This window comes from Chamaea fasciata, unplaced genomic scaffold (genome assembly GCF_029207755.1).
Source record: "Chamaea fasciata isolate MVZ Bird 193981 ecotype frontalis unplaced genomic scaffold, bChaFas1.0.hap1 SCAF_19, whole genome shotgun sequence".
In the NCBI taxonomy this organism is placed as follows: domain Eukaryota; kingdom Metazoa; phylum Chordata; class Aves; order Passeriformes; family Sylviidae; genus Chamaea; species Chamaea fasciata.
Window position 1 is genome coordinate 11,277,211 of NW_027094104.1, and position 135,942 is coordinate 11,413,152.

Genomic DNA, 135,942 nt, shown 5'->3' on the forward strand with positions numbered 1-135,942 from the left:
CTCTCTCCCTCCCTGCAGCTCTGGCTCACACGGGATGCTCCGGGCACGAGTGTCCAGCCAAAAACCGGCCAGAGAGAAACAACAAGTGCTTTTCTCCTCAGTGAGCCGGGAGCTGCTCTAGATAAACCCATTCTTCCCACGCTGCAGGCAGCACAGCCTGCCCTTGTCAGAGAATCCGGAGAGGAAAAGCCTCACACCCTCACAAACGCTCTGCTGGATCCCAGTTTCCATCTCCTCGGGGTCTGCAGCGGGGTTTGCAGTGGGTGGTGCTGGGGCAGGGCCAGGAACGTGCCAGGTGTCCCAGGGCGCACGCAGGGCTCTGCTCTGTGCATTGTCACCTGTGGACAGAAGGGACCCTGATTTTCAGAATGTCTTTCCCAAAGGAGCATTTTCTCCACTGGCTTTGTAATGATGGATTTCACAGCTCTGGTCAGGAGGATTGTGAGAAATGAACTTGGGCAGTGGATGCAGAGACAGCTCAGCAGTCAAACCTCTGAGCTTGGGGGGGTTTGTAGCTGGAATTTCAGCTCAGCCCAGACTTCCCTGAGCCTCGGCAGTGGCAGCAGCTTTCCTCAGTCAGGCTGGGGGCTGGGAGCCCCCGCGGTGCTGGTGGGGCTCGGCAAGGCCGGGGGCAGCATCCCCAGCCTGGAGCAGCCCCCCGGGCACAGCAGGGTGGGACCACCCGCGGCAGGGCCGCTCCCATCGCCATCCCCACCTCCCCGGGAGGGAAGGCTGAGTGCCCCGGGTGGCCCCGGGTGAGAGCTGCAGTCCCCCCAAGGCGGCTGCTCGCTCGGGGGGTGGCAGGGGGTGACCCCAGCCAGGACCTCGGGGGACAGCCCGCGCCAACCAGGGCTAGCTGCGGGCGGGAGGAAACTTCGTCTGGGCTCAATCCTCTCTCCTCTCTGGATAAGCAGCTCCCGAGCCCGGGGCCGCTCGCGGTGGAGCCGTCCCTGGGGATCCACGGGCAGCTGATCCCCCTCCATCTGCTCAGCACGGGGTGGATTTAGCCTGAGATCACTGCAGGGGCAGCACACGGCCCTGTGCCCGATCCCTGCCCGCCACAGCGCTGGCTGGCACTCCCCTGGGAGGTCACCATGCTGTCACCACCCCAGCTCACACCCCAGCCCAGGGACACCTGCGGCTCCTGACCCTTCCTCTGTCACGCCGCTCCATCCCCCTAACCCCAAACAGACACCAGGGCGTGGTGCCCAACAGTGTGGGGTGGGCGGGAGGTGGCCAAAGGCTCTGGACTCTGCCAGCACCGGGTTGGAACCCCCTGTTTTGTCACTGTCATTATGTCCCCAAAGCTCAGTGGGGAGGCTGCAGAGGTGACCATTGTGCCGCTATTCCAGCTCAGAGCGCCCAGAGGTGGCAGAGCTGGGGCATCTCCCAGTGACGCTGTGACACCCCGAGGTGACGCTGTGACACCCTGAGGTGATGCTGAGGGCAGCAGGGCAGCGCTGGCGGAGCAGGGATGGCACCGCGGGGCCGGGGAGGGCTCAGCCCGGGTGAGGATGAGGATGAGGATGATCCGGGGCACTCCGGGGCGGCGTTGGGATGGAGGCACGGCTCACCCGCGGTGATACCGGGCGCGGAGGGCTGGGGCAGCCGGATGATGCCGCGGTGCCCGGGGTGACGCCGGGGACACCGGGGCGGGCGGGGCACGGCCGCCCGTGCCGCCAGCGGCACCTCCCCGCTCCCCCCCTCCTCCTCCGCTCCGCTCCCTCTTCCTCCTCCTCCCGTCTCCCTCTCCCGAGCCAGCCCGGCCGGGGGAGGAGCCGGCCGCGCACAAAACCTCCCGCCCGGCCCCTCCGGGCCCCGCACCGGCACCGGCACCGGCGGCGCCCAGCGCCCAGCGCCCGCCCGGGGCCATGGGGCCGGGGGGGCCGGGGCAGGGCGGCGGCCGCCCGCGGCCATGAGCGCGGCGGGGCCGGGCCCGGGGCAGGGCGGCGGCCCCGGGCGGCGGCGGCGGGCGGGGGGCGGCGGGGCCAGCCCGGCGGGGCGGCCGCGGGCGGGGGGCGGGCGGCGGCGGCGGGCGCTGCGCTCGCTGGGCAGCCTGGCCGGGCGGCTGCTCCGCACCTGGGCGCGCCTGGCCGGGGGGGCGCGGGGGGCGCCGCGCCGCCCCCGAGGATGACGAGGGCGGGTTCCGGGGGGGGGTCGCGGCGGCGGCTCGGCGGGGCGGCCCCGGCGGCGGCGGCGGCGGCGGGGGGCGAGGCGGGCGGCGGGGAGCGGCCGCCGGGCGCGCAGGGGCTGCGGAACCACGGCAACACCTGCTTCATGAACGCCGTGGTGCAGTGCCTGAGCAACACGGCGCCGCTGGCCGAGCGCCTGGCGCTGGGCCGCTACCGCGCCCGCGGAGAGGTCACGCAGCGGCTGGCGGCCCTGGTCCGCGCGCTCTGGACCCGCGACTACACCCCGCAGCTCTCGGCTGAGTTCAAGGTACCGAGCGGCCCCGCCCCGCGGCCCCGGGTGACCCCGGCCCCCAGCGGCATCCCCGGTTGGCAGCGGCACACCCGGCTGACGGCACCCACCGCCCGGCACAGCCCGCTCACAGCTCCCCCCAGCCCCCCGGGACCCAGTGACACCTTCCCAGCCCCCCGGGACCCAGTGACACCTTCCCAGCCCCCCGGGACCCACTGACACCCTTCCCAGCCCCCCGGGACCCACTGACACCCTTCCCAGCCCCCCGGGACCCACTGACACCCTTCCCAGCCCCCCGGGACCCACTGACACCCTTCCCAGCCCCCAACACCCACTCCCCTGCCTCATCCTCCCCATGGACGCTGCCAGACACCCCCACCCTGTTGCTCCCTCTGTCCCCTTAGCTGCCATCCCCGGCCATGCCACAGCGTCGTGAGGGTGAGCTGGTGCTGGCTGTGATCGTGGCTAGGGCAGGATGTTGTCCCGGGAGCCAAACCCAGCGGCCTCAGGCTCTGACCCTGAGCGGGTGTCACAGCCCTGCCGGGCACATGGCAGTGTGCCCGGGGACAGGGCCATCACGGCATGTCCAGCCTGCCATGGCAGCTCCCCACGCTCAGGGACACGTGTCCCCTGCCCGAGTGACATTTCCTCGGTGCTGCCAATAAACCGCTGCTGCCGTTGAACTTTGCAAAGTGCCTGGGGGAGCTCCCGGGAAGCCGAGCCCGGCCCTGGCATGGGCTGCACTGAGTTGATGCCATCGGAGTGCACGGGGCAGGTGGCACCTGGGCGTCCCCATGGCTGAACTCGCCCATCTGGACTTCATTGCGGTCCTTCCTGTGTCCCCTCCTGGCTGCTGGGACACCACAGAGCCTCTGTCCCAGCTCTGTGTGCTCGGTGTCCCCACTGCTCTGCTGGCCCGCGGTGGCCAGGATGTCCCTGCAGAGGCAGGACGAGGGCAGGGACGGAGCAGGGATGGTTTTGGGGTGGGTGCTGAGGAAGAGCCCGTTCATCTGCGCCCGCCCCGCCCGTGCCTTGCAGAACATCGTCTCCAAGCACAGCTCGCAGTTCCGGGGCAACGCTCAGCACGACGCGCTCGAGTTCCTGCTCTGGCTGCTGGAGCGAATGCACGAGGACCTGGGCGCCGCCTCCCCCGCGCAGCACGGCCGCGGCCCCGCGCAGGTGGGTGTCCCTGCACGCCCCGGCTCGGGGGGAGGCTCGGGCCGGTCTGGGACCAGGGACACCGGGATGTGCTGCGAGGCACTGGGATGGAGCCGGGCCCCGCCCCGGCGGGGATGGGGATGCTGTGGTTTGGTGGAAGGATGGAGGGAGCCGAGTGCTGCGGGGCTGGGCAGGGCTTGGGGCGCTGGGACAGTGCGGGGTGTCGGCAGGAGCCCGTCCAGCCGAGCACCCCGGCTCTGGGGGCATCCTGCTCCTTGGCAAGGAGGAGATGAGGCCCCCCCGTCCCTCCCTGCCTCCGGCTAAGCCCGCTGTAATTACAGCTCGGCGGCTTTGCTGCTGGCAAAATGAGTAATTAAGTCTTCTTCAATCCATCTGCGCTCGGGCATTGCCCTGGCCCTGGTGCTGGTCCTCCCTGCGTCCTCCTGAGTCCTCCTGCCTCCTCCAGGAGGGCTGTGGGGTAGGAGGAGGGACCAAACTGGGGACCCAAGGCTTGGCTGCCAGGAGGGCTGGAGGAGGAGGTGTCCCTTTGGATTTTTGGGGAATTCTGGGGGCCCTGTAAGGCACAGACACCATCCAGGTCCCCTCTCAGCCACACCAGATGGACCCCAGTGCCAGGCAGGCCGTAAGGACACGTCAGGCTCAGCAGGACCTGGTGCCAGCAGATGGCATTGAGGAAAATCCACCTCCCGGCCAACATCCTCAGTGATTTTCAATCTTACTCATGGAGACACCAGAAAGTCGCTGTCTTACCCCAAAACATCCCAGGGTTTTTTACTGACACTCCTTTCTGCAGCATCTCTTCTGCCATTAGGCTCCAGGGGTGAAGCTCCTGTCCCCAGTGTCGGCACGGGGGCTCCTGGCAGGTCCCAGGGCAGGGACAGGCGGGGACATGTCCCCTGAGCGGGCAGGTTTGGCTGTGTCACACGGCCACATTCCAGTGGCTCTGTCCCCAAAGGAGTGGAACAGGAGACCCGGCTGCTCTGGGGGTCCCTGGGGGACATCTCACCTGTCAGCGAGGCACCGTGCCAGGGCAGGGTGGGGGGCTGAGTGCCTCGGGGGGCTCGCTGTGCCGCGTTTGGCACACCGGGTGTCCTGCCAGGGTTTGCCGGGTGCTGTACCTGGGCTCGGTGCAGGGGAGCCGTGCCCGGGCTCGCTGCCGGGGCAGATGCCGGGGGAACACGCAGGGACACGGCCGGTGCTGGGCAGCCACCTGCCCGGGAGGGCACCGCGCCAGGCGGGGCTGTCAGCTCCTCCCGGGGGCGGAGGATGTGCCCACGGTGAATTCGCAGCCAGCCGCGCTTCCCTGGGGCGGGGGCACGCACAGGAATGTGCACATCCGCCCCAGGAGCTCATCCCGGACACACGGACACAGACACGGACACACGGACACACATGGACACAGACACGGACGCACACGGACACAGGCACATGGACACACATAGAGACACATGGACACACACATGGATGCACAGACACATGGACACAGACATGGACACACGGACACACATGGACACAGACACAGACGCACGGACACAGACACACGGACACATACGCTGCCCCAGGCCCCTGCAGTTCCCCTGGAGCAGGTGTGTGGGCAGCCTGGGGGGCACAGCAGTGCCAGGCAGGCCAAGAGGGCCGGAGACACTCTGGCACCACCTTCGGCCCATCCTCGTGCCACAGGGACACCAAAGCTGGGCCTGGCTCACTAGGATGTGTCCCTGACACCCTGAAGGACATGTTCCTCACCCTGTCACCTCCCTCACCACTTGTCTCTTGCCCCTGCAGCCTGGCAAGGACGGGAGCGGCGGTGCCAGCAGGTCCCCCCCAGGCACCCAGCCCCCCCGTGCGCAGAGCTTCGTGCAGAGCCACTTCCAGGCCCAGTACAGGTCAGTGGGGGAACGGATCCTGCCCACAGGGGGCTTTCCCCTTCTGTGAGCCCTGGGTGGGCACTGTGAGCCCGGGGAAGGGATGAAATGCAGAGGATCTCCATCCCTCCCTCCCTCCCTCCATCCCTTCCTCCATCCCACCCACCCCAGCCTGGGGAGCTCCTTCCCCTACAAGCACGTGAATGTGCCCAAGGCCAGGCTGGACAGGGCTCTCAGTGACCTGGAGCAGTGGCAGTGTCCCTGCCCATGGCAGGGGGGCTGCACACGCTGCTCTTTGAGGGTCCCTCAGAGCCCAAAGCATGCTGTGCTTCTGTCACAGGACCCAGGACTGCCCCAGACCCTCTGTGGAACACCCCAGACATTCATCTGCCTGGGACACCCGGTCCCCAAGCCATGGCACTGCAGGCAGCAGGGGACACATCTGGCAACACAAGCCCCTCCTCCTCTCTCAATTAATCCCTCACCCTATATATGAAAAAAGGCACTTTAATTATCCCTGTTCCACGTGCCAGAGCCGTCTGTGCGCTAAAGGATTTATTAATTTGTGTGGCTGTTTCCCAGGGAGCTTAGTGGCTCTTCAAGGTGACAAATAACGAGGACTCAGGATTTTGGTTTGGATTTTAATTTCTTTTTTCCCTTTTTAGTCGAACAAAAAGGCGGGGGAAAAAAAAATTTAAAAAAATCCAAACCAAAAACAAACAATCCACCCCCCAAAAAACAAACAAACAAACCAAAAAAAAACAAACAAAAGAGAACCCCACAAAAAGACCCCCAAAAATCCCCAAACCAGAATTAAGAAGAACCAGAAGTAGGTGGCTGTTGGTGCCAGGGTGGGCAGGGGACCAGCAGTGCCTCCCCAGGGCCACCCTGGGGTCAGTCACAGGCAGATGTCCTCCTGCTGTCCATCTCTGCTCCTCCCACAGACTATGGCCCTGTTCCCCCCAGTGCCCCGGGATGTTGTCCCTGGGGTCACCCCAAAACCTCCAGGAGCTGCCCCGGGCTCTGCCAGCCCTCGGGAGGGCTTGGAGGCCACACTGAGGACTGAGTGGGTGACTCCCAGTGCTGGCACTTCACTCCGGCTTCCCGGGCACTGCGGGAACCCCTGTCTGTGTTCAGAGTGAGCAGCCCCCGGGCTGGGCAGGCAGGACAGTCTGGGGGCCCCGCTCTGCCAGGAGCTCATGCGGATCCCGGCGATCTGGGGCCACCTGAGCCCTGTGGGATACCCAGGGAGTGGTACCGAGATGTGCCACCCGGGAAGATGGATTTGGGACCAGCACTGGTGCCAGGGCGCTGCAGCCGCCAGGTGGGCACCGTGCCCGCTCCGTGACGCTGCCCATCCGTTCCCAGGTCCTCCCTGACGTGCCCTCACTGCCTGAAGCAGAGCAACACCTTCGACCCCTTCCTGTGCATCTCTCTGCCCATCCCACTGCGCCAGACCAGGTGAGCCCCACACCCACCCCGCGGCGGGACGGCAGCTCCAACCACAGCAATTTTGGGGTAAATAACGACCACAGGAGGTGGTGGCAGCACCGGGGACGGGTGACAGCCACAGGAGCTGTGTCCATCGGGAGCTGCCGTGGGGGCACGGGTATCCCCAGCGGTGCTGAGCCGTGTCCCCGCCGTGTCCCCAGGGCTCTGAATGTCACGCTGGTGCTGCAGTGCGAGCGCTGGCGCTTCGTGCGGGTGGGGCTGGCCGTGCCGCTGCTGGGCACCGTGGCCGACCTGCGGGAGATGGTGGCGCGGGAGGGCCGCGTCTCCCCGGAGCAGGTAACGGGGCGGGGCAGGGTGAGGCAGGGCGGGGTAGGGCGAGGCAGGGCAGGGTGGGGCAGGGTGGGGCAGGGCGAGGCAGGGTGAGGCAGGGCGGGGTAGGGTGAGGCAGGGCGGGGTAGGGCGAGGCAGGGCAGGGTGGGGCAGGGCGGGGCGGGGCGAGGCAGGGCGGGGCATTGAGGGACCCCACGGGTGCTGAGGGACCGTCCCGTGCCACAGGTGATCCTGGCCGAGCTGTCCCCGCGGGGCTTCCTGCGCTCGCTGGCCGACCCCGAGGCACTGGCGGCGGCTGGGGCGGCCGGGCCGGTCTACGCCTTCCAGCCGCCGCCCGCCCGCCGCGCAGGTACCGCTCCCTGCTCTGATTGGCTGCGGCTGCCGGCCCGCCCTGCGCTGATTGGCTGAGAGAGCCAGGACTGTGCTGGGATTGGCACTGGGCGGGGGGGGGAGTTGATCCCTTGCTCTGATTGGTGTAAGGAAATTAATCCCTCGCTGGGATCGGCAGGAGGGAGTGGATCCCTCACTGTGATTGGTGGGAGGGGGTGGATCCCCTGCTGTGATTGGTGAGAGAGTGTGGATCCCTCACTGGGATTGGTGGGGCAGTGGATCCCTTCATTGGGATTGGTGGGACAGTCACTGCTGTGATTGGTCAGAGGCCACTGCACCCTGTCAGAACTGGGGAGGCAGTCGCTGCTGGGATTGGTGGGAAATGGATCTCTTTAGCAGGGATTGGTGGGAGCAGGCATTCTGTGCTGTGGTTGGTGCGAAGGATGTTGGCAGGCAGGGCCGCAGCACTAATTAACCCAGCGCTAACGACAGCCCCTCATCCCGCAGGGTGTCCCCGCAGCCTCCCTGCATCCCCCGCAGCACCACGGCCAGAGGGGCCACGCCTGCTGCCCAGCACCGCCCGCTCCTCCGACTGCCTGCACCGTGCGCCTGGCGGCCGCATCCTGCTGCTGCTCTGCAACACGGCGGGCACGGGGCCGCAGCTCGCCAGGTACCTGTCACCCGCCTGTCACCAGCCTGTCACCTGTCTGTCACCCAGCCCTGCCCTGCCCTATGCACTCACCACCCGTGTGGCACCCAGCCACATGTCCCTGCTGCTCGTCCCCAGGTTCGGGCCGCCGCTGGTGCTGCGGGAGGAGCGCGGCGTCTCCTGGGAGCAGCTCCAGCAGAATATCCTGGCCCAGCTGAGGGGGGTCCTGCGGGGAGAGGTCCGGCCACAGGTGAGCCCAGGGAGCAACCCTGGCCCCTCAAAGCCAGCAGATTTTGGGGGCTGTCGTTGCCCCATGTCCACAAGCCTGGCTTGCCCAGGTGCAGCTGCTGGGAAGGGGATCCCTGTCCCCTGGTGACCCCACAGGCCCCTCTCCCTCACAGGGCTCGGGAGCCCTTTTCCGGATCCGCCTGGCTGGGGGCTCGGCCCCCTGCACCTACCTGTCCCCTCAGGATCCCCGTCCTCTCTGCCACCCTGCCATCGACAGGTAAGGAGCTGCAGGGACAGGACTGTCCCCAGAATGTCCCCTCAACCCTTGGGGGTGGCCAGTGCCATCACCATGAGTGGGCACAGTGTCCCTGTGTATGGCCATGTTGTCACCATGGGTGGCAAAAGGTGTTCCTGTGGCTGGCCAGTGTCCCCATGGGTGGCAGTGGTGACACCTTGGGTAGCCACAGTGGTGGTCACTCTGCTCCCCCAGCACTGGGCCCCTGGCCCAGCATTCCCACTGTGGGAGGTGGTGGCTGTCCCTGCCTGCCACCACGGAGGCATCCCCATGGGGACGGGGGCTCTGGGGACATCTCACCCTGTCCTCCCCTCAGGGCCCTACAGCTGAGCGGGGCCGGGGGCCCTCCCCACGTGAGGCTGACGGTGGAGTGGGACACGAGCACCAAAGAGCGGTGAGTGGCCTGTGCCGGGGCTGGGGGGACACCCTGGCACACGCGTCACCCCCCTGGTGACAAGTCCCCCCCAGGCTGTTCGGGAGCATCCAGGAGGAGGCGGTGCAGGACGCCGAGAGCGTGCGGCGGCAGCAGCAAGCGCACGGGCAGCAGCACAGCTGCACCCTGGATGAGTGCTTCCAGCTCTACACCAAGGAGGAGCAGGTACGGGCACCCCCGGGCACTGCCCACCCCGGCACAGGGGCTGTTGGTGCCTGCGGAGGTGGCAGGGGGTGACAGGGAGGGAGGTGGCCGTGACGTGGTGTCCCCAGCTGGCTCCGGACGATGCCTGGCGCTGCCCGCACTGCAAGGTGCCCCAGCAGGGCACGGTGAAGCTCAGCCTGTGGACGCTGCCCGACATCCTCATCATCCACCTGAAGCGCTTCCGGCAGGTGGCCGAGCAGCGGCACAAGCTCACCACGCTGGTGAGGTTCCCGCTGCGGGGGCTGGACATGGCCCCGCACGTGGCGCAGCGGGGCCAGCCCGGGGGGCAGCTCCTGGGGCGCTGGGCGCCCTGGCAGCCCCCCCTGCGCCCGCCCCCCGCCTGCCCCCGCGACCACCTGTACGACCTGTACGCCGTCTGCAACCACCACGGCAGCATGCAGGGCGGCCACTACACCGGTGAGCGGGGACACCGGGGACAGGGGCGTGCCGTGGGGGTGCCATGGGGCAGGGCAGAGGGAGCCGGGGTGCAGGGGACATGCGGGATGGCATTGCAGCCACCCCAGGGCAGGCAGGGCACCGCATGTGGCCCCCAGCACCACCCCACTGCCCCAGTGTGTCCCTGCACCACGCGGCTCCTGGTCCCCCCTGCTCCCCAGGGCTTGGGGCACCCCGGGACAGAGCCCCGGCCCCCCTCAGCTCCTGCCCCTCGCCCCCAGCGTTCTGCTGCAACGCCCTGGACGGGCGCTGGTACAGCTACGACGACAGCCGTGTGGAGGGGGTGCGCGAGGCCGAGGTGAGCACCCGCAGCGCCTACATCCTCTTCTACCAGCGCCGCCGCGCCGCCGGCTCCGGCACGGGTGAGCCCCCAGTCCCTGCCCACCGCACCCCGACACTGCCGCGGGGCACAGCCCCGTGAGCCGCACCTGTGTGCACACACCTGCCTCTGCCCCCTGCACACCTGTGCACGCGGCGCTGCTGCACGACCCCTACGGGTGTGCACACCCCCAACCCAGCCCCGGCCCACGCCTGCCGCTCCCCGCAGGCTCCGCCGCCGCCGCGGGGCACTGGGTGTTCCGCCTGGCCGCCTCCGAGCCCTGCGCCGACCCCGACCCCTCGGGCTCTGTCGCCGCCCCGGAGAACGGTGAGGCTCAGGATGCTCAGCCCCCGGTGCCCCCCGCGCCCCCCGCCCGCCCTGACCGAGGTTCCCCCGCAGGCGGGTTCGAGGCGCGGCCGCCGGTGCGGGGTCTGCAGGGGCTGCACGGCCGCAGCCTCAGCGTCCGGACCGCCCCCGCCGCAGCCCCGGGACTGGGGGAGCCGGGCCCCCCCCGAGCCCCCCGACGGCTCCGCCGGGCCGCCAGCGCCGAGGGGACCCCGCGCCGGCCGCCCCCGGGCCCTGGCAGCCCCGGGGCCGCGGTGCCGCAGGGGGACGCGGGTGTCCCCCCGGGCCGCCGCCCCCCCGGCCCCTCGGCGCTGGGGCGGTCGCGGAGCTCGGCCAGCCTCCCCCCCCGGCCCGAGGGGGGCCTGCGCAGATCCGCCTCGCTGGGCAGGGGCGCGGGGGGACCTCCGCTGGCCGCCCGGGGTCCCCCTGGGGCCACCCTGCAGCGGGGCCGGCAGCCCCCCGGGCCCCTGCGCCCCTCGGCCGTGCCTGAGTCCAGCTTCTGAGCCATGGATGGGGGGCGTCACCCCCCAGCAGCCGGAGTGCACGTCCTGAACCATCGGGGAGCTCCCCGCTGGGGCTGTCCCTCCGCAAGGGTGCCTGAACCAGCGATCCCAGACCAGGAACATCCCGATCTGGGGCTCCCAACCCAGGGACTTCTGAGCCGGGGGAAAAGCAAACCAGGGCATCCTGACCCAGAGGGTCCCAAATGGAACCCTGACATGGGGGCTGCTGCCTGACCCGGGGGACCCCACATCCTGATCCAGAAGCGTTCCAGACCAGGACCATCCCTAGCTGGGGGTTTCAGACCTGGGCTCGTCCCAAAGCGGTGGCCCTGAACCCGGGAGTGTCCCAGCGCGGGGCCATCCCAAACAGGGCAGGTGGGTGCAGGGTCCCCAGCTCTGCAGCACCAGAGTATTTATTGTACCAGGAGAGTTTTATTCAGAGACGCTTTTTGTTTTCTAAAAGGCGACTATTTGGGGGTGGGGGGTCCCCCACACCTCGGTCTATGCAATCCCCGATTCCTGCAGCCAGCTTTTGTACGGGGCTCCACCCCACCGCCGGCGGTTTCTATTAAAGACACGTGTAACAAGCCCAGTGTCCATCCCAGAACCCTCTCCACCTCCAAATGCTTCCCCCCAAGGCCGGGGCAGGAAGCAAAGGCCAGCGCCTCCGGGCAGTTCTCAGCGAGTGGCACACGGGTTTATTGGATTTATTGATTGCTTTGGGGTGCTGGTGCCCCCCGGTGCCCACCTGGGGCGGGGGGCACGGCGCGAGCGGGGCGGGGGCGAAGCGCTGCCATTTCCATCCTCCCTCTCGCCCCGGCCGGGCGGGAATGGCTCCAGATAAAACAAATCTCTCTATAATCTCTCTCTCTCTCTCTCTATACAAATATAGAATATATATATATCTCTGCTGATATATATATATAGATATAGATCTTCTCTCTCTGGAAAGGGTAAAAGGTTAATTTGTCTGTGCATGCACAACCAAAGCCACCAAGCCCCGGGGACAGTGGGTGCTGAGGGACGTGCACCGCCCCCGCCAGCACCCCGAGAGCCGGGGGGGCACATCCTGCATCCCCAGGTTATTGCTGGTCAGGTCCCATCCTGCTCCCAAACAAGCGGAGGGGGAAGAAGCCGAAGAAAGGAAATCCCACTGCAAAGCGCCGGCGAGCTCGTCACCTGGCCAGCACCCAGTGGCACCCGCCTCGGGGAACGGGGGACGTGGTGGCACCACCCCAGGGTGGTGGGTGCTGCGGGGCGGGAGGGGGGGCAGGCACCCGGTTCAAAGGCAAAGTCTGGATAAGGCGAACAAAAACGAACTAAAGAACGGCCGCCGCCCCCAAACCGGGCGCTTTGCCGCCCACAGCCGGCCCGTGGCCCTCGGTGCCGGTGGCCAGTGCGGGCCCCGGGGTGCCGCATGATGAGCCTGGGGACAGGGACACTGTCATAGGGCTGTGCTCTCCGATTCCTCCTCCTCCTCCTCCCGCCGCGGGGTCAGGCTCGGCCCCGAGAGTCTCTGCGCTGCCTCGGGCGGCTCCCGGCACAGGGCGGCGTCCGGGGACACGTGGAGGGAGGGGACCTCAAAACGGAGCAGACCTGCGGGAGGGCACCGTGATGGGGACAGCCACCGGGGCTGGCACGGTGGCAGTGCCACCAGCAGGGGTGTCACACCGCCTTTCAGTGGGACAGGGGAGCTGCACCTGAGCCAAGGGTGATGCCAGGGGTGCATCCATGCCAGGGTGCCCTGCCAGGCCCACAGCCATGCCTTGGCAGAGCCACACCGATGCCAGTGCCACCCTAAGGCACGTGGCAGCCCCTGGGGACACCGTGACCAGCGCCTCGCTGCCACTCATGCTGTCCGACCCCTCACAGGCAGGACGGGCACGCAGGGGACAGAGCCCCGTGCCCCAATGCCGCCTGGCACTTCCAAAGCATCCCCTGGCTGTCCCCCTCCAGCAGCACAGGGACCCCGGGGGGACACGGCACCGACACAGCTCCGGGCCAGGGCGGGCAGAACAGCAGGGACAGAGCACAGCTCCCGGGGATGTCACATTGCTGATGACACTGCCACCTCCCAGGGGACATAGCCCGCTGCATCGTCACCTCCCTGGGCTCATCACCACCGTCCTGGGGACTGTTCCATTTTTCCAGGGGCATCACCACCTTCCTGAGTGCATGGCCACCCTCAGGGGGTGTTGGCACCCTCCTGGGCCAGCACCACCTCGCTGGGGCCAGTTCTACCTTGCCTGGGCTATGGTCACCTTCCTGGGGACATCACCAACTTCCTGGGGCCAGATCTGCCTTTCCGGGGACATTGTCACCTTCCTGGGGACATCACCAACTTCCTGGGGCCAGATCTGCCTTTCCGGGGACATTGTCACCTTCCTGGGGACATCACCAACTTCCTGGGGCCAGATCTGCCTTGCCTGGGCCATCGTCACCTTCCCGGGGAACACTGCCACGTGCCGGGGCACACTTTTGCCTTTCAAGGGACAGTTCCACCTCTCCGGGGAGGGTGCGCCACCTTCCTGGGGACATCACCACCTTCTCAGGGCCATTGTCCCCGTCCTGGGGGACTCCGCCCCCCCCCCGGGAGCCCCTCCCCGCCGGGGTTACCTGTGAGGGCGCCGTCCCCGGGGCCCGCGGTGTCCAGGCGGGGCGGCTCCGGGGGCTGGGGGGGCGCGGGGGCGGCCGGGGGCGGCTGCGGCGGGGGGGGGCAGCGCGGGGCGCGGCCGCGCTTTGGGGGCGGCCCGGGCCCGGGGGGCGGCGGCGGCGGGGGACGGCAGCAGCGGGGGCGGCGGGGGCGGCCCGGCTCCGGGGGAGGCTCCGGGGGGGGCTCCGGGGGGGGCTCCGGGGGGGCCGTACGGGGACGGGGTGCTGGGGGGGGTCGGGGACAGGCTGGCCGGGGACGGCTGCCCCCCGCCCGCCTCCCCCCGCGGAGGGATGGGCGCCAGCTTCTTGGCCCCTGCGGGACGAGAGACAGCGACAGCGACACGTCAGGGCCGGGGGGACCCCGCGGGGACCCCGCAGCCCCCGGCCCGCCCCGCTCCGCTCCGCTCCTACCTTTGCGCAGAGAGTGCGGGCTCTGCTCGGCCGCGGGGGCGGGGGGCGGCCCCGGGGACAGCTCCGGGGGCTTGAAAGTGCTGGGGAGGGGGACACGGGGCACGGAACGGGCACAGGGGAGGAGAGAGCAAACGGGGAAAGGGGAAGGAAAGGGAAAAGAGGAATCGAAGGGGGGGGGGAAGGGGGAAAAACCGCAAAAGGGGGGGGGGGAAAAACAGAAAAAAAAGGAAACGGAAAGGGAAGGGGAAAAGGGAAAGAAAAGGGGGAAAAGAAGAAACCGAAGGAAAAGGAAGAAAGGGAAAACCCCACAAAATAAGGAAAAGGAATAGCAAAGGAATAGGAATAGGAATAGGAATAGGAATAGGAATAGGAATAGGAAAAAAAATAAAAACGAAAACCCAAAAAGGAAAGGAAAATTTTCAAGCATAAAAAGGCCAATAAAAAAAAATTTAAAATGAAATTAGACGAAAATAAATGAAAAATAGAAATAAAACAATGAAAATCAAAGATTAAACATTCAAAGAATCAGAAATAAAATTAAAACCAAAAAATCCAAAAGGATTAAATAATAACGGTGAATGAAAAATTAACAGAGTAAAGAAAACTCAAAAATAATTTTAAAATTATTAAAAATATAAATAATAATTTAAAAAGCAAATAAAAGGAAAACGTAAAAGATGAGCCATGACAATAAAAAGGAAAATTGCAAATAAACAGCAGAAGAAGAAGAAGAAGAGGGAGAGCCGTGAGCTCCTTCCCGCACCCAGCGCTCCGCACCCCGTGTCCCCCCCGCCCCCCGGGGGTTCCTCAGCCCCCGCCGCTTGTGGCCACCCCCGCCCCGGGCCCAGGGTCCCCCCGGCCGGCGGCGACACCCGCAGCCCCCCCGGGGCCCCGCGGTTACCTCGGGGGGCCGAGTCCTGCGGCGAGGGCGGGCGGGCGGCCGCCCCGGGGCAGGGGGGGCGCGGGGGGGAGGCAGAGCCAGGGAGCCAGGGGGGGACAGGGCCAGGGGGCCAGCGGGGGCCAGCGCAGGGAGCAGGGGCGGGCGGGCGGCGGGGCGGGCGCGGGGAGGCTGCGGGAGCAGCCCGGCCACAGCGGCTGCGCCCAGAGCGGGCAGCGCCGCCGGGGGCTCGGGGGGTCCCCGGGGCGGGGGGCGCTGGGGCCGCCGCTGCGCCAGGCAGCTGCCGGGTCAGGCCTGCTGCAAAGGTACAGAAGCACCGTAAAAACCGGCAGAAGTGACACGGACGCCAGAGGGGATTGATAAAAGAGCAGAAGAAGCGTTGGCGGGCGCGGGGGAGCGGCGCGGGAGCTCTCGTGGTGCCGGACCCCCCGGCTCGTTCCTCGGCACGACCCTCCCGGGGCTGCCCCTCCCCAGGTGTGAGCGCCCCGGCCCGGCTCTGCTTCCCTTTTGGGCCAGAAAAGTGGGATTTAGGCGTTTTCTCCCACATGAGCTGTGCAAACTAAAGTCGGACTCAGACCCTGGGCAGACCAAGGTCTCAGAGGGCGCTGGGCTCCCTGAGGGTTTTCTCTGCACCTTCCTGCAGCACCTCCAGCGCCAATTCCACTCCAGCCCAGCGAAACCAGGGCAAGGGGCGCTCAGGAAAATCTCTGAAGGCAGCACGGTTCTCATGGGAATGGCAGGAAGGGGATGCGGTGGTGGCTGCGGGGATGCAGAGCATCCTCTCCTGGTGCCCTGAAGGTGCTGCTCCTCTCCCCGGGATGCAGAGCATCCTCTCCTGGTGCCCTGAAGGTGCTGCTCCTCTCCCCGGGATGCAGAGCATCCTCTCCCGGTGCCCTGAAGGTGCTGCTCCTCTCCCCGGGATGCAGAGCATCCTCTCCCGGTGCCCTGAAGGTGCTGCTCCTCTCCCCGGGATGCAGAGCATCCTCTCCCGAGGTTGTTTCCTGCTGGCCTCCCTGGGGGGAGGGTGCCCGGCTTGGGGACAGACACGGGGTGCCGGTGGCCTTACCTTGTCCGCTCGGCTGCCGGGGGGAAGCCGAAGCTGGTGGGAGGCGGGGAGGGCGTTGCTGAAATCTCCGGCGACTGCTCGGGGATGGGCGAGTGCGGCGTGGGCGGGAGCTCGGCGGGCGGGGCCGGGGGCTGCGCGGCCGGGGGCGCCGAGGTGGCCTTGCGGCCCGCTGAGGTGCCTCGGCGAGCCACCCACGAGGTGTCCATCACCCTGACACCCATGCTGGGGACACAGAGAGGGGGGTCAGCACCTGCCCGGTGGGAGGGCACCGCCAGCACCCCCTCGCCACTCCTTCCGTGTCCCTAGAAACGCCTCTTTCCCCGGGAGACTGCTGGGAATGAAACTACAGGGCAATAGGGCAGGGGTGGAAGTGTGGGATGGGTTTGGGCACCTCTCCCTTCCCCAGGAACCAGCACCCACCCAGCACCCTCCCGGCAGCCTGCAGAGGATACGGTACCTTTGGATTTTCCTAAGGCTGCATGGGCAGAAACAAAGGATTATTAATGTGAAAGGCCCCTGAGAGTGGACAGTGCACAGGGGGGAGGTCACTGCCGGGCAAAGGAGGGCGAGGGGCTTCGAGAGAGGGGGCTGGGGGGCTGAGCAGGGGCCAGGCTATGCCAGTGGTGGGACAGCTTGGGATATCTCCTGGAAATGGGGACATTTTTGGGCTGGGCAGAGCCCTGGGGTGTTTCTGGAGCCCACTCGACTGTCTGAGGTCCCGGTGAGGTGTCCTGGAGTGGGGACATGCACAGGCTGGGAATGGGGAGCTCTCCCCTGCAGACCTTGAGGACACCAGGACACCTGTCCCCGGCATGGCACAGCCCCAGTGTCACCCCGCTCCCATCTGCAGCGGGCTGGGGGCAGGCACGGAGCCCTGGTTCCACCCTCAGCACCCCCAAGAGCCTGGCGTGGAAAGCAGGGGGTCCCTCCACCCTGGGACCACCCAATCTCCACCAGCTCCGTGCCCCCCACCCCAAGGTGACATTGAGCACCCTCTCCTGCTGCCCCCGGGGTGGTGTCAGCGCCACCCCTCCTCTCCCCAAAGCCAGCAGTGTCCCTACCCATCCTTCTTGTAGAACTCCAGCATCATGTTGTCGGTGGCCACGCTGAGGGGCCGCCGGGCCTGCTCGTGCTGCCGGCGCTCGCCGTGCTCCATGTCCGGGGAGGGCATGGAGCTGTAGTTGGCGTTGTGGTTCACGTGCAGGGGGCTGCCGTAGTTCCCCGTCACGTTGAACTCGATGTCTGGGGGTACACGGGGTGTTGGGAAGGGACTGGGGGTGTTGGCGCTGGGAGTTGCTGGAGAAGCTGGGCCGGGCTCAGCGCTGAGTCTGGCCAGAGCCCTGCCTGAGCCCCAGCAAGCAGAGGGGGCAGGCAAAACCAAACCTGGGAGCTCTGAGCCCCGTCCCCAGGAGGTGGCAGGAAGCCCAGGTGTCCCCGGGGCCGCGGGCACTGCCTACCTCCCGGGAAGAACCAGTCGGCGTGCTGGATGAGCGGCTCGATGATGCCCACGATCTGCAGCGACAGCGTCGTCATCATCTCCGTCATGTTCCTGCAGGGGGACAGCAGCTCAGCAACCCCTGCAGGCCAGCAGGGCTCCAGCAGGGCTCCAGCAGGGCTCCATTCCCAGCAGGATCTCAGCGGGATTCCCAGCAGGATCTGCCCCTCAGCCCTGCCCCAGCGCTCACCCCTCGGCCTGTGGCCACAGCAGGTTGGGCCCCAGCACGATGGCCACGTTGCTCGGGGTCATTTTGTTCATGTCCTGGTACTCGGTCAGCTTGGCCAGGAATTTGATCACGTACCTGGAGAGCAGATCCCGAAGGGGTCAGCGTGTGGGTCACAGCCTCTGGGTGGTCACCGTGTCCCCTCCCCGCGCCCTGCCGGCACCAGGCTCACCTGATGTTGTTGTAGTTGGCTTTGGGCAGCTTCTCGCAGGCGTTCCAGAGAGCCTGCAGCCTCTTCTCCTGCTCCGGGATGCTGCAGGGAGGGGGGACAGGGCATCACCCCCATTCCCACCCTGCCCCGGGGCCGTGGACCCCACCAGCCCCATCCTTGGGGACCCTGCCAGCCCCTCAGGCTGCCACCAACATTGTTAAGTAAATAAAGTAAGTAGTAAGGACACTAGTAAGTAAATTAAGCCCCAAAACCAGTCCCAAGAAGGAAACCCTTCGGATGCTGGACCTCTCACCATTCCACGGCTCTCAGAGCCCGGAGGAAACATCCCCAATACTGTGAGCTGTGCCAGGAAAACCCCAAACCACCCACGGGGACCCAGGCCGGCCCACCCACGCCACGGAGCAATGGGGGGACGTCCAGACTCACTTGGAGGCCTGGATCCACTCCTCGTACAGCTCGAACGTCATGAGGGGCTCGGGCAGCTCCCGCAGGTAGGACTTGAGGGCTCCTGTGGCACACAGGGGACACAGGGGTTGGCACTGCGGGTGGCACCGGCTGTTGGGCACCAAGTGGTTTGGCTCCTGGGCACGTGGCCTCACATCTCCCCGGCCTTCCCCCCCAGCACACACTGGGGTCCCCAGCCTGGGGCACCCCCAGTGCCCACCTTGTCACCCCCTGGTCCCTCCCAGCACCTGCCCAGTTCCCTCCCCCAGGGGTTTCCCCAGGTCTCCATCTCTCATTTTTGCCTCGGACATTCCCAGGGACATTGCCCAGGGATATTTCTCAGGGACATTGTGCAGGAATGTTTCCGGGTTCCCACTGGGAAGCCAAGGTTCCATCCTGCCAGAGCCCCCATTCCCAGAGGGGGGCAGGGAGGCCATGGAGACCCAGCCAACACTCCAGAGCAGCCCCAAGGGTTTGGATCGGTGCTTGGGGAGGGAATTCTCCCCAGAAGAGGTGACAGAAGGTTGAAAGTTTGATGTTAATGTGAATCTTCCTGACCTCTCCCTGCTCCTGCAGAGATCCTCTAATCAGTGCCACCCTCATTAGTGCCACCCTCATTAGTGTGATTGGATGATGGCTGTATCCCTGTTTTCTTCACCTCCAGCCTGGCCAGGTCCCTCTGGATGCCAGCACCTCTCTGGGGCTGTCCCAGTTTGTGTCACCTGCCTGCTCCCTGAGGGGACACCCTGCCCCATCAGCCAGGCCGTTGATTCATGACAGAATTAACGGAACAAAATCAGACCCAGCACCAACCCCCGGACTGCACCACTGGATCCTGGTCTCCAGCTGGACTGGGTGCCACTGATCCCCCTCAGGGTGCCCTTGGGGGGTGCCTGGAGGGGCCACCCCGCCCCGAGGAGCCCCACCTGCGATGGCATGGGGGTCAGCTGAGTACTCCTGCACGTCCACCACGCAGCAGTCCAGGGCAGCCTTGAGCTTCTTCAGCTTGGAGGCCGAGGGAGCCACTCGGAAGAGACCCTGGGCAGAGGACACGGAGAGTGTTGGACAAGGCTTGGGGCTGGGGATGGCCCTGGAGCCCCCCAGATCCTCACCCTGGCCCTGGGGACACCTGGGCCCCCTTCCATCGTGCCCAGCAAGGGTGGGACATGGGACCCACTCCTCCTGTTCCCTCCCCCAGCAGGGACCCTCCTGTTCCTTCACCCCACATCCCAGCAGGGACCCACCTCCTCCTGCATCCCCCATCCCAGCAGGGACCCACCTCCTCCTGCATCCCCCATCCCAGCAGAGACCCACCTGTTCCTGCATCCCCCATCCCAGCAGAGACCCACCTCCTCCTGCATCCCACATTCCAGCAGAGACCCACCTCCTCCTGCATCCCCCATCCCAGCAGAGACCCACCTCCTCCTGCATCCCACATTCCAGCAGCATGGTCACGCAGGCCTCCACGGGGAAGGCGATCTCCCTCCCGCTGACAGCCAGGTGCTCCTCCAGGGGCTTCCCAAAGGACGGCTTCTCCACCCACGCCTCTGTGACGGGCACAGGGGGCACAGGAGAGGGAGGGTGGTGCCAGATCCGGCAGCCCCTCCCCAAGAGGCCCTTGGGTCACAGTTTTGGCAGCGAAATTCTCTGAATGGGTGTTGTTAGAAGAGCAGGACCCTGCGCCTCTGGCCTGGGCAGGAGGTGCTTTTGTTTAACCCAAACAAAATGTTTTCCAGCCATCACAGGATTTCAAAGGAGCCGGATAACATTTCCCACAGGGCTTACAACAGGCAAAGCTTTGCGAAATTCTCATCTTCTTCCATCACAGTTTAAGGCAGGAATATTTTGTGGGATAGAGAGAACAATGAACTAGGAATCCCTCCCTGCCCTGCTGTAGTGACAGTGGCACCAGGAGCCCTGGCCCAGGGACACTGCCTGAGCTCACCCCAACCTCGGGCTCCCAGCCCAGAGAGACCTCCCAAAGCCCCGCTCAGGGATGGGATTCCAACTGCACTCGATGGGCATTTCCACAGGATCCCAGATTGGGTTGGGAGGGACCTCAGAGCCCACCCAGTGCCCCCCTGCCATGGCAGGGACACCTCCCACTGTCCCAGGCTGCTCCAAGCCCAATGTCCAGCCTGGCCTTGGGCACTGCCAGGGATCCAGGGGCAGCCACAGCTGCTCTGTGCCCTGTGCCAGGGGCTGCCCACCCCTCACCACCCTGGGGCAGGTTTCTCCCTCTCCATGCAGATGGATCCTGCCCCCCCAGCCCAGTGGGATGGGGATGGGGATGGGATCCCCTCCAGCACCGAGACAGGTGAGGTGCAGGCAGGGCAAGCAAAGGGAGGCTGCCCAGACCCCTGCAGGGTCACAGCCTGTCACAGACAGAGCTGTGGGCACTCACCCTGCTGGGCTTTGATCTGTGGCAGGAAGTTCTGCAGGAGCTCCAGGGACTTGCGGTGGTACTCGGCCTGCACCTCGATCAGCTGCGGGGACACGGCACCGGGGTCACCACCCTGCCGGGGACAGGGACAGCCCCAGGGCTGGGGGGCACTTACGGTTTGAAAATAGTTTGCATAGTCGACTTCTTTGGCCACAAAATTGTACATGTCAGCCGAGAGCTGGTCCTGTGGGGACAGAGGATCCGTCACTGTCCCTGCCCTGCTGTCACCACCCTGCCCTGCCCGAGCCACCAGGAGGGAGCTCCAGGCGCCAGCAGGAGCCAGAGTGGCACGGGGTTAAGGTCAGCGTGTCAGGGCAGGTTCAGGAGCCTCCCCCAGTGCAGCCTGAGCAGGGTCCAGGTCCCCCCAAAGTGCACAAAGAAGGGAGTTCAGACTCCCTCTTATCCCACGGAAAAGGAGTGAAATCCCTCAGTGCCTGAAAATGATGGAAATAAACCCAGCACAGAGAAGGTGGAGAAATGTCCCAGCCAGTGCCAGGGCTGGGTGTACCCAGTGCTGAGCTCTGCCAGGACGGGCTCCCAGGGATTGGGATGTGGAGGACGGGGACAGGAACTGGGGACAGGAACTGGGGACAGGAACTGGGGACGTCCTGCTTGGCTGGGGAGCATCACCCACGGCCACGGCCTTTGGGGAGCAGCAGAGGAGGGGGCAGCACACGCAGGGGGCAAGGGAAGACGCAGAGCAGGGTGAGAGGAGAGGCTGCAGCTTCCCCCGGAGTCTGGGAGCCCCCAGACGCCCCTGAGCCGGGAGGAGCCGCAGTACCCTGCAGATCTCCACTCTGTTGGCTGCCTCCTCCATCTCCTCCCGGAGAGCGTCGGCCTTGGCGCCCGAGGGCTGCAGGTTGCCGGCCAGCCCCGAGGACTTCACCGACTGCTGCCACCTGCGGGAGGGACGGGGACAGTCAGGGCGGTGGCCACAGCCCAGAGGCCCTGCAGGGCCGCCAGGGCGGAGCAGCGGGAGATGATCCCAGTCCAGCCGGGATTTCGCACCCACTGCCCACCCCGACCGTGCCCATCACGCAGCACCGCACACACCGGGCTCCAGGGAAGGAATCCTTTCAGCAGGATAAGGAGCCATGCCCAGGTGGGAGGAGAGAGGAAGGGGACGGGAGAGCCTGGACACGATGCTGGGGACTGTGGACACCTCTCCCAGGACGCGCTGGAGTGGGGACTTGGCAACTCAGTGATGCCACGGGACCATCCCGAGTCACCCCAGCTCCCCTCGCTGCCGCCGCAGGGGCAGGAGCACACGGCTCTTTGCATCAGAACTCACCAAGACAGGGAAAAAACTACAAAATAACCCTTTCTGCCAGAAAAAAAATTTACTTTTGCTGCAGAGGGCAGGCAAGGAAAAGGAATCTGTGGATTCTGCGGACAGGAGCAGAAACAGCAGCTCATTGCCTCCCTGTCCCAAGGGAACTGCGGTGCCAGGGGCCCAGGAGCTGCTCCCCTGGGAGCTCCCCACGCCTTGGGAATGTCCATTTCTTACAAAGCACTTGAGGGCACTCCCTACCTCGTCCTGGAGGAGTCCATGTCCAGCACGAGCTTCGCCAAGTGCTTCCTCTGCTTTTGGATGTTTGGGATTTCCACCTGCAGCAATACACGGAGCAGGAGGAGGAGTGAGCAGCCCGGAGAGGTGTCCAGGGATGCATCACACCCCGGGGTCTGGGCCGGGTCAGGATGCAGCTCCCGAATTTAACATCCTCAGGGAGGTGGCCCCGCTGATCCCCCCAAGGAGTGTGCCACACCTCGACAGCCCCAGAACCTGAGAGGAGCAGCCCTGGGGGACCCAAACTTCCTGAGGGGGCTGGATGGGGGCAGGAAAAGGGCTCCCGGGGACCCCCAGCTCACCTCAGCCAGCACGAAGAGCGGCTCGATGACGTCCCTCTCCACCTGCAGCTCGAAGTGGATCAGCTCCTGCGCCAGTTTGTCCTCGGCCTCCCCGCACAGCCGCAGCATCTTCCTGCGGGGACAGCCACGGCTGGGGCTGGGGACAGCAGGACTGTCCTGCCCCGGGGCGCGGACAGGGCACCCCGGGGCTCCAGGACTGGCACCCAGCACCCCCGTGTCAGGAAAGCTCATTCCTTAAGTATTGCATTTATAATATAATAATAATTAGCGTATTATTATATTATGACGTATTATTAGCTGTATATGATGCTATATATTAGTATTATGTTATGTATTAGCATTATAATATACATTATTATTAGGTCAGTCTGAAATTGTATGGACTTTAAATATCTATATAAATAAAAAAATATAAAAATACATAAATAACAAATCACATGTCAACATACAAATATTCATAAAACATATGTAACTATATAAACTATAACACAGAAATATATAAGATGTATGAATATAAATATATTAATAAAGATAAATCACATATAAGAATATAACCAGTAACAGCTCAAATATAAATACATAGCATATATTAAAAATTGATTTTAAAAATAAATATAAATGTGTATATATGCAGACTACATTGCATGCTCACAGGACCCCAGCCCATACAAGGAGGAGAAGAACTAATGACTGAGATCCCCCCAGCCCCTCCAACACAGCAGTGACTCCTCCTTTATCTGGCACTGGAGACAAGGAACAGCAGCATTCCCAGAGCATTCCCAGAGCATTCCCAGCACATTCCCAGCCCCCTTACCCCAGCAGGGAGTCATCCCCCAGCACGGCCGATCCCTCCATCAGACACTGCGCCAGCGTCGTCAGCGGCAGTTTCTTCTGCAAAGAGAGAGGGGGGCTGCGCTCCCACCCGGACCCCTGGATCCCCCGATCCCTGGATCCCCCAGATCTCCCGGCCCCGCCGCCCTCACCGAGCGCTTGTCGGCGTCCAGGCCCTGCTGGCCCTGCAGACAGGCTGTCAGCTTCTTGTGGGTGCTGTGGGACACCTGCTTCACCAGCTCCAGCCGCTTCTCCACCTGCGGGAGCCAGGGAGCCCATCACCGGAGTATCCCATCACTGGAGTATCCCATCATCCATCAACCCAGGATCCCATCACCCATGATCTCTAGGCCGCTGTGGCACCACCAGGGAGCTGCTGATGGGTGCAGCCCCCGCGGGAGGTGCCCGGGCCCCCACGGACACCCTGGGGTGGCTCTGAGGGAGCCTCACCTGCAGCAGATCTTCGCTCAACACCTCGGTCTTCTCTGCTCTGCGAGGCAAAGAGGAGAGGAGCCATTGGTGAGGGGTGTGCAGCAGTGCCCAGTGCAGCCCATGGAGCCTGGGATGTGCTTTTCCATTGGGATGCAGGGGGGATTTAGGGATCTCTGCTCCCCCCAGCCATCCCATCATCTCCTAAAGAAGGAACTGATGGAGCATCTCCACGGCTCACTGCCAGGTACCACAGCAGTCCAGGGCCTGCCCCCATCTCCCCCTTGCTGTTCGGTTATTCCCAGGAAAAGAGGGATGCGGGACTCCCGGGAGGAGGCGGCGGTGCGCGCACAGGGGCGCGGCTCCCTCGGCATCCCAAGGGCGGCGCGTCCGCACGGCTCAGCCTCCTCACACGGGGCAGCCACGGGATGTGCGGCGGCCGCTGCCGCCCGGGGCCTCGCCAGGGCCCTTCCTGCTGCTCACTGGGGACGGATTTACCGCTCCAGAGCCCGCGGCAGCCGCCGCCTTCCCGAGGGAGGAGCGCCGGGATGCAGGAGACACAAACCCGCCGTCCTCAGCCTGTGGACCCAGAGCCCAGGGCCCCGGCACCGCAGCTGCTCGGGCTCATTTAAACCATCACATCCGCATCATTTATTCCTTTCCCCAGGGTTTTTAACAGCTTCAGTGCATCCTTTCACTTGGAAAAACGAGCTGTGTCAGTTTGAGCTGGGGCTGAGCTGGGATTCGGCCAATCTGTCCCTAAAGGTTCATCAGAGCACAGCGGGAGCTTGGTGCTGTCACCCTGAAAACAGCACCTTTATTCCCTGAGCCTCGTCCCTCCCTGCCATCCAAGCTGGACTCTCAGCTCGGAGAGAGGGAGGCGAGTGTTGGAACAGTGGGAATAAGGAGCAAACACAGAGAAAGGTTCAGACAGTGAGCGTGGCACAGGAACAGCTCAAATATGCCTCATCCAAAGCCTTGCCGAAAGTGCAAACCACAGAACCATGGAATGGTTCGGGTTGGAAGGGACCTCAGAGCCCACCCAGTGCCCCCCTGCCATGGCAGGGACACCTCCTGCTCTCCCAGGCTGCTCCAAGCCCCAATGGCCAGCCCGGCCTTGGGCACTGCCAGGGATCCAGGGGCAGCCACAGCTGCTCTGGGCACCTGTGCCAGGGGCTGCCCAAACCTAATGCATTAAATCTGCTTTGGGCACAAAAGATGTCCCAGCAGCTGATTTAGGGTGGTTTAAAAATAAATTTTTAAAAAAATAATAAATTAAGCAAGCCCTGTTTATCTTAATTTTTAAAATGAAATATTGAAATGAAGAGATTGGAACCTCTCTGAGGAGCACTGCCCACCTGGGAGCAAGAGCTGAGCAGCTTCTCCTCCGACTCCTCCGGGAATCACCTTCACTCTCATTTCGACAGGATTGGAAGTGACACAGAATTAGCACAAACAGGGAAAAAAGCAGCAAATATCCACGGGCACAGCCACAACGTCCGGCCCCAGCTCGGGATATTTTTAGCATTCCCAAGGAGTGGGAGGTGGCAGAGAGTGAGGCACCGCTGGCACATCCCTGCTGCTCACTCCCCAGGAACCACTTCCTCACTTGAACAGAAAAAGGGATTTTTTTCCCTGTGTTTTCTCCTCTCCCAAGCAGGAGCAGGGTGGGGTTTGCACATCCCGGGTCCCGTGGGCAGGTCTCTCTCCCAGCAGCCACATGCCAACCCGTGGTATGCTCCGAGGTGTGCTTGGGAAGCAGAAAAACTCCCCCGGGAAACGGCTCCGGCTGCAATATCCAGCGCGACGTGGGAACGCGGCCCCGCCGGCGCCTCCTCCGGCGCGTCCCCGGCGTGTCCCGCCCGCGGGTGACACGCTGCGACAGCCCGGGTGCCACCGCTGCGCTGCGGGGAGCGCTGCCCACCCGGCGGGTGTGTGCCCGCGGCAGCCGAGCCGGGCTGGAGCAGCAGCAGGAGCGGGCAGGGAGGGCTGGAGGAGCAGGAGGAGCGGGCAGGGAGGGCTGGAGCAGCCTTCCTCCATCCTGCCCACATTTGGGAGAACCGAGGGAAGCAAAGCAAAATGGGGGACAGAGTCTGCGAGGCAGGAAAGGCGCTGGTCCTCATCTCCTGCCCCTTCCCGGCGGCGAGCTCCGTGCTCAGCGCAGCTCCCCTCCACCCCTTTGGCTCGGGATGCTCGGGGCCGTCTGCTCCTCCTCCCTCCCCGGGGCCGCATCCCCACCGCGCTCCATCCCCGTTTAGAAGCCCCGGAGAAGCCCCTGCAGAGCCCCCGAGCTGCTGGAGCAGGGGCAGAACCCTCAGCCCGCTCCAGGAATATTCCAGGTTGCCAGCGCTGCCTCTCGGCGAGGAGGATAAAAATATCCCCGGGGCTGGCGGGATCTGCCGGCTCCGGAGCCGAAATCCCGGGGGATTCTGCTGCCAGGGAGTCACCCCCGAGTGCAGATGGGGATCCCAGCGATTTACAGGGTGTTGTTCCCTCCCTCAAACCCCATCGGGAAAATCCCAGAGCGTTTTCTTTCCCTCTGCCCTTATTTCGTGCAAGCAAAAGAAAATGTCCTTCTTCCTTGCCGGATATTCCTGCAGCACCAGGAATAAACCCTCGCTGTTTAAAGGCTTCGTGTGGATGTGCGGCCGTCCTGGGGCTTGGAAAAGCATCTCCCTGCCAGCCCCCGAGGTGACATCCAGCCCCAGATGCCACCACTGCCCCCGGGATGGGGGACACAGCTCGGGACGCTCAGAAAGGCTGAGGAGGAAAAACCCAATGCCAGCATTCCCGGTGTCCTCCATTCCCTCTGTGCCGCTGGGGAACCCGGCGTGTCACCGCTGTGAGTGCTCGATTTAATCCCCGCGGGAAAAAATCCCCGTGGAGCTGATTGCCAGAAATTCCCAGGGCTTCTGGGGCCACCGGAGTGGCTGAGGTGACACCCTGGTGCCACTGCCTGGGGTGGCTGAGGTGACACCCTGGTGCCACTGCCTGGAGTGGCTTGATCCTACCCTGACCCAATAATTCCCAGGTTCTGATCCTTATCCTGAACTGATCCTGGCCTTAACCTTGACCTTAACCCTAAGCCTGACCCTGAGCCTTACCTTAACCCTAGTACAACCCAACTTGACCCTGGCCCTGGCCCTAACCCTGACCTTGACCCTGACCCCAGCGCTGGCCCAAGCCCTGAGTGTCCTGTTCACCTTGGCCCTGTCCCTCAGTCCCTCTGTGGGACAAAGGGCCGCTCCCAGCTGTCCCCTCTGGCTCCTGCTGACCTTGGAGATGGTTTCTCCTCAGTCCCCTCTCTCTTTCCTTTTTTATGGAAACCGCATCACCTAAAGCAGGAAAGGCCACCGAGGGCTGGGGCAGCTCTGTGCACATCCTGCAGGGGGGCTGGGCAGATGTCCCCGCTGTCCCCGCTGTCCCCGCTGTCCCCGCTGTCCCCGCTGTCCCCGCTATCCCCGCAGTCCCCGCTGTCCCCGCTGTCCTGGGATGAAGCAATGGCCCCAGGTGACAACCCCCGTGTGAGCACAGCCCTCAGCCCGGGACAGGATCCATCCCAGTGATCCCCATGCCTGGACTCAGTCCTGGCACTGCAGGGGGACCCCACTGGGGTTTGGTGACAAGGACGAGGGGACACCCCTCAGAGCCACACAGGCCGTGGTGCTTGTCCCCCAGTGAGCCTCTTGCAGGGAGACAAAGCACCAGGGTTCTACTCTTCTTCCTTATTTCCATTTATTATTCCTTATTTCCATTAATTATTCCTCAGTTCCATTAATCATCCCTCATTTCTATGTATTATTCCACATTCCCATGTATTATTTTCCACTTCCTTTCATTTCTCCCTGTTTTCATCTATTATTCCTTATTTCCATCTGTGATTCCCTGTTTCCACCTATGATTCCATAATCCTGTCTATTATTCCTGACTCCCGGCTGTCAGGAGAGGACTGCTCAGGACCCCACAACGGGAAGAGGGTTGAACCCGCCGAGGTGGGGACCAGGAGAGCCGGGATGAGAACAAGGATGCTCTGCAAGCTCCAAGGATGCTCCAGATGCATCCTTGTAGATGCCTCCAGGTAGGAGGGGCCGCATCCCCCGGGTCCCTCCAGAGCCTCCCCGCTGCCCAGCACATCCCCTACAAGGATTATTGGGAGTTCATCCGAGCCGCCGGGCCGTTCCCAGGGCTGCGGGAGGGCACAGCGGGATGCTGGGGCGGGGTGTGGGAAGGAGGACGCTCCTGGCCCTGTCACAGGCACCGTTTTGGGGCAGGGGTGGGAGCAGTGCCGTGCAAGGGACCTGGGGACATCCCAGCCCCCATTCCCAGAGGGTGGGAACGCGTCCAAGCCCCTCGGAGGGCCCGGCGCAAATGCCACGGGAAAATCCCACCGTCTGTCCCCGGAACAGCCTCCCCCGCCATCCCCCGCGGGAGGCACTGCCGGGATCCTGGCGCTCCCGGCCACATTCCCACAGCACGGTCCCCGAGCCACCTGCCCCGTGCCTGGATCCCACAGCATGATCCCAGTGCCACCTGCCCTGTGCCACGACCCCACAGCACCATCCCGGTGCCACCTGCCCTGTGCCACGACCCCACAGCACCATCCTCGCACCACCTGCCCTGTGCCACGCTCCCAGATCACGTTCCCAGCACCACATTCCCTGTGCCATGTTCCCACAGCACAGTCCTGCACCGTGTTCCCAAACATCCCCCGTGCCACGATCCCACAGCACGCTCTGGCACCACACACACCCCACGCTCACACACCCCACGCTCACACCCCACAGTCCCCACCCCACATCCCCACACCGCTCCTGTGCCGGATTCCCACAGCAGCCCCTGGAGCTGCCAGGCCACGTTCCCTCCCCACATTCCCGTTCCTCCCCACACTCCCATTCCCGCCCGGCATTCCCACAGCCCCAGGCCGGAGCCGCTGCCATCCCAGCCCGTGCCCACTCCCGGCAGCGTGGCCGGGCGGCCTGAGCCAGCAGGGTGCGCCCCCAGAGCCGTGGGGGACTCGAGGGGACACGGGGGGACACGGGGGGACACGGGGGGACACGGGGGACACGGGGGACACGGGGGGGGGGTAGGAGTAGGAGCCCCGGGGATGCCGAGGGGATGCGGAGCTGCCGCTCCAGCTGTGCCAGTGCCCCGGTGCCACCAAGGAAAGGGAAAACAAATAAATCCTCTTCCGTCGGCCCCCCCCGCTGCAAAATCTCCAGGAATTACACAACAGCCACCATCAGACCCCGGCCTGGCCGTGCACGGGCACACACGGCATTCCCGGGGCAATGCCGGGGGCATTCCTGGGGGCATTCCCGGGGTATTCCCGGAGGCACTCCCGGGGACACGGCTCCGGCTCCAGAGCCCCAGAGTGCCCCCGGCCCCGCGGCCAGCAGGGCCACCCCGGGGTGCTGGGGGGGCAGGGCAGCGGGGCACCCCACAGCACCGGGGACAGAGGGGACGGGCAGGACAGGGGGACAGGCGGGGGGCAGTGGGTGAAGGGGGCAGGGAGTGGGGCAGGGGGACAGGCAGGGGTTAACTGGCAGGGAGTGGGGGAGAAGGGTGTAAAGGGGGTACGGGGGCAGTGGGACAGGCAGAGAACGGGGAGTGGGGCAGGGAGCGGGCAGGGAGTGGGGCACGGTGAGGACAGAGCTCAGGGCTCAGGCAGGGAGCAGGGCAGGGGGAACACAGGGAGCAGGAAGATGTGGGGTGGGCAGGGAGTGGGATTGGGGCCAGTGGGGTAAGCAGGGCTCAGGCAAGGAAGCAGGCACGGAGCGGGAGCAGTGGGACAGGCAGGAGGTGGCAGTGGCACAGGTGCAGCATCAGGACACTGGGGCAGGGAGGGAGGAGGGGCAGAGCGTGGGATGAGGGCAGTGAGGCCGCCAGAACGCAGGCAGGGAGTAGGAGCAGTGGGGCAGGCAGGGAGGGGGCAGGATCAGGGCAGTGGGGCAGGCAGGGAGGGGGCAGAATCAGGGCAGTGGGACAGGCAGGACACACGGGATTGGAGCGGTGGGGCTGGCAGGGAGCGGCCAGGGCGCGGGGAACGGGCAGGTGCGGCTGCGGCGGGGCGGGCGGGAGCAGGCAGGGTGAGGGATAGGGGCTGTGGGCAGGGCTGGGCTGGGCAGGGTCCGTCCCCATCCCATCCCATCCCATCCCATCCCATCCCATCCCATCCCATCCCATCCCATCCCATCCCATCCCATCCCATCCCATCCCATCCCATCCCATCCCATCCCATCCCATCCCATCCCATCCCATCCATCCCTACCTGCCCACGGTCTGGTTGGCGAGCTGGCGCATGCGGTTGAATTGCTTCTTCATGGTGGCGGCGGTGCGGGCGGTGCGGGCGGGCAGCGGGGCCGGGGGCCGCGGGCCGCCCCTCCCGCATCCCCGCCCGGCGCCGAGCCGGGCCGGGCCGAGCCGAGCCGAGCCGGGCCGAGCGGGCCCCGCCGCCCCTGCGCCTCTCCGCGCCTCCGCCTGCGCTCCGCGCCCCCCGCGCCGCCCCGCCCCTCCCCCGGCCGCGGCGGCCATGGGAAATGTAGTCCGGGGCCGCCCGCCCCGCCGGGCTCTCCGGGCCGGGGGAGGGTCTTGGAGCGAGCCTGGAGCCGGGCATCCCCCCCCGGCTTCCCCTGACATCCCCCCGGCATCCCTGGGCGTGGCCCCGGCATCCCCCCGGCATCCCCCGGCGTCCCTCGACGCGGCCCCGGCATCACCTGGCGTCCCCCCGGCATCCCCCTGGCACGCCCAGCGTCACCTGGCATCCCCCCGGGCCCCGTGACGCGGCCGCGGCGCCGCTCCGGCATCGCTCCGGCATCGCCTCGGCCCGGCCCCGCATCCCCCCGCAGCTCCGGCCATCCTTCGGCAGCCCCCCCGAGTCCCCGCGGCCCCGGCCCCGCTCCCGCAGCGCTGCCAGCCCCGGAGCCCCCAGCTCTGCCTCCGGCACCCCCAGCTCTGCCCCCAGCCCCGGAGCCCCCAGCTCTGCCCCCCGGCCCCTGGGACCCCCGCCCGGCTGCTCTGCGCCCCCCAGGCTCTGCAGAGCCCGCGCAGGAGCTGGGGGGATGCTCCCCCTCCGCCCGGGGCGCTGGGCCCCCAAAGGGTGGCTCTGCCCACGCTGACACCGCCCGGGCTGGAAGGGCTGGAAGGTTGGTTGGATTGAATCAATTGCTCTGAAGCATCTTGGTATGCAATAAACAGAATCCACTGATCCTCCTGTGGATGTGAAACCTGCTTACGGACCACCCGTGCCGCTCCCTGAGGGCAGGAACATCTTCCCCACCCCGATTTCCCCGTCCTGGGTCTGGACCCGACCCGCGGGGACAAGGGCAGGGCTGAGTGGTCGCTGCCTGCCATGGGCAGAGCGCCCCGGGGCGGTCCCTGCCCCGGCTGGGGGCTCTGAGCTTGCACCCCGCGGCCCCCCAGCCTTCTCCACCCGCCCGTGGGGCCGGGAGAGTCGCGCCCGCTGTGGGATCCCGCAGAGCTCCTGCTCCTCTGCAGCCCCACAGCCCTGGTCCTGCCTTCCCAGCTGGAATAAAAGGGTTAGGAGGGAGCCCCAGGATTTTCCTGGACGCAGAGGGCTGGGGGTGAGGGATGGGCTCCTGCTGCAGGAAGCCAAAGGTTCTGCTGATGCCCCGTGTGGGCCCTTTCCTCGCTGTGGTGCTGTTGCTGCAGCACACCCCCGGCCTCTCTCAGGATCTGGGAATGTTTTACAGCCAGGCAGCTCCTGGCATCTCCCCTGGCATCAGCTGGTGCAGGCTCAGCACTTCCTCTCCCCGTTTTTCCATCCTGAATTGCACCATTACTGCAGGATGGAAAAAGCAGATATTTTATGTGGTGTCCGGGGGTGGAGACAGGGAATTCTGGCTCCCTTGAAGGGGGACAGAGGCTCGGAGCTGTGCTTCCCACCACGGCGTCTCTGAGGTGCTCCTTCCGCATGGGGCAGGAAGGGTGACACTCAGGGAGAACACCCAGAAAATCCCTGTAGGATTTCCCACACAGTAACGGTGCCCAGCTCCTCCCGGCCCAGAGGCAGCTGCAAACACCTGCCAGGGCGGGTTCTCCTCGCCTCCACCAGCGCAGTGGTGCCAACAAGGTCACTCTGAGTGTTCAAAGCCCCTGGCTTTAACCCCCCCTCCCTCCCTCGGTGACAGGGCTGTCCCTGCCGTCCTCCCCACCCCGGGGCCACTCAGCCCCCGGGGTCTGAGAGCGTCGGCCCAGATGGGTCAAAGCCGATTAACGTCAGAGCAGCGTTCCAGTGCAAACCCTCTGACAGGGCAGCGCTGGTGGCGCTCGGCCCTGGCCCCACCAGCAGGTGCAGCAGAGGTTCCTCTCGCCCCACATGCCCCCCTCCCACCCCACGCCCCTCCCTCCTGCCCCTCCTGCCCCCCAGACCCCCCAGCAGGGTTCCCATCCCCCCAGCCTCCCCCGGGCTCTGGGGGGCACCGCAGGCTGAAGGCAGCAGGGCCACAGCCCGGCAGCACCAGGGCAGAAGGGAGCTCACGGCCTTCCCACAGGCTGATAAGGTCCCTGCGAGAGGGCTTTAATCACATTTCCCTGTTTGCTGCTCCTGGAGACAGCGATAATGAAGGCTGGGATGGGAGCGGTGTCTGTGCAATCCCTGCAGCGGGAAAACAGGGAAGGGAGGAGGGGAGCAGGGGGCACAGCCAGGGAGCTGCTCCCACCCCTCATCCCCGGGCTGGTGGGGACAAGTGACCGCCACCAAAACCCTGCTCTGTTCTGGCTGAGCTGTGCTGGAGCACGAGCCTTCAACCTCCGCAGGATTCCATCCTATCCCACCCCATCCCTTCCCATGGATCCCATCCCATCCCATCCATCCATCCGTCCGTCCATCCACCCATCCATCCATCCATCCATCCATCCCATCCCACCCCATCCCACCCCATCCCATCCTATGGATTCTATCCCATCCCTCCATCCATCCTTCCATCCATCCCTCCATCCTTCCATCCATCCCTCCATCCTTCCATCCATCCATCCATCCATCCATCCATCCATCCATCCATCCCACCCCATGCCATGTCATCCCATCCCATCCCATCCCATCCCATCCCATCCCATCCCATCCCATCCCATCCCATCCCATCCCATCCCATCCCATTATCCCATCCTTCTCCCATTCCCATTCCCGGGAGGCCCCAGGCTCTGTGCTCGGTGTTTCAGTCCCCGTGCAGTGTCAATGACCCTGCCCCGCGGGGCTCTGCCCGGGGCCCGCTGCATCCCTCTCCTCCCCTCTACCGGCTGGAATTGGCCGCTGTGCCCGGCACGTGGCTGTGCCGCCGGCAGGAGCGGCCCCGCTCCACCTGCCATCTGTCACCTGGCCCGGCGGTGACACGCACTGGGTGACAGATGGCACCGGAGCTGCCGCTCCTGCCGGGGCAGGGCTGGCGCTGCCGCTCGGGGCTGTGCCCGCGGCTCCCCGGCTCGCTCCCGCTCCATCCCGCGGGGATCCATCCCCGTGCACGGAGTGCAGCCGTTACATCCCCCGGGAGAGGTGACCTGGCCCATGGGGAGGAGGCGCAGAGGCGGCCAGAGCCTCTCGTCCCCAAGGCAAAGTCCCGAGGGTTGTTCGTAGGGACGCACAGGGCAGGGGGGGGGATTGGAAATTAAAATGCTATTGGAAAGTTTAATTGTATCTTCACAATTTGTCATCCCAGGCGCTGGAGATGGTTCCCTGTGCTGGGAAGGATTTCTGGTTGTCGTTCCCTGCTCCGGGAAGGATTTCTGCCTGTGGTTCCCTGCTCTGGGAAGGATTTCTGCCTGTGGTTCCCTGCACTGGGAAGGATTTCTGGCTCTGGTTGGTTCCCTGCACTGGAAAGGATTTCTGGTTGTGGTTCCCTGCGCTGGGAAGGATTTCTGGTTGTGGTTCCCTGCTCTGGGAAGGATTTCTGTCTGGTTCTCTGGGCTGGAGCCACTCCAGTGGCACATTCCCAGGTATTCCCGGATCTCTGGGATCTGCCTGTCCTCACAGCGGGTCACTGACCTCGGGGCATCATCCTGCCTTTATGTGCCCGGCTGTGGAGCGGGGTGGATCCTGCAGGCACTGCAGGCAGAGCCGGCCCTCCTCTGCCTTCTGTGCAGACTCTGATTAACGGGCACAGCGTCTGGCTCTCGTTTTTCCAGCCACGGAAGGATCCAAATGAAGGCTGGCTGTCCCTGATTAACCATTACCCTTCCCACGCCTGTTCCCAGTGCCGGGATTGTGCTCCGCTCTGCTTTGCCACCACACTGCTGGTGTCACACTGGTCTCTGCTCACCCTGAGGTGGCCACTGGCTGCCTCCTGGCTCCTCACTGGGCACCCAGGGTGCCATGCTGGCCACCCTGCTGGCCACTGCTTTGCCTCTGTGCCACCAGGAGAATGCCCTGGGACCACACAAACCACACTTTATATCAGGGACAAATCACACTGTGCCTCTCCCTCACCCCAGGGCTTGGTTAGCGGTGCACACCACTGGATTTTCTGCAGGCACCCCACAGCAAACCCCAGAAATGACCCCAGGGGTGTGGCAAAACCCCAGAAATGACCCCAGGGGTGTGACAGGGGCATTGGCACGGCTGTGGAGCTCCCTCGCAGCCAGCAGGGTGACAGTGATGACAAATGACCCTGACCCTGCAATTACAGCCAGGCTCTGCTCAGCCAGTGCTGCTGCATTATTGAGAGCAACCAAAAATACTCCCAGCTCAGTCATTAACTGCTCTGGGCCTCCTGGAGAGCGGCTGCCAGGGCTGCCTCAGCCTGAGCCGGCACAGGGAACAGCCTGGAACGGGCTGCAGAGGTGTTTGCACATCCTCCAGTCCACTGGGAGGAGGCCCTGGGGGAGCAGAGCACCTCTGAGGGTCAGGATTCCGATGGGAAAGTGGCATTAGGATGACATTAATGGCCTTAGTGTCAGTGTCACTGCTGAGCTGAGCTGGGCTGAGCTGGGCAGGGATCAGGGGAACCCGTGGGAGCAGCTTTGCTCCATGCCCATGGTGGGACCTGGAAATCAGCTGGGAAATGTCTTGGATGGGAAGGGTGTGCGGAGGAGGAGGGCAGGGAGGCTGGGGGCTCCCCAAAGCCTGGGGGAGCCTCGTGCCATGGGGGAGTGGGGCAAGGCAGGCTCCTCTCTGCCAGCACCGCTGAATCCCCTCTGCTGAGGGGAATTCCCTCCCTCTGCAGCGACCAGCACGGGTCTGAACCTCCTCCCCTTCTCCTCCAGGAGGAATCCCACCCTTTCCTGGGAGCTGGCCTGTGCCCAGCTGGCTCAGCCGAGGGCTGTGAGCGCTCTCCACCAGAGGTGGGGTGGCTGTGCCAGATGTGCTCGTGTGCAGCCAGATGTGCAGGTGCTCAGAGCAGGTCGTACATTGGAGGAGCCCACGGAGGAGTTAACCCACACCTGCAACAACCACAACACCGCGGGCTGGTGTTCCCCCAAAGCCCGACAGGAGCCCCAAAAGACACCAGAAAAAATACCAAGTGTTTTTTCCATTTTCTGGGCCGTTTTCCATCAGAAAGGAGTTTGATGGAGCACTGTCGCCCCCCGAGCGTGTGGCCAGGCACAGTGGCCACTCCTTGGAAGGAGTTTCTGTTTACCAGAACATCCTCTCCGGGGTCACTGCCCTGGTCAGCAAGGCAGTGACCGGCGGGGCGGTGACTGCAGGGGACATCAGAGGTTGGCCGGGACAGCGACAGTGACCTCTTCCTGTCTCGTGTGTCACCGCAAGGGCGCACCGAGCAAAGGTGACTCGGGGGGCCGGGCAGGGGACAGTCACCATCTCCCGCGGGGTGTGACAGAGCTCGCAGCGCCCGGGACGGCTCGCAGAGCTCTGTCACAGCACAGCGGGGACAGGCGTGCGCCCCGCAGGGACAGGGCAGCGCCTCCGTGTCCCCGAGCAGCCCGAACCCCCGGTGCTCGGGAAGGGCAGCGAGCGGGGCAGGGCAGGGCAGGGCAGGGCAGACACAGCTCTGGGCTCCGCTCTCTGCTCACTCTCCTCCCTGGAATTCCTTCCTTTCTCTCCCTGCTCGGCAGCGCGGGGAGGATGGACGCGGGATCGGCCGGGCTGCTCCTCGCTCTCCTCCTCCTCCTCTCCGTCCTGTGGCTCCTGGGCTGGAGCAGGGACACCAAGAGGAGCCGGCTGCCGCCTGGCCCAGCGCCGTGGCCCATCCTGGGCAACCTGTGGCAGAAAGATGTCCTGCCCCTCTACAGGAACTACGAGAAGGTAAGGGACCAGCGGCCGCGCTGCTCCCACTGGCAGCCCCAGCAGGACACACAGCGGGAAAGTCCCGTGCCAAAATAAAAGGGGAATCCCACAGGTGACTCTTCCGACCTTTCTTCTCTCTTCTTCCCTTCCTCATCTCTTGCTCTACCAGAATTGCCTAAACCCCTTCTGAGGGGAGCTGAACCAACCCTGTTATTGAAGCCTTTCTCCTCCTGTGAGGGACCCAGTGGTGACAGTGCCCCTCAAGGGCTGCAGCTGCTGTCCAGAGATGATGCTTTGAGCCCCCCAAAGTGGCCCTGGGATAAAATCCCCAGGGACAGGGACAGGGACAGGGTCACAGCTTTGAGGGAGGTACTGCCTGTCCCTGCCGGCCATTCAGCAGTGCTGTGGGCTCGAGTCCCAGTTTAAAACGAAGTGAATGAACGGGTGTGGGAGCCTGGCTCACGGAGCTGCCCGTCCCTCCAGCTCAGCAGCACCTACGGCCCCATCTTCACCGTGTGGCTGGGGCTGAAGCCCGTGGTGGTGCTCTGCGGGTACGAGGCAGTGAAGGACGCCCTGGTGGGACACTCGGAGGAGTTTGGGGGCAGACCCCAGATCCCCCTCCTGATGCAGCTCTCCAAAGACTACGGTGAGTGCCTGGATCTCTCCTGGATCTCTCAGATGGCTGCGTCCAAGTCCAGGGAAGGGCTCAGCACCCAACACTTCCTACACCCATTTCCTGCTCTGCAAGACCCTTAAACTCCCACACCACTTGTCAAGGACAGAATTAATTCCACTTAGGCAGTTCCAGCTTTGTTCTGGGTGGCTGTAGAGATCCCCATCCTTTCATGGGCACTGCACACTTGCGTGGTTCCCATCCCGTTGCCCTGCTGCTCCTCAGCCCGGCCCAGAGCACAGTTCCTGCTCCTGGGGAGCAGCAGGGTGGGCCGGGGCTGATCTCCTCTGTGGCCCCGCAGGATTTGTCTCCCACGATGAGAAGAAGTGGCGGGAGCTGCGGAGGTTCACGCTCAGCACCCTGCGGGACTTCGGGATGGGGAAGAGCTCCATGTCCCAGAAGGTGCAGCAGGAGGCCCAGCACCTGGTGGAGCTGCTGGCAGAGCTCAAAGGTGACGTGGCTGCTGTCCTTGCTGGCCCTGTGGCAGGCAGAGGACACTCAAGAGCCCCGTGGGACACGGGTGGCCCCAGAGCTCTTTGCAGGACCCGGTGTGGGTGATCCCTGCAGGGTAGGGCTGAGATCCAGCCCCAGCCCAGCCAGGGCTGCAGGGATGTGCCACAGCCACGGCTGGAGGGCCGGGAGGGAGACCCTGCTCTGAAGTGGCGCAGGGACGGCCAGAGGCGAGGAGCATTCCCTGGGAATGCACAGCCAGGACAGTGCCCCGGTGACGCGGGATCATCAGGGTTATTCCTCCTCCCCAGCAGTGCCCAGATCCCGCCGGTGCCAGCACATCTGCTGGGGCTTCCCGCAGCTGCCTCTGCTCCCCTCAGCCCGAGCTGTGGGGGGGTTTAGGGGCAGGGAGGCGGCTGGAGCAGCCCAGAGCTCAGCAGGGCTCTTTGCTGTGGTCCCACAGATCAGCCAGGGCTCAAAACCAGGGGCTGGGAGCGGGGGGGGGAAGGGGTGTTTTCTGTCTTGAAGCAGATCAATAACCGGTGATTTTGGATGCTTTTCTCATCTTCTGTGCCCGCAGGCAATGCCTTTGAGCCCATGACCATGTTCAGACACGCCGTGTCCAATGTGATCTGCTCCGTGGTGTTCGGGAGCCGCTACAGCTACAGCGACGCGGCTTTCCTGGAGCTGCTCAACGCCATCGGCAACTACGTCAGCTTCTTCCTGTCCCCCGTGGCCAAGGTGGGAGCCTGGCGCTGCCCTCGGGGGCTGGGGACGCTCCCCGCCTTGGGGAGGGGCTGGGAGGCTCCGGAGGCTGAGCCCCGCCGTGCCCTCCCTCGGCAGGTGTACAACACCTTCCCCAGCCTCATGCAGCGCCTGCCGGGGCCTCACAAGAAAGTCCTGGCCGACTGCCAGAAGCTGAAGGATCACATCCAGGAGAAGGTGCAGTTCCACCTGCTGACGCTGGACTCCAGCTGCCCCCGGGACTACATCGACTGTTTCCTGATGAGGGCAGAGAAGGTAGGGGGGGGCTGCCCTCCAGCCTGGCTGCAGCCTGCAGCATCCCCCAGACCACTGTGAACCTCTTCCACCACGCCCTCCTGCAGGAGAAGGGCAGCCCGGAGACCATGTACAGCCACGAGGACCTGGTCATGTCGGTGTTCAACCTCTTCGGCGCCGGGACGGTGACAACCAGCAACGCCCTGGTGTTCTGCCTGCTGATGCTGGCAAAGCACCCCCACATCCAAGGTAGGGCAGAGAACAGAGAAGCTCCTGGGCCTGGGGTGCTCACGGGGCATGCGGTGCCAGCCCTGGCTGGTCCCGTTTGGGGGCAGACCCAAATCGTCCTGTGGGGTCACCCAAGGGTGGCAGGCGTCAGACACAGACTCCCACAGGCCAGGGGATCTGGGTGCTTCTCCTGGGCTCCATCCCTGCCCCTGCGGATGGCCCTGGAGATGTGCTGAGCTGGCAGGGTGCCGGCAGGGATGAGGGCAGACATTCTGTTTCTGGCTCTATCTGGGATGAGATCAGCTGGCTGCCCCTCTAGCCCACCCCTGGGTTTAGGATAAACCCCGTGGAGGCCGGTGAGAACCTCTGGGGAGGTGACCCAGCCCCGCTGCCGTCCCCAGCCAAGGTGCAGGAGGAGATCGACGCCGTGGTGGGCACTGGGCGCGCCCCCCGCACAGAGGACAAGCTGCGGATGCCCTACACCAACGCCGTGATCCACGAGCTGCAGCGCTTCCACAAGACCCGCATCGAGAACTTCCCGCGCATGACGACACAGGACGTCCTCTTCAGGGGCTACATCATCCCCAAGGTACACAGGGGACAGGGACAGGCGGCAGCGGGGCTCGAGTGACATTTGCCTTTGTCCCTGGACTGTTTGTGCACGTCTGAAGGTCTTTCCCAATTCTCGCAGCGATGACGTTTCGGAGGGGACCAGAGGCGGGTGAACGTCCCTTCGCATCCTGCCCACACCCCCTGTCCATTTCCTGTCCTGGCAAACAGCTCTTCCCGCCACGGAGCCGCGCAGGGCTGGGGGGCCCGAGCAGGAGCCCACCCCGGGGTGGGGCCAGGCCAGAGCCCCCAGCCCTCGGCAGATCCGGGGACAGGCACCACTCCTGGCTGGACCACGAGCCTTGTGTGCAAAACCCACCCTGAGGGAACCTCTCCTGCCCTTGGACCCGGGGCACTGAGAGGGGCCTTAGCAGAAATCCATGGGAATAACTCAGTAATTTGTGTCCCATGAGCTGCACAGGCTGGCAGGAGCGTGGGGACACAGAGCCCCACGTCACTTGTCCCCGTGGCACAGAGCCACCATTCCAGGCTGCCTCCCCACGGGAACCTGCCTGGGCATTGGGGTGCACACCCAGCCTCCCCTGATGCTCCCCCAGACTGATCCCCCCAGCAGAGCCCACGGTGGTGCTGACATCCCTCCTCACATCCTGCCCTGTCCCTGTCCCGCAGGGCACTCCTGTCATCCCGGTGATCTCCTCTGTGCACTCGGACCCAAGCCAGTGGGAGAACCCCAAGGAAGTGGACCCCGCACACTTCTTGGATGAGAAGGGCGAGTTCAGGAAGCGCGAGGCCTTCATGGCGTTCTCAGCAGGTCAGTGCCACGTGCCCAGGAGTGCCAGCACAGACACCCCGGGGCACAGGGGCTTCCTGCGCCCTCCCGTCCCCTTGGTCCCCACCGGGGTCACCCCTCTCTCCTGCCCAGGGAAGCGGATGTGCCCGGGGGAGGCGCTGGCCCGCATCGAGCTCTTCCTCTTCCTCACCACGCTGCTGCAGAGCTTCACCTTCCGGCTGGCCACAGAGCACAGGGAGCTGGATTTATTCTCCCTGTGGCTCGAGATTGAGAGGAGGGCGATCCCGGGCAGGTTCTTCGCTCTCCCGCGCTCGCCGTCCTCCTGAGCTGGGAGAGCAGCACAAGGAAAGGCTCCTCGGGGGTCTCCACCCTGCCCCAGAGCGAGCCCTGCGGCCACCAGGGCACAGCCACCACGGCAGGGACAGTTCGGGCTTGGGGCTTCTCCTCTGAGAACTTGGGGCACCTCTGCCAGCAGCTCCACGGGCAGCGTGCTCCCAGCCCTTCCCTCCCCATCCCAGGAACGGGAGGAAGGCTGCAGTGCCCTTCCTCCCCATCCTCTCCCACGCGGTTTGAGCTCCTCGTGGCGTGGCTGCCTGGGGCTCCCTCAGTCTGGTGGAGGATTCAGAGAGCTCTGCAATAAAAATAACCATCAGAACCAGGTGCTGGTGCTTATAAGAACACTCGTGGTGCCTCTTGCATCCCGTTCTTCCCAGTTCAAGCCTCCCAGACACAGGGTTTCAGCTCCGTGTCCCTTCCCGGGGTGTCCTCACCCTTCCCAGAGCAGCTGGAGCCAGGAAATCACCCAGCCCTGCCGTTCCGCCCGCCTGGGGTGAAGTGCTGCAGAGGGTGTTGTGCCAGCAGCGGGGCCCTGTGAACCCTGGGACCTCAAGGCATGGGGGAAATCGGGGTTTTCGGGGGTGTTGGAGTTGGCTTTGGTGGGGTTTGCCCTGCCGGGGTGCTCCTGCACACACGGACAGGGCACAGCAGGGACTCTGCCCTGGGGGAGGTGGCTGTGCCCTGCTGGAGGGAGGTGACATCAGGGACCTGGTTCACGCTCCTGCCTTGTCCCAGGTGATGCACAAAGCAGCCTTTACTCTGACTCTAAGCGCATTTGTGACTTTCAGATGACTAAATCAGCTCTTTTCTTAACCGGCGGAAGCTCAGGCAGGCAGAGCCACCTGCCAAAAACGTGTGTGACCAAAACCTTTGCTCCGTCTCTCCCTGAAGCCCTGGGTCAGCGCTGCGCCCGTGACCCGGGTAACCTCCGGGCTTCTGTCACCGAAACCAAACACCGGCGTCCAAAGGCCACCCGTGCTCCGCTTCCCGGAGCGTTCCCTGCCCCTTTGTGTCACCCCCCAGCCCGGCCGTGCCCGGGGCTGGCACGGTGCCCTGCCCTGACCGCGGGTCCCCACCCCGGAGGGGCTGCTGGCGTCCCCCGGCAGCCAAACACCCCCAAACATCCCCCGACATCTCCTGACACCCCAACATCCCCCGGCATCCCCTGGCACCCCACTCTCCCCTGGCACCCCAATATCACCCGGCACCCCAATACCCCCTGGCAGCTGCCATCACCCAGCCGTCCCCCATCACCCCGGCATCCCCTGGCACCCCGACATCCCTCGACTACCCCAAACGTCCTCCATGGCCCCGACAGCCGTGCCCGCGGGCTGCGCGGCTCTTAGCAGCATTACGGCGGCGGTTGGAATTACGCTAACTGTGGCCGGGCGGTGGCGGTGGCGGTGGCGGTGGCGGTGGCGGTGGCGGTGGCGGGGAGGGGAGCCCCGGGCAGGTGAGCGGTTCCCTTCCTTCCCTTCTGCAATGTCACAGCTCCGGCCGTGGCACACACACACAGCTGCTGAAAATCGAGCGGCCCAAGGCAGAGAAGGTTTTCCCCCGCTCTCAGAAAAGCGGCGCGATGTCCCCGCCACTAGTGGCCCTGCCGTGTCCCCTCGGAGCCTGGGCTGTCACCGTGCCGTGCTCTGGCTGCTGGGGCCGGAGGGTGCAAAGCGCAGAGCGAACTGCTGCGCGGAGTCCCCCCCAGCCCGCGACCCCCGGTCCGCTGGTGTCTCCCCAAGGGACGAGCCCTCGCCGCCGCCCAGGGCAGGCTGCGGGGGAGGAGATGTCACCGTGTCCCTCAGCCCCGCCGGTGTCAGCTGTCCCGCACACCGGAGCGTTCCCAGCGCGTTCCTGCCACTCGCACCGTGCCAGAGATGGGTTAGGGACCACCCGGCTCCTCCAGGGCAGCGCTGACACCGGGGCTGTCCGTGGCACCCAAACCCGAGCGCTTCCAGGGCTGGAAATTCCCTGTTTTCCAGGTGACCAAGCCCAGAAGGTGCTGTCGGCCCCGGAGCACTGAGTGCCGCGCCGGGAGGGTCCCGATGCCGGGGACAGCTCACCTTCGTCCTTAGCTGCTGCAGAGGCCACCATGGCTCCTGTGTCCCTGCAGTCCCACCCCGGGGACAGCCAAGCCAAGGACTTTACTGGTGTCCTGCCGTTCCAGCTCTCCGTGTCCATCCTGGGTAAAGCTGCTCTGACTTCCCGCTGGTTTCCCCTAAGGGCCAGGAATGGTGTCCAGCGGGGATTAGCTGAACTGTCCCTTTAACTCCCCAGGGCTCTTGGATCACAAATCCCTGGATGCGTGTTCTGCTGTGAACGGCCGCTGGGCGTTCCTGGTCCGGCAGCTCCAGGAGGACCGGGAGTGTCGCACCACGGTCCAGAAGAACCTCCTGCACCTCAAGGTGGGATTCCTGGGCTCCTGCCATGATCGTGCACTTCAAAAAGAGGAGATTTTGCTGCTGCCCAGGCTCTTTAATGGAAATTCCTGTACCAGAGGCTGCCCCCCGCCTCTGCCGTGGCCCTTCCACCTCCGGCTGCAGGGCAAAGCCAGGTGACATTTCACACTGTCACCAGGGAGCACCAGAGAACGGCTTTCCCTCTCCTCCAGAGAGCCTGTGACTCTAGAAATGGATCCAAACATGCTTCAGTAAAGAAGAGTTTGGTCACAATGACAATTTCCAGAGGCAGTGGAGGTTGGGCAGAGCCACTGCAGCTCCCAAGGCAGCTCAGGGATGAGCCTCACTTGCTCCACACAGGGCAGGGGAATGCAAGGTGCCTTTGTGAGGAGCTGGGGGCCGTGGGTGGAACTCGGGAATGCAGAAATCCTGGGACAGGCCTGGCCAGCAGCACCTGCCACAGACCAGGGAGGAGTGAGGGAGCCTCCCCCAGCAGTCTGGAACCTCCGCTGCTGTGGGCTGTGAAGGGAGCACAGAAACTCAGCTCCGTGCTGGCCTTCCAAAAAGCCTTCAGGGGAGGTTTCACAGGCTAAAAATGAATCTTGAGTGTTGACCAAGGTGTTGTGAGAGCCTCTCATCCCAGTGAGTTTGGATTCTGAATCAACTGAGTGCCTGCCAAAGATGAGGCGAGCTCAAATTTGTGCTGCTTCCTAAAACCTTAAAACTAGAGTTTGGAAAAAAAAATAATAAAAAACAATTCTTTTTCACCAGAAATTAAACCTTGGCTAGATAAAGTGCTAAATGCAAGCCAGGTCTCAAGCAGAAGCCGGAGTGTGCAGCTGAGCCCCAGCACCCTGAGGAGAGGAGCAGCACCGCGAGGAGAGGAGCAGCACGCCCTGCCTGCCTGGGCTCTGCCCCAGCCGTGGCCTCTGTTGGTTTATTCCAAGAGCTGTGTCCCAGAAAAGCCATCCCAAAGTACGCCAGAAGGGTCGATGTGCAGATTCCCCAGCTAAACGAGGAGGGTGAGGCCGTTGAAGTGAAGCAGAAGGAGCAGAAGAAGAGACGAAAATCGAAGGTTTGTTGGGGGCTCTTTGCCTGCCATGGGTGCTGTGTGCCAGTGTTTGGGGAGGAGAGGGGACAGCTCTTGGCAGGCAGCACAGGGAATTTGGAATTGCCCTGTTCTTCCCCACTCCTGCTCTTGGATTGCCCCATGGTGAGCAGCTCGTAGGGACCACGGCTTGCTCAGCACCCTCCGCCACGGGAGGGAGTTTGGGAGGCATTCCCAAACCTCTGCCTCATCCCCACGTGTCCCCAGTCACAGCACAACCCTGGGGCCAGGGGCCTTCTTCCCACAGCATAAAGGGTGCAGGTCCCAGGCTTCCATTTCTGCCACAGAACACGGCCTGGGAGCAGCCCTGGACTAAGCAGGGTCTTGCTGCACTCTGGTTTTCCTCACTGGCACTCGGGGTCTGTGCTGGGCTCATCCCAGGGCTGACATGCTCCACACTGTGGAATAATGCTGCACTCCTGCCTCCCTGAGCTGCTCTTCCTTGTTTCTCTTGCCATCAGACGGAGGATTTCAGCCTGCACGAAGCCTACCAGGGACTGAAAACTGCCAAGATCGAGCTGGAAGAGAGGAATGTCTTCTGTGGCCCCTACAAGACCCATGTGCTCCTGGAACAGTGAGTGCAGTGCCCAGAGCAGCTTTGGGAAAGCTGTTCCATTCCCTGTGATCCTCCCGGAGGCTGGAGAAGGCTCCCTCTGTGTCAGTGTTAAGAAATCTCCATTTTTAAATAAAGATACCAAGACAAGCTGCTTTTAAAGGAATAAGGGTTAGTGACCCACAGTGCATCCCACAGGATACGGGCCTGGGAGGAGCCCTTGCCCCTCTGCCCACCCTGACACAAAGGGGGACAATTTAGGGACTGTGCTGGTGCCCTGCAAAGGGTTCACCCCTGCAAGGCTGCCCACCCCGCTCAGTTAAACCAGAGAAATGCTGAGCCAGGCCTGGCTGCTGGCTAAGGCTCAGCCCAGGCTCTGGTTCTGTGCAGGGCACACAGGAGGAAGAGAGCCCACTACAGCAGAGGGGCTGGGTGTCTGCTGTCTAAAGCTCAGCCCAGGCTCTGGTTCTGTGCAGGGCACACAGGAGAGCCCACCACAGCGGAGGGGACCGGGTGGCCGCTGCCCACTGGAGGGTGAGGCTGCTGGGGGTGCCAGCAGGGCAGGACGTGCCCCTGGTGCTCCCTGGCCACGCCGGGCCCTGCAGGGCTCTGTGCCTCCGAGAGGACGAGGGAATCCTGCTCAGCACCACCAGCTGCGACCTCAGCATCAGGTGAGCTGGAGTCGGGGACACTGAGCCCCTGGAAAACCAGGGGAAAGGGAAGCACTGGGGTCACACCTCAGTGCTGAGCCTGCCTTGATCGCTACAACTTCTCTGACACCTCAGTGGAACAGCTCCTGGCTCTAACCTGGTGTGTGGGAGCGGAGCTGGGCACAGCAAATAGGAAATAATCATGGAATCACATGGAAAGTTCCCCTGGTTTCTCCTCCCTTGGGATGGTGCTCTGCAGGTGCTGGGATATTCACAGCAGTGCCTGTGTGAGAACCTTCTCAGGTCACTACGCCACCGTCACCGGCCTGCACTCCCACCAGGAGCGCCTTGTGTCGGGAGCTGCGGATGGCATGGTGAAAGGTGAGGGCACCTGGGAGCTCCCAGCCACGGGAATCCCTGGAGGAAACGGGCAGGGAGATGGGGATGGTGAAAGGTGAGGGCACCTGGGAGCTCCCAGCCACGGGAATCCCTGGAGGAAACGGGCAGGGAGATGGGGATGGTGAAAGGTGAGGGCACCTGGGAGCTCCCAGCCACGGGAATCCCTGGAGGAAACAGGCAGGGAGATGGGGATGGTGAAAGGTGAGGGCACCTGGCTGTTCCAGCCATGGGAATCCCTGGAGGAAACGGGCAGGGAGATGGGGATGGGAACACAGGGACGGGGTGGAAGGAAGGCTCTGAGTCAGAGCCCCACCTGGGGACACACGCACACACAGCCCCTGGTTGTGTCAGGGACTAAATTCTCATTATTTCTGCTTGGATTCAGAGTTAATGGTTTTGTGGCTGCAATGCCATCCCAGCCTTTGGGCATGTGCTATCAGCTTTGAGCTTTGCCAGAGGTTTCCTTATAGAATAAAGGTGAAAAAGTTGTGCTTTTTCTGGACTTCACATTTAAATTTTTTGCCGTGCAATTCTACTTTCTAAAGCAACACTCAGCTCCTCACAGAGCTGCAGGTACAAGGTGTGGCTGTAACCCAATAATATTCTTTAATGCATGTTGTACTCCCAAAACTCATCCTTGGGGCAGATGTATTTTTAATCCTCCTCCCTTTTGCCCCAGCAGTGTGGAGCTTGAAGAGTGGGAAATGCCTGAGGACCCTGATGCACAGCAGCCCCGTGTGGGCAGTGAGCATGGACGGCACCCACGTGGTCAGTGGGGGTCACCGGGGGCTGGTGAAGGTCTGGAGTGCTCAGACAGGGGCTCTGGTCAAGGTGAGTTTCCTCTTGGGTGGATAATTCTGTGCTAAATGGTCAAAACTCTGTCAGTCCATACCTGGGAGAGGAGGGGAGCCCTTTACCAGTGCAGAAATGGAGAGAGAGCCCAGATATCCCAGATATCCCAGCTGAGCCTCTTCCCCCACAGCCAGGGCAGCCCCCTCTTCCCTCTTCCCTCCTGGGACAACATTCCACGGACCACAAAGGTCTGGGTGGAGTGACATCTCTTTATCACATGTAATAAAGATGGGAAAGGGATGTTATTCCACGCCAGGAGCTCAGCAGCAGCACCGAGCCCAGAACACTTCAGTGACCACCAAACAAACACAGTTACCCGTGAGGGTGCACTGGTGCAATAACACCGTGTAAATCCACATCAGGCTGGCGTCCTGAAAGCCACGGGACACCTCAGACAGATTTACATCCAGGTTACTGTCAGTGCTGCACCTTCTTCTTGTCCTTTGCAGACATTGGAGAGGCACCAAGGCCCCGTTCTCTGCCTGTCCTTTGACCAGTGGCACCTCCTCACAGGGAGCACTGATGGATACGCCCTGGGATGGAGCATGTTGGGAAAGTTCAGGAGATGCCTGATGGCTTTCTTCCATCCCAAGTAGGAATCAGATGTGTTTCAAGTTGTGTTCAACAGTGGACTGAATCTGTAAACAAAATGTGCCCCTTACAGGGCCAGGAAATGCCAAAATTACCACTCCGGGGATTTCAAATATCCCCACTTTCACCAGCCTTTATCTCAAGGGATCTGTCAGGCACCACATGGTCACAAGCAGCATTCTCAGTTAAGACCTGGAAGAGCCTGAAATGCAAACCCACAGCACTTTATCACAACCAGCGATGACTAAAGACAGACAGAGCACAGCCCAAAATCCCGAGGATCCCCCGCCGTGTGCCACAGGGTGTCACATCACCCGGGCAGGAATAGGGGGGGCCCGTTTCATGCTGGCCAACTGCATGTTATGCCATTCTCTCAAACTTTAACTGCGTCTAGAACTGTGAAAACTGGAGAATCGTACGGTTTTCATTGATTTTCCTGGACAAAACCCTGAAATTTCAAAAGCAGCAGATGGCCGTGGCCATATGGCTGCTATGGGGAGCACGGAATCACAGAATCCCAGAATGGTTTGGGTTGGAAGGGGCCTCAAAGATCACCTCATTCCCACCCCCTGCCAAGGGCAGGGACACCTTCCAGTGGAAAGATGCACTGGGCTGTTGGTTTGGCCCTGGGGTGACCTGAGATTTCTCTGTCAGACCTTCACAATGTCCCCACCAGCTCCTCAGTGCAGCCACAGCTCTGCCTCTCCTCCAGGGGCATTTCTCCCTGTGCAAGTGAAGTGCCAACCCTCACCTGGTGTGTTTCCAGGGAGGTGCTGTCCCTGGAGTTCCTGTACCTCAGAGTCACCAGTGGCTGTGCTGATGGACACATTCGGGTATTCAGCTTCCTGACTGGAGCCTGCCTGCACGTGCTGGAGCCCGGCAGCAGCGGGGACCCCGCGTCTGCTCTCTATGCAGCAGGAAACAGGTGGGTGACAGCAGCTGCCAGCAGGCTCTGACCCAAATGTGGTAGATCACACTGAAATTTAAGGAATTGCGTGTTCTTCCTTCTCACAAATAACTTTTAAAGGGCTCCACTATTCATTAACTGCTTCCATAACCTGGTTTAGTTGACAGTGGCTGAAGAGATTTCCTTAGTCTCTTCAGCAATGTACAATTTCCTGGTTGTCTACAGCTGAAGATACAGCCCCAGCTGTAAAGCTGAATTCAGAAATTTTTAGGAGGTGGGAGAATCAAGACCTGGCAGTCTCTGCCTGTTCCCTGATCTACAGCCTCTTTATAAAGCCAATAACGAGAAATCCCTCCAGGTTCATTTGCTTTTGCACCTCTAACTGAAGGTGGCTCACAGTGTCTGAGGAAGCAATGGTAAAGCACTGCTGTGGTTTCATGGCTGCTCTAAAACACAGCAATAAATGGGCAGCTCTGGAGAAACTACCTCCATCCCAGCACAGCCCTTCAGCCCACACCTAGCTCTGTCCACTGCCGGAAATTTTCATCCTAATTACTTTTAAATTAATCCTGCCGTGGAGCTGAATGAAAAGACCCTCAGAAACTCACAGAGAGCAGGAGTTAAGGTGTGCAGTGTGTGACTGGTGGGGTTCATTGCTGCCAGCGTGGAGCAGCAGCGAGCTCAGGACAAGTCCCCCAGACCCTGACAGCCACCCAAGGGCCGTGGAAGACCCAAAAGTATCACCCTGAGCCCCTGCTTTCCTGGCTTTTCTAAACTGAGTGACAAACCAGGCAACCACTGCCTTCAGCCCAGCCAGTATTCAGACTCTCTGCTGTTGTCAGGAGCAGATGTGCCGCTCCATTTCAATGGTTCTGTCATTTTCTAGGCTTCTGTGAAACCTCTCCGCCTTTTTACAAGGCTTTGGTGTAAATTCAACACGTTTTTCAAGACAGGCACTGTCATTTTCCAACTGAGTAAGACAGAAATCAGTAGTAGTATTCATATTCACACAGCTGGTGGGCTTGGAAACACGCTGCTGATTCAGGGCTTGAATTATTCATTACAAACACCCGAGAAAGTGAGAGAACACCTACAATCAGGATCTGCCATCCCCGGGAAAGGCAACTGCACAGAAACAGGCACCTTTTCAATTGTAACACAGTGATATATTTTGTCTTTAGTCAGAGCTATTCAACACAGCGCGGTGACAAATCCTCCAGCTCCACAGACTGAATATTGCAGATAAACTGATGGGCTGGGAAAAGGTTCCTGCTTTTCAGGCCAGCAGATGCCAACTGATGCTCTGCTTGGCAAAAGACAGAACCCAGGGAACGGCTGGGGTTGGATTTAGGGCAAGGTTCTTCCCCCCGAGGGTGCTGGCAGTGCCCAGGCTGCCCAGGGACAGCCCCAGAGCTCCAGGAGCCTTTAGAGAGCTCTGCCAGGGATGCCCAGGGTGGGATTTTTGGGGGGTCTGGGCAGGGCCAGGAGCTGCACTGGGTGATCCTCTGGCTCCCTCCCAGCTCATTCCGTGATTCTCTGACTCCGTGCTCTGTGTGGGAAAGCCTCTGAGCCCCAAACGTGCCCCTTTGTTCTTGGCACAGGTGACAAAGCCGACCCGGGCCCGGCTCCCCCCGCACCCGAGGAACCAGAGGCCACTGAGGAGTACGAGCTGCCCCAGGCAGTCCCGAGCCGCCCCATGTCCCCTGACAAGCTCCTGCCCACGATCAGCACCCTGCAGGGCTCCTGCAGGGCCGCCGTGGGCAGCCCCAGCCCCGAGCTCCCTGTCACAGCCCGGGGAGAGCAGCAGCCGCACCCCGGGAAGGTGCTGATGTCCCAAAGGCTCCTGCAGCAGCAGCAGGAGGAGGAGCAGGCAGCGCAGCTCCAGCGGGCCGGGCTGCACAGCCCTTCTCTGGCCATGACAACCATCTCTGCTCCCTTTGAAAGCAAAACGCTGCGGCTCAGGCTGAGGAGCTCCCTGCACGGCCCCGCGGTGAAATCCTCCATCCCTGCTCCCTGTCTTGTACGCCCCAGGCTTTGTGGCTCGCTGGGGGAAAGGAAAGCTCTCCGTGGCCACGGGAAAGGCACTGCTGGCCCCAAAGATGGGGGTCAGCTCATCGACATCTGCGCGATCTCGGCTTCTCTGGAGCTGGTCCAACCAGCACCTGGTGCGGCTGCACAGGGCACTGAGGCTCCCGGGGGAATAAATCCCTCCAGCTCCCGCAGGGACAGCGGGTTCAGGCTCCTGGCAGCAGAGCAGGAGCTGCAGGAGGCAGCCCTGGCGGCTCAGCACCAGGCACAGCAGGCAAAGCCCACGGCAGATAAAGAAAGAGTCAGAAGGAAAGCCTGGCTGAGGAAAAGCAGAGGCCTACCTGTGGATGCTTTCACTGGGGAGAAGAAAACGCCTGCTCCAGAACTTGGGCATGACACGTTTATCTGAGGTGATCCCCGAGTCCAACCCACAGACACGACCTGGGATTCTGGAGTCCAGCTGAGTCTGCCACGTGGCTTTGAGCATGAAATACAGACATATTCATTTCTATATATATATATTTAGGATATTTAAGTATACTTCCTGTGGTTTTAAGTGTAAAGCACATCCCCACTGTAAGTTTTCCTAAGAAATGCTATTGGTACGTGCAGCTATTTCTCAAGGCAGTGAAGGGACCGAGCTGGATTTAACTCCCTAAACCTGCTGTGGTTACCAGCACGGCACTGTCTGACACCAACACAGCTCAGGATGGGCTAGCCCTGTGAGAATAATAGTAAAAGCAAAAAAACCAACCAACCAAACAAAAAAACCCAAACAAAACCCTTTCTAGTGTTGCTACAGGATACAAAATGAAGGACGCACACGCAGTCAGTCGTCAGGGCAGTCAGTCATATTTTTTTACGTCGATTTATATAGATTTTGGTCAATGACCAGGGATTGGAGGATGAAGGTTGCCACCTCTCCAACCACACGGGTCAAACTAGAAGTTCATCAATTGTCCCCCCTCCAGAGAGGAATGTAAACATCGCTTTGTTTACATGACAATCTGTGAGAAACTCCACAACAAAAATGCAAACATCTGAAGGCTGAAAAAGATCAGGGCGACATTCTAGTGTTTGAAAAAAAAGCTATTTATCTAGCTTTGAGCACCTGGGCCGGTGTACCGAGAATCTGGTACACCAGAGGTTTGAGACCAATTCTGCCCGAGGTCGCTTCCAGCAGCAGTTCTGGCTCGAAATGAAAGTCTCTGAACCTCTCCCCGCAGCGGGGCTGCCATTAGTGCCGGCTTGTTTAATTAACGCCACCTTGGACGCGCAAACCCAGTGAAGAACCGCGGGGAGGGAGCGGGGAGCTGGCACGGCTGGGACGTGTGTACCACGGCACAGGGATGTCACCGCGAGGTGGCCCTGCCACGGCCCGGGGACTGTCACCGTGTCCCCCCGTGTCCCCCCGTGTCCCTGGCCCCGTGTCCCCCCGTGTCCCTGGCCCCGTGTCCCTGGCCCCGTGTCCCCCCGTGTCCCTGGCCCCGTGTCCCTGGCCCCGTGTCCCTCCGTGTCCCTGGCCCCGTGTCCCTGGCCCCGTGTCCCCCCGTGTCCCTCCGTGTCCCTGGCCCCGTGTCCCTGGCCCCGTGTCCCTGGCCCCGTGTCCCCCCGTGTCCCTGGCCCCGTGTCCCTGGCCCCGTGTCCCCCCGTGTCCCTGGCCCCGTGTCCCCCCGTGTCCCTGGCCCCGTGTCCCGGGCCCCGTGTCCCTGGCCCCGTGTCCCCCCGTGTCCCTGGCCCCGTGTCCCTGGCCCCGTGTCCCCCCGTGTCCCTGGCCCCGTGTCCCGGGCCCCGTGTCCCTGGCCCCGTGTCCCCCCGTGTCCCTGGCCCCGTGTCCCTGGCCCCGTGTCCCCCCGTGTCCCTGGCCCCGTGTCCTTCCGTGTCCCTGGCCCCGTGTCCCCCCGTGTCTCTGTCCCCGTGTCCCCCCGTGTCCCTGGCCCCGTGCCCCTGGTCCCGTGTCCCTGGCCCCGTGTCCCCCCGTGTCCCTGGCCTCGTGTCCCTGGCCCCGTGTCCCCCCGTGTCCCTGGTCCCGTGTCCCTGGCCCCGTGTCCCCCCGTGTCCCTGGCCCCGTGTCCCTGGCCCCGTGTCCCCCCGTGTCCCCCCGTGCCCCTGGTCCCGTGTCCCTGGCCCCGTGTCCCCCCGTGTCCCTGGCCCCGTGTCCCTGGCCCCGTGTCCCCCCGTGTCCCTGGTCCCGTGTCCCTGGCCCCGTGTCCCCCCGTGTCCCTGGCCCCGTGTCCCTGGCCCCGTGTCCCCCCGTGTCCCCCCGTGCCCCTGGTCCCGTGTCCCTGGCCCCGTGTCCCCCCGTGTCCCTGGCCCCGTGTCCCCCCGTGTCCCTGGCCCCGTGTCCCCCCCGCTCCCTCAGGGCCGTTGGCACGGGCGGCGCGCGGCCCCGGCCACGTGGCGGCGGAGCGGGGTGACGGATCGCGCCGTGATTGGTCCGTGGCCGTGACGAACGGGGGAGTGGGCGGGATGATGGAGCGGAGCGCGCCGTGATTGGTCCGCGGCCGTGACCCGCGCGGCGGGGCGGAAGTGGCGGCTCCGACCATGGTACGGGACCGGGACCGGGACCGGGACCGGGACCGGGACCGGGATGAGGATCGGGGGCTTGGACACGGGACAGAGGACCGGGGATCCCGGGATCGGGACCGGGCCGGAGCAGGGGCCTAGGCATGGGTTATAGGAGCCCCTTCCCGCAGGCCCGGCCGAGCTGCGGGGCACGGAGGCGCTGCTGCCGCCACAGGCCCGGCCGTGCCCAGCGCCCCGCCGGGCTCAGCACCGGGGCCCAGCGCCCTTCGGCACGGACCGGGCTCCGGGAACCGGCAGCTCCCGGGAACCGGCAGGTCTTGGGAACCGGCAGCTCCCGGGAACCGGCAGCTCCGGGGCTCACTGTGCACCGCTGCCCATAAAGGGGCTCACAGAGAGTGGCTCCTCTCACACCTGTTTCATTTTTCTCCTGTAACCCTGTGCCTCTGCTCCCCACCTCAGGACGGCAGTGATGACATTGAAGACGTGTCGCTCTTTGACGCAGATGATGATGTCTCCAGGAGATCCAAAAAGTCAAAGATCAGGTCAGTGGTGGCAGGGGGAGTTTGTGGAATCCCTTCCTTGTGTCAGCTTCCCGGCAGTTATTTCCCATATTTCCCATGGCTGGGTTCCTGTTACGATGCTGCCCCTCATCCTGTGCACTGCTGGGAGACGCCCTGGCCATGTCACTTGTCTGCAGGAGCTGTGACTGTCCTGCCCTTCATTCCAGGCACCCTGTGGCATCGTTTTTCCACTTGTTCTTCCGGGTCAGTGCCATCGTTGTTTACCTGCTCTGTGAGCTCCTGACCAGCAGCTTCATTGCCTGCATGGTGAGCATCATCCTGCTGCTGTCCTGTGACTTCTGGGCTGTGAAGGTGAGTTCCCCCCGTGCTCCCTGTTACCTTTGCCTGGCGGTGTAAAAACAGCTGACGGTGATGTTCGCATCTCTAAAACCTCATCTGTTTGTGTCTCTCCTGTAAGATGACACCCCAAGACACCCTCGGGTGCTGTGGTGGATTGCAGAGTGTTGTGAAATAAACTCTGACACCTCTGTGTACTCGGTTCCTTTTGAAAGCCAAGTGGAGGACATTTATTGGGCTCCCCTTGGAGGCAGCACAGGCTTTGTTATCAGCCCAGAGTCCCCACTGTTATCAGCTCAGAGTCCCCACAGCTCTGCCCCTGGTGCTGCATCCCTGAGAAAACGGGATTGCTGTGGGTCTTTCCCTCCCAGACGTGGGGCAGGGGGCACTGTGGGAAGCAGCAGCCCAGGCAGGGAGCCCTGGCAGCAGGTTTCTCTGGCAGGGGACACAGAGCTCACGGGTTCTGCTCTCTCCCAGAACGTCACAGGGCGGCTCATGGTTGGCCTGCGCTGGTGGAACCAGGTGGATGATGATGGCAGAAGTCACTGGGTGTTTGAAGCCAGGAAGGTAAATGGTTCTGTTCTAACTGCCCTTGTGTCTGCCTCACGAAGCCCCTGGTGGCTGCTGGTTCTGCTGGTGAGGGGAGATTGCACAGGGAGCCTGTACCTGCAGCCACAGCTCTGTGACCTGGTTTTGTGATGGCTGCTGGATGAGCTTTTTGATTGCTGAGTTATTCAAAAATTCTCGTGCTGTAATGATCTGGCTTCATAATAAGTAATGTAAGTGTGTGTTTTTTGGAGGTGGGAAACGACTCCTTTGGCTGTTTCTAAGCCTTGTAACTGAACCGTGCAGGAAATGTCATTTTCCCCAAACTCACCCTTTAGCCCCAAGCATTCCAAGAGGTTTTGGTGCTGCTGCCTCCAGTGATGCTGAGAGAGAACTAGGAAGAGAACGGAAACACTTTCTGTTGCAGAGATGTCTTTGTGTGGTGTAGAAATTAAGTCTTGGGAGCACCCAGTGCTGCTGTGTGGAGGGAAATCCCAGGGAGTGTGGGGATTCTGCCCTGCATCTGTGGGATGGAGCAGCCTGACCCTTCCATCTCCTTTCTGTTCCCAGGTGTCAGCACAAGGGGGTAAAACCTCCTCCGAGGCAGAGTCCCGGATTTTCTGGCTGGGCCTGATCACCTGCCCCATGATCTGGGTGATCTTTGCCTTCAGTGCCCTCTTCTCCTTCAGAGTGAAGTGGTTGGTGAGTGCCCTGCGAGCCCCCCGTGGGCCTGGCCCTGCCTGGGCCGGGGGACAGCTGCTGGCCTCGTGTCCCTGTCACCGGCAGGGACAGCTGCTGGCCTCGTGTCCCTGTCACCGGCAGGGACAGCTGCTGGCCTCGTGTCCCTGTCACAGGCAGAGACAGCTGCTGATTTCTGTCCCTGTCACAGGCAGTGGTGGTGATGGGCGTGGTGCTGCAGGGAGCCAACCTGTACGGATACATCAGGTGTAAAGTCGGCAGCAGGAAGAACCTGACCAGCATGGCAACCAGCTACCTGGGGAAGCAGTTCCTGCGGCAGGTGAGTGCCCAGGGCCTGGGCATCCCTGGGGAGAACAGGAGAGGTGGACAGAAAAGGGTTGGTGTGCAGTGGGACCCTCCCCACGTCGATGCCCTGGGAACCTGAGCCCCGTTAATTAAGGCACAGGGCTAATTGCTGCCATCCAGCCCCACGTGCAGCCATGGAGAACTGCCATGGGAATTCCTGGGAAATGGCACTGCTGGCTGAACGGGCTGCCTCTGCCCCTGGTGTGCTGTCCCACTCCCACCCAGCTCTCCCCAGCAGCTCCTGTTCTCCCCCAGCTCTGGGCTCCCTGCAGGGCAGGGAACAAACATCCCAGCAGGAGCAGCCACCCCAGTGCCACCTCACTGCGGCTGGGCTGCCTTTCCTGCCCGTGGTGGTGGCTCTGGCCGAGGTGTTCTGGCTGCCACGGGTTCACGGATACTGGCTGGAGTTTCTGCCATTGGTGTGACCAGCAGCTCTTGGTGCGATCAGGACCTTTCCTGGAACTCTGTGCTGGGCCCGTCCCCTTCTTGGTTTGCCCCTGAATTCTTTGCCCTGGCAGGGCTCACCCAGGTGCCCAGGCCAGCCTCAGGCTCGGGCAGAGATGAATGCTTTGCCCCAAAATCCCAGCAGTGACTGACAGTTTGATCTTGCCTCCTGCAGACCATGGCCACAGAGGAGCAAGCAGCGTCCTGAGTGTGGTGGGAGCCTCCAGGCAGGCTCCATCCCCGGCAGTGACCAGCAGGGAAGGTTGCTGTGACCAGTCTGGGAGCTGCACACAAGGTGTGAATCTAAAGAAGTAAATAAATTGTGCAAGACTCGAGGTTAACACTCCCGGCAGCTTATATTCCATTTTCCACTAGCAGTTTGTGTTTAGGTCCTCTCTTTAGTTTGATTAACAAGAATTAATTTGCTTCAACTTTAAATTAAAAGATAGCCCGAGTGGGTTTCATGCAGGTGTAGAACTACTGGGTGAGTTAAAATTGCTGGAGACTCTTCAGAAGAGCCATGTACAAGCTGAGCCTTGGGAACTCTCCTGCTCCTGCAGCACCTGGTGCCTGGGTGTTTTAGCTGGGGACAGGTTCTGCTCCTGGAGGTTGTTGCTGCTTCTGTTTCAGTTCAGGGAGTGATCTTTAGCCCTGCATCCCTCACTGTGTGACTGGAGTGGTGCTGCGTGCCTGCAGCGAGGGGCACCCGAGGGCGATGGAGCTGCTGGGAAGGTCCCTGCAGTCTGATGGCAGCTGCAGACAGTGACTGTGAGCAGCCCCTGGCGTTCTGAGGCATTCACAGGCCTGGGGAACATCCGAAACCCTCACCTGGGGGAATCCCTGCAGCCTGGGCCTGCCTGAGAGAGAGCAGGAGCAGAAACAGTTTCCAGGGAAGGCTGGAGCCCCATGGCAGCCCGGGGCTGGGACAGCAGCCCTTGTCTGCCTGGCCTGTCACACTGGGCCACGGGGTGTCCTGGAGGGGACACTGGGGCTGTTCTGAGGCCAGAAGGGTGTGGGGACACCCAGCAGCTCCCCGGCACAGGGGTGGCACTGTCAGGGTGTCACCTCCTGCAGTCCCAGCTCTGTGCTGTCCCTGAGCAGGGACACAGCAGGATGTCACCCTCCTGGAGCTCTGCCCCAGGGGCTTGTGCTCCCACAGCAGCAGGTGCTGAACGTTCTGGGTGAGGAGCCGTGGATGGTGGATGAGGAATGTGGTGTGTTTCTCCCTCCTGGGTGCTGTGGGTTGTGGGGTTGCATTAACCTGTCCCTGTGCTCTGCAGTCCTGGCAGCTGTACCTTTGTTCAACTCTTTGGATCGGTACCTTCCTTTTGTAAAGGCATATTTATAAAATCTTGGAATTAAAATACTGCTTTGTTTAACCAGCCCAGACTGTCCCTTCTGTGCTTCGTGGTTCGTTTCTGCCCCACGTCCTCGTCAGGCACGTGCAGCAGGAGTTGATTGTGCATTCTGACAGGGCTGTTCTCCAGCCCTGGCACAGTTCTGTCCCCCAGGGCTCTGCAGACACTGCCCAGGCTGCTGGAGCTGTCACCGTGAGCTCTTGTCTCTCTGAAAATATCCCCCCGCAGCCCCGCAGGGACTAGCTCTTGAGAGGCTTTGGAGGGATGTCTCAGAGGGACAGGACAAAAGGTTCCAAAAGAGGCTCTTACCCCAGGATTATTCGAAGGCGTTTATTCTCGAAGGGTTCCGGGGGGGCAAGAGGAAGAACAAAGAAACACAAAGTGTTTATCTAGTCTCGCACTCAGGGAGGATGGCTGGCACTCAGCCAGTCGGGTCAAGAAAGGAAGGAAAGGTCAAACCGTATGGTTACAGGCATTAGGAGTCCTGGGGGCAAAAACCATTCCCCAGAGAAATACAACATCTCTCCAGGGCTCCTGTCCTTTTGGGGGCACCCAGAGGTGCCCAGTGCCCCCACCAGAGGAATTTCAGACCCCGTTTCCATGGAAGGGATCAGGTATTTCTGGGGAATCAGTGAAAAGAGGCCAAATTCAGTCAAACCCCGAGGTGGAGACCCTTCAGCAGCCGCGTGGGTGTGGGCAGGTCCTGCAGGGAGGAGTGGGAATCCTCCTGCCCCAGCCCAGCCAGCCCCTGTCGCTGCTGGCCCCAGGGGCTGGCACAGCTCCAGCCACCAGCTCCTGCTTCTAAAACGTCTTTAAAAGTTTGGACTTCATGCTTATTCACCTGCTGCCAAAGCTCCCCCCAGACTCCTGGAAAACAGGGCTTTTCTGGAAGCTGCAGTTTATTTAACCAAGGACAGAGGCATTTCTTAGTAGGTGACTTTAAATAGAGCCTTCTTCGGGTTGTTTTTAGCTCTTGGCAAACATTCAGGCTTTTGGCTCCTGAGAAACTGGCAGTTTATTGCATTTCTGTCATGGATCTGAACCAAATTTCTTATCTCTGCTGCAGTTGGGTGTGAGTCTGGTTTGTTCTCCCTCGCCGAGTGCCGGGCTTTCCTGGGGAGCGGGAAGTGGGAGTTGCCTCCGAGCAGAGAAATTCTCTGAATGTGCTTTTTTCCACCAGCCCCAGGGCTCCACACTGAGCCAGCTTCGTGAGCATCGGCCGGGCAATGCTGGCCCCTGCTCAGGCCTGGGTGGGGCTGAGCTGGGAGGGTTTACAGAGCAGAAATACTCCAGGAGCAAGAATAACAATAATAGTGATAAAAAATACTCTTCGCTCTGCAATAGCGAAATATGGCCGAGATGGTGCCAGCACAGCTGGAAGGTGGGTTTGGGATTATCCTCATTTCACAGGCAGAGCCCTGCTGAGGGTCCTTGGAATTCGGGCCAGCAGGGGAGGAGCCGGGGTGGGCCTGGGGCACTCCGGGGGGCTCACACCCACCCCTGCTGTCGCTGTTTGGTGACAGTGGGGACCTGTCCCGGTAGGGTGCTGGCTCCCCCGGGAAGGTGCTGGATTTAGGCACAGGGGCACTGCTTTAACACATTCCTGGGATGCTCCGGGACGTTCCAACCCCAAAGACCTCCCGGGGCAGTTTTTCCCTGTTCCCTCCCCTCGGCGCTGTCCGGGCTGCTGAGGGTGCTGGGCAGACGGATCTCCAGTTTGCTCCACATGGGAGTTGGACTTTCTGCTCTCCTGCTCCTCACATTCCTCCGGGAATCCTTAAAAACCACCAGGACCGCCGCGTCCCACCCATCCGGCACCGGGAGGAGCATCAGTCTGTGGATTAATTAATCCCCGAGTTCACCCTCCGGGCTCCTCCTGGAAACCTCCTGGGCCTGTGGAGTCATTCCCGAGTTGTCCCGCTCTGTGTCACCAACCTCCTTGTATTTAGCTCGTTTTGGGTGAGCTCCGGAGAGTTTTTTCCTCATTTTTTTCTTTTTTTCCCCCGATCCCGAAGCCCTGTGTAAACAACTCCATAGTAACGGTGGAGCCGTGAGTCATTCAGCTTTTCTGCCGCGGACACGCTCCCCGCTGCTGCCGGGATTCCTGGATTCCTGCGCGGGAATCGGCTCAGCTCTGACTCACCCTCTCCTCTGAGGGCACCCTCCTGGCTCCGGCCCCGGTCTGTGGTTTAATGGCTGCATGTTTCACGGGCTGTGTCACTTCTGCCCCAGGGGACCTTCTGTGCTTGTCACCTGTCCCCTCTCCCCTGGGTTTAAACTCACCTGTGTGGGAAATGGATTTGTAGAGAATTCTCAAAGCACATTGCTTCACGTCTAAAGCAAACTGATTCACAATTAAATCAATTTGAATATTAACTAACTAAACAAACCGATACCGCATCCGCTACAATTAATAATACAAAACATCACATAAAGCGAACATCTGGAGGGGCACAGCTGGGCTGGCCCCGCCCTGGACGCCTCCAGCCCCTGCCTGGACTTCGGTCCGTCCTCTCCTCTCCTCTCCTCTCCTCTCCTCTCCTCTCCTCTCCTCTCCTCTCCTCTCCTCTCCTCTCCTCTCCTCTCCTCTCCTCTCCTCTCCTCTCCTCTCCTCTCCTCTCCTCTCCTCTCCTCTCCTCTCCTCTCCTCTCCTCTCCTCTCCTCTCCTCTCCTCTCCTCTCCTCTCCTCTCCTCTCCTCTCCTCTCCTCTCCTCTCCTCTCCTCTCCTCTCCTCTCCTCTCCTCTCCTCTCCTCTCCTCTCCTCTCCTCTCCTCTCCTCTCCTCTCCTCTCCTCTCCATCCCGCATGGCAGCAGAGGGAGCCCTTACGCTTCCGTTTAAAGAACAATTAAATAAATAATCGTTTTAAAACGGAGCAGAGAAAAGCTTTCAGGGCGGGCTCGCTGGGAACAACTCCCGGGGTCAATCCTGCGCCCCGAGGAGCGCCAGAGCCACCTACGGCGGGCAGGGTGTGTCACCTCCCCGGCGTGTCACCTCCCCTGCCCGTCCCCGGAGGGGTGACACCGAGGGGCACAGGCAGCGGAGCCGGCGCTGGGGCCGGGCGGGATGTGCGGGGATATAACGGGAACATGATTCACCGCTCTGGTGTTACGGGGGGTGTGAGCAGGCGCTGCAGCTGGAAAAAGGCAGTAAAAAGTGGATTTGCTGCCAGCTCTGCGTGTGTGGGGCCTGGGCTGGCTCCTCGAACAGCCCTCGGGTCCGCCCCGGCCGGGGAGAATAAACCGTGATTTAATAAATGCTCCCCAGGAAAGGAGCCGGCCCAGGCCCTCAGGTGGAAAAGCCCAGATGGCCAAAGGAGGATTTTCCATCCGCATCCAAGGCTGCCAGCAAATGCAGGCATTTGTAGGAAGAGCTGTCATCCTGCAAGGATTTCTGCAAAAAATGAGGAAGTCCAGGCAGGGAATGACAAATGGGAGCAGGTGGGAACGGGCTGATCCCTGGGCTGATCCCTGGCTGATCCCTGGGTTGATCCCTGGCTGATCCCTGGGCTGATCCCTGGATGATCCCAGGCTGACCCCTGGGCAGATCCCATGGCTGATCCCTGGGCAGATCCCTGGGTTGATCCCTGGGCTGATCCCTGGGCAGATCCCTGGGCTGATCCCTGGCTGATCCACACATGAGCTTCAGGATCCTGCAGAGTTTGGCTGTGGCTGCCTGGCTCCACCCTGACCTGTGCAATCTGGCTGAGGGAAGGCAGATTTCCCTGGAAATGCAGATTTCCCTGGAGATGGAGATTTCCCTGGAAATGCAGATTTCCCTGGAAATGCAGATTTCCCTGCTCTGGGATGGCCTTTGCCAGGTGGCACAGGAAGGCCTGTGGCAGGGTCGGTGGGATTGCCCGTGGATCTGGGATGGATTACACGGATTTTTGAATTTCAGTGCTGGCTTAATTTAGGCTCACCACCACCCCAAGGTGTGGAAGCAGCGGGAGCCTTGCAATTCCCTCGGGGAATAACTCCCAGCTCCGCCTCCCGAGCACCCTCCTCCCCAGGAGCATCCACAGCCCCAGATGTGAACCCACAGCCCAGGTCTCTCCTGCTCTAAATACGTACCAGGAGGAAATTCCAGCCCTGGCCCCTCCTGGCAAAGCTCTCAGCTCTGCTCTCGTGGTTTGAGCCGCGGGACCTCTGACTTCCAGCTGCAAAAATCCTGCAGTTACACAAGAGGAAGCAGCAGAGCTCATGTGCCTGGGAATTATCCCGCGTCCTACAGCTCTGCTGGGGCTGGAAGCCATCTGTGTGACCCTTGCCGGGGTCGGAGGGGAGACATTCCGTCTTCCCTGTGTCATTCCGAACAAGAAGCCCAGATCTGGCAGCCCTGGCAGGCGCTGGCGCCGTGTGTGGGACGCTCTGAGCTGTTTTCCTCAGTCGTGATTTAGCAACGCCCAAGAGCCGCCGGGGCCCGGGGATGTGTCAGGGCCTTCAAGGAAAGGGATAAAAAACGAGCCCAACTCAAGGGCTGGGACCTTGGACGTCTGCAGGGCTCAGCAGCTGCGAGGGGAAACGGTGACGATCGCGCTGTCTGCAGGGAATTTACAGCACGGACCGGCATCCAAGCACTGCCTGCAGGCTGAGATGTGGAACTGGCTGCAGCTCATTGCCATTCCTGACCCGGATCCGCTGGGAGCCGGACACTGTCAGTCACCCCCAACCAGAGAAGGCTCCAAGTAACCGGTTTAACTTTTGGTAATTGGTTCAAACCAACCCCACACTGGTGAAGTCAAATCCACCCCCTGGGGCAGCCCTCGGGATTCCCAACCCAAGGAATCACTGTCCCAGCAGCTCTCAGCAGGTGGTTTGGCGTGTCCAGCTCCAGGTGTGACAAACCACCCACAAAGAGCCTGTTCCTCTCAGAACAGAACACAAATTACTTCTAACATTTAATTACTGGAGTTGGAGCTGGGTGTCTCCTCACTGCCCCCCTCCTTCCCACCAACACAAACGTGTGCAGATAACCCAGAAATAAAGGGATTCCCAGGAGAGGTTCAGCATCTCCTCCCTGGGCTGGGACCCCGGGGAGCCCCCGGCCGGGTGTGCGGCCCCACACGGCGAGGGCACTGCGGGCTCCCTGTGTGGGACCAAACCCACGGGGCAGGAGCGTCATCCTGATGCTCCCCAAAAGTGGGGAGAGGGGCCAGGCCCTGTCCTCACACACAGGGGGGGACACGAGGCCCATGTCACCACGGGCGGGGCAGTGAGGCCACGCCAAGGGGGTGACAAAGCCCCCTGCCCCTGCCAGGGGGTGCCAGGGCCTCGTCTGAGCCCCCTGAAAACCTCTCCTGACCCGTCCTCTGCGGCTGGCACTGCTGGGATGGGCTGGGGAGCCCCAGAGCGACACCTCCCTGCCCCAGGAACAGGCCCAGGCTGGGGATGGGGACAGGGGCTGGCACGGGAATGGAGGGGTGAATTCCTACAGGGAATGCAGGGATGAATTCCTGCAGGGAATGGAGGGGTGAATTCCTACAGGGAATGCAGGGATGAATTCCTGCAGGGAATGGAGGGGTGAATTCCTACAGGGAATGCAGGGATGAATTCCTACAGGGAATCAGGAGGAGGGCAGGCAGTGGCCCTGGCTGTGCTGAGCCCCCTCTGCTCCCCGGCAGAAGAGCCATCCCTGCCTTTCCCCGGCCCCAGCAGTGGCTGAGGCTGTTTCCCTGGGTCGAGGGGCTGGGGCTGCCCGAGCACTCGCCGGGACAGCATTCCCAGTGCTCCCAGCCCATGGAGCCCCAGCGTGACTCACGTTTCCCAGAGATGTTCTTATCTCGTCCTGCCCCTGCAAGAGCTGCCCTCTGCCCTTCCCCGGCGTGCTAGGCTTTCCTGAGCATCCCCCACACCCCGGGAAGGCTGGGGGGGCCAGGGCAGCTCCGTGCTCCCAGCTCAGCCTCTCCTGCAAGGAAAGGCCGCTGGAGCCGGGCACGGCTGGGCAATCCTGCTCCAGAATCCCGGGAAGCCCCTCCAGAGGCTCACCCCAGCCCCGAGGGTCTCTTAACTAGGCAGAGGAGGAGGAATCTGTGTCATGCTGGATGGAAAGGGATTTTTGGGACAGTCGTGAGACCTCTGGGATGCGATCCTGGGGAAGGAACGACTCGGAGGTGGCCCCACAGGCATTTCCCTGTGCATCCCTCACAGCATGAGCACCTCTGGCTGTAAACCATAAATCCTGGGAACGGTCCCACTCCCCCTGCACATCCCAGAGGCCTCTGGACAGGAGCCCAGCCCCGGGGAGGAGGATGCTGCAGGCCGTGCCGAGCGCAGGGACAGGGATTTGGTGGAAGTGACGCAGAGTCTGCCCAGGCCTGGCCAGATCCGTGTCACACCAGGAGTGGCCTTGACTCCCTGTCCTGCCAGAGCCAGCCTGGAGCTGTGCTGGCTCCGCTTGTCCTCATGCTGCTTTTTCCAGAGCCAGGATCGTCCCAGGGCAGGGGGCTCCCAGAGGAAGGGATTATTCATTTCCAGGAACGTTTGAACCAGTGGGAGCTGCTGGAATGTTCCTCAGGGCTGGGTGTGTTTCCTCAGCACTGGACTGCTCTGTCCATCGGGGCCAGGGAACCCCCTGGCATCAGCTCCTGGTGCCCCCAGGCTGCCTGGGCAGCTGCAGGCTGGTCCCTGGGGCCGCACAGAGCCTGCCAGGGCGGGCAGGGGGTGCTGACCCCTCCTGAGCAGGGCTGCGCTCTCCCCGGGCAGGGGCTGCTCCAGCCAGGGCTGTTTCCATGAGTGCAGACAGCTCATCCCGATGGAAACCTCTTCCCTGAGCTCCCTCGGGCCCTCACAGTGGGACAGGCACAGGACCTGTGCCCCAGCCTGGCACAGAGTGACCACAAAGAAAAAAAACCCCTTTGGCTTGTCCTCAACCTGCATCCCTGTTCTGGTTAGCACCTGGGGGGCTCCTTTGGGACCTTGGGGGCCCTTCCCTTCATCCATCCCTCTGGGACGGGCCACCAGCATCCCCTGGGCATCCTGTGCAGCTTTTCGGGTGGAATAACCTCACCATCAGCCCCGACCCCTTTTCCTGCCCTGTCCCCGAGCTGTGTGCACCGCCAGCCCTCTCCCTGCCTCTCGGTGCTGCAGCGCCGGGCGGGGCCGCGCTGGGGCCGGGACAGGAGTGAGCTCAGCGCTGAAACTCCCGGCCCGGCAGGGCGGCCCTGGGCGGGGGCCAAAAGCTGATTTATTCACGGCGCTCTGAGCACGGGCACCGCGAAGGGGCTCGGCTGCAGCAGCCCCCCGGGAAGGGGGATGGAGGTGCCAGGCCATGCCCTGGAGCTGCCAGGGATGGGGATGGGATGGTGACAGCTCGTGTGGCCCCCCAGCTCTGCCCACCCGTGAGAGGGGCTGCCCCGGGCGCACACCAGCCCTGCTCCCGAGGCTGTTCGGGGTGGAGTTCCTCGGCTCACTCGGATTTGTTGGTTTCTCCTGCTGTCTTTTTGGGAGCATCCTCCCACGGTGTTCCACCTCAGCCCATTCCAGCTCCCACCCTCCGCCCCTGCCCGCCCCCTCCTGCTCTCTGACCGCACCGCTCAGGATTGCGGTGATGGAAATCTGCCCCCAAACGGGACGGAGATGTGCTGTCCCTCCCCGTGCTCCGGGGACACGGAGGGGTCCCCGTGTCACCGCCTGCGGGTGACCCTGCGGGCACTGCCGGCCTTGTCCCCGGGCTCGGGGGGCAGCGGGCAGTGCCCGGGTGGTCCGGCTGTCCCTCCCTCCCCCAGGCGTCCCCCGAGGCTCCATTACACACTTCCCAAACTCGCCGCTCCCTGCCAGAGGCGTTACTCAGCGCAGCCCCGATCCCACCCCGAGCACAGCCGGGCCAGCGGCGACAGCCCCGCACGGAGCCCTCGCCCGCCCGCCGCAGGTGACAACCCACCGGGGCTCCGTGTGCCGGCTGGAAAAGCGCTGTCCTGGGCCAGCAGGGGCGGCACGGGCGGGGGCTGCAGGGACAGCTGTCCCCCCCCCGTCCCCTGCTGTCCCCTCCCGTCCCCTGCTGTCCCCTGCCCGTCCCGCTGGCTGGGCGGGCTCAGCCGGTGGCACGGACCAGGAGGTGGCCCGGGGGGACAAAAGCAGCAGGGCTGGGGCTGTTGGTGCTGTCACAGGCAGCCAGCGGGGGCCGCGTTCCTGGGCGTGACTGGGGCATTAATTCCAGCACACACTGCCCCGGCTCGGCCGCTGCTCCCAGGTGCTGCGGGTGGGAAATGGGGATGGGAGAGGCTGGCACTGGAGAACGGAGCGGGGAGCTGGGCCTGGGGAGCCAGAGAGAGAGAGGGAGGGCACGGGCAGGGCTCGGCAGGGCGGGTGTGCAGCCCCAGCCGCTCCTCTGCCCGGCTCCCTGCCAGGCCAGCTGTCCCGGGCCCGGCAGCATTGCACACATTTCACACATTTCACACCCCGCTGCAGGCAGCCTGGGCTGGGACTGCGACTCCCAGGACGGCTCCTGGCCGGACACACAGGGAAGGTTCCGTTTGGAATAATAATAATAATAATAATAATAATATTAATCATCATCATCATCATCATCATCATCATCTGGGTTTAAGGAGCACACAGTGTGGGAGGATGGACTGAAATGTCCATCACCACCTGGAACCCTGGCTTTTCTTTAGAGCAGGTGGCTTTGCCACCTGCCTGTGCCTCCCAAAGCCGAGGGCTCCGTGTGCAGCATCCGACCCTCCAAGGCAGGTTCCAAGCTCTCAGTCAGGCTCACCTGTGCTCCCGAGCCAGGCAGGTGAGCCCTGGAACATCCCTGCAGGAGCTCCGGGCAGAGAGCAGCTCCCTGCAGGCTGCTCCTGCCGGGGAACACGGGGGTGGGCTCCTTACAGGGGTCTTCAGGAGAAATGGGTGTAAAATGTCTCTGGAACGGGCCCTGGTGACTCTGAAATGGGCCCTGGTGTCTCTGCCAGCCTCATGCCGCCCTCGCTGGTTACAGACCCAGCGAGTCTGACCTTATTAACACATGTTACAATATACATACATCCATATGTATATACATATAAATACACACACAACCTCCTGAACTTTCAGGGAATGGCCAATGGTGTCCGTGCAAAGCCCCCTGCAGAGCCCAGGCAGCCTGAACTTCCCAGCTTTGGGGGGAAATGCCCACATGTGCCCAAGGGGGGATATGGGGAAGGCTGAACCTTCCCGGTGCCTCAGGTGAGGGGGTCTGGGATTAAAGGAGGCTGCACCTCCAAAACCTCGGGAGAGACCTCACGGGGAATGGCCCAATAATTCCAGTAAATTTATTCCAAGAAAGCTGCGGACTCCTCCGTTTCCTTTATGGACATTGGCCTTTCACAGTGTGACCTTTCCCACACCCCTGAGCTGTCCCTGAGGGAGAGCAAAGGAAAAAACCCTCGTGCCCACGTAGCCAAACACTGATCTGTGTTTTGTACCCCACTGTAGGTTCGGTGAGACAGATGGGGAGTCTCCTAAAGAGGATCCTGGAGCTAACGGAGCAGGATGCGTGTGACCACTTGCCAAGGATGGAAAAACCTTGTATCAACATCCCCTAGGGCCTGCGCTCAGGTGAGGCCAGTGAAGGGCACGGGTGATGGGCAGGGTCACACCTGAGGCTCCACACGTTTCCCTCACGCTGCCTTCCTGCAAAATTTTGAGACGTTTTTACTGAAAACCCTAAATGTCCCCTGGGCTCGAGCTCAACCCGCGGCTGCAGGTGGAGATGTTCCGTGCTGGCCCTCGGGGCTCTGCTGTGCTGGGGTGAAGGGCCTGGAGTGTGGCACTGACCCCCTCCATCCCCCGGACACCCGGAGTGTGGCACTGACCCCCTCCATCCCCCGGACACCCGGAGTGTGGCACTGACCCCCCGAGGGGCCCTGGCTCCCCCCGGCCCGTCCAAGCCCGGGTGGAAGGGCCGTGTCCCCCCTTCCCGTGCGCTGCAGAAACGCTCCAGGTGCCTCTGCCGGGCTTTACCTGCCGGGCTGAGCTGCTCTCCAGCCCCGTTGTGGGGCAGGGACCCCTCCCGCTCCCCTGCAGCTCTGTTTGGTCACCTCACGTCACCCCAGGGGACGAGGGCTGCTCCCCGGGGAGCTGCTCTGTGCCCCCCAGGTCTGCTGGAGCAGACAGAGGGCCCTGCTGTGTGCGGACAGACAGACAGACAGACAGACAGATAGACACGAGTGTGCTGTGCTCACCTGGAGCACCGCCAGGGGAACATGGGAAGCAGATGTTGGGCTGGGACCTGCTGGAGGAGCCCTGTTCCCGCTTCCTCCCGTGCCCCTGTGGTCAGGGCTGGAGTCAGGAGCTCTGCGGGGATCGGGAGGGCTCAGAGCAGCCCTGGCTGGATGGATGTCTGCTCTCGTGGCCCCTGCAGAACCAGAACCAGCCACAGTCACACGGGGCTGAGGCATGGTCAGGAATCTGAGGTGTTCCCATTGCTTTTCCCCGTTCCCAGGGCAGCCTGGAGCTGCTCGGAGCCACCCCGGGGTGGGCGCTGCAGGCAGCTGGGCAAGGGTCCTGCTCGGGGTCTGCGGGGTCTGCCCTGCCAGCACGGGGGACCCGGGCCCTCCTCCTCACGTCCCTCTGAACATCCCAAAGAAAGACCCTGATGGGTGACATCCCAGCCGGGCTCCACACACTTCCCTGACTTCCACAAGCCAAGGGATGGGAATTCTCTGGGAATTCTCTCACTCCTCCTTTGTCCTGTGCTGTGTCACCTCATGCTTGCTGAGCAGTAGGGGATGTATCTGGGCCATGGAGAAGGATCCCGATTCGAGTCTCTACAGACATTCCTGTTCTGGCCAGCCCTGGCAGAGGAGCAGTTCTGCAGCACAGGAGGTGTCTGGGGGAGCTGGAAGCCTTTCTGCAGCCTGGGCTTGCTTTGCTCTCAACAGCAAAAAAAAAAGCAGGAATGTTCTTTTGTCTGGCCATCGGCTGTGCCTGCAAATTTCCAGAGGGGTTGGATGGCTCAGGGCTGCAGAGAGCAGACCAAGGTTGCTACGGGGAGGAGGGAGGGATCGGTTTTGCTGAGCAGGAAAACTTCAGTGGAGTGTTTTTGCTCTTGGAGTGAGGAGCAGCACTATTGGGAAATCCACGCTGGAGAGGATGTTCTGGGGGACTTGTGCCTTTCCTGCTCCAGGCCATGTGTGCAGCTGGAGCAGCCCCAGCCCTGGCTGACTTTCAGGGCAGATCAGGGAAATTAACTGGATCCAAATGCCCCGATCCGGCTCCCCTGGCTGTGGAGCATCCCAGACCCTGTGGGTGATTTGAGGTGCTCAGTTCCTCTTGTGCAGGGCTGGGTCCCACAGGTGAGGGCCTGGGTGTGCCTGAGGGCTTGGACAGGACTTTTCTCTGGAAAAGAAAAGCAGCACTTTGGAGGGGATGAAGGTTCTGCTGAAGAAACTGCAGCCAAGGGTGTGTCACTGCTGGCAAGGAAAATCTCTGGATGCTCTTGGACACAGTGGTCTGTGCTTTCATTTGAGGGTGCCTCTGGTTTTAGGATTCAGGCCCTTTATGGGGTGTTAATCTGAGACATCCCTTTCCGACCCGCGCAGGGTGAGGAGGGGGGCACTGGCTTTGGCTTCTTTTGCCCTCCCTGCACCCCGGGGACACGGTTCTGATTCCCACTGCTCTGGCCCAGGAGGGGAGAGCAGGCAGGAGGAGGCAGAGGGTGCTGCAAGGCTGAGCTGAGGAGAGGAGAGGAGAGGAGAGGAGAGGAGAGGAGAGGAGAGGAGAGGAGAGGAGAGGAGAGGAGAGGAGAGGAGAGGAGAGGAGAGGAGAGGAGAGGAGAGGAGAGGAGAGGAGAGGAGAGGAGAGGAGAGGAGAGGAGAGGAGAGGAGAGGAGAGGAGAGGAGAGGAGAGGAGAGGAGAGGAGAGGAGAGGAGAGGAGAGGAGAGGAGAGGAGAGGAGAGGAGAGGAGAGGAGAGGAGAGGAGAGGAGAGGAGAGGAGAGGAGAGGAGAGGAGAGGAGAGGAGAGGAGAGGAGAGGAGAGGAGAGGAGAGGAGAGGAGAGGTGTGCTGAGTGAGGCTGGAGGCTGACAGAAAGCTGCTGCTGATGGCAGACCCAGAAAGGGTGACACAAGTGGTGACACAAGTGGTGACACAAGTGGTGACACGAGTGCTCTGAGTGCTCCCTCGATGACACAGCTGTTCTCAGCTCCAGTTGTCAGAAGTGACTTCCCAGCTCTGGATCAGGGGAGAGGTTTGGCCAGGGAAGGGCTGCTCAGCTCCCTCGGGACAGTGCTCCTGCTGGCTTGGTGACATTCCCCATGGGATCCAGGCCTGCCCGTTCCTCTGGGAGATAAATGGGTCTGTGGTGTGTGACCCCACCAGGGCCCTGCTCCTGAGCAGGAAAGTGAAGTCCTCCACACTTCAAGTGGCCTCAAAGCACTCAGGTCATTCCAGGAGGCTCCCAAAGCCACACAGCCCCCAGCAGAACCCAGCCACCACAGCTCCTGGAGGGAATTAACTTCCCTGGATGTGTGAATTTTATTTTTATCCTCGTGTGCAGCTGCTGCTGCTGCAGCAGAAGCTCCGGAGACCCCGGGGCTGAGGGAAAACAGGACAGAAAGGAGGAGCTGCTGCAGCTGCAGCACCACAGCAGGTCATTTACTGAAACAGCAAATGTGGCAGCCCCAGGGATAATCCCCGCGCAGGCCAGGCCGTGCTGTCCCTGTGCCCCAGCCCTGCCCCGGTTATATTTGGTGGTGGGTCTGGGCAGCGTTTCCTTCCCTGCTGCCCCTGCGTTCGTTCCCATCTGCTGGGCAGGAATGAGGGCCTGGGGAGCCCGTCCCGGCTCACCCCGGCTTTCCTGGGGATGGGCAGGGGACGGTGGATTGCCCACACCGAGGCGGACCTGCTGGGACGCTGAATGTTCCCGTCTGACATTTCTGGCGCGGCAGGGCGGTGTCACATCCCCGCCCCATCCTCCTGCTAAAAACAGCGGCTGGCCCAGGCCTGCTCCTGCTGCACGTGGTGTCCGGGACAGCTCGCGTCCCCAGGCCGCTCCCAGGAATGTGGGGCGGCTCAGGGACGTGTGCTGGGCTGCCGTGGGCTGCCAGGACCTTGGCCGTCCTCTCCTGCTCCATGCACAGCCCGGCCAGGCCTCGGCGCCGTCCCCAGCCCTCGGGATTCAGACGCTGTGTGTGTGACACTTGGGGACAGGGTTCAGTGGTGGCCTTGGCCCGGCTGGACTTGGTGACCTCGGAGGGCTTTTCCAACCCGAACAATTCCATGAATCTGTGATTCCAAAGGGTCGGGCAGGGCTGGGGTTTGAAACACTGAGTGCAGCAAAGCCAAAAGCCTCGAGCAGCCTGGAGCTGCCTGGAGCAGGGAATTCTGCCCTGAGGCAGGGAATTCTGTGCTGGAGGAGGGAATCCTGTGCCTGGAGCAGGAAATTCTGTGCCTGGGGCAGGGAATTCTGCCTGGAGCAGGGAATTCTGTGCCTGGGGCAGGGAATCCTGTGCCTGGGTCAGGGAATTCTGCCCTGAGGCAGGGAATTCTGTGCTGGAGCAGGGAATTCTGTGCCTGGGGCAGGGAATCCTGTGCCTGGGTCAGGGAATTCTGCCCTGAGGCAGGGAATTCTGTGCTGGAGGAGGGAATCCTGTGCCTGGGGCAGGGAATTCTGTGCCTGGGGCAGGGAATCCTGTGCCTGGGGCAGGGAATTCTGCCCTGAGGCAGGGAATTCTGCCTGGAGCAGGGAATCCTGTGCCTGGGGCAGGGAATCCTGTGCTGGAGCAGGGAATTCTGCCTGGAGCAGGGAATTCTGTGCCTGGGGCAGGGAATTCTGTGCCTGGGGCAGGGAATTCTGTGGCCGGAGCAGGGAATTCTGTGGCCAGAGCAGGGAATTCTGTGCCTGGGGCAGGGAATTCTGTGCCAGGCGATGCTGCTGGCCCGGAGCTCAGGAGATGTTTGTCCAGTGACATCTCCCGCAGCTCTGCAGCTCAGCAGGGGCCGGTCTGGGAGCGTGTGGGACCCCAGCAGGAGCAGGGAAGAGCAGGAACAGCCGAGCCCCGTGCCTGGAACGTGCGCCTGGGGCACGGTGTCGCTTGTCCTGTCACTCCTCCTCGCAGCCCGCGTGCAGATGGGGCTGGCTGGGAATGTTTCCCTGTGCTAAGGAGAATTTCATGGCAGAGTGAAAACAAACAGTGCAAGTTTTCCATGTGGAGGGATTGTTTTCACTGAAAAGTGAGATTTTCTGTGCTCTTGCCTGAGCACGTTTTTGATGCAAAGTGGAAGTTTTCCAGTTTCTCATCTTGTCTAAGAGTCAGCAGCTCTGAAAAGCAGATTTATTCCAGCAAAATACTTTCGGGCTGGAGCTTTTTCTTCCCAACTCCTTTTCCGCCAGCTCAACTCATTTCAGCTGTTGGGGTTGGATGTCTTCTCATCTGGGTGCCTTCACACAGAAATCCTTTTCCCGTATTAGACAGTGGGATTTTAGAGGGAGCAGAAAAAACCAAAAAGCAGAAGAGTCTCCATTCTGTTATTAACAACGTGCTGGGCACTGCCCAGGCTCCCCAGGGAATGGACATGGCCCCGGGGCTGCAGGAGCTCCCAGGGTGGGATCTGGGGGTCTGTGCAGGGCAGGAGCTGCCCTGGGTGATCCTGGGGGTCCCTGCAGCTCGGGACATTCCCTGGCTCTGCGATTCCAGTGGAACACGGGCTGTGGGCAGCTGTGTGGGCCAGGCTGTTCTCCAAAAGGCTTCCATCAGATGGAGCTGTGGATGTGCTCTGGCTTTTCCTTCCATCCCTCGGAGTCTCCCAGTTAACGGGGATATTCCCGTGCCCGGGAGGTGCCGGTGCTGGTCCCTCCCCGCCCGGTGGGAGGACACGCTCCCGCTGCCAGCGGGGGTCACAGGAGGGACAACGGGGGCTCTGTGTCCCGTGTCAGCAGCCGTGGAGCGGGGCTGTCCTGACACGACCCCCCTGCCCTGGGCTGGGCACGGCCGGGACGGGGAGGTGATGTTCATCCCCCTGGGGCTGAGTGCTGAGGAGGGGAATGTCTGCAAAGAGCAGCAGCCCTGCTGTTAACGGGCCTTTGATCCTAGAAACTCCTCTAGGCAGGAATTGTTCCCTGGCAGGGTGGACAGGCCCTGGCACAGGTGCCCAGAGCAGCTGTGGCTGCCCCTGGATCCCTGGCAGTGCCCAAGGCCAGGCTGGACATTGGGCTTGGAGCCCCTGGGACAGTGGGAGGTGTCCCTGCCATGGCAGGGGGGGCTCTGGCTGGGCTTTGAGGTCCCCTCCGGGGTTCCGTGAAGCTCTGGCCGCTGTGCCGGGTTGGGTTTCTCTCACTCCACCGCGGGGGCCATCCCAGCCTTGCCCTGCTGGGTGGGAGCCCTCGGGGCAGAGCCCGCAGGGACGGGCTCTCCCATCGCACACGGGCACAAGGAGCCTCGGGGCCGTGAGGAGCCTCGGGCTGAGCCTGCCGGGGTCTGTGCCCGGCGCGGCCTGTGAGAGGGCACCAGCTCCTGCAGGGTCACCCGGGCACAGCCAAGGCCTGTTGTGGGCTTGGAGAAATCCCTGCTTTTTCCACGGGGAGCTGCAGGAGGGGCTGTGTGCTCCAGAGGTGCCTGTCCACACTGTGGGCAGGAAGCTTTGGGGGCCAAACTGTGGTGTGCAACTCCCACAGGTGAGACCGGGAGGTGTCACAGCCGCACCCTGGTCCTTGCTGGGACGGGGGGCTGCTGTGGGCGGCCTTGGTGTCACTCCTGGGGACAGCTGGAGACCCCTGTGGGATGCTGAGCCCCGGGCACTGTGGTGCCTCAGCGGGGTCAGGGGCAGACTGGAGCTCAGCGGGGCTGGGTGGGAACTGCTGGGAGCCCTGGGGCAGCCCGGGCTCTGCCCCTCTGCGTGCTGGAAGCACTGAGGGTTCTGGGGGGGCAGAATTTTGGGGGGGCTGTGGCAGCGGCAGGGCAGGAGGCGGATGTGGAGCCGCTTCTGAACATCTTGCCCTTTGCGTCCTGCTTCATCTGCATTGCAGCGCAGGGCACTGTGTCTCCCGGGGGAAAAAATGCCCAGAAATTCCACAGACCCTTCAATATGGTTCTGTTTTACAGCGAGACAAAAAGGGGCCCTTTGTGTGAGGGCTGAAAGGAACAGCCCAGTCCCACAGCCTCCCCAAAAGCTTAATGTCAACTATTTGCTTCCTTGTGCTTTCACATAAACAAGCACTTTCTCCTGGATTTCTGGGCCCTGCTGGCTCGGTGTGCCGTGTTTGGTGGCTCCTGTGGGGTGGGCACGTCCCTGCTGTCCCTGTCCAGCCAGGGGGGTGCCCGTGCTGAGGGGCTGGGGGGACACAGGGCACCGGGACTGCAGGAGAGGTGACTAAAGCCGGGCTTGGGGAGAATCAAGCAGCTTGAGCGGAGTTTAATTCCGGGCTCTGCTGCCTGTCTGACAGCAGGGACGAGCTCTTGCTCACAGGCCTGAGCGGGCTGAGGCGGCAGCAGCAGCGGCAGCCTGGTGAATCCCCGTGCTCACACCAGCCCGCCCAGGACCCGCTGGGGCATCCCCGCCCTGCCCTGGGCTCGGTGTCCCGGCTTTGGGGCCTGTCAAACGAGCGGCAGCAGCTGGGCCGTGGCCCCTGCTATTCTGGGGTTGTTTGCGTGGCCCCTGGAGCGTCCCGGGCGTAGCACCGACCGTTTGTACCCTGGGTGCACCTTCCCTGTCCCCGTGTGCGAGTTCTCTTCCCCTTTATAGAAAGGGAAAAGCAGACGTGCAGCAAAGCCCGGTGATGATGCGAGTGCGGAGAACGGAGCTGGAGCGAGAGGGAGAGGCAGCAGATTCCTGCGGGCACTGCCCGGTGCTCCCCTCCTGTGTCCGCAGGAGCTGGCAGCAGTGTCCCAGGACGCCTGGGCACGCCCTGCCTGCATCCTCCTGCTGCTGGGGAACCCCAGCTCCTTCCTCCTTTTCCTCCTCCTCCTCCTCCTCCTCCTTGGGGCTGGTCCCGGAATCCGAACGTGGCCCCTGGCCTTGGAGAGGGGGATGTGATCCACAGGGATTCATTCCCACCTCAGCCCCTCTTTGGAAGTTTTTGGGAGTGTGGAACACCCTGGGCTGGGGGGGGCCCTTGGCCGATCAGCCACCCCAGTTAGTCCTGACTCAGTTCCCAGTGGATCCAAAGCCCCTGGAGGCAGTGGATGGGCACTTGTCCACTCCACTTGGTGTTGGGTCCAGCCTGTCCTGAAATAAACAGGAGTAAAGTACTTGTTGAGCTATTTGTTCCTCCTGCTGGCTTTTCACTGTAGCCGGAGCACCTAGACGAGGTTTTTCACCTTCCCTGGAATCTGTCACGGGATCCCGACTTCCCAAATCTGCCTCTTGTGTTGATCTGCCCCTGCTCCTCCCCTTCCAGAGCCTGTGATCCTCTCTTTCCATCCTCATCACACAGCCCCAGTTCACACACACAGGGAGGAGCTTGGCTTGGGAGCTGCTCGTGGAGAACTTCAAACAGCAGAATCAGATTAATGAATAAAGGGGATTTTTGTTGCCCTTATCCTTTCATCAGCTTGATTTGGTTCCCAACAGTTGATTTTGCAGTTGTTGTTCCATCTCTGTGCGTAGGGTCAAAGTAAAATCCTGCTGGAGAAGGGAGCAAAGTGCTGTGGAGTTGCAGAGGACAAGGAAGGGCTGAACTTTGCTGCTGTCAGAGGAGCACTCTGTTCTCCTCCTGCTCCTGCCGAGAGGTTGGGAAGCCCTTGGATGGGAGCCGTGGGGGCAGGAGGTCTGTCCTGGGGGTCCCCAGCCGTGCAGGCCAAGCAAGTGAAATGCAGCAGGAGGATGTTCCCAACAGTGCCTGTCAGCCTTCCTGGCCCCCCAGGCTCTGGGGCAGGAGGGGCAGCAGCTGCTGCCCCATCCCAGGGCAGCCCGGGAGTTTTCTGGGCCTCTCCTTGGCTGGAGGAAAAGGAGATGTTCCAGTGGGAACGAAAACCCCGTGCCAGTGGGGGATTGTAGGGTCAGTAATGTTGGGAAAGGCCTTTAGGGCTGACCCCAGCCACGGGTCTCACTCTGCCCCCTTCCCCCAGGGCCCCCTCGCTCGTGCCAGGGTCCCCATCCCAGGCAGGACCTGAGCCTGGAGCCCTGGGCTGCGGGGATGTGTGAGTGCCCGGGCTGCTCCTGCCTGCCCTGGCCACGGGAGCCTCGGGTGGCACCTCCTGGGGTCGGTGGCATCAGCACCTGGGGTGTGTGGCATCTCCTGGGGGTGTGTGATATCTCCTGGGGCGTGTGGCACCTCCTGGGCTCTGCCAGCTCCTGCAGGACAGGGCACCCCGGCCAGGAATGTGGGAGCCACGTGGGCAGAGCCGAGTGAACGGGAGGCTGAGGGAGCCCAGGGCCTGACAGCAGGGACGGCCTCAAACACAAATGAAAGAACAGAGGGAGAAATATTTCTGACGGTTGCGAACTTCAGGAACAGAAAATAAAAGCTTGTTCTTTCGCAGAGGTCCCTCTGCAGCCTGTAATTTCATTTCCCCCATTTGCTTTTACTGCCTGCCCTGGGCCCTGTCAGAAGCCCCTGATTTACAGGCGGCAGCTCTGGCTGTTTGTCAGGAGAGGCTCTCTGAGTATCAGAGTGTGAAGCCTGTCCCGCTGCCAGCAGCCCTGAGGACTGAACCCGGGGGCTGCAGCGGGAGGCAGAGGGCTGGGGCTTTAGCACTCGAAAAGCCACCCTCCCCTCCTTCCCCCGGGGAGGGTTTTCCCTGCGTTACCCCAGTCTCTGCTCCTGCAGCTGGAGGGTGGGAGCAGAGCAGGCGGGGCTGTTTGCTCCCTGCTCAGCTCTCCGTGCTGGCACTGCGGGCTCGGCCCTGGTGAGCAGGGGTTCAGCACCAGGGCCTGCTCTCAGGTGTTGTTCCATTCTCAGCATGAACAGCGAAAGAGCCACGTGGAGCCTCACACAGCGGCAGCCTCACGGCACAGCCTGCTGATGACGTGAATTGATCGTTTTGTCTGAAATTTGGGGAAAGCCTGAGCAGATCTCAGCATGGGCTCTGTGCTCTGGCTGATAAGGAGAGGCTGTGTTCTCTGTGGGATGATATTCCGTGTATCTGTCTGGTCTGTCTTCGGCAGTGCTTTTCTGGATGGTGTTAAAACGTGTGGATCTTTGCCTGTCGGTGTCTTGAAGCTCAGCAGCATTAATTCAGATTTAAAGGGGGCCATGTGTGTCCCCACTCTCCCAGAAATCATAATTCCATAATAAACTGTGAAACTCCGGGTTTGTCCATTTCCAGCATCACAAAAGGGTCATTGTTTGAGCAAAGGGCCTTTCACACTCTGCTCCCCAAAGGGGCTGCTGTGGAGCCCCAACACCCTGAGCCTGATTTACAGCCTGGCTGGGCTGAGCCTGGAGCTGCTGCTGCCAGACCGGGGGGAGCAGCCCCAGGCAGTCCTGGCTCTGCTCTGGCAGCTGCTGAGCCACAGCTGGATGCGGGGGGCAGCTTGTGGTGCACAAAGGAGCCTTTTTGATTCCATTTTCGGACTGGAGCAGAGAATCTCAGGCTGGTTTGGGTCGGAAGGGACCTCAAAGCTCACCTTGTCCCACCCCTGCCGTGGCAGGGACACGTCCCAGAGCCCGGGGTGCTGCAAGCCCTGCCCAGCCTGGGGAAACAGGGCACCCAAGTGACCCGAGGGTGCTTGCAGAGGCCGGGCTGCCCCGGGGCTGCTCTGGGCTGCTGGGATGGGCTCCTCTGCCTGGCCCTGAGCCCCCTCCTCTCCTGTGCTGCCAGCTCAGGGTGGGAGCCCCCACAGCCCTGCAGGACGAGGGCTGCAGCTGTTTTTGTGTCCTCCAAGTCCCGCAGAGGGAATCCACGGCACAGTGTCCCCCAGAGCCTCTGGAGCAGCATCCTCGTGCCAAAGGGTGGAAACTGCCAAACTGAACTCTTGGGATGTCCGCAGCGCTGGGGGCCTGGCTCACCTCAGATGCCACAGCCTGGAGGGGACAGCCCAGTCCCACCAGTGTCCCCAGTGCCTCAGCCAGACCCCGAGGCGGCTGGGACAGGAGTGTGTGGGCTCTTTTCTCTCTGGAGCAGGTCCTGGTCCCTCGGTGTGGACAGTTCCCAATGAACCCCGGGCAGGGCAGGGCAGCGGCAGCAGTGATCGGTGTTTTTGTGTTCCAGGGGATGCTCTGCCCTCTCCCAACGTGGGGCTGCCCAGCGCCCTGGTGCCCCGGGAGCCCCCCGGGCCCGCCGACGTGACCCACACGGGGCGGCTGGTGCGGCCGCCGCTGGTGCGGGAGGGGCTGGGCAGGGCTGTCCCCGCTGTCCCCGCAGCGCCCCGGCCCCGCTCCCAGCCCCGGGGCAGCGCCGAGCGCGGCCCCGCCGGAAGCCGGGAGGGCTCCCCGGGAACTGCCGCGGGTCCCGCCCCGGCCCCGCCCGGCCTTTCCCGCGGGATCCTCTTCGCCAGAAAACCGCCCTCGGCTGCGCTGCCCCGAGCGCCCCGCCGCGTTCCGGCCGCAGGGAATGAGCCGGCAGCGGCAAAGGAAAGGGGGAAAATGCTCCTGAGCGATTCCAGCCTCCATTAAACTTCCCCTGCGAGCAGCATTTGACTCTTGGAGTCTTCCTAAAAGGCTGATGGGGATGAAAGCAGAAGGGCGTGGAAATTCATCCTGTTCTCTGCTCTCGGGTCTGGAGCAAGCCACAGGCTCTGCATTTGAAATGAAATATTTAACTTGTGATGGTGGAGGGTGTTTGCACGTGTGCTGGGGCCCTGTGGGCAGGTGTCCCAGGACACCCCAGTGTCCCTGCAGGTGGGAACCGAAGGGAACCACTCCACTCCTGCCCGCTGAGGCTGCCTGGGCTGCTGGAAGCCTCTTGGAGGAGTCCTGGCCCCCGGAGGAGCCAGGGCAGCGCTGTGCCAGCCTGGCCTGGCCTTTGCTGAGTCATTTCTCTCGGGGTCACAGAGCGCTGCAAACGCTGCCGTTTCCGTGCGGGAATTCCCGTCCCTGGGAAGGGGAGAGCTGTCCCATTCTCCGGGACACAGGGCTGCTCTTTTCCTGTCCTGGAGCAGCTCTGCTGCTGCAGCTCCCGCGGTGACTCTGCCCCAGTAGGAGCTTGGTATGATGTCAATGTTTCGAGTGGGTGAAGCAGAGGAGGCAAAAATAGACATTTAGACATTTTTCCAGTTGTGCCTTTTTAGAAAGGAATATTTATAGCTCGGTGCCTGGACAGAGACTCTCTTTGTGAATCTGCTCCCAACTGCAGCACAGCACATCCCCCCTGGACCCTCAGGGTGTGTGCAGGCAGCATTGAGCCCCTGGCAGCGGGACCCTCTGTGTCCCTGGACGTGCTGAAGTGTCCCCAGCCCCGGCATGAAGCACCCACAGGGACCTCGGGGTGGGACCTCGGGGTGCCCTGGGGCTGCATCCCTGGCCACAAACTGCCCTGGCTCATCTCCAGGGCATGGCTGCAGCCCCCTGGGGTCTGAGCCTGCATCTCTTGATTGACTCTGGAGCACGGTGAGGGTGGTGATGAGGGGGGTGTCCCCAGGTCACCCAGTGCTGGATGTGGAAGGTCCAAATCACTGCATTTCACTTCACTTGTTTCCCCATCGGTGGGACTTGGATAAAGGGCTTCACCACACGGTTCTGAAGTGCTCTGGGACCTCCTCAGGGTGTTGTTTCACCCAAACCCCCTCCCAAGGTCCGACCCTGCTGGCGAGGAGCTTTGGGCAGTTCTCACAGTTTCAGGCTCCCCAGGCCCTGTTCTCTCGCTGCCTCAGCAGGAAGAGGAGTTAGTTTGGGTGTGGGTGGCAGGGGAGGAGTGTCCAAAGGCCAGGGCAGGCTCTGCAGGGCCCGGGCAGAGCTGCGGGAGCTGCACCTTCCAGCAGCCTGTGCTGCTGCCCCTGCCCAGAGGGGCTGCCTGGGCCTGGGGCCCTGCAGGGCTTCCCCTCGTGGTGCTGCTCAGAGGGGCTGGTTTGGAAACCTGGATTTGGGATTCTGGGACACTCTGGAGAGCAGCTAATGGAGGTGTAACCCAGACCCGTGTGGGGACAAAACTCCTAGATCTTGTGATGGGAAAAGCTTTGTGGGCAGGAAGGTGGGGCTGATAGTGCCTGCGAGGCTCTGCAGGTGGATTCAGGGCCTTGCAGGGTCACTCTTCTGGGAGCTGGGGGGATTTAACTCCTGCATCTTAACGGCATGAGAATAATCCTGATGAGCAGCGGGTTCAAGCCTGGCCCGCTGTGCCCTGCGGCTCCGAGGGGGAGCCTCCAAAGCGTGGCCAGAAATCTCCATCTCGCCTCAAAGTGCTTTTGCTCAAGCCTTAGGCTGACCTCTGGCATGGTCTGCAGGCTGCTGGAGAGGGCCAGTGCCCCCAGTGCCCCCAGTGCCCCCAGTGCTTTGTGCCCAGGCTCCCCACGCTGGCTGCGGGCTCCAGCAGCCTCTGCTGCCTCAGCACTGGCATTTGGATTCCTCCCCTGCGCTGGCAGCATCCACAAAGGTCGAGTTCAGGAACAATAGCACTGAAAAGCAGAAACTCCTCCTCTAGAAAATGCAGATCGAAGAGCCACAGAATCACAGAAGGGGTTGGGTTGGAAGGGACCTTTGGGAACATCAATTCCAGCCCCTGCCATGGGCAGGGACGCCTCCCACTGTCCCAGGGGCTCCAACCCCAATGTCCAGCCTGGCCTTGGGCACTGCCAGGGATCCAGGGGCAGCCACAGCTGCTCTGTGCCCTGTGCCAGGGCCTGCCCAACTCACAGGAAACAATTCCTGCCCCAGATCCCATCCCACCCTGCCCTGTGTCAGTCTGAAGCCATTCCCTGTCTCCCCATCCCTTGTCAATTGTTCCTCTCCATGTTCCCTGTGACTCCTTCAGGTCCTGGAAGGTCACACTGAGCTCACCCCAAAGCTTCTGTCCAGGTGAACAATCCCAGCTGTGCCAGCCTTTCCTCCCAGCAGAGCTGCTCTGTCCCTGGGATCATCCTGGAGCCTCCTCTGGGCTCTGCAGCAGCTCCAGGTCCCGCCTGTGCTGGGCTCCGGGGGCAGCTCTGCAGGTGGGGTCTCACCTGGGGGCACAATCCCCTCCTCAGTCTCCTGGCTACTCCTCTTTCTCCTCGCAGAGCCTGCGCCCGGATCTGGGGGTTTCTCTGCCGGATGAGCCGAGGCCAGCCCTGCTCTGATCCCCCCAGCTCACTCCTCTTTCTCCACGCACAGGCGGAGGCAGCAGCACGTTTCCCGGAAGCCGCTGCAGCGGTTAAATCAGCACTGATCGCCGGGAGCTGGCAGTGGCTGTGCCGAGGGCCGAGCCTGCGGGGAGCTCCGGGGAGAGGGAGATGAAAACCTGCTGGAGGAACAGAACCTCTCAGTGGTGCAGCTCCGGGCCGCTGGCCGGGCCCCTCGGGGCGGACTGATGGCAGAGTCCGGCCCCAGGAGCACAGACCCTCGGCGGAGGGAGCTGACCCCAGCCGGGCGGCCCCAGAGCTGCTGATTCACGCCCGATGGCGATGGCTGAACAGGGGCGCGGTGCCCGTGCCCTGTGCCCGGGCGTGCGGGCACGGCGCTGCTGGGCACGGCCGGGTTTGCGGCGCCGCAGACACCAGTCAGCGCTTCCAGCGGGATTTCTCCTCCCTGGAGAATCCCGAGCCCGAGGGTGGGGAGGTGACGGGCCGGGGCTGTAAAAGCGGGTGGGGCTGCGGCAGCCCCGTGGTGACCTGGCTGTGACCGCGGAGCCAGGTGAGAGCTGTGGCGCTGCTCTGCCCTCTGCACAGCCCCGGGGAGGGAAAGGCGGGCTGGGAGAATCCACTCTGGGATGGTTTTGTGTAGGCTTTGGCTTGGGAAAACACATCCTGCGTGTTCAGGCTGGTCCAGTGGATCCCTGAGAGCTTCTGGGCACCGGGACCAGGGGATTTCAGGGAGCTCGGTGCTTCCAGCTGTGCAAACCCCCTGTCCCTGCAGCCATGCAACAGGGCAGCTGAGGCCCTTACCTGACTACTTTTTACTTAAATATCTGTTCTGTGGGGGAGAAATAGATCAGCTGAGTTAAAGCCAAAGTTCAGTGGGACATTCTTCCCCACACAGGGCCAGGACTCTTCTGGTGACATCCCCGGTGTGCTCAGGCTCAGCTTGGCCACAAAGAGCAGCTCCAGGTCTCACTTGGCTCTGTGCTGACTAACCTTCAAATGCTCCATTTTCCAAGTCTGAGGACCCACCGTGGTCAGACCCAGCCCCTGCTCTGCTCCCTGCAGGAGCTGCCTGGGGCTGAGCAGAGGTTCCTGCTGTTCCTGCAGACCGAGGCTGAGATGTGAGATTTCAAAGGAGGCAGAGTGAGATTCACACAGAAATTAATTTCTCTGCAAATCTTGGCGAGGCCCTTTGCTTCCAGCACTGCAAAGGAGGCAGATCAATTATTGTGGAACAGAAAGTGGAAATTACTTTCCTGGCTGCCCTGGCCTTGTTCCAGCCTCTCAGTTTGCTGGAAAACATTCCAGCTGATGGGCTCCACACGGTCTCCCTCTGGGATAGAAGGCATCCCACGGCTTGTTTCCATGCTGATGCCTCCAGCCCACCCCCGAGCCCTGCCCACGTTTGTGCTCATGTTCCTGGCGTGCTGCAGGTGCTGGGACACCCTGGGACAGCTTGGGGACAGCTCTGAGCTGTCCCTGTGCCATGCTGTGCTCCCCGGGCTCTGCACCCCAGCACAGGGACTGGAGGAAGAGACTTTTCCCGAAAACTCAGCTTCCCTTCCTGCAGCTGGACAGGCTGGGACTGGTACAAGGTTTCTGATGAAGAAGCAGAGCCAAGAGTGAGCTCTGCCTGGGAGGGACATTCCCGGGGTGAGCTCCTGCCCTGCTCCCACCTCCTGCAGGGAGGAGAAACCTCTCCAGAGTTATGTCACAGGAGGGCCGTGCTGAGGAGAGGTTTCACTTCTTCAAACAGCCACATCTTGGACAATTTCCAGGAGAGTTCTGGTGATGAATAAGCACTTTTGCCCTGGAAAACTCTTCCTCCCCCCTCGCTGGAGCAGCACAGTTCTGCAGTTCTAAGGGCCACATTGCTGGAATTCCAGGCAAGCCGCCTCCCCTCCCTCCCCGTGCTGACACAGCTCCTGGGGGATGGATCTCCTGGGCCTGTGGGACCATCCACCAGCTCCGTTCTCTGGGTGGGGTTGTCCCTCTGCTCCTGGGACTGGTGACAGGCTGGGGTCACCAAGTGCAGCTTCTCTCATCATTTGTCTGAGGTCACCTTACACGGGGTTGTGTCACCTGGGGCAAACCAGGAGTGTCCTGATGATGCCGTTGAGGCTGTGGGTGCCCCGACAGCAGCAAGAGAAACTACTCCTGCACAGCTGGGGGTGGATCCATCCCTGTCCAGGGGACACATGGGACATGGGGGTGGATCCATCCATCCATCCATCCATCCATCCATCCATCCATCCATCCATCCCCCCATCCATCCACCCCTGTCCATGGGACACAGGCTGGGGGTGGATCCATCCCTCTCCCTGCCCTGGGTGGGGCCACAGGACTCGATTCTGGCCGGTGGATCCACAGCCGGGCAGTGTCTCAGGAGCTGTCCCTGAGACGTCCCTGGGATTGCTCCGTGGAAATCCCGTCAGCAGCATGTGATGGATGAGGCTCTGCTGTGGCACAATTCCCTGGGATATTCAGGACTCCCAGGGATATCCAGGATTCTCAGGGATATTCAGGATTCCCAGGGAATTTCAGGGTTCCCTGGGATGTTCAGGATTCCCTGGGGCCCCGGAAACATCCCGGAGGGGGACGGGGTTGGGTGGGAGGTGCTGCCGGCTCACGGCTCTGCTCAGCCCTCGCTGCTTTTCCTGTTCCCCTTTGAGGCTTCCCGGAGCCCTGGGTGCAGTTTGGGCAGGATTTGGGAATGAGCACTTTGGAAAGGGAGGGAGGGCCGGGATGGGCTGCACACACCCCCCTGGATCCCCCCCTGCAGCCCCTCACTAATCCCATCCCCAGCTGCTCCCAGACAGCTCAGGGAATCCACCCACTTTGTTTCTCACTTTGGGGTTTGCTCTTGAGCCTCCACATTTTTCTTGCAGATTCCAACCAACTCGGATAAATTCTTTTTCCAAGGTTTTTCCCCCCCGAAGTTTCCTCGCACTGAGGGGAACAGGATCAGGGGTCTGCATTCTTTCCTTGCCCGAACAATCGGTTCCACATTGACTCAAGCACAAATATGCTCTCCGCAACCCAAGGTAAAGAGCCGCGGAGCCAAGGGCTCCTTGCAAGAGCTTTGTGGTGTGGGGACGGAGGGGCAGCCCCAGCCCTGCCCTGGCACTGGGGAGCGGCCACCCCAGGGCCTGATGTGACACTGCTGGGCACCAGGGCTGGCCACGGGGCTCCTCGTCACCGGACACGTGTGCGAGGGTGACCCTCCCTGGAACGGAGATGGGGAACAGGCAGGCACCAGCATCCTTCCCTGGGCCATGGCTCCGTGTCCCCGGGGCTGCTGGTGTCACCCCGGCTGCTGGTGGCAGGGCTGTCCCCGGGGCTGCTGGTGTCACCCTCGCTGCTGGTGGCAGGGCTGTGTTCCCGTGCTCGGCTGCTCTCAGGGACAGCGTTTGCCGGGCGCTGGCAGCTTCACCCCGACCTTCTCACGTTACAGGCTTTGTGTCCCTGCGAGCTATAAAAAGGCTGCAGCGAAACCCAAACCGCAGCGCAGCTCCCGGCGCTGCCGGCGGGATGTTCCTGCTCCTTTCCAAACGGAGAAACGAGCGCGAGGAGAGGGATGTGTGTGGCACTGCAGGGACAGTGTGTGGCACTGTGGGGACATGTGTGGCACTGCAGGGACCATGTGTGGCACTGCAGGGACGTGTGTGGCACTGTGGGGACAATGTGGCACTCTGTGTGGCACTGGGGGGGACCCTGGCAGTGCGGGGTGTGCTTGTGCAGGGCTGCTGCTCCACCCCCGGGCCCCCTGGCTCTGCTTTTCCCGTTCCCTCCGGGGCTCTCCGGGGAGGAAGCTCTTGGATAATTCAGCCATTTGTTCCGGCAGCTCCCGCGGGCGCCGCCTCCGGGCCTGCTGCGTGTGCCCACATGGGACTGAGCAGGGCCCCCGTCCCTCACTGCTCAAATAACAGTGGGCAAGGGACATCGACAGGTCCTGTCCCTGATCCTGATCCTTTCCCTGATCCCGATCCTTTCCCTGATCCCAGTCCTTTCCCTGACCCTGGTCCTTTCCCCAGTCCCAATCCTTTCCCCAATCCTCTCCCTGATCCCAGTCCTTTCCCCGATCCCAATCCTTTCCCTGATCCCAATCCTTTCCCTGATCCCAGTCCTCTCCCTGATCCCAATCCTGTGTGAGGCTGCCCAGGGCCTTTGGGATGTCCCCCTGTAAGTGGGAAGCTTCCATCCATGCAGCCCTGCCAGAGCAGGACTCCAGAGGGATCCCAGCTCCCCCTGCCCCGCACTCTGCAGAAATGAGACATCTCCACTTGCATGAGAGTTCCCATCCCCAGTCTCCTGGCCGCCCTTTTGGGATGCAGGATCTGCCCGAGGGCAGGGCTGGATGGGATCTGGGGCAGGAATTGTCCCCTGGCAGGGTGGGCAGGCCCTGGCACAGGTGCCCAGAGCAGCTGTGGCTGCCCCTGGATCCCTGGCAGTGCCCAAGGCCAGGCTGGACACTGGGGTTGGAGCCCCTGGGACAGTGGGAGGTGTCCCTGCCATGGCAGGGTGGCACTGGGTGGGATTTGAGGTCCCTCCCCACCCAACCCGACCCAACCCAGTCTGGAATTCCATGGTGTCCCTGCAGGGCTGGGGATGACAGGGCCAACTCAGCCTGGGGCAGCACAGGGATGGGTCAGGAGGAGCTGGCAGCTCCCCGAGGGGTGACTCAGACCCGGGACAAAGCTGCCAACGCCTCAGGGCCGGGGTTTGGGGTTAATGAACTGCAGACACAACACTGAGATGCTCCCTCAGTCCAGGTGCCCGGGGGGCCTGGAGTGACAGGGCTGGAGTGACAGGGACAGAGTGACAGGGACGGAGTGACAGGGACAGAGTCACCGATCCCAGTGCGGGACAGCTCCCTGCAGAGTGCCCCTGCCATTCCTGCCGGAGCCTTTTCCCTCCATGAGACCCAGAGTGATGCTCGCTGATATTCCTGGAGCCATCCCTCATCCCTCATCCCTCATCCCTCATCCATCATCCATCATCCATCATCCATCATCCCCCCTGGCCTGCCTGGCCTGGCTGAAGGCTGCTTAGGAATGCACTGATTGCTGCTGGAGCAGAAGCTGCTCCGTGTGCTGCTGACACCGGGGCTGACCCTCCCCTCCCCACGGGGACTGACCCTCCCCGGCCCCGGGATGCTCCCGGGACACTCCCGGTCCTGCCCCGTGCCCTGCACAGCTCCTGCACGTTTGCCAAGCGCTCACATTTATCTTTCCTCCTGTTCTGCTCAAAAGGCATCCTCGGGGATGCCAAGAGCTCGCCTGGAGAAGGCATTTGCTCCTCTTCCTCCACCTGCTCCTGTGTCCAAGCACAGAGCTCTAGCTCAGCCCTGCCTGGAGTGATGGCACTGGAATTCCAGGAGGTTTTCCTGAGCCCAGCTCCCCCCGCTCCCGGCTCTGTCCCGTTTGCCGGGCTCCCTGTGCCTGGTGACTCAGCAGCATTCCTGCTCTTCCCTTTTTCCAGCTGGGATTTCTGCTGAGGCAGCCCGGCTCCCTTATCTCGGTGCCAGCACATTTGGGCAGGTCCCTGCGCCCCCCCTCCCTGCTCTGTGTCCCCGCGGGGAGCGGTGACAGCAGCTCTGGGTCCCCGAGGGATGGCTCAGGCATCCCGGGAGCTCTGAATTCCCCACGGAGCAGCCTGCTAGGATCCCCCAGCGCCGCTGCTCAGGGCACCACTGCTGGGAAAAAAAGAGCATTTTTGTTGTTGGCAAATGGCGTGGGACACACGGGGCAGGAGGGGGGCAGAGCCCTCAGGGGAGGGGACGGGGTCAGGGACAGGGACAGGTGGTGTGTATCGCCACAGCAAACCCAGGTGTTCCAGAGAGCTCCAGGTGTGCCACGCATTCCCATTTCCCATCCTGCTGCACCCACCGCAGCCAGGCCACTCAAAAAGCCAAATCCTGTTGCTATAGACAAATGCAGATTTTGCCCCTCAGACCAGCAGAAGTTGGTTATTTAATCCTGAGGAGCCCATGGAGAAGCAAAGGGGGGGATGGAATTGCTCTGCACCTTTTTTGTTTTGTGCTGACTTTCAGGAATATGAAGTTGGCAAAACACGGTCTCAGTGTCTGTCTTTGCTACTCACCTGTGACACAGCGTTTTAACTGCAGCAGATAAGAGATGGGTGGGAATGTTGTGGGGATGAGTAGGATGGGAGTATCTCGGATACTAAAGCCACTAAAAAAATATTCTCAGGGTAACTTTCCATATAAACCAGCAGGTTAATTGAACCTGAGCCATGCAGTAGAAATGTGCTGATTCCAACAACATTTTCCAGCAGGGGAAAAAAAAAAAAAAAAAAAAAAAAAAAAAAAAGGTGGAAGTGGAAATATTTTGTTTGGAGATTATAGAAACTCCAGCAGAAGCAGAATGTTTCTGTTCTGTCATTAAGTAAATTTCATGTAATGTGGAGTGTAAATTTCATGTGTTATTGTCTCTCTAGATTGTATCGCTGCTCTCACATGCACTGTGATTTAGGAGCGGTTTAGGATTTAGGGTTGAGGGTTTAGGAGGGACAGGAATCGCGGAAAGAGTCGCTGGAGTGAAACCCTGTAATGGCCCTAAACTGCTCCTGGGAGGAAATGTTGTTCCTCGGCAAACACGAGGATTCCAGCTTCTTGTGCAGAATCGGAATCGATCTCTCCCTTCACGGCAGGACTTCCCGGGCAATGGGAATCGCAGCTCCCAGGCAGGATGTTGTCAGTGTCAGTCGTTCCCTGGAGTCCGATGGAGCAGGAGATAACCCGAGGGAAGAAAAGCCCCGGAGCCATTCACAGCCCGGGCGGGCGGGAATGGGCAGGGGATGTGCAGATCCTGGAGAGGGATCCTGGGAGGGATCCTGGGGAGGGATCCTGGGGAGGATCCTGGACAGGGATCCTGGGAGGGATTCTAGGATGGATCCTGGGGGTGGATCCCAGGGATGGGTTCCAGGGAAGAATCCTGGGAAGGATCCTGGGGATGGATCGTGGGGGGGGATCCTGGGGAGGGATCCTGGGGATGGATCTCCCAGGATGGGCTGGTTGTGATCCCTGCTCCAGGAGTGACAACAGCATGAGAACTTTTCTGACTATTCCACGACAAACTTGTGCTCACCTTGAAAAAGCAGCAGCAGCAGCTTCCCAGAAACCTTTCCAGGAGGAAAACAACTTTCTGTTTCTACCAAGGGACTCCAGCATCAGCTGAGAGGGGTTTATTCTCATTTTTCTTCTCCACAAAAATTTTCATTGTGTCCAAATGCCATTTTCTGTCAAAAAGGGTTTTGATGGAAAATATTTTACTAAGTCTCTTTGCAACTGATTGGAAGCTGTGCCAAGAACGAGGGAAGGAGTAGAGCCCGTGAAGCTGCTCTCGGCACATGAAAGGGAATATCCCAGACTTCCCAGAGCCTCGGGAGGGTGTTTGGGTGGTCCTGGTGGGGCTGGGATCATCCCAGCCTCGGTAAATGTTAAACTGACTAATAAATCTGCTGCACTCAGCAGCTAGGGCTGAGCCTTCGAGCTGCGTGAGGCTTTTAAATATCATCAGGAATATTTTCTTTAAAGGAAGGAAGGAAAGATCTCAATTCCAGCATTCCAGCCCAAAATAGACGTCCCTAAGAATAGCCCTTCCCCACGGCAGGGCAGGAAGCTGCCAGGAGGAAAAGGGGCCGGGGGAAACGAGGAGAGCTTTCCCTGAACAGCTGGAAATGGGAAGGGACGGGGTTCAGCTGTGGGCCCTAGAGCCTCCAGCCCCACGGAGACGGGGGACAGAGCCTGGGGGGGATCCTGGGGAGGGATCCTGGACATGGAGCCTGGGGAGGGATCCTGGGGTGGATCCTGGGGAGGGATCCTGGGGAGGGATCTCCCAGGATGGGCTGGTTGTGATCCCTGCTCCAGGAGTGACAACAGCATGAGAACTTTTCTGACTATTCCACGACAAACTTGTGCTCACCTTGAAAAAGCAGCAGCAGCAGCAGCTTCCCAGAAACCTTTCCAGGAGGAAAACAACTTTCTGTTTCTAATGTTCAGCTCTGCCCCTCAGAGCTGCTCCTTGAGCCAGGAGCCACTTCCAGGTGCTGGAGTTCCCCAGGCTCTGTGGATCCCAACAAGGGATTGGAGAGGTGGGGGTCTGCATTCCCACCCCTTCTCCCTACAGAGCAGTTTTGCACCATTTGAGCACCTCTGACTTGGATATTCCCCTTTTGGGGTCACCTTTTCTGTGCAAGTGGGAGCTCCAGAGAGGAATCTTGGCACGAGAGATGAGTGTCTCAGGCAGTTTCATGATCCCTGAGTTGTGGCTTTAAGAAAACCCCGAATTTCCGTGGAAGTCCCAATGAAACAATTAAACCTGACAGCACAGGCAGCTCCTTCCTCCCCATTTCCTTCCTGTAAGGGCTGGCAGTGCAGTTTTAATTTCCCAAGTTATAAACACCCTCAGGAGCCGAGAGCTCAACATCTCCTGAAGGTTCCAGCTGCACCTTCCCAGCTCCTCCAGCTCCTGTTCCTGGTACATCCTCCCAGAGCTTCTGTGGGTGATTCCAGACGATCAGGGCAAGCAGATCATGAAATAATTTCTCCAAAAAGTGTGGGAAAATGCAGATTTCCTGGTGTGCCTTTCCTGCTTTTGTGATATATTGCAAATGTCTCCTGGCCAGTATTTGCCTCGGGTGTCTTTATCTGGTTTTATCTGTTCTCATTGTTCCAAGGTGCACTCAGGGTGGTTTGTTTGGCTCTGTCCCGCTGATGGCTGAGGGTGGATCACGTTCCAGGCCCCTGCCCACCCCAGGCTCCTTTGTGTGGTGAATTTTGGGTGCAGGACACTCCTTTCCAGAGTGGGGACACTGGGGGACCCAGCCTGGTGCTCCTCTCCCCGCTCCGTGTCACCGGCCTGGTGCAAAGTGTCTGTGCCTCGGATTATGATTGTGTAAGGCAAAACTCAGGAAGAAACCAGGAATTCAGGGGAAAACTGAGAGGCTGGATTTTGGGGATGCAGGTGAAAATCCCAGCTCAACCCTGGAAATTGGAGCGATCCTTCATGAAGGAGAGCCCTCAGTGATTTTCACCCTTTCCTGTTAGTCTGAGACATCCACCCCACAAAACACGCCAGAATTAACCTCTTCCTGCAGGCAGCTCAGGACACAATGAGAAAACATCATTTCCTTGAGCCCCTTGAAAATATTTGTCCCTTCCAGGGGGAGAAGCCCACGGCTCCGTCCCTGTTTTCCATTTCCATGGGCAGGCACCGTGTGCTCCGTCTGCCTGAGCGGACACGGGGCTCCAGGGATAAAAATGTCGTGTAACACGAGAGAAAGTATCAGCAAAATATTTATGTAATGAAATGTGAAGGATCCCTCTGAAGGTCTGTGGCAGGGCAGGGCAGAGAGGAGCCTCTCCGCTGGCTGCAGAGTCCCGGGGAGGGACTGATGGACAGAACGGCAGGGGTGGGAAAAGGGCCTTGGTTGGGAAATCTGAGCTGCCCTTTCTGGCAAAAAAAACCCTGACAAACCATCCCCAGTCATTTGCAGGATCGGATCTGATCGCAGCTGCCTGAATTATTTTTCAGCTCGACACGGGAATGGTTTCCCTTTGTTTTGGAGGATAAACATCCTCCGTGCCCCTCCGCCTGGCAGTGCTGCCGCTGGGAAACCAGAGACGGGGTGGGGGAGAGAGAGAGAGAGAGAGAGAGAAGCACTGCCCAGGGCTGGAGCCAGGCTGGGCTGGGAACCAGAGCCATGGAGATCCAGCCCCATCCCATGGAGGATCCAGCCCCATTCCATGGAGGATCCAGCCCCATCCCATGGAGATCCAGCCCCATCCCATGGAGGATCCAGCCCCATTTCATGGAGGATCCAGCCCCATCCCATGGAGATCCAGCCCCATCCCATGGAGATCCAGCCCCATCCCATGGAGATCCAGCCCCATCCCATGGAGGATTCAGTCCCATCCCATGGAGGATCCAGCTCCATTCCATGGAGATCCAGCCCCATCCCATGGAGGAAACAGCCCCATCCCATGGAGGATCCAGCCCCATCCCATGGAGATCCAGCCCCATCCCATGGAGGATCCAGCCCCATTTCATGGAGGATTCAGTCCCATCCCATGGAGGATCCAGCTCCATTCCATGGAGATCCAGCCCCATCCCATGGAGGAAACAGCCCCATCCCATGGAGGATCCAGCCCCATTCCATGGAGGATCCAGCAGTGGGGAGGGGCTGCATGGACCACTCCCTTTGGGAGCTGCAGCAGTTTAAGGGTGGCCTGGGATTATTATGGGATTGTTGCAGTTCCTATAGCAGCGATCCCACAGCCAGGAGTCGGGCACTCCTGCAGCAGGGGCTCCTCTCTGCTCAGTCCCAGGTGGCACCAAGCGGACGTGGAATACCCACATCCCTGGTCCCCAAAGGCCCTGCCCAGGGAAGGTGCTGGGGTGACCATGGAGGGTCCCTTGGCCGTGCTCAAGCAGAGCTGAAAAGTGAGGAGCGAGATTCTGGAGGTTGGGACTGAAGGATCTTTCAGATCCCTTCCAACTCAAACCATTCTGTGATTTTTATTTTTTTTTTAAAGCAATTTCCATGAATGCTGGTTTGGTTTTTTTCCAGGGGAGCTTTCTGGGCCCTTCCACACCAGGATCGTGTTCAGCCCTCAGTATTTCCTGCGGGGCAGAAGCTGAGGTTGTTCCTATCAGCTCCGCAGACGTTTTGATGCTTTTGCTGTCTGTGGAGTCACTGCCTGAGTACGATGACAGGAAAAGAAAATACAGTAACTCTGCCTTCCTTTTCCAATGCAAGCCCTTTGCCAAAGCAATAAAAAACTTTAAACAATATTCAGTCATGACATAAAGCAGCCCTGGAGCCGTCTGCCAAAATTCACCTCAAGAAAGGAGGTCCAGAAATAAACAGTAACCTATAAAAAGCCCCACAGACTCAGAGAGAGTCCTCGCAGTGTGTTAATTGCTTTCACATCTGGCTCCGAAATGAGCGGTGTGTAAGGCAAGGAGAGGCCACCAATAACTCACTGCAGCTGAGCACTAAAGCATGTGTGGGGCATCAATCACCAGAGCCATCCACTTCTGCTCTGCGGCCTCGGATGCTGGGGCTCACTTTTGAATTCTGTGTTTAAACTGCCCTGAAATAATAATGGGGCTGATGTTAATAAACAGCACATGGCTAAACGCTTTCCCAGGTGGGATATTTCAAGGTAAACGTGGAGAGACTGGGTTCGTTTCCCCTTTTTCTCCCTCCATCAGTTGTGGGAGCAGTTTTTGCCTGCCCTTCTCGGGAGGGAGTCAGCCCCAGGGTGGATGGAGGGTTTGATAATCCAGGGCTGCAGCAAGGTGGGACACAGAAAGGAACAAACTGGGGGTGGTTTCTCGAGGCCATTTCTGTGTGACCCCCAACTGTGCCCCTGTGTGAGCTGGGCTGGGAGGTGTGAACTGCCCCGGGGCTGCTGTCACACCCCAGGGGGGGACAGAGCTGTGCTGGGGGCTCTGTACCCCCTGCTCGCGGCTCCTGTTCTCCTCTCTGCACCCCCTGCTCGGGGCTCCTGTTCTCTTCTCTGCACCTTTAATGGCCCAGGGGGTGCACGGAGCTGTCCCCTCCCGCCCCCAGCCCTGTGGGTTGTGCAGCTGGGGGTTCTGTGGGGTGACAGCCCCTTGGCTCCTTGGCTGCAGCTCAGGGCACCGTCCCCACTTCCTTGGACTTTGCCGTGCCCCCAGGGCAGGGAACAGAGCCCAGAGCACCCCCAGCCTGGGGGGACTGAGGAGGCTGCAGGGAGGCTCTCCCTGAGCTCAGTTCGTTATTCCTGGTGGTTCCTGGCACTGCTGAGAGCAGCAGCAGTAAACGATGACGTTCTCTGGGGTCACCACTGCTGTAATGACAGGAGTGATCCCAGGCTTAACCTCGGGGCTGAGCAGAGCCTGCCCTGAGCGTCTGTGGTTTGGTGGTTGTGACTCACCAGGAGAGCTCGGGGAGGGATTTGGGATGATTTATTCATGCCACATTTATTGTTTGGAAAGCTCAGTCAAATGCTGCTCTGGTTAGACTGAATAATTCAGCTGCCAGCCTACTCTTGGTCTACTTTTGGTTTACTTTTGATCTCCTCATTGCTTTCTCTCCAAGAGCCTCTTGTTCAGAGGTGAAAATCATCTCAGAGTACCGCGGAATGGTTTGGGCTGGGAGGAAACCCAAAGCCCATCTCACCCCAGCCCTGCCATGGCAGGGACACCTCCCACTGCCCCAGGTTGCTCCAAGCTCCCACCCAGCCCACCCTGGCATCCTGTGGTCCCATGAACGAACAGTTGATCCCTTTCAGGCAGGTGCAGCATTTATGGCAGACAGGAATATCCAAACGTGAGCAGAGCTGTGGCTGGGCTGTTCTGGGTACGTGCAGGCTCACAGGGCTGTGGGGAGGATCTGGGTCTGGGTATTTTCAGCAGGGCAGCCTCTGAGCCCCTGTAATGCCGTATTAATAGCCAGCAGAACGCAGAGCTGTGACAGCTCCTGGCAGTGGATTTTGTACTCAGGTATCTAAATGTATCCCTTGAGATTCCAGTTTGGCCCACCCGGGCTGCCGTGCTGAGCACTGGCACCTCTGGCCCCACCCGCTCCCCGGGTCCAGCCTGCTTTTCTTCTTTTATTCTGGGCTGAACTGGCTGAGGCCTCAGCACAGGCTGTGTCCTCACGTGTCCACCCAAACTGGACATACCCCAGCACAACTGGGTGGGGACAGTCTGTAATTTTAGTGATGATGCAGCTGTTGGAGTCGTAGTCAGGATTAAGGAACCAGGTTTAATTACTGGAGTAAATGGTGGTGGTGTAAACAGCTTGTTCAATCCGCTGGGGTACTCAGAGGTCTGGGATTTTGGGATTACAGGCTGTGCCCTTGGCAGGTATTTGAGAGTCACTTGTGTGATCTGACTGTGCTACCTGTGACAATTCTTCTCATCTTTGCTGCTTTTAGGATGTGTGAGAAGAGGTCCAGGCTGGATTTTAGGGCAAGGTTCTTCCCCCCCGGGCACTGCCCTGGCTCCCCAGGGAATGGGCACAGCCCCAGAGCTCCAGGAGCCCCCCTGGGACGATGATCCCTGTGTGTCCTTTCCAGCTCGGGACATTCTGTGATCCTGCCGGGACCAAAGCCCGGCCCGCTGTGATGTCCCCCCTGTCCCCCTGTCCCCCTGCCCGTGGCGCTGCCCCGGGAGGTCCAGCCCGGGCGGCACAAAGCACCTCTGGGCCATTTACAACGTTATCGGCTTTTTATGGCCTAATTTAGCAAATCCTTCCCAAGCCCTGGGGTTGCCTCCCACAATTAGCGGCGTCCCCGGCCGGGCAGTGATTCATCCGAGCAGAATTAGCCACGGGCCGGGCGTGAGAGGCCGGCTGGAGCTGGGAGCGTGCGGGCAGCCGGGAGCCGCGCTGCTCCCGGGGCGGGTGCGCGTCCTGCCGAGGACACGGCTTGGCAGCCTGAGCTGCCGTTAATTATCTGCTCTGGCTGTAGAAAAACCCACTGCTGGGCTGAATGTTTTGCTCCAGGTTGGCGAAGGCGATTCCTCCCCCGGAGGCTGGAGCAGGACGGGTGTTTGGAGGGAAATGAAGATGCGCTGCTCTTGGTGCACACGCAGCACTTTGGGTTCCGTTTTCTGCCGCTCTTGGGCAGGGGCAGAGCTGCCCCGGAGAGCCCAGCCCAGAGGGGTGGCCGGGGGGACACCAGGACCTGGGGACCCTGGGGAGCCCAGCCCAGAGGGGTGGCCGGGGGGACACCAGGACCTGGGGACCCCTCGGTGCTGTCCCAGCCTGCAGCTGCAGGAGCTGGGAGCACGAAGAGAGCCCGAGGGGGCTGTGAGAGGGCACAAACAGCAGCCTGGCTGCTCGATGAGCCCCGGGCACAGCTGAGAAAGGAAGAAAATGAAAATATCGCTCTGGATAAAATGGGGCATGGAAGCTGCCCCAGCAGGGCTGGGTGCTGTTCCCAGAAGCTCGGGAGAGACCCCCTTGGGTGATCTGGGGTGCCTGGGCTCACCCCAACATCCCTCCCCAGCTCCTCCTGTCTGCCTGTTCCTGGGCTAAAGCCAGCAGCGACCAGGGAAAGCATTCCCAGAAATATTCCCAGTGTCACTGGTGACTGCTACTTGTCACCTGGTGCTGGGAGGGGCCCTGGGGACATCTCACCCCCGTGCTGGGACACCCATCCACCCACCCAGTGAGGCTCTGGCCGACCCAGGAGCACCAGGGAGGAACGCTGGGTTGCCCAGGGAGGCTCTGGTTCCCCAGGAGTGGCTCTGGGATGCACAAGGGCTGTACTGGGTTGCCCGGGAATGGGATTGAGCTGCCCAAGGGTGGGCACTGGGATACAGTCTGCACTGAGCTCCTGGCTGGAATGCTCTGGGCCAGAGAGGACCTTCAGGCTCATCTCTCCAAGGCCTGCCATGGACAGGGACACCTCCCACGAGAGCAGGGTTTTCAGAGCCCTGGCCACCCCTGGGCAGCGGGCTGGCACTGGGCTGTCCGCTGAGGGTACTGAGCTCGCAGGTGCATGAAATACCCCAGGCTGGAAGGGACCCATAAGGATCCTGCTCCTTGCAGGACCTTCTTCACCCAAATCAGGTGGCCACAGGTGTTATCCAGCCACTCAACACCTGCCCCTGTGCCCAGGGGCTGCGCAAAGCTGCCCAGCAGGGCAGGAGTTCAGGGCAGGCACTGGGATGCCCTGGGAGGCATCCCACTGGCCCCAGGTTGCCCAGCCAGCAGCCTGTGGTGCCCAACAGGGATTGCTGTGGCCCTCGCAGGGCGGGTCAACGGCCAGGACGGGTCACAGAGCCCGGCCCATGTCACAGAACCCTTCAGAACACGGTCCCTGGGCACAGAACCCCCGGCCATAGCAACGGGGCCCTGCAGAACCGGGCGGGGCCAGCATCATCACAGTACCCAAGGGTGAGCAGCAGCAGCCTCGGGCGCGCTAAGCCCTGAGCTCGCCCCGTCGGCAGCCTCGGGAGACCTGTGCTCACCAGTACGGAGCAGCAGCACATCCGGTACTGTCCCCAAGCCCCTCCAGCCCCAAACGTCCCCAGCTGGCTGGGCAGCAGCTCCCAGCTGTGCCCGTGCCCAGGGCTGCTGGAACCTCTCCTCCTGGTGTGGATTATCCCAAGGGGGGTGCAAGTGTGTTTGTTTCAGCTGGGAATGCATGGAAAAGTAATCCAGCCCATTCCCAAAGCTTTTTCTTTCGTAAACACTTATCTGTCTGTGTCAAAAGGGGAGGGATTTATTTGCAGGGTGGGAGCCAGGGAAGGCATCCCCCCCTCTCTAAGTGCTGCTCCCCAGGGAAATGAGTGGCATGGAGACAGGGAGTGGCAGTGGCCTGTCCCCAGCAGGGGCAGGAGGGCTGGAATGACTGCTCCATGGGAACTGCACACACGGGGCCTTTGGTGGGGCTGAGCACAGACATCCTGTCCTTGGTTCTGCCAGAGTGACTCCGAGCTGTCACACCTGTGGAAGATTTGTTCTGAATTTCAGGGTGGGAGTATCCCTCTGCCCATCCCAAAGCCTTTGGCCAGGCTGGATCCTGGGATGGGACTCACTGGCCTGGGTTGGAAAGGCCAACCTTTCCACTGTCCCAGGCTGCTCCAAGCCCCATTTCCAGCCTGGCCTTGGGCACTGCCAGGGATCCAGGGGCAGCCACAGCTGCTCTGGGCACCCTATGCCAGGGCCTGCCTGCCCTCCCAGGGGCGGTCATTACATTGACAGGGAACATGAAGGAATAACAAGAAATAAGGGATTAAGGAACAAGGAGAACAAAGGTACAGGATCTGTCCTCCTCCTGAGCAGCCATGATTTGTTCCTCTCCTCACTTCAAGACCTGACACAGGGTAGCAACAGCAAAGCTGGTGTCAAATCCCTCCCTGTCCAGAGGTTTGTGATGCTGTCAGAGGGGATTCACACCCGGGAGAGTCAGGGGCTGTGTGGGTGCCCTGGGCAGGGCTGCTCCCTCCACAACCCAGGGGTTGCTGTAAGGGGCACCAGGGACTTTCTGAGCGAGGTTTTCCCTCTGCCCGCTCTGCGCGGGACCTGCACCAGCAGCACTCCAGGATGGAACTCTGCAGCTACCACTTAAAAGTCAAGTTCAACCAGCCATGGCCACCACTTCCCAAGGTGCTGCCAGCCACCAGCACCATGGCTGGCAGCTGCTACCAGAGCTGCATGCCCTATCAGCCCGAGAGCGTCAGCATGCTGTGGATGCCCAACTCCTACTACAAGGCCACTGCCCTCAACCCCACCTTGTTCTCCCTCACAGAGACCTTCCCGGGGCTCCCCCCCACCAAGATGGTTCCCTTCATGTTCGAGAGGCCCAACGGGGACTTCAGCCGGTACACGCTGGACGACTGGCACAGGTTCAACGTGACCAACTACATGGAGTCGAAGACCACGCGGCACAATGCGGAGCGCCTGCGCGCCTACCTCGACCGCGCCATCATGGACGTGTACCTGCAGGACAAGAGGCGCCAGGGGAAGAGCACCCAGAACCTGGGAGAGTACAACGACATCGAGTACTGGCAGTCCAAGCTCTGCATCGAGCTGGACGCCATGATCAGGGAGACCGACTCCCTGGCGGCCATGCAGAAACGGCTGGAGAGAGCCCTGGCCGACACCAAGGGCCCCTTCCAGGTAGGGACCCCGCAGCCCCCGGCCCAAACACCTGCAGCCACTCAGGCCTCTCGTAAAGCTCATCCTGGCTCTGTAAGGCTGGAAGGTTTTTGTGAAGAGCCCATTAGTGGAGTCAGTGATAAACAAATCCCTGCATCGGCTGCGTCCTCCTCCAGCATGCACTGAGCACATTACGGCACTGTTTGTTTAACCAAGTGTTTCTACATCCAAAATCTGGCTTGGGACACAAAAGCCCGTGTCCTACTCTGGGGCTCTGGAGAGGTCAGCACCGAGCCTGACATGGGTCGCTGCATTCAGGTGTGGTGGCCTGGGGATGTCCTGGGGACACCCTGGGGACACCCTGGGGACACCCTGAGGACACCCTGGGCTCCCTCCCTTTGATTCCATGCTGATGCTGCCCTCGGCTGCTGTTGTCAGCTAACGCAGCTGCCTCGGGCAGCTTTTTCCAGGCTGCCATCCTGTGCACACCTGGATGTTCTTGTCCTGCATTCCCTGGCATGGGCACTGTCCCTGCAGGGAGCCCTGTCCCTGCAGCCAGCACTGATGTCACCACATGTCCCCACCAGGTCGCTCACAAGTGTTTGCTCATCCGGGAGAAGAGGATGGGCATCGACCTGGTCAGTGATGACGTGGAGAAACATCTCTTAGAGGTGAGTCTGCCATCACACCTCCGGAGGCGGAGTTATTTTTACCTGAACTCCCCTGAACAAGTTTGGCAGCCCTGTTCCCTCGCTGCCTCCTCAGCGCTGCTGAGGTGCTGAGTTCCTCAAGCCCCCGAACCTGCGGGGGCAGGGGCTGCTGCTCCCAGCCAGCAGCGTGTCCACGGGAGGAGCTGGAAATGAGCCGGGTTTGTGTCACAGATGACCCGGGACAGCAGGGTCCTCTGAGCCTCTGTGAGATGCTCCTGCCCTGCCGAGTCCTGCCCGCACAGACCTCTCGTTATTTATGTGCTCTGTCTCTATATCTGTGGCACATTCTGTGTACCACACACATGGATGGGGAGGGCAGGGTGTGCACAACGGCTTCTCTGCTTTCCCAGCTGGATTAGCTGGGCTAATAAAATATATTAATTACACTTCCCCCAGCTCTGCTTTGCTCAGAGCAGAGTGGCTGCAGCAGGGCTGTCACTCTCTGCTCAGGCAATGGATTTGATAGAAATCATAAAAGCCTGCCCTCCTGCCTGCCTTCATCTAGGCTGCTGTAAATCATGAGTTAAAAGCAAACATGGCACAGCAAATGGGATCCTAATGCAGGGTACAGCGAAATATAATCACTGCAAAAGCCTCACAGAACTGGGGAGGAAATTGCAGCCCCTGGGCCTGTGAAGCCACTTCTCCCTTAGAAGATTTTTTGTTATGAGTCAGGCCCTGGAAAATTAAAAGATTAGTTTAAAGGCCACGAGGGTTTAGGGGAATTATCAGAGCTGGTATCTCCATAATGCCATTTGGGGTTTTTAAGGTTTGGGATGCATTTAGGCTGTGCTTTCAGCTGGCTCCTGCAGACAGGAGGGATTGAAGGTCCCTGGGTTTGGAGCAGTGATCACACATCTCTGGGTGCAATAGGCTTGTGCTGCAGCCAAGGGAGCCGAGGGCAGCACGAGCCTTCCTGCAGGGGAGCTGAGCCCTGCCTAGAACTGACTGGGGGTTTACACCACAGTCCTCTTGTCCCACATGGATGGGATGTCTTGTGGGGAGGAAAATGCCCTGGGACTGGGGATGGGGATGTGTGGCACTGCTGGCCCAGGGCACTGCTGTGCCCGGTCAGGTCAGGTCAGGACCCAGCCCTGTCTCCTTGTAATGGACAGCAGCCCTGGCCATTGATGTCAAGATGAAAAATCTTGGGAACCTTGAAAGAGGTTTCAGAGGCCCTAGTCATGACCACAGCCCCCTCCTGTCCCTGGCCGTGACCACAGCCCCCTCCTGTCCCCTCCTGTCCCCTCCTGTCCCCTCCTGTCCCCTCCTGTCCCTGGCTGAGCTGCACGGGGGGGTGCCCTGGGGCGGGGGTCCCTGCCTGCAGCCCGTGTCTGCTCTGGGCAAGGGGAGGTTCCTGCTGAGTTTGAGGAGTGCCCAGGGTGTCTGAGCACGGTGCTGACGAGTTCCTCCTGCCTCTGCCCAGGAAATCAAGATCATTGGGTCCTGTGGGGAGAGATTACAGCAGTGCCTAGACATGGTGAATGCCCAGCTCATGTAAGGACGGCTGCAGAGCTGATGTGCATATGCATCCCACCCCTCCATCCCACCCCTTCATCCCACACCCCCATCCCACCCCTCCATCCCACACCCCCATCCCACCCCTCCATCCCATACCCCCATCCCACACCCCCATCCCACCCCTTCATCCCACACCCCCATCCCATACCCCCATCCCACCCCTTCATCCCATATCCCCATCCCACCCCTCCATCCCACACCCCCATCCCACCCCTCCATCCCACCCCTCCATCCCACCCCTCCATCCCACCCCTCCATCCCATATCCCCATCCCACCCCTCCATCCCACCCCTCCATCCCACCCCTCCATCCCATACCCCCATCCCACCCCTTCATCCCATACCCCCATCCCACCCCTCCATCCCACCCCTCCATCCCATACCCCCATCCCATACCCCTCCATCCCACCCCTCCACCCCACCTGAGGCTGCTGTTGGTGTGTTCCAGGTACAACAAACAGGTCCAGCAGCAGCTGAAGAAGGACCTGCCTGATGAGCAGCTGGGCCACCACATCGACAGCAAGTGCTACCAGATGAAGAACATGTCCAGAGGCCTCCACTTCTTCAAGGACGAGGAGAGGATCGATGCCACGTGAGCACGGGGCCCTGGCTGGCAGGGAGCTGGCATTTCCCAGCCCTCTCTGGAGCACATCCACCCCTCCTGGAGACCCTCCCCTCCCAGGGGCCGTTTCCCTCTGGGCTCTGCAGGGGGAGAAGAGCCCTCTGCTCTCAGCTGGTACCCAACACGCGGCGGGAGAAAGGGAGCCCAGCCTAATTAAACATTAGATCAGGGCTCAGAGCTCAGCCTGCAAACAAATTCAGCCCAGCACCTCTGCACAGCTCATTAACTTCATGCATATTTTCAGAGATGTCTCAGTGCTTGCCTGAGTGCTCCTCACTGATGGAAATTCTGGGGGCTCACCCCTGCATGGAGAGGGCCTGGCAGGGAGCTGAAATGACCCAGAAAATCAAGAAATGGGACCGTGGTCCTGGGACAGGGTTCAGCTGCTTTTGGGTGCCAGGAATTCAGCTTTGGCCCTGCAGTAAATGAGCAGTGACCTAACCCAGCAGCACAGAGAGATGCCCAAGTGGCAAAGGGCTGAGAGAACAAAGCTGCTCGCACAAACCCATGAAGTTTTTGGAGAGGCACAGATTGAGACAATTTCTCTAGTAGTTTGAATAATTATTCACATCAGAGCTCAGACATATTTAGGCAGGCAAATGGATTGCAGAGGACCGAGGCTGAAATTCAGAGGGGGGTAAAATGTGCCGAGAATCAGCAGGTTTTAAATGGAGCTTATGTGGTATTTAAGTCTTTTGTTGACTTTGTTCTGGACTACTGCACAGGCAGGAACTTCATCCCAAATGCACAGACAGGGAATGGAGTGGGATCTAAAGCTCGTTCGGTGTAGTGGGAGACTGAGGTGGGCCCTGAGCCGAAGGAATTGACTCAGTTGTGATCTGTGTGTCCTTGTGAGGCTGGGAACTCCTCGGCGCTTAATGCTCAAAGGTGCAAATAAGAGATCCTATTGGAATCTCTGGTTTTTGTGGGAGAACCCCTTGTTTGTCTGAGCTTTCCCAAGTTGTCTTTGTGAACACACCCTCATTTGATAAACACCACCAAACCCACGGGGTCCAGATGTTTCACACCTGCGTGATCTAACACAGAGCACAGATTTCCCCTGCAGCAGCGTGCCCAGCCCGGCTCAGCGGCGCGGCTTTGCCAAGGGCTGTGCTGTCCCCCCCGCAGGATCTCAGTGCCGGAGATGTGGACCAGGTTCACGGACAACAACATCTTCCAGTCCCAGAGTGTGCGCGCCGCCTCGGCCAAGCTGCGCGCCAGCACCGAGAGCCTGCTCATGGACACAGGCAACGAGATGTGGCGCCAGTTCAGAAAGGTCAATGACGCCTTCACCAGCCGCATCACCGAGATCGTCAACGCCAAGGGCAAGATCCAGACACACCTGGCCAAGGTACCCGCCCTGCCCGCGCTGCCGCTGCCACAGAACTCACAGGGCCGCAGAATCACACAGAATCCATCACAGATTCACAGAATCACACAGAATCCATAACAAAATCACAGATTCACAGAATGACAGAATTCACCGAAATCACAGAATCACAGATTCACAGAATCACCTGGATGAGGCAGAGCCGCAGTGGCCTGAGCCCAGGGGCTGTTTATTGAACTCGGGTTTTTCTGCACGAGGAGGAGAAAAGGGAATGATGTGATCTCTTGAGAAGATATTATTTCATTGATACCTGTGTTTGTTTCACCCCAGACATGGCAGGAAGTCTTCCAGTTTGAGAAGAAGATCCAAGTGATCCAGAAGATCATCAGTGACAAGGAGGTCCAGCTGAAGGTGGCGCAGACCCAGCTGGACGAGCGCATGAGGAGACCCAGCATGGAGCTGTGCTGGGATGCTGCCCAGCTCTGGTGAGGCCAGGCTCTCTGCAGGACAAAATGGCTTCTGTCCCCTAAATACTCCTTCCACAAGTGCCCTGGGGGAATCTGAAGCCCTGAGCAGGTATCCCAGCCCTCGGGGGCCAGGAGAGCTCTGCACCCCTGCTGGAGGCTGGGCACCATGGCTGGGTCCAGCCTGCGGCCACCCCAGGGGGGGCAGGAATTTCCCATCTGGGTACACCTCATCTTCTCTCCTGCCTCATCCAGGTGGCTGTATCTGCTCAGTTTAAGGGGATAAGCCTCTTACCCTCCCTGCTGTGGCCCTCCAGCACCCAAAGGGGGCTTAGAGAAAGGAGAGAGAGTGACAGGTCGAGGGGCCCTGGCGTTAAACTCAGAGATGGAAAGGCAGATGGGATTTTGGGAAGGAATTCTTCTCTGTGAGCAGGGAGCCCCTGGCACAGGTGCCCAGAGCAGCTGTGGCTGCCCCTGGATCCCTGGCAGTGCCCAAGGCCAGGCTGGACATGGGGGCTTGGAGCAGCCTGGGACAGTGGGAGGTGTCCCTGCCATGGCAGGGGGGCACTGGGTGGGTTTTAGGGACCTTTCCAACCCCAGCCACTGTGGGATTCTGGTCAATGATTCCATGATTCTCCCCTGTGACAGGCTGAGACTGAGGGCACTGAGCCCCTTCCTTAGGGTAACTCCAAGGAGGAATGCACATGTGGAACTGTCCTCCCCTCCCTGAGCACACTGGGAATCCTCTCAAGGACTTGGGGATTGCACCCAGGGAGTGCCCAGCAGCAGCCCTGGGAGGCACCCAGAGCTCACAGCTCCTCCCGGGAGCCCTCTGAGCACAGTTCCCTTTTCAAAGTGATTTAAACCCAGCCCCGGAACTGGTTCAGCACCACTTGTTCCACATTCCCCTTCGGCCTCTCCCAGTGTCCTGCACAGGGAAACCCAGGAGGGTGAACCTACAAAGCCCCAAACCCAAACAGAAAAAGGAAACCACAGCTGCTCATCCCTGTCCCTGGTGGCACGAGCTGCTCTGGCAGACGTGGCTGAGCATCTCCAGAGCTTTGGGACAAACCTCTCCCCATGGAGGTCGGGAGGAGCTCTGCCCTCAGCTCTCCCGTACCAGGGCGTGGGGGTTGGAGTCAGCCTCAGTGTGCTGAGCCCAGAGGGCCCATCTGGGCGGGCTCCACCTCCGAGGGGGGCTCTGACGGGGTCCCGCTCTTCTCCAGCGTGGTCCAGGAGGTGAACGAGATCAACACGACGCTGCAGAACCTGCACCAGTGCCTGCGCGCCTCCGAGGACATGCTGCAGATGCTGGTGCGCTCCATTGGCATCCTGGAGTACGACCTGGTGGTCAAGACCACCTCCCTGTTCATCGACCAGGAGTGCTGCATGGGGATGCGCAAGAGCTGCCCCCGCACCGTGCAGATCCTGGGCTACGCCTCCGCGGGGCTCGCCGGAGCGCCCGCGGCGCGACACGGCCCCACCTCACCCCTGCTTCTCTGAAAATACATTGTTGCAGTTTCACACACACCTCTTTGCGTCTCATTTCCGGGTGGAAACTCCGGGTAGAAATCAAAACGAGCGTTTTGTTTGTCGGGTTACCAGGGTGCTGCTTTTCCTTTGTGTTTTCTCTTTCGCTGTGTGCCAGGAAGGAGCTGGAGATATCCTGTATGTCACCAAATCCACCCACGGGGAGCCATCCCTGCCCTCCCAGTCTGTGTTTCCAGGAGAAAAACTGTCGCATCTCCCTCCTTTTGAGTGTGTGTGATGTGGAGGAGGCACAAGGGGAAGTAAAGCCACTTGTCAGAATAATGAGCCGCTGACATCCAGGATAGATTGTTTTAATGGTGCAGCAGAAGAAACACAAACTGTCCCGAAAAGAGTGGCAGTTTGTGCTGTTCCTAAAATAGAAAAATGTACATTTTAAGCTGATTTCTAATGATAATTCTCTTGCTTTTGAAAAATGTTAGACGCCATCAAAAATGTCAGTGCTGGGATCTTAAAAAGAGGAAGTAGGTTCGACTTTGAGAAAGTTTATTGAATAAAATGCTGTGGGTTTAATTTTGGGTTCCTAATTTTACCTCTCACATGTAGTTTGTTGGTGGGAGCACCAAAGCACTTTGAAGATTAAGAGATTAATTGATGTTTAAGCCCCTCTGGCTGCACGGAGCCTTCTCCCCGGCTGTAAATCCGACTGGTTTTACCGAGTACTGGAATTTTCAGAGGAATAAGTCTTCAATCAGTCCGAGGCTGAGTGTGAAAGTCACTTTGCAGTTTCTCTCCTCAGACTGTCGCATCTCTTGAGACTTTTAACCTCAGCTGTTGAGATCAGCCTAAAGCCTGTGGGCACCTGGAATCCCGGGGGGCTGAGTCCCTCCCTCGGGAACGCAGGGCAGGGACCACCAGCCCTGGGGCTCGCAGGAGCCGGGAGCTCTTTCCTTGTCTCCCATGCCCGGGTCACTCCTCCTCACCCCGCAGCCCCCGTGCCCTCCCCACCCTGCCCGGCCCCAGCGCCCTGGCAGGATCTCCCTCCCAGCACCAGCCCTAAACAGGAAGCAATTGTCTTTCTAACCTTTTTTTTTTTTATTTTTCTTTACTAGCACTTTTGTCGAGACTAAAAATAGATTTCCTCTGCTCTGTGTGTGTGCGTCTTGGGGCCCGAGTCTGTCGGAGGCAGCAGCCACCCTTTGCAAAGGAAAGAGACAACTGAGCAGGAGAAACTGCCCAGCTGATCTCGCCTTCCCTTTCTCCCCTTCCCTGCCCCCCGAAGGAGCCACTGGCAGCTGAATTCACCTCCCGTGTCTGTCAGCACCCTCACCAGCCCTGGGCTGCTCCGTGCTCTGCCCGTGCCCCTTTCCCAGCCCCTGGTGAATTCGGCTGCTCCGCTTGTCTGCAGACCCGCTCCAGATGTTCTCAGGCAGAGCTGCCAGGCTTTGGGCCCCAGGAGTTTGTCCCCAGCTGAGTGTGGGGTGGCAGAGGCACCCACAGGCTTTTCCTGAAAGGCTCCAGCCTTTGAGCACCCAGAGCCAAGTCCTGGCACCAGCGACAGCTTTGCCTCCGTTTCACTTCACCTTTGCTTTTGAGTCATGTCAGAAATGTCTGGGCTGTGTTTCACAGCGAGGGCACACCAGGATCAGTCTCCACTTTTCTCCAGTTCTGCCTTCAGAGCTCCCCAGACACGGATCATTCCCAGTGGCCCGGCTCCTTTAGGGCTCTCTCCTGGCTGCCAGCACTTGTGTGGTGCTGCAATTACCCAGCTCCATTTTCTCCTGCTGCCCCGGCCTCTCAGTGCTCCTTTCCTCAGCACTGCCAAAGAGTTTCTTTCCTCTGTTCGAGCCACGACCAGAGGAATTTCATCTTCAGCTCCTCTCATTTCTTTCACAAATACTTTCCACTTTCCTGCAGCAATTTCCCAGACGTTAGAGAATTCCCAGCTCCCTCCGGGGTTTTGTTCTCCCCACGCCAGTTTTCCATAAGTTGACACTGCTGATGTTACTTCTTCTGGCAGCCGATGTCCCCCAGCCCCCCCAGACACTTTGATCAGGGCATCCTCCGTGTGCTCCAGTGGGAGCCTTCCTCCCGCGAGAGGAGCCTGTCCTGCCACAGGCTCCTGTCAAATGGGTCTCCGGGGGCAGCTCTGGGTGCAATTCCAGTGAACGCGTGGCTCCTGGCTGCCTCTCCCGCACAGGGAGGGATTTGCTTTCCATGACAGAGCTGCTGCTGAGTGAGGCTGCTCCGTTTAATCCCTGCAGGGCTGGCTTTGGGATTTGAGCAGCCTTTGATGTGCTCCAGGAGATGAAACAATAGCCCTGCCTCCTCCTGCTGATGGCTGAGATGCCTTTGCTGCCGTGCCATTAAATGATTTCCTTTCAGAGATCGCTCCTAACTCACAGGCCAGGCCCATCATCTGCCTTTCTGTACTGAGGGGATGGCTCCTTTCTCCACCACAACGACGTGTCTGCCTTTATTGCTATTTATTGTTGGCTTATTGCTGCCTCTATCAGCCAAGTTGCTGAGAAAGTTTCTCTGTGGAAATTCCTTTGCATCTCACAGCCGTAATTCCCACCCTTCTGCATCATTCCAATTGCATCACTGCTGCAGAGCTGCGTGTGTAAATTAATTGTTTACTGACTGGAGGAAAGGCAGTAAATTAATAAAGCCAGGACACTGTTGCTTTGTGTCAGTCCAGGATCCAGGTGAGCACTCCAGGCAGGGCTGGCAAGAAACTTCTCAGAAAGGAGGTTTTGTTGTTTAAGAAAACAAACAAACAAAAAAAAAAAATCACTGAATGTCCTGGAAGGGTCTGATATGAATTTGGGTGCAATCAAAGCTTGCCAAAACCCATGTTAACAATGTATTGCATAACTAGTGCAGATTACTGTGCTCAAGGGAGAGAGAATTCCCCAAACAGCATCAGCAGTCAGAAAAAATCCCAACCCTAAACTCACTGCTATTATGGAAAAAAGGGGAGAAAACTTTGGCAAAATGCTAAAGGAAAGTTTGGGCAGTGTAGGATCACAGAAATGCTTGTGCTGGCTCAGAGCGAAGTGCAGCCTCTGGCACAGCCTCTGCCAGAGCCAACAGGAGATGCTGAGATAAAAGCACCAGAAGGCAGCAAGAGCTCTGTGAGATTCTCCCAGTCCACTTTCCCAGCTTCCAGCAATTAGGATCCCAAGGACTTCCTGAGCTGACAGGGCCATCCCTGAGTTTAATATCCCCCAATGGATTTGTTTCACATGCTCTGGTTCCAGTTGCTCTTGGAGCTCGTGCAGCATCCGCCGTGTCCCTCAGCAGGGACCCGCCGGGCACAGAGCGTCCGCACCCTCAGGGCAGCCCTGGCCGCTCCGGGGACCCTGGAGGGGACGAAAGAGGGGCCACACGCGGCACTGCTGGGCCAAAAGCGTAAAACAACAGTTTGGCCAAAAGTGTAAAACTCAGCAGTCTGGGCAAAAGTGTAAAATTCAACAGTTTGGGCAAAAGTGTAAAACAGCAGTTTGGGCAAAAGTGTAAAACTCAACAGTTTGGGCAAAAGTACGGCTTGAAGCCAGTTTAGACCTGTGTCCTCGGAGGGTCTGTTCTGTGCTGGCAGGAGAGGAGCATGAACCAGCAGCTCAGAAAATGTCTGAGGATGTTCACAGGCCCAGCTGGGGAGCTCTGCTGATTTTTTGCGAGTTTTGGGGTCAGTGGGTGAATTTCCGTTTCCTTGAAGTCAGTGGGATTTTCTCCAGTGATTTCAGCCTGGCTCTATCAATGCTGACCACTGGCTTGGAGTGGAAAGCAGGAAGTTGGATGAAGTCGGTTTGGGGACATGGGTGCAGACAGGACTAAAGTATTTTATAAAATCTTCTTGAATTGGTAGAAAACAAATCGGGAAAAATAAGTCAGTGCCTTCGAGATACATTCGACCTTTTGTTATTGAAGTTGGCTGAATATGAAGTCTCCCTTTATGTTTTTTTTTCTGGTTGAAATATTGTATCCAATTCCCATTCCACCGGTGTAAATGTATTTATATATTTACATATGGATCTCTACATGTCTGCAGTGTGTCCTTTGAGGCAGCACCACAGATCCTGCACCAAGGGCAGTCAAACCATCCATTGCTCTCCTCCTTCCCCCAGTGGCACAGTCGTTTGAACACAGGATTTTCCCCCCTCGTTCCCTCCCCAGCCCCCAGCCAAGGGCAGGAGGGGTTTGCTGATGGCAGCGCAGATTCCGGCCCCTGCCCTTGGCATTTCAAACCCTCCTCGCTAATGGTCTTAATCACCAGGGCAGGGACACAGGAAGTCCCGAAAACGGTGATGAGAGAGCAAAATGTGGGGTTAAACAAGTTCATCCTCACGAAGACATACAGAGAAAATGTTGCCTTTTTGTGTGGTTGGAAATGGTTTAAGAGGGGTTTGTTCACCTGGCCTCAGGAAAGGCGGAGCCCTGATGTGCGGGTTCGGTCGATGCCACACGGCTAAATGAGCATTAGATCCTTTTCAGTCCACCCCTGCCTTGTCAGATGAGCATCTGAGCCCCGCAAAGGGATAGAAACCCCACTTTCCCTCCTGGATTCTCAGCATTTTATTCTAGAATTTCAAGTTGAAGCATCACGGAGGAGCTCGGGAGCCTCTATGACCCCCGCATCTGGCAGTGCCTTCCCCACGGCGCGTCCCGCCCCGCCCCAGGGGACAGAGCATCCTTCTGCTCTGGGTGTTTCGTCCAGAAACTGCGGCCAGGATCTCAGACCCGCACAGCCAGAGCAGAGAGCGGTCTCTGCCAGAGCCTGGATCCCAGCCCTGAGGACAAGACCTCTGTGTCCCACCCCGAGCGCAGGGGCTCCTCGGGGCACCCGGCCCACGGGGACAGCCCCAGCCAGCCCCTTCAGCCAGCAACGTTCTGATGGTGGCGCAGAAGTTTCAGCCCTCGGGATGGCACTGACAGGCGTCGCGGGGCGCGGAGGGACGGCAGCAGCGGAGGAACTGGCGGGATTTTTCGGAGGGGAAGGGAAATGGCATCCTTTGGAATCTGGTTTCAGCCGCTGCCTCTCTCCCCCGGCCCCCCCGAGCGCGCTCAGCTCCGCTGGCTGATGCCGGGACCCCTTCCGTGAGTGTGAGCAGCCCGTGCTGCAGGAACACGGCTCCGCTTGCCAGGGGAGAGGAGCCAAGCACGCTTCCCCGGCTCCCTTCTCCCAGGATTTCCAGCGCCGGTGGCTGGACGCCGAATTCCCTCCTCTGTGCAACAATGCGGAACGGGTCTGGAGCTGGCGCAGGGCGAGGGGAGGCGATGGGGATTGGTGTTAATGCTCAGGAGTGTGCAGGTCTCCTGCGGGATTATTTGGGAGCTGGGGGCGGACTCTGTGTGGGGGGTGTTTGAACAGATCGGTTGTGCTGGAGGAATGAGCGAGGGCGGCAGCGCAGCCACCCCTTCCTTCCCGAGCACCTGAGTCACAGAACCCCAGACTGGGCTGGGTTGGGAGGGACCTCAGAGCCCACCCAGTGCCACCCTGCCCTGGCAGGGACACCTCCCACTGTCCCAGGGGCTCCAACCCCAATGTCCAGCCTGGCCTTGGGCACTGCCAGGGATCCAGGGGCAGCCACAGCTGCTCTAGGCACCCTGTGCCAGGGCCTGCCCACCTTCCCAGGGAACAATTCCTGCCCCAGATCCCATCCAGCCCTGCCCTCTGTGTCCTGTCCTGTCCCTCCATCCCTTGTCCGCAGTCCCTCCCCAGCTCTCCTGGAGCTCCTCCAGGTACTGAAAGGGCTCTGAGCTCTCCCCAGAGCCTTCTCCAGGCAGAACAGCCCGAACTCTCTGTGTCCTCCAGAGCTGTGGAAAATCGCACTCCCCGTTCAGTGAAAAGTTGCTCAGTTCTACCTAATTTGGCTCTCAAGTGCTAAAATGTTCGACTCCAAGAGCTCGAATCCCTTCAGCTCAGCCAGATGCTCATTCCCCAGATCCTGTGCCAGGATCCTGTCCGGGGCTGCACAAACTCCCCGGGCCGGGGTGAGGGGACCCCCGATGTGGAGAGCTCTGTCCCCCCCGGGCACGGCCGGTCCTGCCCCGACCCCGCGTGGGCTGCTCGGAGAGCGGAGCACGGCCACCGCTGCCTCGCCTTCCTGCACGGCTGCCTGGGGGCTCGGGAGAACGGGGGGCTCGTCTCTTGTCTCCCCTCAAATCTCCTCGCTGTCGGGCGGGAGCGGATCGGGAGCCGTGTCCCGGGGAAGGGAACGGGTCCGGGAGCGGTTCCCGCCCGTGTCCCGGGGGGAGGCGGCGGGGCCGGGGCCGGGGCGGGCGCTGCCCCGTTTATAGGAGGGCGGCGGGCAGCGGCTGAGCCCTCCCCGTGCCGCAGACGCAAACGGGGCGGTGGCCCCGGTTAAAGGGGAAACTTGACAGCGCCGCCGCCCGCTCCGCTCCGCGCCCGCTCCGCCGCCGCCAGCGCGCTCCGCTCCGCCGCGATGTGAGTACGGACAGCGGGGGAACGGGCACAGCGCGGGGACACGGGCTGGGGACACCCCCGGGGGAATGGGCACAGCGCGGGGACACGGACTGGGGACACCCCCGGGGGAATGGGCACAGCGCGGGGACACGGACTGGGGACACCCCCGGGGGAACGGGCACAGCGCGGGGACACGGACTGGGGACACCCCCGGGGGAACGGGCACAGCGCGGGGACACGGACTGGGGACACCCCCGGGGGAACGGGCACAGCGCGGGGACACCCGCCGAGAGTTCGCAGCCCGGAGGGAAGGGAGGAGAAGCCCCGCTCTGAGGAAAGGAGTCAGGGCAGCCCCTTCCCCTCTTCAAAAAGCCCCCCCCGGCTCGGGAGAGGGTCCAGGAGAGCCTCTGCCGGGGAGCCGAGGGGAGATGGGCTGAGGACGCCGCCGGAGAGGAGAGGCCGAGGCAGCGCGGTGGGCTGAACGGGGCAGGGGCTGACGCCCGCTGCTCCTCGCCCCTTCCCCGGGGGTCGCCAGGGCAGAGGAGGCCGGTTAAATCCCCCGGGGCGGGGGCCGGCAGAATCACCCGCACCGCTCGCTCGGTGGGTGGGGAAGGGACTCCCGCCCCTTTCCCTGCGGAGCGGGGCCGGGGCAGCCCCTGGGAAGAGGAGCCGGGACCGGGGCGGGGATTCCCTTCGGAGAGGGGATCCGACCCTCTCGGGGAGAGGGGCTGGGGGAGCCCCCCGGGGAACCGCCCCCTTTGAAGGTCCCCGGGGAGGGAACTATGAGGAGCCCCCTCGGTGAGAGAGCGAGAACAGGCTCGGGGGAAGGTCTCGGGGGACCCCCGGGGGATATCGGGGAGCGGGCAGAGGGCTCGGACCGCTCTCCGCGGAGAGAACCCGGGCTCCGGGCAGTGCCCCAGCAGCATCCCCCGCGCCGGGCGGGGCAGAGCGGAGCGCTCCTGCTGCCCCCGAACGGACGCACGGACAGACAGACACACACACTGAGCATCATTCCTGTCCCGCTGCAGCTGTGCCCTCCACCACCGCCAAGATGCTGCTCTTGCTGCTGGGGATCATCGTGCTCCACGTCACCGTGCTGGTGCTGCTCTTCATCTCCACCATCGTTAGTGTGAGTGCGGATTTTCCCTCTCCGGCTTCCACCAGGCAGGGACGTGGCGTGGCAAGAGCAGGAGGTGTTGTTTTTATTTATGCCAGGGTTCCCAGCCCGGCTGTGAGCAGGAAGCCCTCACTGTCTGGGTGCTGGTGTCAGTAACGGCGGGGTTGGGGAATTTGGGAGTTTGCGCTGTCAGGGACGCCTGGCTGTGTTCTGTGGCGGCTGCTCAGGGCATCCACGTCGGTACAGGGACACCAGAGCTGTTGGAAACCATCTCCTCATCCTCCCCAGGCTGGTTCACATCAAGGAGCAGCCTCGGAGCACCCCAAATCCCCTCTTTTGGGGTGACCTTTCATAAGGGAGCTCCACCTGCCATTGAGCTTCAGGCACAGGAGCGGTCTGAGCAAAGCCCCTGCACGGGGCTGGACGGGCGCTGGCTGCTCAGCACAGCGGCTCTGCTCCCCAGCTCTCCTCCCCTGGGGCTGGGAATGAGGCACAGCCTCTTTTCCCTACCCGAGTTCCAAGGCTGGGTCTGTGTGAGCACAGAGGCTTCCCAGCACTGTCCCGGGGCTGCAGCCCAGTGAACACGTCAGCTGCTCGGGAGAGGTTTGAGTTGGCTCTGAGGCAGATGCTCTGTGGAGCTGGTGACTTCCAGGCTGGCTTCACCAGGGGCTTCTTTCCCGCTTGGTTTTTCTTTTTTTCTTTCTTTCTTTCTTTTTTTTTTTTCTTTTCTTTTTTTTTTTTTTTTTTTTTTTTTTTTTCTTTTTGTGGTAATAGTAATGGAAAACGTTACAAAAATCTTCCGAGCCGTTAGGAATCACGTGGAAGCATTCAAATATCCCGGCCAGGCAGCGGGCGAGGCCGGCGGGGGGAGGGAAGCGCGGCCCCGCGGGACCCGCTCCGTGTTTGAGGAGCATAAAGAGCTCCTGTTCCCGCGCCGCTGGGGCTACAGCGGTTAAGAGCAAATATCGGGATTGACTTTCCAAAGCCCTCGCTAAGGAAAAGCGTCCCTGGGAGCGCCTGGCAGGGCAGGCACGTGTGGGGCTGCGGCTGCGGGGGCCAGAGCCTGAGGGGACACGGGTGGCACTGGGGGACACGGGTGGCACTGAGGGGACACGGGCAGGGTGGCTGCTCCCCCCGGGCCCTGCTCACGGGCTGTGTCTGTCCCCCTGTCCCGCAGCAATGGCTGGTGAACGGCGAGTACACGGCAGACCTGTGGCAGAACTGCACCACCGGAAACCTCTTCCACTGCATGGCATCCTCCTCCAATGGTGAGTGCCCCCGGGATGTGGGCTGTGCCCCCGGGATCGGGGCTGTCCTCTTGGGATCGGAGGGGGGACAGCCCTGCTGGAGGCTGTGGGGCCCTTTCTGGCACAGCTCCCTGTGGCTCTGCTCCCGAGGGCTTTGGAGGATGCACACGGGGCCCTGAGGACGCTGTTCCCGGGGGACACCTGTCCCCTACCTGGAAATCTGTCCCGCGTTTCGCCGCTGGCACAGGCTGAGATTGGGCACAGCCCCGGCCCTGGGGCTGGCTGTGGGGGCTCTGGGGGCTGTGCTGAGTGCTCGGGGTGCACCTGCACACCCCGGGGGCTGAGCAGCCTCCGCGGGGCCGGGCAGGGTGCAGGCTGATGTCACTCTGTGTGGCATCACCCCTGACCAGTTTGCTGAGGTCAGCAGGGGAGGAGGGCGTGCTGACACCCCGTGACACGCGGTTCCCAGGGTGACCAGTGGCACCGGGAACACAAAATCCGGGTCAGACAGTGGGGCAAGTCCGTGCCTCAGTTTCCCTGGAAGGCAGAGCTAATGTCCGTGGTGCTGGGGCCTGCATTTGTTTTGTCAGGCTGGTTTTTCTTTCCTGCGGACACAGATTGTCCCAGTGCAAGCCCCGGTGCACCAGCCGTGAACCCAGCGTTGTCACGGGGACACGGTGACACCGTGTCGGGCCCGGGCAGGAGCCGAGCGGTGCCATGTGGCCCCGCTGAGGGTCACAGTGGGAGCATTAAATACTCCCGGAGGGCCCCGCGGGGAAGGGAGGCTGCGAGAGGGGTTTTGGAGACCCCGATGAGCGCCCGCAGCCTTTGGGAGCGGGGCACTGGTGTCACCACGCGCGGAGGCGGTGCCGCAGTGTCCCCGCGTGTGCCCGGGCTCCGGCTCCGCTGGCAGCGGCTCCTCCTGTCCCAGCGCCGGTCTCTGCTGACGCCTGCTGGTGTCCGGGCCAGCCGGGATCCATCCCGGGCCGGGAGCTTCTGGAGCGTGTCCCGCACCAGCCGTGCGGGTTTTGCAGCGTCGGCAGCGCCGGTCATGCGAGCTCCCAAAGTGCTGAGCCCCGCTCTGCGCTCAAAGGCAGCGCTGGCCCCGGAGTCCCCAGCTCTAAAGCCTCCCCAAATCCTTCGCTTTTCACGCCCGCACGGCTCTTTCTGGATGTTTACAGGGTGCTCTGCCGGTGCTCAGAGGGGATTGTCCAAACTGTGGTTGGGCGGTTTCCACACCGACGGTCCTGCCGCGGGCTGGGCGTGCCCAGTGCCTGCTCCCAGAGCCGCTGGAGCCTTTCCAGGGCTGACTCTTCATCATTAAAGGCACGAGGGTCAAGATGATCCTGTTGAAACTGCAGCTGAGCTGTGCTGATGGCCCTGATTCGGTGGCAGGGATGGAATGAGAGCCTGTCCGTATCCTGGGGGGCCCTGGATGGAGGGTCCAGAGCCCACCGCCGCTGTAGGAACAGAAAATCAAAGGATATTTCCTGGGCTTATGTAGGGCTTTGAGGGTCTGTTTGTAAAAACAAAGAAAATGCCCCATGGTCTCCTTTCCCTCCCCTGTCCCCGCTGCCAGGAGCTGCTGTCGGCCACTCTTTGGGGCAGCACTGAGGTCACAGGGCAAGGACACTGTGGCAGAGCCACCTGCGAGGCTCACACTTGTCTCCTGCCTCATCCTCACACCCCTTTCCTAGGAAAATGCTTATTTTCAAAGTTAGGAACGGTCCCACAGAAACAGCACAGCCTATCCTTGGTCACAGCTCCCAGAGCAGAGGCTGTGCTGGCTGTGCGCTCCAGAGAGCAACAGAAATTCACTTCCTGTGCCTGGGATGGCACTGAGTGGTTAAATCTGGAGTGCCAAGGTGCTCTGGGGTAACAGCAAGGAATCCTCTTTGGGAATTTTGGCAGAACTTTCAGTCTTTACACGAGGGCAGGTTTTGCCCTGGCCATCACGGTGGCCTCTGGGTGTGGTTATTTCTTCTCTTTTCCAAGGGCAGTGGGACTCAGTGAGTGGAATTTGGGAATCGGTTCTGGGTCCCCTGTGTTCATCACGGGCGGGGACTTTGGGGGGTGGTGCTGCTGTGGTGCCCCTCGGGCTCAGCTGAGCCTCCCCTGTGCTCTCACACAGGGACCCTGTTCTCAGTGACCTTGGTGTGGGTGCCCAGTGAGAAGCAGAACTTTTAAATCCAGGTGCCAGCTTTAACGTCAGAATTTGGTTTGGTTTTGGCCTGAGGCAGGTTCTGGGCTGTGCTGCTCACCCCACAGATGATCCCATGGGGATGGGGCAGGCAGCAGAGCACAGCCAGGGCTGAGCACACGAGGATTTGGGGACATCAGCAGCCCTGGGAACAGGCTGCACTGCCTGGCTGGGGCCTGAGCTCCCACCCCCCAGATTCCTCCTGGCAGGGCTCTGCCCCTGTGTGTGCGAGGGCTGAGCCATCCCTGCAGGAGCCCCGGGCACAATCCCACTCCCTCTCTGTGCACAACACCCGCTTGTTGCTTTGAATCTTGCATTTGCTGTTAGATAATGCTTTTTTTTTCTTCAAGAGGCTGAGAACTATGGAAAAAATGTCGCAATCTTTGCTCGGTTTGCGCTGTCAGACATTCCTGGAAAAGGCTTATCTCAGGAATTCAGCGCTGAATCCCGGGGCTGTGGGTCGGCAGGGCCGTGTGCCAGCCCGGCTCGGGGCATGCGGCCGGGTCCAGCAAGTGCTCTCGAGGAGATTCCATCCCAGCTTTCCAGACAGGGAAGTTTTCTCCTCCAAAAATGGCCCTTTTTTCCCACAGCTGAATGCGTTATGCAGGGAAGAAGATTTCTTTTCTGCTGTGTGCTGCTGCGATGGTGGTGGGAGTGCTGAAAGCGGGGAGGCGGCGGGGCCGTCCATGGACATCCCCACATCCTCTGCAATGGCAGGAGACATTTCTCCTGTTGTCTTCTGTCAGTTTCTCCTGTGGTGCCTTGTCCACGGGCAGGCTGGTGCATTTGGGCTGTGTTAAAGAGAAAAGGAACCTCAAACCCTTGGGAAGTGCCCGGCTGCCAATCCCCCATCCCTGAGTGCCAGGGGCCCAGCCGTTGATGTGGCGGCCACAAGCAAAGCCCAGCTGGTTGCCCAGAGCAGATTTTATTAATGTCATTAATAACGGGTGACATTGCCTTAACTCGGGCAGGGCTGAACCCTCTGTGCCAGCCCTGGGGGATTGTAACTCGTCCCTTGGTGTTCTGGAATCAGCTGAGGGGCATTCATAGGATCTCACACTGGGCTGGGTTGGGAGGGACCTCAGAGCCCACCAAGTGCCCCCCTGCCCTGGCAGGGACACCTCCCACTGTCCCAGGGGCTCCAACCCCAATGTCCAGCCTGGCCTTGGGCACTGCCAGGGATCCAGGGGCAGCCACAGCTGCTCTGGGCACCTGTGCCAGGGCCTGCCCACCCTCTGAGTAAAGAATTTACTCCTAAAATCTAAAAATCTCCTATTCAATGAGAATATTTTATATTTCAGATCAGTTTGTCCCATAACTTTCTTGCCTTCAATAGGAAAGGGATTTCCTCTGCTTAAAACCGTTTATTTTATTGTTGCTTGTTCATCTTACAAGGAGAGTCTGATCAGGAGAGTCTGGGAACTGGTGCTGGTTTTTTCTCAGCTGCTCCAGATGTCTTTGGCTCCCATTTTTTCCGTGAGAGGTGGGGTCAGACCTTCCCTGCCATATTTGTGTTCTGGCCCACAGAGGAGTGGGAGGAAGAAGGCAAAGTGGGCAAACGATGACTGTCAGAGCAGAAGAAAGGGTGGGGGAGTCCCCTGCAGAGTGCAGTGCTGGAAATCCCTTCAACCAACAGTTTTTTGGCCTTGATGAGACTCTTGGATGTCCCTGTGGGCACTGAGTGACCCTGCACCAGGTCTGTGGGCCAAGGCGTCACTGCTGCCAACTCCTGGACTGGACTGGACTGGACACCCCTGGGAGCTGGCTCTGGAGCCCTGGGAGGATCTGGGCATGGAATGATGGATCTGCCACCTCAGCAAGGCCAGCAGGAGGTCACAGCCACCGCCCCGAGGCTCTGGGACAGGAGCTGTCTTGGCCTTTGTGGAGCTGTTGGAAGGAGGTTCCCGTGGTGCCAGCAGCTCTCTGCTGCCTCAGCCGCATCAGGAGTGCCCTGGGACGTGAGCTCCGAGGGGATGGCAGTGGCAGCTCTGCATGTCCTGGCCTCGTGCACTGCTTGGATGGAGCTCCAGGGACAAGGAAAGGGAGGAGAGCCAAGAGGAGGAGAGGAGAAGACAGAGGTCGGAGGGGTTCATCTCCATCTGAAGGAGCGGCAGAAGAGGAGCAGGAGCCCTGGACAGGACTGGGACTGTGACAGTGACTGTGCTCAGCCACTGCCTCCCTGCAGACCCAGGGCTTCCCTCCTGCTCACCCCTGGCCCTCACAAACACCTCGGGAGCTCTTCAGAATCCCCCTTTGGAGGGAGATTTCCAGGAATACCTCGATGCAGCACAGCCGTTCCCAGGGGATGGAGCTGGGAATTGCAGTTGGAAAGGAGCAGCTGGTGGGTGCCAGGGCTGCAGCACCTGCAGGAGCCGTTGGACCTGACCCTGCTGAGATTTAACTTGCAGCATGGAAGCAGCAGGTTTTACAGCTGGGGGCATCAGTTTCCCTCCCTCCAGCTTGGGCTGTGTTACATGCTACAGTTCCCTCCTTAATGGATGTTTTCTTCCTCAGAAGTGGTTGCTTTTTAGACGTTCAGAGTGTACACACTTGGCAAAGGGAAAGCTCCATCTGCAGAGTGTTCCCGTCAGCTGCAGATCCCAGCACGGTGGGGGTTTTAATGCACAGCACTAATTTAGGGAGTTCTTGCAGCAGCGGATGAGCTGAGTGCTCAAATAAGCGTCTTCAGTGTGCACTTTGCTCTTCCTCCTTGGCTGGGGCCAAAGAGGGTGTGGCGGGTGTGAACTAAACCCTGGGGAGGCAATGCCTGCCCTTCAAGGCCTCTGCTCCTGGCCAAGGGCACGTTTTTCCCTGCCCGCTCAGTCCTGTCAGGGCACAAAAGCTCCCTGCAAGCAGGGCTGGGGCTCTGCTGGCAGGGGCTGGGTTGGCTGCTGTCTCTCTGGGAGATCCAACTGCAGTTTCTGCTCTGGGTTTCTTCCTCTCATGCTGGATTTTAGGGCACTGAAACATGGTCTTGATCATTCCAGGGCTGGAGTCTTCTCCCTGCTATTGTAGGTAGTGCTGTGAGCACATCAGGGCTTGCAGTGCTTAAAGGAAAATTCAAATTTGTTTTGTAAAAATTTGTTGCTTTGTCTGTGGCTGCCTGAAAGGGCCCTGAGCCGGGTCGTCTCCGGAAGCGGCGTGCAGAGTGTTATCTGTCCTTTCCACGCTGCTTCCTTTCCTTCTTCCTCCTGAAGAACAAAGATATAAACACAGAGCTGAAGAGATGCAGGGGGAAAACGGGATAACCAGTTCGTTGCCCAGGGGAAACCACAAATAACAGCCTGGGAGTAAACAGTGCTGACAGCCTGGCTGCAGCTGGGGGCCGGCCTCCCTCCGGGAAACTCCTGTGTTTGACATCCTGAGGGCTGGACACAGCACCAGCGGCAAAGGGCTTAAAGGCACGTGGGGCTGGTCAGGTAAAAACCCTTCCTGCAGTTGTAGGGGCGATTTTAAATGTATTAAAGGCAATTAGCTGTCCTAATCCAGCTGGAGTCTGTGGGCAGCTGGCATGCAGTTAATGGAGCTCTGGAACTCGCTCTCGTGGCTCTCGGTGCTGGGCTGGGATCCTGCCCTTTGTTTTCACAGAGGAGGCTGGATGCTCTGTGGGATCATCTCCCCGTTTCCCTGCTCCCAGGCTGGCTGCCCAAAGCCTCCGGCCGCCGTGGGCTCCCCCCTCAGCGCCGCCTTTCTCTGCCTCTAACACGGCTCTTTATCACAACGGGATTTTGCAAAGCCCCCGTAAATCATTTGCATTCAGAACCAAAACCCAGGCAGGGGAGGCGGATGCAATTAAAGGGCAGCTCAGCTCAGCTTTCCGTCTAGACAACGCTCTCCTAAAATAACCAGCAGTGGGAGCATCCACCTCCCGGCAGAAAGGGCTCCTCTCGCCGGATCCCGTGGCCTTTGCAGCACAAAGGACTTGGCCCTCTGCTCCGGGATGAAACTGCAGGGCTTGGCTTTGGCTCAGCCGGGGCACGGGGCTGGACACAGCTCCGGGGCTTGGGAAGGGCTGAGGGGAGCGCTCAGCTTCCACCGCTGGGCTGGGAGTCCTGTCTGCTGAGGAGGGGAAGGAGGCGCAGCTCAGCGGCTGCATATCCTCTGGTCGGATCTGAGCGAGGATTTAGGATGATTTTGGTGGTGCTGGAGCTGCCTCATCCCATTTCCCACTGGTGAGGACAGCCAGAGCTGAAGGGGCAGGTGGGGCTGAGGTAGGGGGCATTTCCCTGCCCAGATACCTGAGACAGGGGAAATATATTGGACATTTTGTGTGCACACTGCAGTGAAATCCACCCTGGGATTTCCTGGAAGCAGCAATAGCTGCTCCCCCCTAAGGAATGGTGCACAGGGAACCCGGTGCACTGCAGTGAGGGAAGGGCAGAGCTGGGGAGTCCTTTGAGATGGGAAGTGTGGCAGGGAGGGGAAGGACCAGCTGCCCGTGAGGGGCAGGGGCTGCTCCGCCTGGTCCAGAGCTTTGGGAGCAGCGGCTGAGTCTGCTCCACTGCCCGAACATCCAAAGACAAGGGGTAGAAATCCTGGTGCACAGACACACAGACGTGACTGGGGGGTCCGGGATGTTCCCTGCAGCCAGGGACTCACTGGGAGTGCCCTGGATCATCCCAGCTGAGGGCTGTGCCTCGCTCCCTGCTCTAAACCCCGCTGTCCCCACCCCGAGTGCACTGGCAGGGATTTGTGGGGACGTGTGGTCCCTTCTCTGGGGCAGACACTGCTCTGGCCAGCCCTGACTGCCCCGTTTGCTGCTCTGAGGACGTGGCTGAGCTGAAGGAGTTTCTTTGGAAGTTTTGCTCCATTTGCTGCCCAGAGCCGATTCTGCAGGCAGGGGGCTGAAATTGGTGGGGGTGAAACTGTGACAGGAACATGAGGCTGAGCCTGAGGCTTCAGTGCTGCCTAATCCCGTCTGAGGATCCAGCCCCAAGCAGGATTTCTGTGCCTCTCTCCGGGTGGTTTGTGCCTCAGTTTACCTGTACTGACTCCTGCATTTTGATTTCAGACGGTGTAAGGAAAGGGGAAGGCAGAGGGGAGCACTGCCTCTATCTGTCAAGCTGCAGCAGCTCATGCCGTGGAGCTGCGTTTTGCTTGTTTATTTATATTTTCTTTTACGTGGGGAGTTACACACCCACTGAGGCTGGAAATAGCTGAGCAGTGACTCACAGGGGCTGGTTTGACTGCTCTCGGGGACACAGCTGCGTTTGGCAGCTGGGGAGGGCTCCAAAAGGCTCAGCTCCACGGGGCAGGGGTGTTTTCGCTGCCGTGTGTTTATTTGCCCTCGCGGTGTCCCAGAGCCTGTTGCACATGGCTTTGGTGTTTGAGCTCAGCTGAGCAGCCAGGGCCTGACGGGGCTGGGAGAGGCTCTGCCCGCTCTCTGCGGGCCAGGGGTTTGTCTCTGCTCTGGTTTTGGTGAATGATCCGCAGTGGTCATCCATGACCACCCGTTATCCCGGGAGCAGCGTGCCCGTGCCGGGATCTCAGCACTGGGTACGGCCCCAGCTGCTCCAAGCCCCGGGGGGACAGCGTGGTGCTGGTGAGGCCATGGGCACAGCAGGGGCTCCCTGGTGCCCACGCTGAGGGGTCTGTCTGTCCTTCTGTCCCCAGAATGGCTGCAGTCTGTCCAAGCCATGATGATCCTCTCCGTCATCTTCAGCGTCCTGTCGCTGTTCCTGTTCTTCTGCCAGCTCTTCACGCTCACCAAGGGCGGCAGGTTCTACATCACCGGAGTCTTCCAGATCCTGGCGGGTGAGTGGGGCGAGGGTGACACTGCCACCTGGGGACAGCAACAGGGACAAGGGAAGGGAAGGGAAGGGGGGTGAATAATTTGGGGGTGTTGAGGTCCCTGGGATGGGATCCAGCCCTTGGGCCGTTGTGTATCCAGGCTCCTCTGCCCCTGCACGGGGAAGGTGCAGGAGGGTTTCTGCCCCAGCCAGGGGGTTCTGCAGGGACAGGGTGCCAGAGCCACTGGGGCAGAGCTGGGGCAGTAGATCACAAGGACGCTGGAATGAGAGCTCTGCCTGTTCCCCAGGGCTCGGGGTGGGATGTTGGGTGTCCAGGGTGGCTGTGCTGGCTCTGGGACCCTTCACAGGCTGGGTGAGGCTTCCACAGCTGCTGGTGGGGTGAGGAAGTCGTAATGATCCTGCTTTGGCAAAAGAGGGCTTGGTGATTATTTCTAAACTTGCCATGAGGGGCCTGGTGCTTTCCCCACGAGCACAGAGCCTGGAGCTGCAGGGTGAGCTCTGCTCCTTTTAACGCTTTGAGGACTCAGTGCTGGAAAGGAGCCACAGCTGCAGTTCCCCGAGTACTGATGCTGTAAAGCCACTGGCTCTGTTTATGTTTCCATGTATGAAACCAGTGCAGAGGATTTACAAGAGTTCAGGCTAAAAAATATAATTGTGCTTCGAGGTCCTGACTGCATGAGGCCAGAGTGTCTGGGGAGGAGACTGATTCTTTCCTGGAGCTTCAGATATTAAACTAGAAGCCACCCAAGGTCCTGCTCTTTTATCAGTGGGAAAATTGTTCACTGAGTTTAGAAAAGTTTCTAGGCATCCTCTAAGCAACTGGCCTTTCCAAACCCTGGAGAAATCCAGAGCTAGGCTTTATTGGCGTGAAATCCATGGTGAGTGGATGTGCTTGGCCACAGTGCAGGTGGAATTCAGATCAGTTCACCATCTCTGGAAAAAGAGAGGGATGGAAACCCCTTAGAGCCATGGAGCCAAGGAGGGGAAATGGGTTTTTAAATGCAATTACCTGCCTGAGAGCTTCTCTAATAGACCTGGAGCAGGAGGCTGCTCTGTCCTGAGGGACTGCTGGTGAGCCCTCACTGTCAGAGGAGCAGGAAACGGGGTCACAGCCCTGCTGTCCAGGCTGTGCTGGGTGTCCTGAGGGGCACAGGGTCACACCTGGAGCTGTGGGTTAATGCCATGTCCTGCCGGTCTGAGGGACAGAAAAAGTGTGTCCTCGTTCCAGCAGGATTCCCTGTGGACAGGGAATGACCTCAGGCAGAGCTCTGGATCCAGGTGGGCCTGCGCAGGTGGGCACTGGTGGCTCTCCTGGCTGTTCTCCCTGGCCGGGCTGGAGGAGGAGGCTCAGGTCAGCTGTGATCTTTGTGACCCCAATGTCAGGCTGTGGGAACAGGGCCTGGCATTTCCTGCAGCAGTGCAGTAGTGGCTGCAGCGGGGTCTCCCTGCGGTTCCCAGCCTGAGCAGGGCAGATGCCCCAAGGCTCAGTTGGAGCCATCCCCTCGGGCTGCCCGAGCCCCCTGCAGACAATGCCCGCTGTATCTGCCCGTCTGGAGGTGACAGCACACGCCTGTCCCCTGTCCCCAGACAATGGCCCCGCTCTCTGTGCATGGGCAGGGCAGTGGGAGTTGGCTCCCGTGCTCGGAGAATGGAAACTGCTCCAGCGGCGCCTAATGAAGCGAATTCCCACTTGTGCACTTTCCCCGAACAAAAGGAGCAGTGTCCAGTGGAATTGCAGCTCAAATATCACCGTGCTCAAATGTAGGTGGTCCTGAGCTCCGGGCAGGGATTTGGAACTCGGCTCCAAGAACAGCCCCACGGCTGGATAATAGAACCACTGGGATTGACTCAAAGGGCTTGTTTGGGGCAGGAATAGAGGTGGCTTTGTGCGAGCTCCGGGCAGTGCCCACCCCTGATGGGGGGGTTTGCAACAAAGCCTAAAAAAACCGCTGCCCACCGGGGCTGGGCCTGGCCGGACACCCCTGCGACCTGCACGGGCCCTGGATGGTCAGAGGGGCCAGGGGAGAGGGAGGAGATGGGCATGGAAGGGTTTTCAGGGAGCTGGGCTTTCAAGGAACAGGGTTTGTGGGGACCAGGGTTTTCAAGGAGCAAGGTTTTCAAGGAACAGGGTTTTCAAAGGGCAGGGTTTTCAAGGAGCAGAGTGTTTTCAAGGAGCAGCTTTCACTGGGAATGGGGTTTGCAGCTGAGCTTCTGGTGGAGCTGTGAAGGATGGGGGATCATAGCCAGAGCACCCAGAGGCTCAGTTGTGTTGGTGGTTTTTATCACCTGGAGAGGTTTTACAGAAACCCCCTTGCTTCAAAAGCCCAGCCCAGTGCCTGAGCTCCTGCAGCACTGCAGGGAGGCAGCTCCAGGGTTTGAGGGGGGCACAGGGGAGCGGGGTTGGCCTGGGCCAGCAGCTGCAGGGATGGGTTAGCCCAGGTGATGCTCCGGAGCCTCTGGCTAGGCTTGCTGGGCGTGGCAGAGATGTCCCTGCTCACCTGCAGCCAGGCCAGAGCCCGCAGCATCCCCTCTCAGTTTTCCGGGGGCAGCAGCAGCGCCAGCTCCCGCGCCGATGTCGGGCGTTGTCCCGTGTGGTGTGACTGCCGGTGGGTGTCACTGACACATCCCCGTGCTCTCCCCGCAGGGCTGTGCGTGATGAGCGGCGCCGCCATCTTCACAGTGAGGCACACGGACTGGCACCAAGCCTCGGAAAACACCTCCTACGGCTTCGCCTACATCCTGGCGTGGCTGGCCTTCCCCCTGGCCCTGGCCAGCGGCATCGTCTACGTCATCCTGCGGAAGCGCGAGTGACGCCGCGGGACGTGGCCTGGCCTGGCACCTGCATTCCCCACGTCCCCACGGGAGACGGAGGCGGGGGAGAATAGACGAGAAAACGGAAAAGAAAATTAACCAGAAAACCAAAAAAAACAACAACAAAAAAAAAAGGAGTAAACCCTCCCACCCAAACCAAACCCAACCGACCCCCAGAGGAAACACTCAAAGGGTTCCTTGTTAATTGAAGATGTATATAGTATCTATGGTTTAAAAAACCTATTTATAACACTTTTTACATATATGTACATAGTCTTGTTTGCTTCCGTTGACCATGCGCTGTTTTAAAGCCTAAAGCAAGTGCCTAAGGAACTCTCACTCCTAACAGAGTAACCAGAGCGCAGTGATTTCTCTGTCGTGCAAAACCCTCTTTGAGCTGAACCCTCCCAGCCCGTGTTGGCCCATCAGAACCCCCAGCTCTGGTTTTGGGCTGGCCTGGTTCCGCAGCCCAGGGCTGGGCCCTGCTCCTGCCACATGCTGTGACCCCAAGGGCACGTCCAGGTCTGACGGGAGACTCTCCCAAGAGGTTTGGAGGATTTCAGAGCAAAGGCTTTGATTGCCCCAAGTGCCTAAATGACTTATGTGCCTAAGTCCCATTGCCTTGCCACCACACCCGCTGGGAATTTGGGCTTTTAAATCACTTAGGTGGAGCTGCCCTCCCTGCGGGGCTGTGCCGAGCCCTGGGAACTGCTGCTCCCAGCCTGGGACGTGCTCTGTCCTTGCCGTGGGGCTAAACCGCCCTGAGAGAGCAGCCAGCCCAGCCTGCCCTGAAACACAACCCCAGATGTATGAAATGGTGCTATCTATTTACCATTCCTTACCCCGCTAAGCCATTTAACCCTAGTCACTGGAAATTCAGTTAACAACCTTGAGGTAAACAACCAAGCTAGAAATGAGAAATAATTCTGTGTAATATAAATGAGCTATAACTGCTTTTGTACTTAGATTTGCTCTTACTATTATTTTTAATAAAGCATTTATAACCAAGATTCCTTTTGCCCCTCCGTGGTGCAGAGGAACAGGAGCAGCTCTGGCTGGAGCCCGTGGGGCTCTAGCGCCAGAGCAAGATGTGAGTCCTCTGCCTGTCAGCAACGAGTCTGGCCATGAATGGAACAGGCCCCAGCACAGACCCCGGGCTGCCTCTGAGGACTCCAGACACTGTTGCTTTTTTTGGTTAATTTTGGGGTTTTTTGTGGGTTCTACTTTTTTTTTCCTTGCTTTGCTTTTCTGATTTTATACCGACTGTGTGGACTAAGAAGCAATGAAATAAAAGTCAGAATAACTCAGGTGCTTCTGCTTTTTGGGGTTTTGAGGGGGTTGGAGGTGGACTCTGCTCCACCAGCCTGCTTGCACAGCCATCCCATGGAATCGTGGAATCACAGAGTGATTTGTGTTGCAAGGGACCTCAGAGCCCACCCAGTGCCACCCCTGCCCCGGCAGGGACACCTCCCACTATCCCAGGCTGCTCCAAGCCCAGTGTCCAGCCTGGCCTTGGGCACTGCCAGGGATCCAGGGGCACCACAGCTGCTCTGGGCACCTGTGCCAGGGCCTGCCCACCCTCCTGGTGTATTTATTTTCCTGTGTGCTCATTTTGCTGAGCTCCAAGCCCGGGAGGGGATTCCACTTGCTGGAGCAGCACAGGAGCCCCTGTGAGCTGCAGCCTTGGGACACCTGTGAGGTCACCCTGAGTCCTGCTGGGTTTGGCACCTGCCAGAGGGGACAAATCCTTACCTTCTGAAGAGCAGGTAGGATCACAAGTGGGTTTTTCCCTCCTGTGGGGAAATAAAAGATATTCCTCCTCACTTTGGATCAACAACAGTCAGAAGGCAGAAAAAGGCTGAGCAGTTCAGTTTTGCCTCTGCTCTTTGGCCATTCCCAGTGTGAACAAGAGAGTGGCATCGTCAGGGCAGCACCTGGGCCTGCAGGGCTGCTTTGTGTCCAGGAGGCACTTTTGGAAGTGCAGGTAGCTGAAGGACTTTTCAAAGAAGAAACGAGGTGGAGGGTTGAAAACCTTTTGGAAAGTGTCTGAAGGGAAACAGCCACTGGTTTGCAGCAGAGCTGACATCCTGTCCCCCAGATGGGCACGGAGCTGTGGCAGGGGGTTCGGCTGGGTCCCAGGGGAAGGTTCTTCCCCCAGGGGTGGTGTCCACTGAGCAGTTCCCCGGGTGTCTGCAGGGCCAGGAGCTGCACCGGCTGATCCCTGTAGGTCCCCTCCAGCTCAGAGTACTCCCGAATTCCATGGAACTCTCTCGCCTGCGCTGACTCGGCTGGGCTGGATGATGTCAAACCCTGTTTAGCTGGCTCTCCACCCGGGCTGCAAACACGGCACAGCTGGGTGGGGATGGGGGCACCCACGGTCACACCCTGCACCTGGGAACGTCGGCGTCTCCTCTGCCCATTTGGGCCGTGATTCCCCCGCTATTCCCCCGTTATCCCCCCGCTATCCCCCCGTCATTCCCCGCTATCCCCCCGTCATTCCCCGCCGGTTCCCGTCGGTCCCGGCCGGTCGCGGAGCGCGGGCGCCCTCCCGTGGCGGCGGGCGGAGCGGCAGTCGCGGGACCCCCGAGCCCCGCCGGGCCTGGGGACTGCGGGGAGGGGACACGGCCTGGGGGGACACATGGGCAGGGAGGGGACAGCGGGGAGGCAGAGGACAGCGGGGACGGATGGCCCATCCCGTGCCAGCCCTGCCATGGCAGGGACACTTCCCACTGTCCCAGGGGCTCCAACCCCAGTGTCCAGCCTGGCCTTGGGCACTGCCAGGGATCCAGGGGCACCACAGCTGCTCTGGGCACCTGTGCCAGGGCCTGCCCACCCTCCCAGGGAACAATTTCCTCCCCAGTATCCCATCTAAACCTGCCCTCTGCAAGTCGAAGCCATTCCCCGTGTCGTGTCACTCCAGGCCTTGTCCCCAGTCCCTCTCCAGCTCTCCTGGAGCCCCTTTAGGTCCTGGAGGGGCTCTGAGCTCTCCCCAGAGCCTTCCCCTCTCCGGGTGAGCACCCCCGGCTCTCCCAGCCTGTCCCTGTGGTCAGGTGGTGGGAGATGGGCTGCAGCTCCCAGGCCGTGTTCAGCAGCATGGAGAGCTGCCTTCCCTCCGCAGGCATCACTTACTGCCCGCTGGGAATGGCTGAGTTAAAGTGTTAAAGAGTTAAAGTTCGTAACAAAACCACAAGATGCTCCAGAGGTCTTTATTCCCATCTGCTGCTTGGGTCTCCCACCAGCTCTAGGCTGGGCTGGGCTTGGTTTCCCCAAGCCTTGAAAACCTCCAGGTGCGGAGAGTCCCCAGCGCTCCCTTGCTGGGGAAAAATCCTTTCCTAAACACCCCGGAGCTCAGTCTGCCCTCACCGCACCCGCTGGGCACAGCAGCCACGCTCTGACCCTGCCCAGGAGCCCCTCTGCACAGGGGATGTGCAGACTGCACAGCAGCAGCCAGGCCGCAGCTCCATCCCCACCCCGCACGGCTCCCGCAGCTCCCGGAGGGACAGGGGGCATTGATGGCATTAAAGCAGGACCCAGCCTTTGTGCCTGATCAGCTGTGAGCGCTCTCGGAGCTAAATGAGTCTCCAAATTTCAGCGCTCCCTGGGGCTACGGCCCAATTAAAATCCGAGCAGCCCATAAAGCAGCGAGCCGAGCACAACAGCAGCAGCACGGCACGAAATGGCAGAGGGGTGAAAAAAATACTAGGGAAGTTTCTTTAATCTGTGTTGTGTCATAAAAGCAATCGTTTAAATGGCTTTTGCAGCGTTCTCAGCAGTAAATACTCCTGGAAAATGCGCTGAGCAAATCTCATCTCCCTCTTTCATTTACTGCCTTGTAAATTGAAAAATTACGGGAATTAAACCCGTGCGTGCCCGGGGACAGCTGCGGCTCCAGCCCCGCTCCCGGCCGGGCGGGGGCGGCCCCGGACCGGGACCGGAACCGGGACCGGCGTGGCCGAGCCCTGCCCCGAGAGACCTGGGATGTGGGATACGGGCAGGAGCAGGGATGTGGGATATGGGATATATGCCCCAGGGATGGCCCAGGGGAGCTGTGGGTGCCCCAGGGATGGCCCAGGGGAGCTGTAGACGCCCTAGGGGAGCTGTGGGTGCCTCAGGGGAGCTGTGGGTGCCCCAGGGATGGCCCAGGGGAGCTGTGGGTGCCCCAGGGATGGCCCAGGGGAGCTGTGGGTGCCCCAGGGATGGCCCAGGGGAGCTGTGGGTGCCCCAGAGCTGGGCCAGGAGCCAGCAAAGCTCCCGGGCTCACCCACAGCCCAGGGGGGAGCAGGTCATGGGAGGGCTCTGGGATCCATCCTCTGCTCCCACCCCACAGCCAAGGCTGTTCCTGCCTCTCCAGCCCCCCTGAGCTCCCGGCATTAACAAGCCACTTCCCCCAGGCTGATGAAAGGATTACAGCTCCGTGTTGTCCCTGGTTTATTTGCTTCCTGGGGGATAATTCGACATATTTAGCTTTCCCCAAGGGTGGGCTTTCCCGGGGGAATCTGTGGCTGGCACTTTGCAGGATGGTTTTATTGCTCCTCTGCAGGCACTGGGTGGGGAGAGGCTTTATTTTAAAGTCCTTTAACTGCTTCATTACAGCCTTTGTCGGTCATGTCTCCTTTCATATCCACTTCTTCAGCTTTCATTTCCCAGGGCTCTCTCTTATCTGCCTTTGGAGGCAGCCCTTGTAAAAAATGTAAAAAAAAAAAAAAGAGAATCAAACCCCAAAGCTCTGTCCCTGGGCTGCTTTCAAGAGAAAGGCCCTTGCCCCCTTTCAAACCCCTCTTGAGAGGAACGGATCCCAGCCCGGCGTGCGCCGCAGCCCCCAGGAAAGCCTTTGAAGTCAATTAAACCAAATTAGTGTCTATGATGTCAATGGGCAGAGGACCCCCCGCTGTGTCCCTGGCCTGGCCCTTGGCGTCATCTTTAACCCCTGTCCCTCGCTCCCCTCGCCTCTAATTGACCGTGAAGCACCTGGGGGTGGCCGGGGGATCCCATCTGCCCTGTGCAGGGCAGGATTCTCTGCTCCCAGGGGATAGGGCGGCTTTAACGGGCTGGGATAATGAATTCCCTTCCAGCTCCCCTTCCCTGTGCTCAGCGTCTGATTCTGCTGCTGCTTCTCTCCGATTCCCCCTTAATGAGACCCCCCTGAGAGCCCCCCTGAGCCCGGGGGTGTCCCAGCCCTGCCCCGGAGCCCCGGGCCTGCTGGGGGAGCTGGGGCGGTGTCACCTCGGGGCGGTGTCCCCTCGGGGCGGTGTCCCCACGGGGCGGTGTCACCTCGGGGCGGTGTCCCCACGGGGCGGTGTCACCTCGGGGCGGTGTCCCCTCGGGGCGGTGTCCCCTCGGGGCGGTGTCACCTCGGGGCGGTGTCCCCTCGGGGCTGTCCGGGGGCGCACGGGGCAGCGATTTCGGTCCCTGCAGGCGCTCGTGTGCACACAGCCTTCAGCAGAGGCTGCACCTTTTATGACATGGTTATAAATAAATCACGGCCAAATTAAATCGTGAAGCAGGACGAAGCCTCCCCCCGGAGCCGAGGGGCAGGGAGCGGATCCCCATCCCCGGGAATGTGCAGGAGGGGGCGGTAGGTCCCCGCAGCACCGGCAGCTCCCGCGCTGAGAGCCGGGAGCGGAGCCGAGCATCCCGGGCTGGCCGCGTCCCCGGCAGCCCTGATGGGGACACCGCTGGCGAGACCGAGTCGTCCCTGCGCTGAACAAGCACCCAGAGCATCCTTCTCCTCCTCCTCCTCCTCTTCCTCCCCTGGGCTGGATGAATGGAGCCAAACCTGGGCGTTTGCTTTCGCTTGTTCCGTGTAAGGATTCCCCGGCAGGAGCGTTTTTACTTTAAAGCAGCAGCTCTGTGGCTGAGGATTGACCTGAGCACAGAGCAGCTCCGAGCGTGCTCAGCCCGGCCAGCACAGCCCGTGGGTGGGATTTGGGCATGGATTGGCCCCTTTGCAGACTGGATTCGTGTCCTGCAGAGCCTGGGGCTCAGCCCTGGCTGGGAGCTGTGGGCACCTGGCACAGATTTGGACCAGTCCTGGACTCCTCTGACTGATGCCTGGACAAATCCAGCCGTGCCATGGTGGGGTTTAATCCGGGGCAGAAGCGAAGGGTGTGAAATCACAGCCCAGGTGTGCGGGGGGTGAGGCATCAGGGGCAGGGCAGGTGAGCCTCGCCCCCAGGTCACTGCAGGTGTGAGGCTGACCTACACGGAAATCCTGGATTTGCACCCAGGAAGTGCAAGGACAGACCTTGGAGCTGTGAAGCAGAGCAGCGAGAGGAATTGCTCCTTGCTGAGGGTTCTGGGGGGAACTATTGGTTTAAGTGGTCTCAGTGAATTCTTCGAGTGCTCAGAGGGAAAAGACATGAGGAGAGGAAGCAAGTGACAAGAATAAGCCCGACTGGCATCTTCCCATGGATTTTCAGGATTTTCTGCCGTGCCAGGGTCACCAGGCACCTGTGCCTTGGGAGGGACAGCCCTGGGGGCACTGGGGTTCCCTTCAGCTGTCTGGGGCCCCCCAGTGCCCCCAGTCATCACCCCAGGGCTGGTGCTTCCCCTGCTGCCCCCTGGGGTGGCTGGATCCCAGCAGTGCCGGCCCAAACCTGCCCAGGGGAGCTGAAGGGGTGGGGGATCCCCAAGTGCTCCAATATTCTGATCGCTCCATCTTCTGGGAGATAATACTTTTAATTTTGGCCGCACAAAGAATATGTCTTGAACCAGAAGGGGTTTGCCTAATTCATCATGCTTGCTCTGCACACAATACCGGGGCTGACAAGCAGAACATTTTAAAATGAGAGAAGTGGACATAATTAATGCTCATGAATTGCAAACGCTTCTTTATTAAAGGGCTCCTGCTTGCCCCGGGACCATCTGCTTCATATCACTGGGCCGGGCTCCTCGGGCTATAATAACCTGCAGCTTTAATAATTTTACCTCTTAATTAAAGCTCATCTCAAAGTGCAGGAGCACAGACATGTTCCAAGCCCAAATCTGATTTTTAACGGGGCAGGCCTTGAGGGATGGGTGGTAGAATTTGCATCTTCTCCTTTGCAGCCTCCCCGCAGCAAAACTGCTGCCTGGGGGAGGGGGCACAGCCCCAGTGTCATGCACGGTGGGGATTTCAGGGGCTCAGGGATCAGGAGCTGTGCTGACAGGCTGTGCTGATGGCCACGGCCCCAGTGCACGGGGTGGGGAGCAGAGGTGCTGCTGTCCCTGCTGCTGTCCCTGGAGCTGAGTTAGAAAAGCCCAGGGCTGCAGGGAAGGTGGTGCCAGGCTTCGCCTGGCGCTGCTGGAGCCTTGGGGCACCCCCCCCATGCAGTGACCCCGAAGCTGACAGCACCCACAGCTGCTGTCCCCACAGAGGCAGGTGACCCCTGGGGGGCTGTGCTCCGCGGGGTGGGATGAGCTGACAGCCCATGAAACGTGGTGGATTAATTCCCACTTCATTGTGCCACACACGGGGCCGAAGGTCGAGGTCCATTAGAGAAAACTGGGTGTGAATTAATGCCCTGCACTTCACACATTGAGGTCTTCTTATGGACAGAACATTTCATTGGAAATGTTTTAATTATTCATGTGTTAATTGAGTGCTGTAGAACTTGATTCAGTGAAGGCGCATTAAGGAGGAAGAGTTTGGGTTTTGAATGACACTTTGTTTGCACGAATTGAAAAATCAATAAATAACCCAAGAACCTCAGAGACATCTTGATCCTCTCCTCTCCTCTCCTCTCCTCTCCTCTCCTCTCCTCTCCTCTCCTCTCCTCTCCTCTCCTCTCCTCTCCTCTCCTCTCCTCTCCTCTCCTCTCCTCTCCTCTCCTCTCCTCTCCTCTCCTCTCCTCTCCTCTCCTCTCCTCTCCTCTCCTCTCCTCTCCTCTCCTCTCCTCTCCTCTCCTCTCCTCTCCTCTCCTCTCCTCTCCTCTCCTCTCCTCTCCTCTCCTCTCCTCTCCTCTCCTCTCCTCTCCTCTCCTCTCCTCTCCTCTCCTCTCCTCTCCTGATGCTGCAGGCAGCAAACTCTCAGCATCTGCAGCAGAGCCAGGGCACCACAATCGAGTCGTGCCTTCCCTTGACGTTCTTGGAGGTTCTGAGGAAAACATGTATTTTACTCGTTGCAACAGTTTCCTTTTGTTTCTGCTCTGCTGACCGAAGCAGCTGCTTTTCAAAAAGGTTTTAAAGAGCGACCTTCTGGTTTTGGTTACAGAAAACAAAACAAACAGCTGCTTTTCTGTAACCAACATTTACTTTGAGGAAAATTCTTGCTTTTAATGAAAATTGGAACAAATGATTGATCACAGTTTTGTTGGACTTTTTTTTTTTTTTCCCTGCAAAAAATTGTAATTTCCAGTGGCACGTCTCCAGCCAGATTTCCATTTGGATGGGGAGAGCACAGCCAGCTCTGCCTGTCTGGGCTCACCCAGGAGTTTGGGGATGTCTGCTGGGATCCTGACCCTGCAGGGTGCCAGGAATTCCCAGGGGGCCCCCCGTTAAAACCCCGGGAGTGTGTCAGAGTGTGGCTCTGCAAGGAAAGCACTGGAGGACCAGGAGCTGGGGCACTGTGCTGAGCCAGGCTGCAGCCCAGAGCTCCACTCACTGAGCAGAATTAATTCCTGCCCCTCCAAGGGAATCCCCCTTGAAAGGGGATGGACAAATCCCGTGTTCCTCCTGTGCCTGTGGCGCTGGCTCCCTTGGCCAGAGGCACAGGAGCAGGGATTCCTGGCAGAGTTCTCCTGAAGCTGATCCCTGTGGATGGGGCTGCTGGGAAGGGCCATCCCCACAAGCTCCTGGTGTTGCTGTGTCTCTGGGATCCCTCAGTCCTGCTCCAGGAGGAGCTTCCCGTCCCCTCTGTGCATTTACCTCCTGTGCTCCCGCCCCTGAAATGGGTCCCTTGGACAAAACTGGGTCCCTGACACAAAATTCCTGACAAAACAGCAAAAGAGCAGAAAGAATGTGGCCCGTCCTGAGCCCCAGACCGTGCCCGGAGCCTTTGGGGACATCGATACTGGGCATGGAATAAACCCAAACCCACTTGGGCTGGGGAGCCCCAGGATCCGCCGTTCTTTGTCCCCTTTGGTGGCTGTGGGGCCCTGGGGGAGGGCAGGGGACACTCCTGTCCCTGCTGGCACCGAGGCCAAAGGAGGGCAGAACAGGCTCCTGGCAGGGGCTGGGTGCGAGGTTTGGAGCTGAAATCCCAAGTTTTCCCTCAGCCCTCCCCTGGGACCTGCTGTCCCTGAGCTGGGGACACCACAGCGAGCCCAGGAGCTCAGACAGGGCTGGCTCTGCCACCTCCTGTCACCCTCTGGGCACGTCCAGGGATCCAGAGGCAGCCTCTCAGCCTGGGCACCAAACAGAGAAATTACAGAAGGTAAATGAATCTTCCCATTTCTCTCCAAATGAGTTATTAATCATATCTCATTTACATATTCATTAACCATAATACACACCATCTTTTTATTAATGTGGCAAAGAAACAATTACAGGTGAAAAATGGGTTGTCTGTTTATTTTATACAAAGATCTTGTTCCTCATTTGCATGAGTTAAAAAGTTGATTTTTTTTTCCTGCCACACAAAAAGGAACCTGCTGGGGCTGTGTTCCAGCCCGGGCCCTCGGAAAGGGGTGTTGGGATGAGCAGCTGGGAATCAGAGTCACGGGGGGATTTCCTTCTCTTTGGCCAGGAATAGGTTACACCCCGTCAGCCCTGGGCTGGGAGCAGCCTGGAGCAGGATTTTCCACCCCGTGCTGCCTCCCGTTTGAAGGGTTCAGAACGTGCCTCGGGAAGGTTCTGCAAACCAGCACAGAAACCCTCTCTGTGCGTTTCCACTCAACCAAGAGCACTGCGGGGAGCAGAACTAACAAACGAATGTTCAAAGCCCAGTTCTGAGCTGATTATAGAGGGGAGCCACCCAATGGTCAATAGTTCCTTTTATTCTCAGGGAAGTGAGATGAAGTTTTGGGTTAAAATGCTTGAGGAGCTGCGTCCCCACGTTCGTTCCCCTTCCGTCCCTGCAGTTTTATGATGAAAATTACTGGATTTCAATGCAGGTTTTGGCGAATCAGGTGTGAACCTGAGCCAAGGGGCTGTTTAGCCGTGAGGATGCAGGGGGTGCCTGTCCCTGAGCTCAGCGGGGATGGGGACGGAGCAGGTGGCTCTGTCCCACCCCAGGGGCTCCTCCCAGCCCACCCTGAACCCTCCCCTTGCAAAAACCACCGGAGACCCGGGGAGAGTGCAGAAACTGCCCCATCCCAGGGATAAAGAGTGGGAAATTTTCCCCTAAAGTAGTTTTTTGGGTGGTGGGGTTTTTTTTTGTTTTTTTTTTTGTTTTGTTTTTTTTTTTGTTTTGTTTTGTTTTGTTTTACTAAGGGAGTAATTATCAGCAAAATGAGAAGCTTATGGTTGATTGAAAAGCACTTGGGTTTTTTTCAAAGAACGTTTCCAAATGGAACATGGGAGTGTTTGAACAAACACCTCAGAGCAAGACCCAACTTGGGAGCGGTGTTTGGGGTAATGAAAGAGCTCCAATCACACCGGCCCACTACCCCTGACAGGAGAGATGAGGAGCTGCTGAGCATCCCTGTCGAGGGCAGGCTGAGCCCAGTTAAACAATGAGCTCAGGTGTCTGTCAGCGCGGGCTGCACAGCCCATCTCCCTGGGCCGGGCTGTGCCTGGCAGCCGCTCTGCGAGCCCGGGGAGATTCCTCTGAGCCTCCGGGAGCTGAGCCTGGGGCCTGTCTGTGCAGAGCTGCCAGCAGGGGCTGGGCTGCCTTCAAGTTTTTCCACTGCCGAGTCCTAAATTTCCAGTTTTCCGCTTGCCTTGCAGGACTGGCTGAGGAATATTGCAGAGATTTCTGTTCGCACCGGGCCCCAGCATCCCTCACCTGCTGGGAACCGTTTGGACAATGAGGCTGTTGATGGTTCTGCCTCACGGCCTGGTCCTGAGCACCAGGGAACGGAAGGAATAAAACTGTGGGAACAAAAGGAATAAAAGCCAACCCACCCCGGGAACAGGCAGATTTCTCCGGGGCTTGGCACCGCAGTGTGGGGGTTCAGCGCAGGGAGCCTCTTGCCCCAGCAGCTGCACGGGGCAGCTCGGTCTGGCGGGTTTGGTCAGGACACAAGGCGGCCTTTGCTGGCAGCTTTCTGTCGGATGGGTGCCCTGGTGCCCCGGGATGATTTCCACACGGAACAAGTGCAGATGTGTCCCATCGCTGTGAGGATGTGACTCCGCTCCAGGCTCCCAGCAAACCTCAGTTCAGCAGCTTTCCTGCAGGCTGGAATGAGGGCTGTGACCCAGGGCTCCCCTCCAGGGCTGCCAGCCACCCCTGGGGACAGGAACGTGCTGCTGTGCCTCCTGGAAGGCAGGAGGAGCATCCTGGGACCTGTTGAACGGAAGAGTTTTAATTGGCGTTATTAAAATGTTTTGCGTGACATCCGAAGCTGGGGATGTAATTTGGGGATGTAATTGATGCCCAGATATGACTTGGCACGTTGGCTGCTCTGTGACAAAGGCAGCTGAGAGGGAACAATGTCCCACCTTCCCCTTGCTCCTCCCACCATCTGCTTGCAATATTCCTGCCGGAGCACATAAAAACATTCGTGTCCAGAGGAACCAGCCCAGCTCATCAGGCTAAATATGAACCATGTCAGAATGATTATGGGGGAGCAGGGCAAAAACGGCTCAAACATCCTCATTAATGGCCTGTTATTGGCACAACTGATGTGTTACCATCCCACACTACGCTCAGCCAGTACATAAATGTTTTCCTTAGCATATTTTTAATGTTGCTAATTTATCTGTTACTGTCACACTGGGGCTGTTAGCTTTGAACAAATGGCTGTTATTAATCACTGGAGGGCTGTTAGACACCGCAGCCGTGGTGTTAAATCAGCTCAGGAGTGGCACTTGTAGGAATATTCAAACAGAAATATAAAATTGCCTCGGTGCTGGGCGTGTGGCTGACGCCTCCGGGGTGGGAGTCGGCAAATGCTGCTCCTGTGTGCCCAACGTGCCCAGTGGAAATTCCTTCCCCTGAGGAGTCATTTCAGTTTAAGACCTTAGTTATTATGAAGTTGCTTTGGAGTGGGGAAAAAAGAGGCAAAGACATTTGCAACAGTTGGAGCTGAGCAGTGATTTAACCCCGGCTGTGCCGTGCTCGGGTGTTTGGGGCTCTCTGGTCAGCAAAGGGTTTGTGTCCCTGCTCATGCTGGGGCAGGAGGAGATCACAGACCCCTGTCTCTGGGGTGAGGACAGGGTTAATTCTCTGTGCTCAGCTCGGGGGCTGTGCCAGTGTGCTCAGCCCCCCCGGCACAGGCAATGACGAGGATGTTTGTGGGAAGAGCAAAGATCTGCAGTGCAGTTCAGCCTGCAGGAGAATTTGCCTGGTGTCCTCCCTGGTTTCAACTTTATTTTCATCAGGAAAAGCTGAGTTACGGGGAGATGAGCATCTGAGACAGCACCAGGCTGCTCTCAGACCCAGAAGTCCCTTCCAGTCCCCTGCACTCACCATGGTGAGCAGGACACCCAGGACACGACAGGTTCTCTTTGGGATGGGGCAGAAACAGAATCACAGAATCCCAGCGTGGTTTGGGCTGGAAAAGGGACCTCAGAGCCCACCCAGTGCCCCCCCTGGCCTGGCAGGGACCCCTCCCACTGTCCCAGGGTGATCCCAGCCCCAGTGTCCAGCCTGGCCTTGGGCACTGCCAGGGATCCAGGGGCAGCCACAGCTGCTCTGGGCACCTGTGCCAGGGCCTGCCCACCCTGCCAGGGAACAATTCCTGCCTAAAATCTAAACCAAATCTCTCCTCCCAAATACCAGCCGTGGGTTAGACCTGCCCAGGGTGGCTGGGGACCATCCCTGCAGACCAGGCACCTCCCAGGGCTGAATGGAAAGAAAGGAAGAGGGCGCTGAAGGGAAGGAAGGGAACTTCCACAGGAGCTCGTGCAGAGGGGAAATGTTTTAGACAAATCCTTTGGGGTTTTATGGGTTTGTGTTTCCCAGCAAGGCATTGATTCATGAGGAACCTTTGATTCCTGAGGCCTGCTGGACTCACAGAGCCATGAAATATGTGGCTGCTGTAAGGGAGGTGCCGTGGGTGGGAGATGCCCGGTGGTCACCTTTGGTGTTCCACAAATGCTCCCTCAACTGACAACCAATGGATTTTGGCACGGTTTTATGGCTGTTTCGGAAGGCCTGCTGTAATCTGTTATCCTCTCCCTCCTTTCTGTGGGCTGGGCCCATTTGGAAGGACAAACCCCAGCAGCAGAGTGCTTTGGTCATTAACCTCGTGGAAGACTTCAGAGGGAAAACTTTGCAGGGATTTTGGGGTCCCATGAAAGCCTTGTAGCCCGGATCTTGTGCTGACATTTCCCAAATCCCCCGTGACTGCACAGCTCTCTGTGGCTTCCACTGACACTGGCGCGGTACCTGCACCCTCTGCACTGCAGGGGAATCATCCAGGGGAATTCCCCAAAGGAATGAACAGCAGCTCCCTGCTTGGAGCAGCCCCAGAGTGCCCAGTCACCAGGGGCTGCTGCTGAACCCACTGAGAAGAGGCATTTTTCTCCCCTTTTGGCATTCCTGCAGTGTTTTTGCACACTGTCGGGGTCTGGGGATGTGTGTGGGGTGGGGAAGGTGTGCAGGGAGCTCTGTCTCTGGCTGCTCCCCTGCACCGTCACATTTGAGGGCAGTGTCTGGGAAAGGAACCTTTCCAGGGAGGTTTCCACGCTTTCCCTCCTCAGGACACATTTCTGGCAGCTTGCACTGGAGATCCCCCAGTGCTCTGTGCTGGCCGAGGGCTGTGGGGCTGCAGGCAGGTAAAACACAGACAGAACACATTAACTGCCTCAGCCCCTGGCTCGGAACACAAACCCAGAGCCCGCCTTTTTCAGCTCAGATCTAAACAGTAGCTGCTATAACATATTAGGCTGGAGTACGAACTCTGTATGAAAGATGAAGGGGAAATGATGAATTTCAGGAATGATCTCAGTGGGTCCTAACTTAAAAGCATCTGTAGAAATTCACTGCAAGTAATATGCTCTTAATTATTCATTTTCCTTGGCACGGGTTAAAGAGCCAAGTAACGGCTTCTGTCTCTTTCTATTGAGTCTGGTATTGTGTGAGAAAGG

The 135,942-nt window shown here is 60.5% G+C and overlaps 7 protein-coding genes across 7 annotated transcripts; 6 read left to right on the forward strand and 1 right to left on the reverse strand.

Annotated features, from left to right (window-relative positions):
• Positions 1-1,915: 1,915 nt before the first annotated feature.
• USP43 (ubiquitin specific peptidase 43) lies at positions 1,916-11,596 on the forward strand. Its single transcript, XM_066200236.1, is given in 17 exon segments — positions 1,916-2,095; positions 2,097-2,149; positions 2,151-2,439; positions 3,460-3,600; positions 5,386-5,486; positions 6,834-6,926; positions 7,118-7,253; positions 7,473-7,596; positions 8,085-8,247; positions 8,365-8,476; positions 8,628-8,731; positions 9,066-9,143; positions 9,218-9,347; positions 9,455-9,803; positions 10,064-10,204; positions 10,390-10,488; positions 10,561-11,596. Coding segments are annotated over 17 exon segments (2,742 nt in total). The 3' UTR covers positions 11,010-11,596.
• A 992-nt stretch (positions 11,597-12,588) lies between these two features.
• ARHGAP44 (Rho GTPase activating protein 44) lies at positions 12,589-30,405 on the reverse strand. Its single transcript, XM_066200237.1, is given in 23 exon segments — positions 12,589-12,605; positions 12,710-13,533; positions 13,626-13,722; positions 13,724-13,974; positions 14,073-14,152; positions 16,037-16,258; positions 16,494-16,511; positions 17,098-17,278; positions 17,494-17,585; positions 17,722-17,835; positions 17,930-18,010; positions 18,356-18,437; positions 19,300-19,411; positions 19,793-19,920; positions 20,778-20,859; positions 20,932-21,000; positions 21,598-21,715; positions 22,348-22,424; positions 22,686-22,797; positions 23,500-23,576; positions 23,669-23,773; positions 23,967-24,006; positions 30,214-30,405. Coding segments are annotated over 22 exon segments (2,478 nt in total). The 5' UTR covers positions 30,267-30,405; the 3' UTR covers positions 12,589-12,605; positions 12,710-13,246.
• A 5,574-nt stretch (positions 30,406-35,979) lies between these two features.
• Positions 35,980-40,471, forward strand: LOC136299035 (cytochrome P450 2C5-like). The gene is made up of 9 exons (XM_066200298.1): positions 35,980-36,159; positions 36,625-36,787; positions 37,116-37,265; positions 37,845-38,005; positions 38,108-38,284; positions 38,371-38,512; positions 38,893-39,080; positions 39,731-39,872; positions 39,984-40,471. Exons 1-9 carry the CDS (start codon positions 35,980-35,982, stop codon positions 40,175-40,177), a joined length of 1,497 nt encoding a protein of 498 aa, XP_066056395.1. The 3' UTR covers positions 40,178-40,471.
• A 1,805-nt stretch (positions 40,472-42,276) lies between these two features.
• On the forward strand, positions 42,277-50,080 carry FBXW10B (F-box and WD repeat domain containing 10B). Its single transcript, XM_066200864.1, has 11 exons — positions 42,277-42,370; positions 42,462-42,589; positions 43,533-43,658; positions 44,153-44,265; positions 44,721-44,915; positions 45,154-45,275; positions 45,976-46,124; positions 46,595-46,737; positions 47,503-47,661; positions 48,562-48,617; positions 49,245-50,080. The coding sequence occupies exons 1-11, from the start codon at positions 42,277-42,279 to the stop codon at positions 50,078-50,080; spliced, it is 2,121 nt and encodes a 706-aa protein (XP_066056961.1).
• Positions 50,081-52,168: 2,088 nt separating this feature from the next.
• Positions 52,169-56,472, forward strand: TVP23C (trans-golgi network vesicle protein 23 homolog C). The gene is made up of 7 exons (XM_066200718.1): positions 52,169-52,218; positions 52,657-52,739; positions 52,925-53,069; positions 53,532-53,621; positions 54,171-54,302; positions 54,490-54,618; positions 55,264-56,472. Exons 1-7 carry the CDS (start codon positions 52,216-52,218, stop codon positions 55,294-55,296), a joined length of 615 nt encoding a protein of 204 aa, XP_066056815.1. The 5' UTR covers positions 52,169-52,215; the 3' UTR covers positions 55,297-56,472.
• A 39,114-nt stretch (positions 56,473-95,586) lies between these two features.
• TEKT3 (tektin 3) lies at positions 95,587-102,290 on the forward strand. The gene is made up of 7 exons (XM_066200866.1): positions 95,587-96,162; positions 96,729-96,812; positions 98,278-98,348; positions 98,820-98,963; positions 100,122-100,344; positions 100,654-100,808; positions 102,014-102,290. The coding sequence occupies exons 1-7, from the start codon at positions 95,587-95,589 to the stop codon at positions 102,288-102,290; spliced, it is 1,530 nt and encodes a 509-aa protein (XP_066056963.1).
• Positions 102,291-108,624: 6,334 nt separating this feature from the next.
• PMP22 (peripheral myelin protein 22) lies at positions 108,625-123,137 on the forward strand. The gene is made up of 5 exons (XM_066200476.1): positions 108,625-108,726; positions 109,734-109,834; positions 111,000-111,090; positions 118,883-119,023; positions 121,664-123,137. The coding sequence occupies exons 2-5, from the start codon at positions 109,757-109,759 to the stop codon at positions 121,828-121,830; spliced, it is 477 nt and encodes a 158-aa protein (XP_066056573.1). The 5' UTR covers positions 108,625-108,726; positions 109,734-109,756; the 3' UTR covers positions 121,831-123,137.
• The last annotated feature ends 12,805 nt before the right edge of the window (positions 123,138-135,942 follow it).

What these genes read in the sequence shown, in the direction of transcription:
- LOC136299035 (XM_066200298.1), top strand. Translation starts at nt 35,980, where the DNA reads ATGGACGCGGGATCGGCCGGGCTGCTCCTCGCTCTCCTCCTCCTCCTC. An exon ending in TCTACAGGAACTACGAGAAG is followed by an intron (nt 36,160 to 36,624) that starts GTAAGGGACCAG and finishes CCGTCCCTCCAG; the next exon opens with CTCAGCAGCACCTACGGCCC. An exon ending in GGGGCTACATCATCCCCAAG is followed by an intron (nt 39,081 to 39,730) that starts GTACACAGGGGA and finishes CCTGTCCCGCAG; the next exon opens with GGCACTCCTGTCATCCCGGT.
- FBXW10B (XM_066200864.1), top strand. Translation starts at nt 42,277, where the DNA reads ATGGCTCCTGTGTCCCTGCAGTCCCACCCCGGGGACAGCCAAGCCAAG. An exon ending in AGAACCTCCTGCACCTCAAG is followed by an intron (nt 42,590 to 43,532) that starts GTGGGATTCCTG and finishes TTATTCCAAGAG; the next exon opens with CTGTGTCCCAGAAAAGCCAT. An exon ending in AGAAGAGACGAAAATCGAAG is followed by an intron (nt 43,659 to 44,152) that starts GTTTGTTGGGGG and finishes TCTTGCCATCAG; the next exon opens with ACGGAGGATTTCAGCCTGCA.
- TVP23C (XM_066200718.1), top strand. An exon ending in CCTTCAGAGTGAAGTGGTTG is followed by an intron (nt 54,303 to 54,489) that starts GTGAGTGCCCTG and finishes TCCCTGTCACAG; the next exon opens with GCAGTGGTGGTGATGGGCGT. An exon ending in GGAAGCAGTTCCTGCGGCAG is followed by an intron (nt 54,619 to 55,263) that starts GTGAGTGCCCAG and finishes TGCCTCCTGCAG; the next exon opens with ACCATGGCCACAGAGGAGCA.
- TEKT3 (XM_066200866.1), top strand. Translation starts at nt 95,587, where the DNA reads ATGGAACTCTGCAGCTACCACTTAAAAGTCAAGTTCAACCAGCCATGG. An exon ending in ACACCAAGGGCCCCTTCCAG is followed by an intron (nt 96,163 to 96,728) that starts GTAGGGACCCCG and finishes TGTCCCCACCAG; the next exon opens with GTCGCTCACAAGTGTTTGCT. An exon ending in TGGAGAAACATCTCTTAGAG is followed by an intron (nt 96,813 to 98,277) that starts GTGAGTCTGCCA and finishes GCCTCTGCCCAG; the next exon opens with GAAATCAAGATCATTGGGTC.
- PMP22 (XM_066200476.1), top strand. Translation starts at nt 109,757, where the DNA reads ATGCTGCTCTTGCTGCTGGGGATCATCGTGCTCCACGTCACCGTGCTG. An exon ending in TCATCTCCACCATCGTTAGT is followed by an intron (nt 109,835 to 110,999) that starts GTGAGTGCGGAT and finishes CCTGTCCCGCAG; the next exon opens with CAATGGCTGGTGAACGGCGA. An exon ending in AGTCTTCCAGATCCTGGCGG is followed by an intron (nt 119,024 to 121,663) that starts GTGAGTGGGGCG and finishes CTCTCCCCGCAG; the next exon opens with GGCTGTGCGTGATGAGCGGC.